The sequence below is a fragment of the Alosa pseudoharengus genome, unplaced genomic scaffold (genome assembly GCF_046254945.1).
Source record: "Alosa pseudoharengus isolate Yale_2024_CS ecotype anadromous, Long Island Sound unplaced genomic scaffold, YU_APseudo_1.1 YU_APseudo_1.1_scf_23, whole genome shotgun sequence".
NCBI lineage: Eukaryota > Metazoa > Chordata > Actinopteri > Clupeiformes > Clupeidae > Alosa > Alosa pseudoharengus.
The window spans coordinates 22,648,079-22,778,351 of NW_027468685.1; the positions used below are offsets into that span (position 1 = coordinate 22,648,079).

At 41.2% G+C, this 130,273-nt stretch overlaps 3 protein-coding genes and 4 long non-coding RNA genes across 7 annotated transcripts; all 7 read left to right on the forward strand.

Moving 5' to 3' along the window:
• Positions 1–6,506: 6,506 nt before the first annotated feature.
• On the forward strand, positions 6,507–11,687 carry LOC143139990 (uncharacterized). Its single transcript, XM_076300838.1, has 6 exons — positions 6,507–6,540; positions 9,875–9,998; positions 10,227–10,263; positions 10,363–10,688; positions 10,867–10,936; positions 11,667–11,687. The coding sequence occupies exons 1-6, from the start codon at positions 6,507–6,509 to the stop codon at positions 11,685–11,687; spliced, it is 612 nt and encodes a 203-aa protein (XP_076156953.1).
• Positions 11,688–25,299: 13,612 nt separating this feature from the next.
• LOC143140288 (uncharacterized) lies at positions 25,300–25,880 on the forward strand. The gene is made up of 3 exons (XR_012990626.1): positions 25,300–25,416; positions 25,645–25,681; positions 25,781–25,880. It is a non-coding gene; the product is annotated as an uncharacterized LOC143140288 (long non-coding RNA).
• A 15,326-nt stretch (positions 25,881–41,206) lies between these two features.
• LOC143140287 (uncharacterized) lies at positions 41,207–41,792 on the forward strand. The gene is made up of 3 exons (XR_012990624.1): positions 41,207–41,328; positions 41,557–41,593; positions 41,693–41,792. It is a non-coding gene; the product is annotated as an uncharacterized LOC143140287 (long non-coding RNA).
• Positions 41,793–45,151: 3,359 nt separating this feature from the next.
• LOC143140917 (uncharacterized) lies at positions 45,152–47,280 on the forward strand. Its single transcript, XR_012990704.1, has 3 exons — positions 45,152–46,280; positions 46,481–46,559; positions 46,671–47,280. It is a non-coding gene; the product is annotated as an uncharacterized LOC143140917 (long non-coding RNA).
• A 3-nt stretch (positions 47,281–47,283) lies between these two features.
• On the forward strand, positions 47,284–57,553 carry LOC143140916 (squalene monooxygenase-like). The gene is made up of 11 exons (XM_076302073.1): positions 47,284–48,174; positions 48,441–48,684; positions 48,840–49,017; positions 49,417–49,513; positions 49,967–50,080; positions 50,458–50,629; positions 50,991–51,086; positions 51,851–51,993; positions 52,134–52,230; positions 52,476–52,563; positions 56,338–57,553. Exons 1-11 carry the CDS (start codon positions 47,893–47,895, stop codon positions 56,528–56,530), a joined length of 1,704 nt encoding a protein of 567 aa, XP_076158188.1. The 5' UTR covers positions 47,284–47,892; the 3' UTR covers positions 56,531–57,553.
• Positions 57,554–59,827: 2,274 nt separating this feature from the next.
• Positions 59,828–114,378, forward strand: crybg2 (crystallin beta-gamma domain containing 2). Its single transcript, XM_076302074.1, has 22 exons — positions 59,828–60,117; positions 63,788–63,884; positions 75,851–79,890; positions 92,992–94,987; positions 101,703–101,750; positions 102,944–103,062; positions 103,765–103,966; positions 104,316–104,455; positions 105,098–105,224; positions 105,447–105,482; positions 105,574–105,713; positions 105,929–106,055; positions 106,412–106,569; positions 106,886–107,012; positions 107,910–107,942; positions 108,054–108,166; positions 108,435–108,564; positions 108,680–108,819; positions 109,018–109,141; positions 109,317–109,475; positions 111,242–111,401; positions 112,259–114,378. Exons 1-22 carry the CDS (start codon positions 59,930–59,932, stop codon positions 112,345–112,347), a joined length of 8,493 nt encoding a protein of 2,830 aa, XP_076158189.1. The 5' UTR covers positions 59,828–59,929; the 3' UTR covers positions 112,348–114,378.
• Positions 64,500–67,870, forward strand: LOC143140919 (uncharacterized). The gene is made up of 4 exons (XR_012990705.1): positions 64,500–64,885; positions 66,482–66,540; positions 66,924–67,013; positions 67,323–67,870. It is a non-coding gene; the product is annotated as an uncharacterized LOC143140919 (long non-coding RNA).
• Positions 114,379–130,273: the final 15,895 nt, after the last annotated feature.

A 130,273-nucleotide genomic window follows, 5' to 3' on the forward strand; every position in this document is an offset into this window, starting at 1 on the left:
ATGGTCGTGCAGACGCCGGTTGGGGTGTTGATGGTCTTGACTGGGGGTTAGCCTGTTCCCATCTAATCCTCTTTATTTCTTTCAAAACCTCCGCGCAGGACCCTTCCAGGGTGATTCCTTTCACCACTAGCGGGGCCTGTACTGCCAGGTGCACTGTTGGGGCCTGTGGTCCATACACTGGTGCTTGCATCGCCAGGGCCCGCGGGTTTCTCTCCTCCAAGCGTCGGAATATCTCCCGCGCGTTATCTTCCTCTCGTGGCACATCCGGGTATAGTTTGTCCTTTTCCCTGTATGGGGGAGGACGTAGCTCCTCCACGGGTGGAGCTCCTGGCTCTGAGGTTTGGATCAGAGTGTCCAGCTCTCTTCTTGCGTGCTGTAATTGGGGGCACTTTTCTGTAATGGGCGTTGTGGGTGGAGTGTCGGGCGGTGTGTCACTCTGGTCGGCCCTCTGCCTTCTCTTCCTCTCAGATATCTTAGCGAAGGCCTCCAGAGTGTTCAATTCCTTCTCTCTTTTTTCCTGCCTCCGTGTGCTTTTGTCATAGCCCTTGTAATTCATGATTTTCTCTCTCATTTGCGCAATTATCGTCGGGTTGAGTGATCCTTCCTTTGGCCATGCTGTGTGGTCTCCTTTGTATCTCAGGAACCATTTGTGGTTGATGCTCTTTACGTCTTTCTCAGCAATGGCATTCTCCTTTACTACTTCCTCCAGGGGTGTCATTACTCTGGTCGCCATTCTTCTTAGAGGTCCAAACCGTAGTCTCTCCTTTCCTGTTCTGCTATGTCCTCCCGGTCCGTGCAGAACAGAAGATGGTCCTTCTTGTACTGTCTTTCCCTTTCTCTCTTACACCTGTTCTGGTCTTTTTCTTCCCAATCCAGCCGTAGGTCGCTCACTAAGTATAGTATAGAATTCCGCACGTCGTCCCACTCCTTGAAGACAGTATTTAGTTTGCCTCTTCTTTCCTCAAATGTCCTTCCTTTATCGTTCACTGCGCTCAGGCTCCACCCGTTACTCCCGTGCTCGGAGATCCTTATCGTCCACTTCTCTTTTATTTTCAGATCACCTGATGTAGCTCCTCCTTCACTTCCTGCTGCGAGGGGCTGTGGTTCCTCCTGCTTCCTCACTGGCAGGCTATTAGGGGTTAATTCCCCCAACAAAGAAAGTGTTGCTTTTAGGTCTATGTCGTCTCGATACTTGCACCTATACGGGAATTTGCACTTAAAGGGGACTTCACCCACGTATCCTACGTATTCTTGGCCTTTTCCGTCTCTGACGCTTATCTCCCAGTCGTATTCGTCGTATTCAACGATATCTATGGCCCAGAGCACGTTCTGCTGTCCCTGTTCCATACACTTCTTAGAATCCTTTCTGTCCTTATCCAAGGAGCTCTTGAGTCTCTGCCAGTCTGATATGTCACTTTCCTTTTAGATGTCAGCGTCTTCGGTAAACTGGTAGGTTCTATTACCCCACATATATCTGAAACAGTTTCCTTCAAATTCCCTCACTTCTTCTTCCCTACTGCTGAACTTGAGGGAGTCCTCTCTGTCTTGCCTCTCTCTCTCCCTCTGGCACCTGTTCTGGTCCTTCTCCTCCCAGTCCAGTCGGAGGTCGCTGACCGTATACAGTATAGTGTCCCTTACTTCTCCCCAATCTTCAAGGACCGTATTTAGTTCAGCTCTTCCTCCCTCGAGTACCTCCCCTCTATTGTTTATGGCGCTCACGCTCCACCCCCTGTTCCCGCTTTCAGCGACCCTTATTGTCCACGTCTCTTTTATTTCCGAGCCGCCAGATGTGGCCCCTTCCTCACTCCCGGCTGCTTGGGGCTGTGCTCCCTCCGGTTCTTCCTGCGGCAGGGTAAAAGGGGTTAGTTCATACACCAGGGGAAGTGCTGCCTTCTCGTCTATTTCGTCCCGATTTCTGCACCTGAAAGGAAATCTGCACCCAAAGGGGAACCGCCCTACGTACCCCACTTGTTCCTGATCCTCTCGGTCTCGGATGCTTATTTTCCAATCGTGTTCGCCGTACTCAGTGATATCTATGGTCCAGATCACGTTTTGTTGTTGATGTTCCATATACTTTCAACGTTTTTCCTGGACCTAGCCAATGAATTTCTGAGTTTTGCTAATCTGATGTATCGCTATCGTCACTCCTTGTGTCCATAGGCGTTCCTAACTCTAATGGGTAAGCTTTCCCTATCAGGTATTCTACTTTCTCTAGTAGCTCTGTGTAACTATGGCACCTATATGCCCCGCTCACTAGGCCCTCTCGGTTTCTTGTAAACACGCACCACTTATTATCTTGCTGTCGAATGAAAGTGATATGCCACTTACTTTCTAAGTTCATTCGCTATTTGTGGGCGTCACTCTGCCTATTCTCTCTAAATTCTTACTTTTATCTATTATTATAACTATCCTTTTTATTTTACCACCGCTATTTCATCAGTGGGGACTTTAAGCCCTTACCTTTTCTTTCAATAATATTTCTTCACTCAAAATTATCCTTTAACCTTTTATTTTATTTTTCACAAAGTACATTTATTGGCTTTATTTCCTTTTTTATTTATTGAAGCAAGTACAAAACTTTTCACTTTAAGCAAAATCAGCAGATTACAAGTTTTTATTAAGCAGCTATTATGGAATTTTATTCAGCTAAGCAGTCATTATAGAGGTCTTGCAGCAGTACCTCCCCCTTCTTACTCTTCCCTAGTTATTTGTCCTTCTCCTTCTTGTAGCTGGAGAATCTCTCTCAAACTTGCGCTTTCTGCCCTCAGGTGGGGCAAAGAGCTGGTCAACCACTGGCCTTGTGTTTACCCCCACAAACTTTCCTACCTGCTCTATCACTGTCTGCAGGGCCAATGGCGCTACGCGGGTGCCTAGCCTGGAGTGGGTTCCTCCGTATTTGTTAAACTGATCAATGTGAACTGAATACTTGTCCCTGTTGTTTCCTTCCTTGTTCCAGAATATTGACACTGACAAAGACCCTCTCATAAAACTGGCCAGCCTACCTCTGTCTCGGCCAACTATCTCCCTCACCTCCCGCTCTATATCCTGCACTGACTGGGGCTCAGCCGGGCCGCGAACCTCTCCCTGCTCTCTCTCTTGCTCTGGCTCCTGCTCAGGCTGAGACACAGTGGGGCTTTGGCTTGGGCTATACTGGGGATTGGTTGGGCTGTAGCTTACAGAGGGTGGTGGGTTATACCGGGGAGTGGCTGGGCTATTGACTATACGGAATGGGCTGTGGATCAACTGGTGGGATACGGTGTTACCTGGATAGGGAGTTGGAGCTCTCACTGGACCCCCCTGATCTGACTCCTGGCGCCCCTCTTCTTCTGACCCTAAGCTGTTATAGCCTGTCTCTGGTGGGGCACTGGCTTCCCCCTGTCCAATGTCTGCCTCTATCTCTCCCACACTACTGTTTGGAGTGAACTCCTCTGAGGAGTCTGTGTCGGGCTCTCCTTCACCTGAATCGTCAGAAACTTCAAGGCGGTAAAGGATTTCTCCTAGGGTCTCTGGCCTATGGTCTCTCACAATCCTAAGCTTGGGCACCGTTGCTCTAGCACGGGGCTCGGGGGGGGCATCTGCAAAAACCTCCAATAGCTGCAACAATCTTCTTATGTTCAGACTATGGTTGTTGTGCAACCTTCTTATGAAAATGCCCGCAGCCGCTTCGATTATGTGAGTCTGACGTCCGTCTGTCAGTGTGACGATCCTCCTTCCCTCGCCGAGCTCCTCTACCTCAAATGTGTATGTGTACTTGTCTTGCATCTATTGTGGGCCCATGCCCAGGCATCAAAACAAAACACAACGGCGCACACTCAGCTTTTACAGAAACAACAACAAATTATGATAAAATATGTTTTGTTCATCACCCTTTTTTGTTCAGGACGGTTTTTTACACATTTTAACTCACAGCTAATATTGCAGTTTTACCTATTAACCCGTTCTTTTCTCTGAGACACACATATATTTTAGGGCAGCCCGTGCTCCCTTTACACAAAATATTATTTTAGTTTTCTCCTTGAAAACTAGATTTCCTCCTTGGAAATTAAAACACTATTTCAGTTTTCTCCTTGAAAACTAGATTTCCTCCTTGGAAATCATTACATGGCCATTTAACTCAGTTTTCTCCTTGAAAACTATTTTTAACCGGTTTTCACAATCACAACACGCTTTTTAAGGTCAACAGTACAACCCAATCTCTGTCTTGTGTCTCCACTATTCTTTTGAGGATTCTGGTAAAACACCCCTTCCCGGCCTACCCACCGACTCCCACAGTACAGCTCTCCTAATAATAAGCAAAACGCTTACCTTGTTTTGGGCCCTGAGAGCTGCACTGGAGAAGTCTGCTTCACCCGGGACGGAACTGTTTCCCCTGTTGAATCCTTTCAAATCTCGGTAGGAACCTCCAGATCTGTCGTGGAAATTATCCACTTCCCGAAACCTCCAATCCAACTAGCACTCTGATGTCAAAGACCCGAAGGAGAACACCAAGACGAGAAATGCTGAAGACTGTTGATCCTTTATTCACCGTATTGCAGTGATGATACAATCCAAACAATGTCAGGACTGAACCGTCAGGCAAGAGAGTGATGAGTTGCAGCTGCTACCCCGATGAGATCTGATCTGAATGTGCCTGAGCTCTCTCTTTTATGCTCTCAGGGGCCTGAGAGGCGTTCCTATCATCAGGAACGTCACCAGGCCCCTTCTAGCCAATCAGAACGTTTTGGGACTTGAGATATTGGTGGAAACTCCTTCTCATACAAACATTAAAAAAATGTGTGTTGCTAGGCAGAATACATGTGATCAAGTTCTATGTGTAATCTGTTGCCAGGCAGGGTATGTTTTGATTTGGTTCTATGTGTCATCCCAACTTTGGTTTCACTTCCCCTCCCTGGAAGGTCCCTGCATCTCCTCTTCTGCTAGCCCCTTCTATTTATGCCCTTCTGGTAAGCACCTTTCTCTCCCAGGCCCTGTTTTTACTTTCACTCTTAGCCTTTGACAGCTCAGTCTCATGACTTCCAGTAAATGTTGCATAACAGTTGCACAAACAACACCTTTATAGTAAATGGAATGTTTTCTAATAAACCAGCACACACACACACACAAGTATTATTATTATGTCTAGATAAAATCACCACAGCACCTAACCCCTCACTGCTCCCCTAGCTCTGCTGTTGTTGCAGGCAGCTCACTGCGCCGGGATTAATGTGTGCTTCACCTCACTGTGTGTTTACTGTGTGCTGAGTGTGTTTCACTAATTCACGGATTGGGATAAATGCAGAGACCAAATTTCCCTCACAGGATCAAAAGAGTATACTTATACATTTTGTTGTCCAGTGTGTGATTGATTAAAGAGTGTTTTTGAATTGGCAACAAGTTGTAGTGTTTGAAGGCAAGATTTGCTTTTGCTGCATGTTTTAACTGTTTTGAGAGAGTAACAGCCTTTTGCAAGCAAAATGTGTCATTTTGTCCAGAGTGCTTTTGTTCAGACACGGGTGTTAACTGTTTTGAGAACGTGATGTCAGAGTTGACACAGGTATCAAAACTGTAACTGTTTTGCAAAAGGGTGTGAGAACTGTGTTCTCTTTATATCTGTTAAAAGACAAATTCAACAATGTATTTACATATTTAAAAACATACTGCTTTACAATCAGATTAAATTATTGCAATTACTTATAGTGATAAAGACATTCATACTACTGTTGTCCTTAAAGCCAGAATTTATTTTCTCAGACTACAGGTACTATGGATCTAGGCCAGACTCTCTGCGAAGTCATCTCCAAAAGTGGCGAGTTGAACTATTGTATATTTCAGGTGTTAAATCAATGTTAAATTCCATCCTTGGGTGAACTAGAGACAGCTTTCCTTTACACACCCTGTTAAATGACATCATGTAACTGCTGTATGCTGCTGATGTCACAAAGCCACAAATGTGACATCATAGGCCTAGTGCCTTATAAGAAGTACATTTCAGTTCAGTTTCAGTTCATTAGGCTACAATTGCAAGCAACCAGCACTGATAAGTCTACAGCCTATCATAAAATGGGATGATATTTCAAACCAAAAGGTATGTGGAACAACTTTCAGCAGCTAGCTTTTTAATTAAATGCAATTAATGTCCTGGGGGCGTATCTACGGGGTGGGAGGCAGTGCCACGGAAAGGTAATCATTTTTATAGTCTGCACACAGCTTTCCACCGTTGCTCGTGGTGAAATATCTCATGAACTCTTCACTCGCATGGTGAATTGCATCCACATACTCTCATACATTATGCACTTTTCCACTAGTCTAAAACCCTGAGAATGAATCCTGATTACTCTCACGTTCACGGACCTCGTGGGGTCACCTGAAATTCAAATGGGATCCGCTGAGTTATTCGGTATCTTACAATTGACCAGTACATTACATAAACATACGTATACATGAAATAAAAAGAATTATAAAAAAAACCCACGATATCCAAGGTAAGTAACTAATCGGATCCTTCATTACAATCTAGCTATGTAAAAATGAACGTAGACATCCCGCATGAGATCATCATGGGTAATAATGCTTGATCAACGTTCCAAACAAAGTAGCAAAAAAACCAGGCGAGTTAGTCAAACAAACAAACAAATTAGTTTACTAGGACATTTGGGCAAAATACCGCTCTCAACTGAATGTTACAGCAAAGAGGAGATGCGCTCTCTCATAAATGAATGAATGATGGGGGTCGCCAATGTTTAAGGTTGGGAACCCCTGCCCTACAATGTAATGACATTAAAGATAAATGTAAGTCAATATGAAAATCATGTAAAATGTAAGTCAAAATAAAAATCAAGAAAATCCCACAAACAAAACAGCCTGGAACGCTATGTAGTTTCTCAGGGAATACTGAAGGGAGGAGTGAGCTACCTCTCTGGTGTGTTTTGTTAGGGACTCACCATTCACAGTGCTCAGACCGAGGGGCGGGATAATTAGTTGTCTTTCAAATTCCCTAGGCCTACGTGACGAATTCCTGCTCAATCACAGACTGCATAGCAGACATAGAATGGAAAACCAATTTTTACCTTGGCTTTGCTGAATAAGGAGAGTTCGATTCATGGCCGTAACTGGAAACACGTCTTCAGACTTTAAAATTAGGCCTACCACCAAAAATTGGTTGAATCTGAACAAAGACAGACTGTAATGCTATAGCATAGCCTATAGATTGACACAAGAGAGAGATCAGGCAGAAGGTAGATGGTTCACAGAGAAATTCTTCTCATAGCCACACTTCCTTCACCTTCAAAGTCATCAAAGTTAAACATTTATTTGTAGGTTTACTTGCCTCTATGTAATGCTTTACCTTAACATACAATGGTCTTGTAGGCTACATAGATTTTCCATGGGTTTTGCTCATGAGTTTCCGTGCTGGCTGGAATTATAGCTTGTTATCCAAACAGTTATCACCCTACGGTGCGACGGGCATAACTTCTAGCTTCCCTACAACCGGACATGTGAAATATTCTTCTTACGGGAACCCAACGTCACGTATGCTTACGAGGTAGGCCTAGTTGAGCCTGTTTTGCCTTATATTGTCTATAATACAAAAGCTACAATGTCGGCACAGGATATAATTATAAGTTATGGGAATTCTAAAAAATCCTACTGCTTCTATGGGGCTAATGGGCTAAATTAAAATGGGCCCTCCAGCCCACAAAAGAAATGGACCAGCAGACTAGACTACTCTGTTGTTTTCAACGGGAGAGCACTGACACAATAGCCTAGAAATCTAGACGCACCCTAGCGGCGGCAAATTAATTTGCTCAGCCTGTACATTGCAATGATATTATGGCCCGCCAGGCTACTGACACAAAGCAATGGTGTTTCAACTTCCCGGAATTCGCCTGCCCCCTTGCACAGAGCAGGAACGACGGCTTGAGAAGTTACGTTTAAAATGAAAAAAAAAATGAATAAGGTTTTATTATGTAGCCTAGCCTAATGTTCTAAATGACATAGCTTATTGTTAAATGATGCCAATTTTTCATTTGAACATGACTGATTGGCTATGCGGAGACTGTTAAAAAAATGATAGGCCTACATGCATTCAGCACCAGAACATTAAAGGCGTTTACAAACGGAAGTTGGTGAGGAGCGTGACAGAATTGACAATGCCTCCTTTATTTCGCAGTACCTGCCGAAGCAGCAGCATCGGCTTAACCTTACTCCTCACGCCTCCAGTCTTCCTTAGTTAGAATAAAAGGTGTGAATGACTATGACTATGATCCAGCATGACTCCCGCCAGCGCAGTTGACTCTTGCATGATCCCACGAAACACTTCAGGACCCTGGTCAGAGACCTCGCCAAACACGCTTTGCTATCGCATGTCTTTATGCAAATTTCGGATCGTGACCTAGTGAATTATTCTAAATGAGGGCAGCAATCATGTCCGAAAGTGGCGAGTTGAACTATTGTAGTCTATATTCCAGGTATTAAATCAATGTTAAATTCCATACATCCATCTAGCAGATTTCCTTTAGGCTACACTTGGCCAAGCCCTAGGGCTAATGACATCATGCACGTAAGCTGTATGGTGATGTCACAAAGCCACAAATATGACATCATACAATGCCTTATAGAAGAAGTCCATTTCAGTTCAGCTTCAGTTCATTAGGCCACAATGCAAGCAACCAGAGCTGATTAGCCTACAGCCTATGATAAAATGGAATGATATTTCAAACGACAAGGTATGTGGAACAACTTACGGCAACTTTTTAATTAAATGCAATTGATACTAGGCTATTTAGTAACCAAACCAAAATCCATATCAGTTCAGTTAATTTAAGCCATATAGCATCTAGCCATGTATTAGACAAAGACCAGACAGTTACCTAACATCAGAGAACAGGTCAAATATTCCAATTGTCCATACTGTCATCTAACTCTGGTGCCAAATTCAATCATTTGTGTAGCCAATTGCTGGTCTATATGTCATATGATCACAACATTCATCCACTCTACTCTTTTCTTACTCAATTACTGTAAAATATTTATAAAAATACATCCCATATAAAACTGACATTCATCTGAAAATGTAATTGTAGTACAAGAGTTTTGGTGTGAAAAACCTACCTTGGAATAGCTTTTGTATTTCTACGTTGTTCCTAAAGTCTGTTGTGGTGGACATAGGGTATACAGCCTTGACAAAGGGCATATTATGCTCTTGAACTTACTATATTAAAATTAATTTTAAGATTATAACACATATCTACTTGCCTTTATAATTCTGGCTTACTGTAGCTTTAAAGGCAGTGCATGTTTAAAATAAGACATATATTGTTTTCTAGAAAAGAATGGATTCTCATGAGGATAGAACTGCACCGGAGGAGAGAAGCATCACAACTGATGGTTAGATTTCCCTTTCCCCATCCATTGGATTAGATTAGATTAGACTCAACTTTATTGTCAAAGACAACAAGACAATAAAATGCAGTTTGCGTCTAATCAGAAGTGCAAAAAAGCAGAAAAGTGCAATGTTGATATACAAAGTATAGACAGGTGGTGTAGACAGGACAGGTTATAGTGCAGTGTAGACAGTAGTATGGTTGGTTTGCAGAAGGTGGTTTACAGTAATATAAATGAAATATAAATATGTGCAGTGTATTAGCAGTATCCTTATAAGAACAGACTATACATATGGCTATGTAGTATGAACAACATGTGCAGTGTAGACAATAAATATGGATATTTAGTATAAACCATATAGACAGATATGTATATACTGTACATCTATGTGCAGTATGGTAACAGTACCATTGTAGTGTAGAAACAGTTCCATCATAACTTAACAATTAAAATGTCTCGATAATAACATTTGTTAATCTTTTGTCATGTTATTCAGCTTCTCCATCTGCAGTTCAGCCAGCCTCCACAGAGCCCATATCAACAGAGGCTCACATGGGCGTCCATCAGCTGTCCACTTCCAGGATCCAGATGGAGATGTTGCCATTGCGTGACTACATTATGGATCTCAGTAAAGAGTAAGTAGCTCTCCTTGGGTCCACAATGAATTTCCCTTTGGCATATACTGTACCATTTTAGATAGCCATGTCAGTAAAGTATCATCATTTAATTTATTTCACAAATGTGCTTTTATCTAAGTGACTCACAGTGTAGTACATATATAGATTTTATATCAGTCCCAGGATCTTGCTCTAACAGGTGCTTTAGTAACTGTTAGTAATCAATTTCAATGTTTTGTTCTGAAGGGAATGGGATTCATTTTCTGATGCTATGACCAACCCTGTAAGTACAATTGGTCTTAATTGCTGAGTGATTTTTTCCTGATCAGAAATGTTGTGTTGCAGTGTTCAAAATCAAATGGTTTCTCCCCATTCAAAACAGGTGACAAAGGCACATTTTCTTGAAGTGTGCTTGATCATAGCTAAACATGTTAGTTTGAGTGCACTTAAAGTCATCATGCCAAGCCTTGCCAGAAGGCTAGGAGAGGACCCAGAGTTTTTGATGGCACCAGATGAGAGCCATGGCTATGTAAACGTCATCGGCACTAGGCCAAAAAACCCATCAATAATCTACATTGAAGATGATCAGGATGTCTTCAAACTTAAAAAGGGGGTCCTTACCAAGGTCATCTCTAAAGCAGGTAGCAGGTCATCTCTAAGATCCTGTGATGAGCCACTCATGAGCTCACGCAGTTCTTCTGGAAAGAGGTATGTTGTGCCAATGCCAATGGCCTGGCAGATTGACAGAGGTGGTGGCTGTAAGTTTGTGAATGTAATGTATGTGCTTGCTTGTGCATCTGGACTGTGTAATGGGATATGTAAATAAAACCTTTGAGCTTGTAGAGAATGTTATGGGCTAACTCCCAACTATTGTGATTTTCTGAAGGTCCAGCACCTCCCTGCAAACTACTTCATTACCCCAGCATGGAATCACAAAGGACCATATCCTGCGCAATGTCCAGATGAGTCTTACTAAATTGAATAAAGCTGGCTTAACTCCAAATTCTGAAGAATGGATTGACGCAATTGTGACAAAAGTCACACAAGCTATAGACTCAACCTTTAATGAGACCAGCCCAGACTTGCAAAGCTCATCAAGATTTGCACTTTCACTTCAAAAGATCAAGAGTATTGAACTAATGAAAAATATTTCTTTGAAGTTGAAAACATATATGGCTCAACAACACAAGCCCAGACTGACTTCTTCTCTTGTGGAAGACATGGAAAACAATTCCATTTTGGTTTCAACTACTGCAGAGGCAATGACTACCATCATACAGGAAATGGAAACATGTTTGGATGGAAATGACAAAACCCATCCTACTAAAAAACTACTTGCAACTATGAAGAGGGCTGTTAAAATGCTGGCTTGCCAAAGTGTTTCTTCTAAGGATATCCTTGCTCTTGGTACTCTTGGTACCGATGACCTTGGTGAGTTCAACGTTTCTGAGAAAGAAAAGCTTGGCCAGAATTCAGGTCAAGGTTCAAGCATTGCATTGGACAGGCTCTCAAGTGACCAATTCCGCACAAAGGCAAAGAAGGCTATCAGTGACGTTCTCACTGAAAAGGTCAAAGTAGTGCATTCCACATCTTCAGCTGGACCTTGTTTTCCATCTGGGTCTGTTCTTAAGAGTAACATCATTATGGAAGACAAGGATCTTTTCTCTAGCTGTTCTCCTCATCTAGTTCACTCTGTTGGTTCTATGATCGTCGATGCATTTGTGGAGGAGATTACATCTATAATAGAATCCACTGAATGTGCAAGAGAATCACTTTCAAATGAGGAAACAGCAAGTGACACCCAATTCAGTGAGCCCTCTGTGGTACCAATTACTTTTAAAAATCAGACTGTTGAAGCGGCCAAAGGGCTTTACAACAAAGTCCAACGAAAGATCGGGGTGTTTTTCAAGAACCCACTGATTCTGTGGCGCAAAAGCATGTCAATCCCTGATATTGAAAAAATAGAGGCCCTGCAGGTGACGGATGCTTTTTCTGCTCAGAACCCTCAGTACTCTGGTGTTCAACCAACCAGTACTTGCAGCGAGCAGCTTCAGCCCCATACCAGGCCATTTCTCAGAAAGACACATAGTGATGGCACACATAGTGTGGCTTTAGGTGAATTTAATTTGACCCAGACTCAGATTGATGAATGCACGAAAGAAGCCTTGAAAGGGATCCTTACCCCCTTCTTGTCTAAGGAGTCAGAGGAACCATCTTTATCCTTAAGCACATCGGCTGAGACGTTTGTGGAAAATGTCATTTTCCAACTGGATGATCTGATCTCTTCAACCTCTTCAATGACCTTAGAGAGCAGCAGTGACCAATCCAACAAGAACTCGTTTGAGAATGTCACAAGGACCTCTGATTCAACATCCAGAAAGTCTTCTTCCCTGGCATGTCTTCAAAAACTGTCTAGTGAAAGGTTTCAAACAAATGCTCTTAGGGCTGTAAGCGAAGCCGTACTTAAAACAGTAAGAAGCCATAATGCTAGTGGCACACTGGATCAACATTATTTGCCAGAAAGGGTTCAAGTGAGCTCCTTCTTTTTCCTTCCGGTGGAAAGAGAGGCTTCTGACACTGAAGCATTTGAGCAAGACAGACCTAATGTAGATGTAGATTCTGCTGCGTCAATAATGGCAGATCAGTTTGTGACTGACCTGCAGAGTTGTGTTGAGTCTTTGCATTCTATGAAGGACAAGCCACATAAGGGGAACTTCTTCTCTACAGCTTCAAAACTCCATCAACATTTGCTGAACAAGATGGAAGAGTTTTTTGGACAAATATCTTTCAAGGGAATCCGCTCATATAAACAACTAGTGAAGGAACCTACAGACGAGCAAAGTTCCATCAGTGAGGTTGAGCATCCCCCTTCGGAGGAGCACAACATCCATCCACTGGTCGATCCCAAGGACACCACCAAAGATATTCTGATCAAGGTTTTCACATTATATAAAGATGAGATGATGGGTGAAAATGCAGAGTGTGATATATCACCTGCTGTCTCAACTGAAGACCAAAGTATAATTCTGCAACTTGAAGCTTATTTTGCTGAGTCACCTGTTCAAAAACTTGGTGATGAGGATTACACTGACAAAACAGTCCCTTCACCTACAAAGCTTAGCCAGAAACTCTCAGAGGATGAGTTTCAAAGTAAAGCTGCAAAGCTTGTGAGTGATGTTTTATTGCTCGCTGTCAGGACTTTAACATACTCTCTAGATTCACAGGCAGACCCACAAATTTCTTCCCTGGAGGCACAGAATGCTGCTTCTGATTTAGTCACACAAGTGACTGATGTGGTGCAGAAAGTTTTGGAAGCCACAGCCTCAGACACTCCAGAAAGCTCATATGATATGAAAGACTGCACCGATATGGATATACAACCTTCACATAGCATCTCTCAAACATCTGAAGATGATATTGAGACAATTTGGTCCAACACTTGCAAAACATTCCAAAGCTTCAAGAGAAAACTGAAAAAAATATTTTCCAAGTACCGCCACACACAACCCAAAGCTGAGGACGAAGACAAAGAAGCTATTAACAAGGCGTTTGGTTTTATTCTGGAGGAACTTGCACGGTCTGTTGATTTGGATGAGGACCACCAAATGATAAGAGGTATAGTCAATGCAATGATAGACAACATTGGAGAGGAGGATGTCCACTTAATGAAAGAACCACAAAGGGCGAATTCCTCCTCATCCACTGCTTCCAAAAGCAAACTATCAAAACTGAGCTCTGAGGTCTTACCCGGTGCAGTCCTCAGCCTTAGTGAGACACCTGCTGAAGCACCTCCAGTGCACCATCTTTATATTGACATGGATGAAAATGAGCCCTCTCCTATGTCTCGTGAATCAATCGTCAACATTGTAAACACCATCTCTGCTGAGCTGGATGTGCAGAATGAGGATTGTTCGCTCTCACTCACTCAGGATCTTACCTCAGTGGGGGAAAGGCTGGAGAGATTGCTGTGTGATGAGAGACTGAGCTCACTCTCGCACAATCTTGCTAACCTGATTCACCATCTTTGCTTTAAGGACCAAAAAGGAATGGCTGCCACAAAGTCTGCTTCTGATTCTCTACTTTTGAGCATGGGACAGAGTGGCAAATCCCCCCCAAAAAATATTGTCAGACAGATTGTGCAGATTTATGCTGAGGAGACAGTAAGGCATTTGTTCCTTCCTTGCTTCAACAATCCATCACCTTGGAATATGGATGTGGAAGGAGTTTTCCAACATGCTTCATCCTCTGTATCTTGCCCCAGTTTCCTACATTCCTTATCTGAAATAGTACCCAAAGGTGCCTCGAGATCTCCTTCGCAAATACTGCAGAGCACATTACAAGTTCTTACCACAGTCATGACGAGGGATGTCATGAACATGCTAGCCCCGACTCTGCAAATAACAGGGGATTTAGAGGGGCAAGCGGACCAGCAGCCGGTACCAGAGCATCTCTTTGGCAGACCTTGCTCAGGTGATCCCACGCAGATTTCAGTGAGCAAGGACATTTTAATAAGTTCCCCTTATCCTTCACTGAACCCAGTGGATTCCACCTCAGATGATTACACCAGCCTGGTCACTGTATTAGTCATTCGACTACTTTCTAAGTTGAATGATCAAGAGTCACTTTCTGATGATATGTTAGATATATGTAGAGTGCTAATTAACAGGGTAATTACAGAAATTGATGCTGCCTTGGGCATAGCAAAAAGTATGGCCTGTCTATATGACGTGAGCATTAAAAAAGTATTCAGAGCCGTTTACAATGATCTCATGCATGAGTTTGGCAGTAAGGACATTCTCCTGAAGGCGATGATGTCAGAGAATCCTTGTTTTGAGAAGTCTCTGGTCACATCCCTAACACGTGAATTCATGCAAACCACTATTACGCCAAATCCAAAGGAAGAGAAGACCAAGAAGCGGACACTTAGTTTCCTACCAAAACTATCAAAAATCAAGGCCTTTTTTCATATCAAGGTAAAATATATTTAATTGATATACTATAATTACGGTTTTGTTCAGATTCAAGTAATATGTTGTACTGTAGGCATACAGTTGCTACACAAAAATGTCAAAAGCTTATGTAGTGCTCCTCTCATAATTCACATTGTAGATGCTTTACAGCTTCTCTAATTAGAATTTACAATTGCCCCTTCTCCATTTTTTAAGCCATTTTATTGCATGCTTATTTATCAGAAATCAAAGTCAGGCAGTAGTAGAAAGGAGCAGTCCATCAACGTGGATCAGAACTCGGATCCGACATCTGCTCATGTTGATCCAGGTAAGACATTGGTCATTGTTGATAGCAACTCTGATTTTGCATGCAAAATTACAAAAACTACAGGATGACTGGGAAAATGTATGAACATAACTTTTGTGTTTTGTAGCTATCCTATGTGCAGACTGCTTACCTTGTGGTGCACCAGTTGACTCGAGTGACAAGACGACTATTGCTTCATCAGAAAAGAAAGCTCACAAGGGCTTTTTCTCCAGAATCATCTCTAATTTATCTAGAAAATCCCCCAAAATATGCCCAGAGGCACTTCATTAATATTCTAATAAACATAGCTGCATTCATTTGGGATTTTTTCTCTTTTAGCATTGAAAGGCCTCACCTCACTATAATCAATGTGTAAAATGTTCATTTTTCAAAGTGATATTGTAGTTTAAGCCGTACAGTGTATAAAAGTCCCTGGTCAATATGGCTAAAATGTTATATATGTATAATAATGGAGCTAATGAATGCTTTTCACTGTGGCTCACTGCATTTTTATTTATATATAAAAATTAGTGCTGTCAAACTATTAAAAAATTTAATCACGATTAACCGCTGAATTTCTATAGTTAATCACGATTAATCACATATTTTATTAGCCTGGCGGCAATCCTATATCATTGAAATGTATAGTCTGGAATCGAACCATTCACCTCGCTTAATCCAAGGGGCGGGCAGAGAATTGTCTTTTAAACTGCCTAGGCATGCAATAGGCCAGCGCTACGACCATATCATATACCAGTCCCTCCAGGAATTTGCGATGTTGCGATCGCAACAATTAACGCAAATTCAGCAAATCCTCGTGAATTCTGGGCGACCTCGCAATTTTGTCCAAACACTGCAACTTTGACCAATCATCATGGTTTCCCCGTAAAATTTCATCCATCACAAGAGCCCCTCGCGCAGAATATTGACTCAGATGCCACACTCACTTCTGCAGAGACTGCCCTATAACTTGTTCACTCCTCTGCAGTTTTGATGACAATAACTAGAAGGCTAACGTTAATGATCTGCTTTACTTGCATCTGTCATCTCAACCTAGTGTTGCTAACCTGCCTAAGCTATGAAAGTAAGTTAATTAAGGCCTACTTGGTTTACTGACATTTGACAAACGTTTACACCTGGAGATGTCCTTTTAGCTCGTGTCATGTTTGCTAGCTTGTGGGCTCAGTTTGTGTAGTGCAGTGCTACTAAAATCATAGAAATGAATAACATTGTAAGACATTTACCTCTTCTATGATCCAAGAATGATTTCATACAAGTTATTTTTTAACATTTATTTTAACTAATGACATAGAAAACATTCCGAATTCTACCCACATATCGTAATGCACTATGCAAAAAGTTATTTCCAGTCATAGCCAAACACAGTGAGATGCAAGCGTTCCAATCCACTTAGATATGTTATTTCGCTACTCTCACGTCCTTAAAGTGGCAGGCAGTCAATTAGACTTACACACCACCAATGTAATAACATTAAAGAAAAGTGTAGTCTAATAGTTTAAAATCAATATGAAATTACTAGATACTTAGTTGGTTATTAGGAATTATGCAAGTCACAGAATATGAATTATTAAAAAGATATGAACTTAATAGGCTATGAATTACAACATATATGAATGTATTGAAACATATGACATTATGCCATCTCTTTAGGGGGCTGTCTTTTTTGGACAGTTCTACGAAAGGTTATACTGCTTTGTGAATTACCCCAGTCAAAGTATTTACACAAATAAAGTAGGCCTACTTTGATTTTCTGTAACCCTTACTATTTACATTTACTTATCCTTTTTAATAAGCATCAAGATGATCCGTGTAATGTTGGTCTTACTAACCTTAATTACCCTCAATTAAAAAATAATTTAAAAAAAAAAATTGCAACTATTTTTGCAATTTTCACTTCATCTCGCAATTTCTTCGCAACAAGCAGCTAAAAACACCACAACTTCCATCGCAATTCCTTCTTCGAAAGGAATGACTTAACTGCATTGTGTTGCTCAACTTTCAAAGAAAAGCACAAGTCCAACTCCTCCAAAGTTGACGCCAACGCCGATTCAAACAACCGCTCTTCGTTCGCCATAGCCACCTTCCTTGTTGTTCACCGTCGCAGGACTGTCGTTGTCGGATGACGTCCACGGCGTCAGCCAATAGAAATCCCTATGGTTTGGTACTAGACGTACAGGCTGAGCAAATTAATTTGCCGCTGCTAGGGTGCGTCTAGATTTCTAGGCTAATATTTTATCGCATGATTAAAATTCTATTATTTTGCATTTCTGAACTTTCCAGGAGTCCATGTTATCAATATAAAGCAATTATTGTGTATCTTGATTAGGATTCAAATGAAAGCAAAGCAAGTTACTTCATTAACTTAACTTTAATCACATATTTTAATCACATATTAAAATATGTGATTAAAATATGTGATCGCTGTGTGGGGCGGAAGCTGCACTGAATACAACAGGAAAGCCCTGCAGCGCATAGTGAACACAGCTGGAAGGATTATTGGTGCTTCACTCCCCTCCCTGAAGGACATTTACACCTCCCACCTCACCCGCAAGGCGACCACAATTGTGAGTGATGCAAGTCACCCCGCTCACAATTTGATTGATCTACTGCCCTCTGGGAAGAGGTACAGAAGCCTGCGCTCCCGCACCACCAGACTCACCAACAGCTTCATACACCAGGCTGTTAGGATGCTGAACTCTCTCCCCCCTCAGCTACATAACATCCTGGACTTTGGACCCACAATGGCTGCCTTGCACTACTCCACTTGTACACTTGTTGTTGTTGTCCTGTTGTCCTGAAAACACTTCTGAACACACTACATAACTTGCACCACTATGCCACTTGCATACTTAGGTCAAACAGAACTACCTCAGCCATTTATTGGCCTGACTTTTGCACTATTATATTGACTGTCTACTGTATGCACAATCTCAACCCAAATTTTTCTGCTCTTATTTCTTCATTGTATGTGCCTTCTTATTTACTTTTTATATTGTTTACTTGAATGTTATGTTTGTCTGTGAACTTAATTGGTAAAATATGTCTTGTCTCCACCGTGGGATAGTGGGAAACGTAATTTCGATCTCTTTGTATGTCTTGACATGTGCAGAAATTGACAATAAAGCAGACTTTGACTTTGAAGACGTAGGTCTATTTGATTATTTCAAATCAAATTTCAAAAGATGTGCAGCAGACCTGAGGCAACACAATATATTCTTCAGAAATATAGCTAATAAAGGGCATAACAAACATAAAATACTATATTCATTATCTTTGAGTTCAGTTGAAAATAAGGAACTTTTCGACATGAGTGCACTGCCATTTTATAGGCCTACAGTCTATTGTAGCCCTCCTTTGCACAAAAGGCTGACAAATAGAGGAAGGGTAAGTCTTATGTAAGGTTAAAGAATAATTATAAATACTCACTGGGACCAGCAGGATCAGAATTTCTAGGAACGCCTACAGAGCCAGGTGTACCAAACAATATTACCAGATAGAACACTCAACACAGTAGTTTATCTTTGGAAGGGCAGTAAACCACTTCCTTTTAATATAAAAGATGTATGTAATTAAACTACGAAAATAAATAATTGAAGCAAAAATAAAAGAAGTATTACCCGGGTAACAAAATAATAAACAAAATGGTAAAAAGATATCTAAATTCCAAATGTACAGATTAAAGAGTAAATCTACAGTTCAAAGTTCAAAGATTTCTTATTCTACAGTTCAAAGTTCAAAGATCTTATTCTACAGTTCAAAGATTTCTTATTCTACAGATCAATGTTCAAAGAGTCTTCTTTCTTCGCATGCAATTCTTCACAGGTTCATGGGAGGCTCGCCACCAAACTCATTCAAATCCATGCAAAAGATTAAAAAAAAACCGGACCAATGCGGGATCAAGCGTCGTATATGGGCGAAGACAGGTCGCCGGGTTGCTCAGACAGAGGTCAAAGTACCAAATAGATGCAAAAAGTTTCTCGTGTTGTTTAGTTATTCTCGTATGTTAAGTTCATAGATGATCCTGGGCTGTTCGCTTCAAAGTTATTCAAAGTTAAATAATGGTGGTCGAGGTAAATGTAGTGGCTTTCACCACCTCGACTGTCTTCTGTATCGTTCAAGGAAGAAGTGGGCTCCGGTTCTAACGTCTCGCATAAGACTATCAGCTCACGCGATAGACTTATTTTCAAAAGAAAATATTAAGAAATACATTTCTAAAAAAAGTTTAAAATATTAAAAGTAATTCTAATATGGACGCTTGTGGTTTATCTAGTTGCAGATACATTTTAGAAGTGTTTTTTGCAGTCCTTCTACCTGCTCTGATGTCATGCCTATTCACTACTTTTTAACAGGCTGACTAACCAGGGTTACACCATGGTGCACTGTCACTTGCCACACGAGCGGCGTCGACCGTGATTTACACGGTGGCAAAGTGCGATGCTGGTGTGCAAAGTTGTATTGAAAAGAATGGAATCTAATGTACAGTAAATGAATGTCGAAAGCAGAGTGCATCACACTCATGTCGGCATCGGTGTCCACAGCAATTTAAAACACCATTCATCTGACCGGGAGTTCGGAACTGCGTTGGTGTTTAAGTTTAAGTTAACAAGTGTGTGCAGCATGCCTTTACGTAGCCTACTAAAGGCGCATCATCATAAAGATAGGCTACATTTCATCTGCATCACGCCCCATTTTAGCGGAAAACAAGTTAACATACATATATCATTCTAATGGGAAAGACAGATAGCCTAATCACACCTTGATGTTACATCTAGTTATTAATTAATTAACAGTTATAAAGAATTATGTGTATGTAACTTACTCATGTCGAAACGATGTAGGCTACATTACAACCCATTCAGCACGTACTAGCTACACTTACCATATCCCATGTAAAACGGTTAGCTTGCTAGCTAGCTAACTGGAACTTCAGTATAACAGGCATAGCCAATTATCTCACCTAGTTGTAGGAAAAAGGCTACGTTCATATTACAAGTGATAGAATGAATGTGTGACTTATGTTTAGTTGATGTTATGACATGTAAAGTTAAGCTTGCCGAACTTATAGTCAGCCACGGGCAGTTTGACTGTGCCTACATACATTCGTGACACTCCTGTTAGTAGGCTAAACTGCAAAGAGCAAAAAATAGGAACATAATGGTCACATTAATCCCATAAACACACAGATAACTCTTACACCAACCTTATTTTGTGCCTTTTATTCACGAGATTTAGTAAGTAGGCCTATAACCCCTTTTCGCTCCCCACTTCTGTGCAGCATAGGTTTCCATTATCCAAACAGCTCCCTTTCCCCTAAAAGGGGCCGTGTACGCAGCACGGTCTAGCTAGATCCAGTGTGGTGTTGTAGTTGTTCTAACGTTACTAGTTGTTGCAACAGCTTGTGAAAAAACAACAAAGTTTGTTACACCAAAAAGAACGTTAATCTAGCGATAAAAAAAATTGACGCCGTTAAAATAGGTTTACGTTAACGCCGTTAATAACACGTTTAACTGACAGCACTAATATAAATGAGTTTGTAGCCTACTCCACAAGACATTTACACTGACATCAGAGAGAGACACAGCCTAAAGACTTGTAAACGGGGTTGCCGGTTCGAACCCCCGACCAGTAGGCACGGCTGAAGTGCCCTTGAGCAAGGCACCTAACCCCTCACTGCTCCCCTAGCTCTGCTGTTGTTGCAGGCAGCTCACTGCGCCGGGATTAATGTGTGCTTCACCTCACTGTGTGTTTACTGTGTGCTGAGTGTGTTTCACTAATTCACGGATTGGGATAAATGCAGAGACCAAATTTCCCTCACAGGATCAAAAGAGTATACTTATACATTTTGTTGTCCAGTGTGTGATTGATTAAAGAGTGTTTTTGAATTGGCAACAAGTTGTAGTGTTTGAAGGCAAGATTTGCTTTTGCTGCATGTTTTAACTGTTTTGAGAGAGTAACAGCCTTTTGCAAGCAAAATGTGTCATTTTGTCCAGAGTGCTTTTGTTCAGACACGGGTGTTAACTGTTTTGAGAACGTGATGTCAGAGTTGACACAGGTATCAAAACTGTAACTGTTTTGCAAAAGGGTGTGAGAACTGTGTTCTCTTTATATCTGTTAAAAGACAAATTCAACAATGTATTTACATATTTAAAAACATACTGCTTTACAATCAGATTAAATTATTGCAATTACTTATAGTGATAAAGACATTCATACTACACTGTAAAAAGTTTAACGTAAAATTTACAGCAACTTGCTGGCAGCAAATAACCAGCAAGTTGCTGTATTTCACTCTACAGTACACCTACTGTATATGAAATCACAGTACCTATGCCTGATACTGTAAATGCAAACTACAGTAGTACTACCAGTGCTGTAATGTATACAGCATTGAATTGTCTACCGTATTTTTAATCACAGTACTTATGGATCATACTGTAACTAAGTACAGTAGTAATACCAGTGCTGTAATGTTATATACAGTAATTTTGGGAAATTCATATCCTGCTTTATCTACAGCCAGGATAAATTTGGCTAGGCCTAGGTATGGTTTAGGCTACACAAACTTGCATAAATAACCATTGACAACTTGTTATCAGTTTGAAAAGTACATTTATTCACTTTTTTCCGTTTAGAAATTATCGTGTGCTGCATCCTAACGTTAGACCAACGGTTGCAGTCAGCCTGATCCACCACCAGTAGCTGCTAGAAGAGTGAAGCAGCACCTAGCAGAAATAGAAGAAAAGATAAACAGTGTTAGATAACAATTTTCAACTGAAACTGAAGGCTACTTACAAGTGAAACTTTAGAATAATCATTTATATATATATACTGTATGTTGTTTGAGTTTACTGTCAAAATGCCAGGCTGAAGATGGTGTTAGCATAACTCAGTTTCGCAAGGTATATTTAACGTTGCTGGGTGAGCTCATTGATGTTTGCTTGCAGCAACAGCCATTCGCGCTGTTCGTCCGAACAACGGTTAATGATAGTCAGATGTGACTTAAAGTTAACTTATATCAATATTGCTAAAGTTCGCCTATTAAACTCACAAAACCGTACATGATTACGAGGAGTTAACGTTACATAAGTCAGCTAAACCTCCACGTTAACGTTAACCAGCAGCACATCATCTTCAGCCTAACGTTGTGACAGTAACATACTAGGCCTAGCACTACTAGTGAATGTTTTATATAAATTATATGAATATAATAAACTGTAACTTACTGAGAACTAAGGTAGGCCTAATATAAATGAGACTGCCATAACATTAACGTAACATAAAACATTAACGTTAATGCCACCGTCACAGCAACAGCAACTATGATAGCTAGCCTAACGTTAGCTGCTACTTACTTAGTTGATCCAACAAGCATGGATGAGTTGTAAGTTAGACAGTACAACGTACATAGACTGTACACATGCCCGAATTTAATGTAGTACAATTTCACAATGAAACATTAACGTTACATAAATAAATGCTTACTTATACCATTAAGGTGGAGCTGCGAACTTGTCAGAGTGCTGAACACCGTTGGTCTGACTCTGACTGAACTGTTGCTCAAAAATGATCTCCCGCCGGGCAGTTCAAACGTCGTCGCGCGGTGCATGTTTCAATCACCACGTCAAAATTTCCCAGTAAACCATAAATCCATGACTTTTCAATATCTTTTCAAAATGATGATTTGGATGGAAAATCAACATAATATCAATGTCACCTTGCTATCTGGGAGCTTAACTTTGTATTTATGTGCAAAAAGAAAACAGAAAACCCCAACTGATTTTCCGCCATGTTTTTTCAAAATTTTCAAAAAGCTGACAAGTGAGGGAGGAGTCAGATTTATTACTGTGTTATGATCATAGACAGTAAAAGAAAGGTTATGATTCGCAGCAAATTTTTATTACTGTAGTTTGACCATTTTTGACCATAATTCATAGCGAAACCACAGCAACATACTGTATTCACAAATACAGTACACATTTTCCCCAAAAACAGCAGTAATGCTGTGAAAATCACAGAATCTTGTTACAGTGTACTGTTGTCCTTAAAGCCAGAATTTATTTTCTCAGACTACAGGTACTATGGATCTAGGCCAGACTCTCTGCGAAGTCATCTCCAAAAGTGGCGAGTTGAACTATTGTATATTTCAGGTGTTAAATCAATGTTAAATTCCATCCTTGGGTGAACTAGAGACAGCTTTCCTTTACACACCCTGTTAAATGACATCATGTAACTGCTGTATGCTGCTGATGTTTACAAACGGAAGTTGGTGAGGAGCGTGACAGAATTGACAATGCCTCCTTTATTTCGCAGTACCTGCCGAAGCAGCAGCATCGGCTTAACCTTACTCCTCACGCCTCCAGTCTTCCTTAGTTAGAATAAAAGGTGTGAATGACTATGACTATGATCCAGCATGACTCCCGCCAGCGCAGTTGACTCTTGCATGATCCCACGAAACACTTCAGGACCCTGGTCAGAGACCTCGCCAAACACGCTTTGCTATCGCATGTCTTTATGCAAATTTCGGATCGTGACCTAGTGAATTATTCTAAATGAGGGCAGCAATCATGTCCGAAAGTGGCGAGTTGAACTATTGTAGTCTATATTCCAGGTATTAAATCAATGTTAAATTCCATACATCCATCTAGCAGATTTCCTTTAGGCTACACTTGGCCAAGCCCTAGGGCTAATGACATCATGCACGTAAGCTGTATGGTGATGTCACAAAGCCACAAATATGACATCATACAATGCCTTATAGAAGAAGTCCATTTCAGTTCAGCTTCAGTTCATTAGGCCACAATGCAAGCAACCAGAGCTGATTAGCCTACAGCCTATGATAAAATGGAATGATATTTCAAACGACAAGGTATGTGGAACAACTTACGGCAACTTTTTAATTAAATGCAATTGATACTAGGCTATTTAGTAACCAAACCAAAATCCATATCAGTTCAGTTAATTTAAGCCATATAGCATCTAGCCATGTATTAGACAAAGACCAGACAGTTACCTAACATCAGAGAACAGGTCAAATATTCCAATTGTCCATACTGTCATCTAACTCTGGTGCCAAATTCAATCATTTGTGTAGCCAATTGCTGGTCTATATGTCATATGATCACAACATTCATCCACTCTACTCTTTTCTTACTCAATTACTGTAAAATATTTATAAAAATACATCCCATATAAAACTGACATTCATCTGAAAATGTAATTGTAGTACAAGAGTTTTGGTGTGAAAAACCTACCTTGGAATAGCTTTTGTATTTCTACGTTGTTCCTAAAGTCTGTTGTGGTGGACATAGGGTATACAGCCTTGACAAAGGGCATATTATGCTCTTGAACTTACTATATTAAAATTAATTTTAAGATTATAACACATATCTACTTGCCTTTATAATTCTGGCTTACTGTAGCTTTAAAGGCAGTGCATGTTTAAAATAAGACATATATTGTTTTCTAGAAAAGAATGGATTCTCATGAGGATAGAACTGCACCGGAGGAGAGAAGCATCACAACTGATGGTTAGATTTCCCTTTCCCCATCCATTGGATTAGATTAGATTAGACTCAACTTTATTGTCAAAGACAACAAGACAATAAAATGCAGTTTGCGTCTAATCAGAAGTGCAAAAAAGCAGAAAAGTGCAATGTTGATATACAAAGTATAGACAGGTGGTGTAGACAGGACAGGTTATAGTGCAGTGTAGACAGTAGTATGGTTGGTTTGCAGAAGGTGGTTTACAGTAATATAAATGAAATATAAATATGTGCAGTGTATTAGCAGTATCCTTATAAGAACAGACTATACATATGGCTATGTAGTATGAACAACATGTGCAGTGTAGACAATAAATATGGATATTTAGTATAAACCATATAGACAGATATGTATATACTGTACATCTATGTGCAGTATGGTAACAGTACCATTGTAGTGTAGAAACAGTTCCATCATAACTTAACAATTAAAATGTCTCGATAATAACATTTGTTAATCTTTTGTCATGTTATTCAGCTTCTCCATCTGCAGTTCAGCCAGCCTCCACAGAGCCCATATCAACAGAGGCTCACATGGGCGTCCATCAGCTGTCCACTTCCAGGATCCAGATGGAGATGTTGCCATTGCGTGACTACATTATGGATCTCAGTAAAGAGTAAGTAGCTCTCCTTGGGTCCACAATGAATTTCCCTTTGGCATATACTGTACCATTTTAGATAGCCATGTCAGTAAAGTATCATCATTTAATTTATTTCACAAATGTGCTTTTATCTAAGTGACTCACAGTGTAGTACATATATAGATTTTATATCAGTCCCAGGATCTTGCTCTAACAGGTGCTTTAGTAACTGTTAGTAATCAATTTCAATGTTTTGTTCTGAAGGGAATGGGATTCATTTTCTGATGCTATGACCAACCCTGTAAGTACAATTGGTCTTAATTGCTGAGTGATTTTTTCCTGATCAGAAATGTTGTGTTGCAGTGTTCAAAATCAAATGGTTTCTCCCCATTCAAAACAGGTGACAAAGGCACATTTTCTTGAAGTGTGCTTGATCCTAGCTAAACATGTTAGTTTGAGTGCACTTAAAGTCATCATGCCAAGCCTTGCCAGAAGGCTAGGAGAGGACCCAGAGTTTTTGATGGCACCAGATGAGAGCCATGGCTATGTAAACGTCATCGTCACTAGGCCAAAAAACCCATCAATAATCTACATTGAAGATGATCAGGATGTCTTCAAACTTAAAAAGGGGGTCCTTACCAAGGTCATCTCTAAAGCAGGTAGCAGGTCATCTCTAAGATCCTGTGATGAGCCACTCATGAGCTCACGCAGTTCTTCTGGAAAGAGGTATGTTGTGCCAATGCCAATGGCCTGGCAGATTGACAGAGGTGGTGGCTGTAAGTTTGTGAATGTAATGTATGTGCTTGCTTGTGCATCTGGACTGTGTAATGGGATATGTAAATAAAACCTTTGAGCTTGTAGAGAATGTTATGGGCTAACTCCCAACTATTGTGATTTTCTGAAGGTCCAGCACCTCCCTGCAAACTACTTCATTACCCCAGCATGGAATCACAAAGGACCATATCCTGCGAAATGTCCAGATGAGTCTTACTAAATTGAATAAAGCTGGCTTAACTCCAAATTCTGAAGAATGGATTGACGCAATTGTGACAAAAGTCACACAAGCTATAGACTCAACCTTTAATGAGACCAGCCCAGACTTGCAAAGCTCATCAAGATTTGCACTTTCACTTCAAAAGATCAAGAGTATTGAACTAATGAAAAATATTTCTTTGAAGTTGAAAACATATATGGCTCAACAACACAAGCCCAGACTGACTTCTTCTCTTGTGGAAGACATGGAAAACAATTCCATTTTGGTTTCAACTACTGCAGAGGCAATGACTACCATCATACAGGAAATGGAAACATGTTTGGATGGAAATGACAAAACCCATCCTACTAAAAAACTACTTGCAACTATGAAGAGGGCTGTTAAAATGCTGGCTTGCCAAAGTGTTTCTTCTAAGGATATCCTTGCTCTTGGTACTCTTGGTACCGATGACCTTGGTGAGTTCAACGTTTCTGAGAAAGAAAAGCTTGGCCAGAATTCAGGTCAAGGTTCAAGCATTGCATTGGACAGGCTCTCAAGTGACCAATTCCGCACAAAGGCAAAGAAGGCTATCAGTGACGTTCTCACTGAAAAGGTCAAAGTAGTGCATTCCACATCTTCAGCTGGACCTTGTTTTCCATCTGGGTCTGTTCTTAAGAGTAACATCATTATGGAAGACAAGGATCTTTTCTCTAGCTGTTCTCCTCATCTAGTTCACTCTGTTGGTTCTATGATCGTCGATGCATTTGTGGAGGAGATTACATCTATAATAGAATCCACTGAATGTGCAGGAGAATCACTTACAAATGAGGAAACAGCAAGTGACACCCAATTCAGTGAGCCCTCTGTGGTACCAATTACTTTTAAAAATCAGACTGTTGAAGCGGCCAAAGGGCTTTACAACAAAGTCCAACGAAAGATCGGGGTGTTTTTCAAGAACCCACTGATTCTGTGGCGCAAAAGCATGTCAATCCCTGATATTGAAAAAATAGAGGCCCTGCAGGTGACGGATGCTTTTTCTGCTCAGAACCCTCAGTACTCTGGTGTTCAACCAACCAGTACTTGCAGCGAGCAGCTTCAGCCCCATACCAGGCCATTTCTCAGAAAGACACATAGTGATGGCACACATAGTGTGGCTTTAGGTGAATTTAATTTGAACCAGACTCAGATTGATGAATGCACGAAAGAAGCCTTGAAAGGGATCCTTACCCCCTTCTTGTCTAAGGAGTCAGAGGAACCATCTTTATCCTTAAGCACATCGGCTGAGACGTTTGTGGAAAATGTCATTTTCCAACTGGATGATCTGATCTCTTCAACCTCTTCAATGACCTTAGAGAGCAGCAGTGACCAATCCAACAAGAACTCGTTTGAGAATGTCACAAGGACCTCTGATTCAACATCCAGAAAGTCTTCTTCCCTGGCATGTCTTCAAAAACTGTCTAGTGAAAGGTTTCAAACAAATGCTCTTAGGGCTGTAAGCGAAGCCGTACTTAAAACAGTAAGAAGCCATAATGCTAGTGGCACACTGGATCAACATTATTTGCCAGAAAGGGTTCAAGTGAGCTCCTTCTTTTTCCTTCCGGTGGAAAGAGAGGCTTCTGACACTGAAGCATTTGAGCAAGACAGACCTAATGTAGATGTAGATTCTGCTGCGTCAATAATGGCAGATCAGTTTGTGACTGACCTGCAGAGTTGTGTTGAGTCTTTGCATTCTATGAAGGACAAGCCACATAAGGGGAACTTCTTCTCTACAGCTTCAAAACTCCATCAACATTTGCTGAACAAGATGGAAGAGTTTTTTGGACAAATATCTTTCAAGGGAATCCGCTCATATAAACAACTAGTGAAGGAACCTACAGACGAGCAAAGTTCCATCAGTGAGGTTGAGCATCCCCCTTCGGAGGAGCACAACATCCATCCACTGGTCGATCCCAAGGACACCACCAAAGATATTCTGATCAAGGTTTTCACATTATATAAAGATGAGATGATGGGTGAAAATGCAGAGTGTGATATATCACCTGCTGTCTCAACTGAAGACCAAAGTATAATTCTGCAACTTGAAGCTTATTTTGCTGAGTCACCTGTTCAAAAACTTGGTGATGAGGATTACACTGACAAAACAGTCCCTTCACCTACAAAGCTTAGCCAGAAACTCTCAGAGGATGAGTTTCAAAGTAAAGCTGCAAAGCTTGTGAGTGATGTTTTATTGCTCGCTGTCAGGACTTTAACATACTCTCTAGATTCACAGGCAGACCCACAAATTTCTTCCCTGGAGGCACAGAATGCTGCTTCTGATTTAGTCACACAAGTGACTGATGTGGTGCAGAAAGTTTTGGAAGCCACAGCCTCAGACACTCCAGAAAGCTCATATGATATGAAAGACTGCACCGATATGGATATACAACCTTCACATAGCATCTCTCAAACATCTGAAGATGATATTGAGACAATTTGGTCCAACACTTGCAAAACATTCCAAAGCTTCAAGAGAAAACTGAAAAAAATATTTTCCAAGTACCGCCACACACAACCCAAAGCTGAGGACGAAGACAAAGAAGCTATTAACAAGGCGTTTGGTTTTATTCTGGAGGAACTTGCACGGTCTGTTGATTTGGATGAGGACCACCAAATGATAAGAGGTATAGTCAATGCAATGATAGACAACATTGGAGAGGAGGATGTCCACTTAATGAAAGAACCACAAAGGGCGAATTCCTCCTCATCCACTGCTTCCAAAAGCAAACTATCAAAACTGAGCTCTGAGGTCTTACCCGGTGCAGTCCTCAGCCTTAGTGAGACACCTGCTGAAGCACCTCCAGTGCACCATCTTTATATTGACATGGATGAAAATGAGCCCTCTCCTATGTCTCGTGAATCAATCGTCAACATTGTAAACACCATCTCTGCTGAGCTGGATGTGCAGAATGAGGATTGTTCGCTCTCACTCACTCAGGATCTTACCTCAGTGGGGGAAAGGCTGGAGAGATTGCTGTGTGATGAGAGACTGAGCTCACTCTCGCACAATCTTGCTAACCTGATTCACCATCTTTGCTTTAAGGACCAAAAAGGAATGGCTGCCACAAAGTCTGCTTCTGATTCTCTACTTTTGAGCATGGGACAGAGTGGCAAATCCCCCCCAAAAAATATTGTCAGACAGATTGTGCAGATTTATGCTGAGGAGACAGTAAGGCATTTGTTCCTTCCTTGCTTCAACAATCCATCACCTTGGAATATGGATGTGGAAGGAGTTTTCCAACATGCTTCATCCTCTGTATCTTGCCCCAGTTTCCTACATTCCTTATCTGAAATAGTACCCAAAGGTGCCTCGAGATCTCCTTCGCAAATACTGCAGAGCACATTACAAGTTCTTACCACAGTCATGACGAGGGATGTCATGAACATGCTAGCCCCGACTCTGCAAATAACAGGGGATTTAGAGGGGCAAGCGGACCAGCAGCCGGTACCAGAGCATCTCTTTGGCAGACCTTGCTCAGGTGATCCCACGCAGATTTCAGTGAGCAAGGACATTTTAATAAGTTCCCCTTATCCTTCACTGAACCCAGTGGATTCCACCTCAGATGATTACACCAGCCTGGTCACTGTATTAGTCATTCGACTACTTTCTAAGTTGAATGATCAAGAGTCACTTTCTGATGATATGTTAGATATATGTAGAGTGCTAATTAACAGGGTAATTACAGAAATTGATGCTGCCTTGGGCATAGCAAAAAGTATGGCCTGTCTATATGACGTGAGCATTAAAAAAGTATTCAGAGCCGTTTACAATGATCTCATGCATGAGTTTGGCAGTAAGGACATTCTCCTGAAGGCGATGATGTCAGAGAATCCTTGTTTTGAGAAGTCTCTGGTCACATCCCTAACACGTGAATTCATGCAAACCACTATTACGCCAAATCCAAAGGAAGAGAAGACCAAGAAGCGGACACTTAGTTTCCTACCAAAACTATCAAAAATCAAGGCCTTTTTTCATATCAAGGTAAAATATCTTTAATTGATATACTATAATTACGGTTTTGTTCAGATTCAAGTAATATGTTGTACTGTAGGCATACAGTTGCTACACAAAAATGTCAAAAGCTTATGTAGTGCTCCTCTCATAATTCACATTGTAGATGCTTTACAGCTTCTCTAATTAGAATTTACAATTGCCCCTTCTCCATTTTTTAAGCCATTTTATTGCATGCTTATTTATCAGAAATCAAAGTCAGGCAGTAGTAGAAAGGAGCAGTCCATCAACGTGGATCAGAACTCGGATCCGACATCTGCTCATGTTGATCCAGGTAAGACATTGGTCATTGTTGATAGCAACTCTGATTTTGCATGCAAAATTACAAAAACTACAGGATGACTGGGAAAATGTATGAACATAACTTTTGTGTTTTGTAGCTATCCTATGTGCAGACTGCTTACCTTGTGGTGCACCAGTTGACTCGAGTGACAAGACGACTATTGCTTCATCAGAAAAGAAAGCTCACAAGGGCTTTTTCTCCAGAATCATCTCTAATTTATCTAGAAAATCCCCCAAAATATGCCCAGAGGCACTTCATTAATATTCTAATAAACATAGCTGCATTCATTTGGGATTTTTTCTCTTTTAGCATTGAAAGGCCTCACCTCACTATAATCAATGTGTAAAATGTTCATTTTTCAAAGTGATATTGTAGTTTAAGCCGTACAGTGTATAAAAGTCCCTGGTCAATATGGCTAAAATGTTATATATGTATAATAATGGAGCTAATGAATGCTTTTCACTGTGGCTCACTGCATTTTTATTTATATATAAAAATTAGTGCTGTCAAACTATTAAAAAATTTAATCACGATTAACCGCTGAATTTCTATAGTTAATCACGATTAATCACATATTTTATTAGCCTGGCGGCAATCCTATATCATTGAAATGTATAGTCTGGAATCGAACCATTCACCTCGCTTAATCCAAGGGGCGGGCAGAGAATTGTCTTTTAAACTGCCTAGGCATGCAATAGGCCAGCGCTACGACCATATCATATACCAGTCCCTCCAGGAATTTGCGATGTTGCGATCGCAACAATTAACGCAAATTCAGCAAATCCTCGTGAATTCTGGGCGACCTCGCAATTTTGTCCAAACACTGCAACTTTGACCAATCATCATGGTTTCCCCGTAAAATTTCATCCATCACAAGAGCCCCTCGCGCAGAATATTGACTCAGATGCCACACTCACTTCTGCAGAGACTGCCCTATAACTTGTTCACTCCTCTGCAGTTTTGATGACAATAACTAGAAGGCTAACGTTAATGATCTGCTTTACTTGCATCTGTCATCTCAACCTAGTGTTGCTAACCTGCCTAAGCTATGAAAGTAAGTTAATTAAGGCCTACTTGGTTTACTGACATTTGACAAACGTTTACACCTGGAGATGTCCTTTTAGCTCGTGTCATGTTTGCTAGCTTGTGGGCTCAGTTTGTGTAGTGCAGTGCTACTAAAATCATAGAAATGAATAACATTGTAAGACATTTACCTCTTCTATGATCCAAGAATGATTTCATACAAGTTATTTTTTAACATTTATTTTAACTAATGACATAGAAAACATTCCGAATTCTACCCACATATCGTAATGCACTATGCAAAAAGTTATTTCCAGTCATAGCCAAACACAGTGAGATGCAAGCGTTCCAATCCACTTAGATATGTTATTTCGCTACTCTCACGTCCTTAAAGTGGCAGGCAGTCAATTAGACTTACACACAACCAATGTAATAACATTAAAGAAAAGTGTAGTCTAATAGTTTAAATCAATATGAAATTACTAGATACTTAGTTGGTTATTAGGAATTATGCAAGTCACAGAATATGAATTATTAAAAAGATATGAACTTAATAGGCTATGAATTACAACATATATGAATGTATTGAAACATATGACATTATGCCATCTCTTTAGGGGGCTGTCTTTTTTGGACAGTTCTACGAAAGGTTATACTGCTTTGTGAATTACCCCAGTCAAAGTATTTACACAAATAAAGTAGGCCTACTTTGATTTTCTGTAACCCTTACTATTTACATTTACTTATACTTTTTAATAAGCATCAAGATGATCCGTGTAATGTTGGTCTTACTAACCTTAATTACCCTCAATTAAAAAATAATTTAAAAAAAAAAATTGCAACTATTTTTGCAATTTTCACTTCATCTCGCAATTTCTTCGCAACAAGCAGCTAAAAACACCACAACTTCCATCGCAATTCCTTCTTCGAAAGGAATGACTTAACTGCATTGTGTTGCTCAACTTTCAAAGAAAAGCACAAGTCCAACTCCTCCAAAGTTGACGCCAACGCCGATTCAAACAACCGCTCTTCGTTCGCCATAGCCACCTTCCTTGTTGTTCACCGTCGCAGGACTGTCGTTGTCGGATGACGTCCACGGCGTCAGCCAATAGAAATCCCTATGGTTTGGTACTAGACGTACAGGCTGAGCAAATTAATTTGCCGCTGCTAGGGTGCGTCTAGATTTCTAGGCTAATATTTTATCGCATGATTAAAATTCTATTATTTTGCATTTCTGAACTTTCCAGGAGTCCATGTTATCAATATAAAGCAATTATTGTGTATCTTGATTAGGATTCAAATGAAAGCAAAGCAAGTTACTTCATTAACTTAACTTTAATCACATATTTTAATCACATATTAAAATATGTGATTAAAATATGTGATCGCTGTGTGGGGCGGAAGCTGCACTGAATACAACAGGAAAGCCCTGCAGCGCATAGTGAACACAGCTGGAAGGATTATTGGTGCTTCACTCCCCTCCCTGAAGGACATTTACACCTCCCACCTCACCCGCAAGGCGACCACAATTGTGAGTGATGCAAGTCACCCCGCTCACAATTTGATTGATCTACTGCCCTCTGGGAAGAGGTACAGAAGCCTGCGCTCCCGCACCACCAGACTCACCAACAGCTTCATACACCAGGCTGTTAGGATGCTGAACTCTCTCCCCCCTCAGCTACATAACATCCTGGACTTTGGACCCACAATGGCTGCCTTGCACTACTCCACTTGTACACTTGTTGTTGTTGTCCTGTTGTCCTGAAAACACTTCTGAACACACTACATAACTTGCACCACTATGCCACTTGCATACTTAGGTCAAACAGAACTACCTCAGCCATTTATTGGCCTGACTTTTGCACTATTATATTGACTGTCTACTGTATGCACAATCTCAACCCAAATTTTGCTGCTCTTATTTCTTCATTGTATGTGCCTTCTTATTTACTTTTTATATTGTTTACTTGAATGTTATGTTTGTCTGTGAACTTAATTGGTAAAATATGTCTTGTCTCCACCGTGGGATAGTGGGAAACGTAATTTCGATCTCTTTGTATGTCTTGACATGTGAAGAAATTGACAATAAAGCAGACTTTGACTTTGAAGACGTAGGTCTATTTGATTATTTCAAATCAAATTTCAAAAGATGTGCAGCAGACCTGAGGCAACACAATATATTCTTCAGAAATATAGCTAATAAAGGGCATAACAAACATAAAATACTATATTCATTATCTTTGAGTTCAGTTGAAAATAAGGAACTTTTCGACATGAGTGCACTGCCATTTTATAGGCCTACAGTCTATTGTAGCCCTCCTTTGCACAAAAGGCTGACAAATAGAGGAAGGGTAAGTCTTATGTAAGGTTAAAGAATAATTATAAATACTCACTGGGACCAGCAGGATCAGAATTTCTAGGAACGCCTACAGAGCCAGGTGTACCAAACAATATTACCAGATAGAACACTCAACACAGTAGTTTATCTTTGGAAGGGCAGTAAACCACTTCCTTTTAATATAAAAGATGTATGTAATTAAACTACGAAAATAAATAATTGAAGCAAAAATAAAAGAAGTATTACCCGGGTAACAAAATAATAAACAAAATGGTAAAAAGATATCTAAATTCCAAATGTACAGATTAAAGAGTAAATCTACAGTTCAAAGTTCAAAGATTTCTTATTCTACAGTTCAAAGTTCAAAGATCTTATTCTACAGTTCAAAGATTTCTTATTCTACAGATCAATGTTCAAAGAGTCTTCTTTCTTCGCATGCAATTCTTCACAGGTTCATGGGAGGCTCGCCATCAAACTCATTCAAATCCATGCAAAAGATTTAAAAAAAAAACCGGACCAATGCGGGATCAAGCGTCGTATATGGGCGAAGACAGGTCGCCGGGTTGCTCAGACAGAGGTCAAAGTACCAAATAGATGCAAAAAGTTTCTCGTGTTGTTTAGTTATTCTCGTAAGATGTTAAGTTCATAGATGATCCTGGGCTGTTCGCTTCAAAGTTATTAAAAGTTAAATAATGGTGGTCGAGGTAAATGTAGTGGCTTTCACCACCTCGACTGTCTTCTGTATCGTTCAAGGAAGAAGTGGGCTCCGGTTCTAACGTCTCGCATAAGACTATCAGCTCACGCGATAGACTTATTTTCAAAAGAAAATATTAAGAAATACATTTCTAAAAAAAGTTTAAAATATTAAAAGTAATTCTAATATGGACGCTTGTGGTTTATCTAGTTGCAGATAAATTTTAGAAGTGTTTTTTGCAGTCCTTCTACCTGCTCTGATGTCATGCCTATTCACTACTGTTTAACAGGCTGACTAACCAGGGTTACACCATGGTGCACTGTCACTTGCCACACGAGTGGCGTCGACCGTGATTTACACGGTGGCAAAGTGCGATGCTGGTGTGCAAAGTTGTATTGAAAAGAATGGAATCTAATGTACAGTAAATGAATGTCGAAAGCAGAGTGCATCACACTCATGTCGGCATCGGTGTCCACAGCAATTTAAAACACCATTCATCTGACCGGGAGTTCGGAACTGCGTTGGTGTTTAAGTTTAAGTTAACAAGTGTGTGCAGCATGCCTTTACGTAGCCTACTAAAGGCGCATCATCATAAAGATAGGCTACATTTCATCTGCATCACGCCCCATTTTAGCGGAAAACAAGTTAACATACATATATCATTCTAATGGGAAAGACAGATAGCCTAATCACACCTTGATGTTACATCTAGTTATTAATTAATTAACAGTTATAAAGAATTATGTGTATGTAACTTACTCATGTCGAAACGATGTAGGCTACATTACAACCCATTCAGCACGTACTAGCTACACTTACCATATCCCATGTAAAACGGTTAGCTTGCTAGCTAGCTAACTGGAACTTCAGTATAACAGGCATAGCCAATTATCTCACCTAGTTGTAGGAAAAAGGCTACGTTCATATTACAAGTGATAGAATGAATGTGTGACTTATGTTTAGTTGATGTTATGACATGTAAAGTTAAGCTTGCCGAACTTATAGTCAGCCACGGGCAGTTTGACTGTGCCTACATACATTCGTGACACTCCTGTTAGTAGGCTAAACTGCAAAGAGCAAAAAATAGGAACATAATGGTCACATTAATCCCATAAACACACAGATAACTCTTACACCAACCTTATTTTGTGCCTTTTATTCACGAGATTTAGTAAGTAGGCCTATAACCCCTTTTCGCTCCCCACTTCTGTGCAGCATAGGTTTCCATTATCCAAACAGCTCCCTTTCCCCTAAAAGGGGCCGTGTACGCAGCACGGTCTAGCTAGATCCAGTGTGGTGTTGTAGTTGTTCTAACGTTACTAGTTGTTGCAACAGCTTGTGAAAAAACAACAAAGTTTGTTACACCAAAAAGAACGTTAATCTAGCGATAAAAAAAATTGACGCCGTTAAAATAGGTTTACGTTAACGCCGTTAATAACACGTTTAACTGACAGCACTAATATAAATGAGTTTGTAGCCTACTCCACAAGACATTTACACTGACATCAGAGAGAGACACAGCCTAAAGACTTGTAAACGGGGTTGCCGGTTCGAACCCCCGACCAGTAGGCACGGCTGAAGTGCCCTTGAGCAAGGCACCTAACCCCTCACTGCTCCCCTAGCTCTGCTGTTGTTGCAGGCAGCTCACTGCGCCGGGATTAATGTGTGCTTCACCTCACTGTGTGTTTACTGTGTGCTGAGTGTGTTTCACTAATTCACGGATTGGGATAAATGCAGAGACCAAATTTCCCTCACAGGATCAAAAGAGTATACTTATACATTTTGTTGTCCAGTGTGTAATGATTGATTAAAGAGTGTTTTTGAATGGGCAACAAGTTGTAGTGTTTGAAGGCAAGATTTGCTTTTGCTGCATGTTTTAAGTGTTTTGAGAGAGTAACAGCCTTTTGCAAGCAAAATGTGTCATTTTGTCCAGAGTGCTTTTGTTCAGACACGGGTGTTAACTGTTTTGAGAACGTGATGTCAGAGTTGACACAGGTATCAAAACTGTAACTGTTTTGCAAAAGGGTGTGAGAACTGTGTTCTCTTTATATCTGTTAAAAGACAAATTCAACAATGTATTTACATATTTAAAAACATACTGCTTTACAATCAGATTAAATTATTGCAATTACTTATAGTGATAAAGACATTCATACTACTGTTGTCCTTAAAGCCAGAATTTATTTTCTCAGACTACAGGTACTATGGATCTAGGCCAGACTCTCTGCGAAGTCATCTCCAAAAGTGGCGAGTTGAACTATTGTATATTTCAGGTGTTAAACACACCCTGTTAAATGACATCATGTAACTGCTGTATGCTGCTGATGTCACAAAGCCACAAATGTGACATCATAGGCCTAGTGCCTTATAAGAAGTACATTTCAGTTCAGTTTCAGTTCATTAGGCTACAATGCAAGCAACCAGCACTGATAAGTCTACAGCCTATTATAAAATGGGATGATATTTCAAACCAAAAGGTATGTGGAACAACTTTCAGCAGCTAGCTTTTTAATTAAATGCAATTAATGTCCTGGGGGCGTATCTACGGGGTGGGAGGCAGTGCCACGGAAAGGTAATCATTTTTATAGTCTGCACACAGCTTTCCACCGTTGCTCGTGGTGAAATATCTCATGAACTCTTCACTCGCATGGTGAATTGCATCCACATACTCTCATACATTATGCACTTTTCCACTAGTCTAAAACCCTGAGAATGAATCCTGATTACTCTCAAGTTCACGGACCTCGTGGGGTCACCTGAAATTCAAATGGGATCCGCTGAGTTATTCGGTATCTTACAATTGACCAGTACATTACATAAACATACGTATACATGAAATAAAAAGAATTATGAAAAAAACCCACGATATCCAAGGTAAGTAACTAATCGGATCCTTCATTACAATCTAGCTATGTAAAAATGAACGTAGACATCCCGCATGAGATCATCATGGGTAATAATGCTTGATCAACGTTCCAAACAAAGTAGCAAAAAAACCAGGCGAGTTAGTCAAACAAACAAACAAATTAGTTTACTAGGACATTTGGGCAAAATACCGCTCTCAACTGAATGTTACAGCAGAGAGGAGATGCGCTCTCTCATAAATGAATGAATGATGGGGGTCGCCAATGTTTAAGGTTGGGAACCCCTGCCCTACAATGTAATGACATTAAAGATAAATGTAAGTCAATATGAAAATCATGTAAAATGTAAGTCAAAATAAAAATCAAGAAAATCCCACAAACAAAACAGCCTGGAACGCTATGTAGTTTCTCAGGGAATACTGAAGGGAGGAGTGAGCTACCTCTCTGGTGTGTTTTGTTAGGGACTCACCATTCGCAGTGCTCAGACCGAGGGGCGGGATAATTAGTTGTCTTTCAAATTCCCTAGGCCTACGTGACGAATTCCTGCTCAATCACAGACTGCATAGCAGACATAGAATGGAAAACCAATTTTTACCTTGGCTTTGCTGAATAAGGAGAGTTCGATTCATGGCCGTAACTGGAAACACGTCTTCAGACTTTAAAATTAGGCCTACCACCAAAAATTGGTTGAATCTGAACAAAGACAGACTGTAATGCTATAGCATAGCCTATAGATTGACACAAGAGAGAGATCAGGCAGAAATTGTGAACGGTTTCTGGCTGCAAGGCAGAGAACAGGGTCAAATACTCCATTCTGTCATCTTTACTCCAGAGCCAAGTTAGCCTACTTCATTTGTTTGTCCATCCATTTCCAGTTTTTCAGTTGGCCGCCCATCGTACTGCGCAAACTCGAACTTAACTTTGTGACGCATCGAATCTTGTAACTCGTCGGATAGATGGCAGAGCCCGTATTCTCTGTAGATGGTTCACAGAGAAATTCTTCTCATAGCCACACTTCCTTCACCTTCAAAGTCATCGAAGTTAAACATTTATTTGTAGGTTTACTTGCCTCTATGTAATGCTTTACCTTAACATACAATGGTCTTGTAGGCTACATAGATTTTCCATGGGTTTTGCTCATGAGTTTCCGTGCTGGCTGGAATTATAGCTTGTTATCCAAACAGTTATCACCCTACGGTGCGACGGGCATAACTTCTAGCTTCCCTACAACCGGACATGTGAAATATTCTTCTTACGGGAACCCAACGTCACGTATGCTTACGAGGTAGGCCTAGTTGAGCCTGTTTTGCCTTATATTGTCTATAATACAAAAGCTACAATGTCGGCACAGGATATAATTATATGAAGTTATGGGAATTCTAAAAAATCCTACTGCTTCTATGGGGCTAAAGGGCTAAATTAAAATGGGCCCTCCAGCCCGCAAAATAAATGGACCAGCAGACTAGACTACTCTGTTGTTTTCAACGGGAGAGCACTGACACAATAGCCTAGAAATCTAGACGCACCCTAGCGGCGGCAAATTAATTTGCTCAGCCTGTACATTGCAATGATATTATGGCCCGCCCCCTTGCACAGAGCAGGAACGACTGCACAGAGCAGGAACGACGGCTTGAGAAGTTACGTTTAAAATGAAAAAAAAATGAATAAGGTTTTATTATGTAGCCTAGCCTAATGTTCTAAATGACATAGCTTATTGTTAAATGATGCCAATTTTTTATTTGAACATGACTGATTGGCTATGCGGAGACTGTTAAAAAAATGATAGGCCTACATGCATTCAGCACCAGAACATTAAAGGCGTTTACAAACGGAAGTTGGTGAGGAGCGTGACAGAATTGACAATGCCTCCTTTATTTCGCAGTACCTGCCGAAGCAGCAGCATCGGCTTAACCCTCACGCCTCCAGTCTTCCTTAGTTAGAATAAAAGGTGTGAATGACTATGACTATGATCCAGCATGACTCCCGCCAGCGCAGTTGACTCTTGCATGATCCCACGAAACACTTCAGGACCCTGGTCAGAGACCTCGCCAAACACGCTTTGCTATCGCATGTCTTTATGCAAATTTCGGATCGTGACCTAGTGAATTATTCAAAATGAGGGCAGCAATCATGTCCGAAAGTGGCGAGTTGAACTATTGTAGTCTATATTCCAGGTATTAAATCAATGTTAAATTCCATACATCCATCTAGCAGATTTCCTTTAGGCTACACTTGGCCAAGCCCTAGGGCTAATGACATCATGCACGTAAGCTGTATGGTGATGTCACAAAGCCACAAATATGACATCATACAATGCCTTATAGAAGAAGTCCATTTCAGTTCAGCTTCAGTTCATTAGGCCACAATGCAAGCAACCAGAGCTGATTAGCCTATAGCCTATGATAAAATGGAATGATATTTCAAACGACAAGGTATGTGGAACAACTTACGGCAACTTTTTAATTAAATGCAATTGATACTAGGCTATTTAGTAACCAAACCAAAATCCATATCAGTTCAGTTAATTTAAGCCATATAGCATCTAGCCATGTATTAGACAAAGACCAGACAGTTACCTAACATCAGAGAACAGGTCAAATATTCCAATTGTCCATACTGTCATCTAACTCTGGTGCCAAATTCAATCATTTGTGTAGCCAATTGCTGGTCTATATGTCATATGATCACAACATTCATCCACTCTACTCTTTTCTTACTCAATTACTGTAAAATATTTATAAAAATACATCCCATATAAAACTGACATTCATCTGAAAATGTAATTGTAGTACAAGAGTTTTGGTGTGAAAAACCTACCTTGGAATAGCTTTTGTATTTCTACGTTGTTCCTAAAGTCTGTTGTGGTGGACATAGGGTATACAGCCTTGACAAAGGGCATATTATGCTCTTGAACTTACTATATTAAAATTAATTTTAAGATTATAACACATATCTACTTGCCTTTATAATTCTGGCTTACTGTAGCTTTAAAGGCAGTGCATGTTTAAAATAAGACATATATTGTTTTCTAGAAAAGAATGGATTCTCATGAGGATAGAACTGCACCGGAGGAGAGAAGCATCACAACTGATGGTTAGATTTCCCTTTCCCCATCCATTGGATTAGATTAGATTAGACTCAACTTTATTGTCAAAGACAACAAGACAATAAAATGCAGTTTGCGTCTAATCAGAAGTGCAAAAAAGCAGAAAAGTGCAATGTTGATATACAAAGTATAGACAGGTGGTGTAGACAGGACAGGTTATAGTGCAGTGTAGACAGTAGTATGGTTGGTTTGCAGAAGGTGGTTTACAGTAATATAAATGAAATATAAATATGTGCAGTGTATTAGCAGTATCCTTATAAGAACAGACTATACATATGGCTATGTAGTATGAACAACATGTGCAGTGTAGACAATAAATATGGATATTTAGTATAAACCATATAGACAGATATGTATATACTGTACATCTATGTGCAGTATGGTAACAGTACCATTGTAGTGTAGAAACAGTTCCATCATAACTTAACAATTAAAATGTCTCGATAATAACATTTGTTAATCTTTTGTCATGTTATTCAGCTTCTCCATCTGCAGTTCAGCCAGCCTCCACAGAGCCCATATCAACAGAGGCTCACATGGGCGTCCATCAGCTGTCCACTTCCAGGATCCAGATGGAGATGTTGCCATTGCGTGACTACATTATGGATCTCAGTAAAGAGTAAGTAGCTCTCCTTGGGTCCACAATGAATTTCCCTTTGGCATATACTGTACCATTTTAGATAGCCATGTCAGTAAAGTATCATCATTTAATTTATTTCACAAATGTGCTTTTATCTAAGTGACTCACAGTGTAGTACATATATAGATTTTATATCAGTCCCAGGATCTTGCTCTAACAGGTGCTTTAGTAACTGTTAGTAATCAATTTCAATGTTTTGTTCTGAAGGGAATGGGATTCATTTTCTGATGCTATGACCAACCCTGTAAGTACAATTGGTCTTAATTGCTGAGTGATTTTTTCCTGATCAGAAATGTTGTGTTGCAGTGTTCAAAATCAAATGGTTTCTCCCCATTCAAAACAGGTGACAAAGGCACATTTTCTTGAAGTGTGCTTGATCATAGCTAAACATGTTAGTTTGAGTGCACTTAAAGTCATCATGCCAAGCCTTGCCAGAAGGCTAGGAGAGGACCCAGAGTTTTTGATGGCACCAGATGAGAGCCATGGCTATGTAAACGTCATCGTCACTAGGCCAAAAAACCCATCAATAATCTACATTGAAGATGATCAGGATGTCTTCAAACTTAAAAAGGGGGTCCTTACCAAGGTCATCTCTAAAGCAGGTAGCAGGTCATCTCTAAGATCCTGTGATGAGCCACTCATGAGCTCACGCAGTTCTTCTGGAAAGAGGTATGTTGTGCCAATGCCAATGGCCTGGCAGATTGACAGAGGTGGTGGCTGTAAGTTTGTGAATGTAATGTATGTGCTTGCTTGTGCATCTGGACTGTGTAATGGGATATGTAAATAAAACCTTTGAGCTTGTAGAGAATGTTATGGGCTAACTCCCAACTATTGTGATTTTCTGAAGGTCCAGCACCTCCCTGCAAACTACTTCATTACCCCAGCATGGAATCACAAAGGACCATATCCTGCGAAATGTCCAGATGAGTCTTACTAAATTGAATAAAGCTGGCTTAACTCCAAATTCTGAAGAATGGATTGACGCAATTGTGACAAAAGTCACACAAGCTATAGACTCAACCTTTAATGAGACCAGCCCAGACTTGCAAAGCTCATCAAGATTTGCACTTTCACTTCAAAAGATCAAGAGTATTGAACTAATGAAAAATATTTCTTTGAAGTTGAAAACATATATGGCTCAACAACACAAGCCCAGACTGACTTCTTCTCTTGTGGAAGACATGGAAAACAATTCCATTTTGGTTTCAACTACTGCAGAGGCAATGACTACCATCATACAGGAAATGGAAACATGTTTGGATGGAAATGACAAAACCCATCCTACTAAAAAACTACTTGCAACTATGAAGAGGGCTGTTAAAATGCTGGCTTGCCAAAGTGTTTCTTCTAAGGATATCCTTGCTCTTGGTACTCTTGGTACCGATGACCTTGGTGAGTTCAACGTTTCTGAGAAAGAAAAGCTTGGCCAGAATTCAGGTCAAGGTTCAAGCATTGCATTGGACAGGCTCTCAAGTGACCAATTCCGCACAAAGGCAAAGAAGGCTATCAGTGACGTTCTCACTGAAAAGGTCAAAGTAGTGCATTCCACATCTTCAGCTGGACCTTGTTTTCCATCTGGGTCTGTTCTTAAGAGTAACATCATTATGGAAGACAAGGATCTTTTCTCTAGCTGTTCTCCTCATCTAGTTCACTCTGTTGGTTCTATGATCGTCGATGCATTTGTGGAGGAGATTACATCTATAATAGAATCCACTGAATGTGCAAGAGAATCACTTTCAAATGAGGAAACAGCAAGTGACACCCAATTCAGTGAGCCCTCTGTGGTACCAATTACTTTTAAAAATCAGACTGTTGAAGCGGCCAAAGGGCTTTACAACAAAGTCCAACGAAAGATCGGGGTGTTTTTCAAGAACCCACTGATTCTGTGGCGCAAAAGCATGTCAATCCCTGATATTGAAAAAATAGAGGCCCTGCAGGTGACGGATGCTTTTTCTGCTCAGAACCCTCAGTACTCTGTTCAACCAACCAGTACTTGCAGCGAGCAGCTTCAGCCCCATACCAGGCCATTTCTCAGAAAGACACATAGTGATGGCACACATAGTGTGGCTTTAGGTGAATTTAATTTGACCCAGACTCAGATTGATGAATGCATGAAAGAAGCCTTGAAAGGGATCCTTACCACCTTCTTGTCTAAGGAGTCAGAGGAACCATCTTTATTCTTAAGCACATCGGCTGACACGTTTGTGGAAAATGTCATTTTCCAACTGGATGATCTGATCTCTTCAACCTCTTCAATGACCTTAGAGAGCAGCAGTGACCAATCCAACAAGAACTCGTTTGAGAATGTCACAAGGACCTCTGATTCAACATCCAGAAAGTCTTCTTCCCTGGCATGTCTTCAAAAACTGTCTAGCGAAAGGTTTCAAACAAATGCTCTTAGGACTGTAAGCGAAGCCGTACTTAAAACAGTAAGAAGCCATAATGCTAGTGGCACACTGGATCAACATTATTTGCCAGAAAGGGTTCAAGTGAGCTCCTTCTTTTTCCTTCCGGTGGAAAGAGAGGCTTCTGACACTGAAGCATTTGAGCAAGACAGACCTAATGTAGATGTAGATTCTGCTGCGTCAATAATGGCAGATCAGTTTGTGACTGACCTGCAGAGTTGTGTTGAGTCTTTGCATTCTATGAAGGACAAGCCACATAAGGGGAACTTCTTCTCTACAGCTTCAAAACTGCATCAACATTTGCTGAACAAGATGGAAGAGTTTTTTGGTCAAATATCTTTCAAGGGAATCCGCTCATATAAACAACTAGTGAAGGAACCTACAGACGAGCAAAGTTCCATCAGTGAGGTTGAGCATCCCCCTTCGGAGGAGCACAACATCCACCCACTGGTCGATCCCAAGGACACCACCAAAGATATTCTGATCAAGGTTTTCACATTATATAAAGATGAGATGATGGGTGAAAATGCAGAGTGTGATATATCACCTGCTGTCTCAACTGAAGACCAAAGTATAATTCTGCAACTTGAAGCTTATTTTGCTGAGTCACCTGTTCAAAAACTTGGTGATGAGGATTACACTGACAAAACAGTCCCTTCACCTACAAAGCTTAGCCAGAAACTCTCAGAGGATGAGTTTCAAAGTAAAGCTGCAAAGCTTGTGAGTGATGTTTTATTGCTCGCTGTCAGGACTTTAACATACTCTCTAGATTCACAGGCAGACCCACAAATTTCTTCCCTGGAGGCACAGAATGCTGCTTCTGATTTAGTCACACAAGTGACTGATGTGGTGCAGAAAGTTTTGGAAGCCACAGCCTCAGACACTCCAGAAAGCTCATATGATATGAAAGACTGCACTGATATGGATATACAACCTTCACATAGCATCTCTCAAACATCTGAAGATGCTATTGAGACAATTTGGTCCAACACTTGCAAAACATTCCAAAGCTTCAAGAGAAAACTGAAAAAAATATTTTCCAAGTACCGCCACACACAACCCAAAGCTGAGGACGAAGACAAAGAAGCTATTAACAAGGCGTTTGGTTTTATTCTGGAGGAACTTGCACAGTCTGTTGATTTGGATGAGGACCACCAAATGATAAGAGGTATAGTCAATGCAATGATAGACAACATTGGAGAGGAGGATGTCCAGTTAATGAAAGAACCACAAAGGGCAAATTCCTCCTCATCCACTGCTTCCAAAAGCAAACTATCAAAACTGAGCTCTGAGGTCTTACCCGGTGCAGTCCTCAGCCTTAGTGAGACACCTGCTGAAGCACCTCCACTGCACCATCTTTATATTGACATGGATGAAAATGAGCCCCCTCCTATGTCTCGTGAATCAATCGTCAACATTGTAAACACCATCTCTGCTGAGCTGGATGTGCAGAATGAGGATTGTTCGCTCTCACTCACTCAGGATCTTACCTCAGTGGGGGAAAGGCTGGAGAGATTGCTGTGTGATGAGAGACTGAGCTCACTCTCGCACAATCTTGCTAACCTGATTCACCATCTTTGCTTTAAGGACCAAAAAGGAATGGCTGCCACAAAGTCTGCTTCTGATTCTCTACTTTTGAGCATGGGACAGAGTGGCAAATCCCCCCCAAAAAATATTGTCAGACAGATTGTGCAGGTTTATGCTGAGGAGACAGTGAAGCATTTGTTCCTTCCTTGCTTCAACATTCCATCACCTTGGAATATGGATGTGGAAGGAGTTTTCCAACATGCTTCATCCTCTGCATCTTGCCCCAGTTTCCTACATTCCTTATCTGAAATAGTACCCCAAGGTGCCTTGAGATCTCCTTCACAAATACTGCAGAGCACATTACAAGTTCTTACCACAGTCATGACGAGGGATGTCATGAACATGCTAGCCCCGACTCTGCAAACAACAGGGGATTTAGAGGGGCAAGCGGACCAGCAGCCGGTACCAGAGCATCTCTTTGGCAGACCTTGCTCAGGTGATTCCATGCAGATTTCAGTAAGCAAGGATATTGTAATGGGTTCCCCTTATCCTTCACTGAACCCAGTGGATTCCACCTCAGATGATTACACCAGCCTGGTTACTGTATTAGTCATTCGACTTCTTTCTAAGTTGAATGATCAAGAGTCACTTTCTGATGATATGTTAGACATATGTAGAGTGCTAATTAACAGGGTAATTACAGAAAATGATGCTGCCTTGGGCATAGCGAAAAGTATGGCCTGTGTATATGATGTGAGCATTAAAAAAGTATTTAGAGCCGTTTACAATGATCTCATGCATGAGTTTGGCAGTAAGGACATTCTCCTGAAGGCGATGATGTCAGAGGATCCTTGTTTTGAGAAGTCTCTGGTCACATCCCTAACACGTGAATTCATTCAAACCACTATTACGCCAAATCCAAAGGAAGAGAAGACCAAGAAGCGGACCCTTAGTTTCCTACCAAAACTATCAAAAATCAAGGCCTTTTTTCATATCAAGGTAAAATATATTTAATTGATACTATAATTACGGTTTTGTTTAGATTTGAGTAATATGTTGTAGAAAAGCATACATTTATGTAGTGCTCCTCTCATAATTCACATTGTAGATGCTTTAAAGCTTCTCCAAACATAATTAGAATTTACAATTGCCCCTTTTCCATTTTTTAAGCCATTTTATTGCATATGCTAATTTATCAGACATCAAAGTCAGGCAGTAGTAGAAAGGAGCAGTCCATCAACGTGGATCAGAATCCGACATCGGCTCATGTTGATCCAGGTAAGACATTGGTCATTGTTGATAGCAACTCTGATTTTGCGTACAAAATTACAAAAACTACAGGATGACTGGGAAAATGTATAAAGTGATCATAACTTTTGTGTTTTGTAGCTGTCCTATGTGCAGAGTGCTTACCTTGTGGTGCACCAGTTTGCTCCAGTGACAAGACTATCACCATCGCTTCATCAGAGAAGAAAGCTCACAAGGGCTTTTTCTCCAAAATCATCTCTAGTTTATCTAGAAAATCCCCAAAGATACACCCAGAGGCACTTCATTAATATTCTAATAAACATATCTGCATTCATTTTGGACCTTTACTCTTTTAGCATTGGAAGGCTTCACTTTACTGTAATCAATGTGTAAAATGTTCATCTTTCATGATATTGTAGATTTAGCCTTACAGTGCACAACAATTGCAACTAGTTTTTTGGTAAATGAGGTGTAGTTTAGGCCTACTCTACAAGACATTGGCACTGACTTCTGAACACAGCGTAATACTACCACCTCGTGGAGACACATTTTTGTGCATTTCACTTATCTAGTCTCTACAAAGCAGGTCACCGTTTTGTCTCTGGATAATTCGTCATCAATTGGTGGTTCAAAGAAAACGGTTATGATTTCGTTCTTCCTGGAATTAAGTTATTAGACTAAGCGTAGGCCACGTATTCGGCATTTGTAGTGTAAGCTGGGACCTACGTTATTTCGAAAGTCCAAAATGGTTCAGACTGTAAAATAATGTAGCCTAGTATTTAGTGTGATAAAATATCTCAAAACTCACTTTTTGAACAAATGTGCAAGACTTGGGCCTAGTTTGCGGGTGTGCTTTTGAAGCCAGACTCTTTCTTTTACTGTCTGGCCTCTGTTCGGGTGATCCAAGTAGCCTACATACGTCACGAAAACTATTGTAAATCATATAAAATGTATATGAAATTATACGACCATACGATTGGGCATCTCTACCAAGTAGGCGGGACAAATTACCAGAGGCCGTAACGAGTGGATGCCTCTAGGTTGATTAACATAATAAATGCTCTCTGCCACTGAAACTAGCACACCGGCTGGCACGCTGTCTGAGCCGGTTTTATAAATAACATCAACCTATTTTTGAGACCGGCGTCTGTCTCCGGCGATTTTGTTGCCTGACAGCGGGGAAAGATGCCTTACCACTAAGGTTTACCTTCATTTTGTTGGTCATTGATAGGAATAGATATAGCTTTGCGTTAGATAGTCCTAAGGTTTATTATGATGGTGAATTAGGCTTAATTTAACTTAGCCTACTTTATGGAGAACCTGCATTAAAAGTAGGCCAGTGTAACTTTTAGCATAAGCAGCTATGTGGGCATTCCTTGGCCTTTTTAGTTTCACTTATGTTTACAAGAAATTTGACGCTATACTATCTTTGACGCACAGAGATATTGTTTTTGGTTTATGTGTTTTCTTTGCGACCGTGCTTGTACTTTTGTTAGTTGCTTACCACTATGGACAAATTCAAAAAATTCCCTCGCTTTTTCGCACGGTGGTGGACATTGTGTCCTCTTTGCCACTTGCTCATATCGTCTTCTCCAAGTCTCCAATTCCAGAAGAATGCTGTCGTGGAGAAGATTCATGTGTTAAGGTAAGCTACATCACCGGCATTTTTACGTGTTTGTATCACTGATCTATAAAGAACACTTCTTATAGATCAGTGGTTTGCATCCTACTGTGATAAAGCTTAACATCTTGTGATATTAATGAAGCATCATATTCTTCATAGTTTCCACTAGTGCTAGATCAAATGCACGTATGTTTACCATTATGTTAAATTAAACGGATGACCGGCAAAAAAACAAATTACAGTGTGGCTTGTAGACGGGTCTGAGTGACACTTTGTGGGTTTGTTAGGTACGCAGCTGTAGAAGCGCAGCGTGTGAGGCGGACAACACTTGTGCAGCGACTGTGCCTCCTCCAGACCCCGATGTCATTATCGTCGGGGCCGGAGTCCTGGGCTCCGCCATGGCAGCGGTTTTAGGTCGTGATGGTCGTCGGGTCACGGTGATTGAACGGGATCTCCGAGAACCTGATAGAATAGTGGGAGAGTTATTGCAACCAGGAGGGTATCGTGCACTGAAAGAGCTTGGCCTAGAAGGTGAGTGCAAGTAGCCTACCCTAGTCTTCATTGGAACTGTTTTAATGTTTCACCTGAAGATCAGTCACACTAAGACATGCTGTTGGTTAATTATTATTTTTTGGTGATGGCCACCACTTACTCCCCTTGTGCGTCCTTTGCGTAATTTCTCCTAGGTTCGGTTGAAGGACTGGATGCTCACATAGTGGATGGCTATGTCCTGCATGACGCAGAGAGTGGGACAGCTATTGTGATCCCATACCCTCAAGAGAGGAGTGAGGTTCAGTGTGGCCGAGCCTTCCATCACGGCCGTTTCATCATGGGCCTTCGTTGTGCAGCACTAGCTGAGCCCAAGTAAGAACACCCTTTTTGGAGTCTACAGTGAAGTCTTGACAGCTAAATTTACTTTAACAACCCAGCCAATGTTCCTAGATTGTCTATATCTCTTTATTAAACACTGTGGATTAATTGACTGTTCTGTTCTAACACTCTTTGTGAAGCAGATCTTACACTTATTTACTTTTTACATTACAACTTTTTGTAGTTAAGGATAATCCTTTTACCATCACTAGTTTCAGTATCAGACTGAGTGCCAGAGAGTGTCTCAGGGCAGGTTTTTTGAAACACACTAGGTCCTTGTCTTACAAAAACCCCACAACAAACCTCTGATGGTGGACAAAGGTTATGTCAGCTGTACCGGCTAACTGTTGCTGTTTTGTGGGAGACTGACAGGCTGTCCTATGGTGTGTTCAGTGTTCATTTCATAGAGGGCACAGTGACTAGCCTGGAGGAGGAAAATGGCCGTGTGACTGGGATCCAGTACAGGGATAAAGAGTCTGGAAACACACAAGTGAGTCAGAGGAGTGTGACACATTACATGGGAAAGCTTTGGAGTGTTGAGCCCAGTGAGACAACTCACTTACGTATTCCGTATTTGTAACAACATAATCTCTATTCGTAACATTGGAATTAACCTGTCTGTTACCCAAACAAGATTTATATCTAGTTGAAAATCACTTGGGTTATATCACTATGCTGTATAAGGAAAGTGCCAAACCTTTTGAATGACCTTATACACTTTAATAACAATTGTACTTAAGAATAATATAAGCAGTCAGAATGCATGAGATAGTGTATCATACAGTATTATTGTAGAATATTCTTTGTTAATTTTATTAATTCATATTGTCCTCATGCATTACAGTACACTGTCAAAAATTGTTATAGATATGTCAATAATTTATTGTTTTGGTTACAGTTGAACATCTTTCTCACTATATCTTCTGTATTTCTTCTTTAACAGGCAGTCTATGCTCCTTTGACTGTGGTGGCTGATGGCTGTTTTTCAAAGTTCAGGAAAGGTCTCGGTTCTGGGAAAGTACATACCTCCTCTCATTTTGTAGGCTGCATCATGAAGGTACAAAGATTTAATATTTTATCATGACTCACTCCTTCCTCACATCTTGTTATTAGTGTTTTATTTAGATTTATTAAATTTAGGCTATACAAATATTTCATCCAAACCAGCTTAAATATAAAAGATAACAAAGTTCTATGTTAACTATATTCTGGATCATTTGTGAACATTGTCTATTTACCATCACATGCTTTCAATCTATTTGATTGAATTGAAGATGTGTTACTGCTTTGTTAGATTAAAGTCTGGTCCTTTTGAATATGCCTGGGTAGGGCTGAAATAATTCATCTTACAAAGGAAACCGCTGAACATTTGTTTTGTAATGGTTACCTTCACTGGACGCAATGCTTCACCAGCTCTATCTGTCTCTTTTGTAGGACTCCCCCCAATTCAGACCCAACCATGCTGAGGTGGTGCTGGCCGACCCCAGCCCTATCCTCATCTACCAGATCTCCTCCACAGAGACCCGCGTGCTGGTGGACATCCGTGGGGACCTGCCCAGGAACCTGAATGGGTACATGACCGACAGGATTTACCCTCAGATGCCAGGTATAGAAAAATGTGATATGAACAAATGCAAAGTTGAAGGCTTGAAGTCACAGCCCACATTAGCATGTTATATTCCAGACGTAAAGACATATACTGTATTTAAATGATTTTGATGGAAGAACAGATCAGCAGTGTTATACGTCACTTTTAATATATGAAATTGTCAGTACTTAACCCTGAGATGTTCTTCCATCAGTAAATAGTTGGATTCTTTGCATTCAGAGATTTGGATCTAACATGCCAAGACTCCAAGAGATTAACTGATAGATTCTTTGACATGCCTAGACTCATTGCTCAGGAACTGATTTGTGGTTGAGATCTGAGATGTAAATCACAGTTATTTGTTCCCCTCCCACTACAGAACACATCAAGGAGTCTTTTTTAGAGGCTGTGCAGAATAACCGCCTGAGATCCATGCCTGCGAATTTCCTCCCTGCCTTTCCAGTGAACAAATGTGGTAAGACTCCTTCGTGCATAGAGTGATCAACGCACCTGTAACAAAACCCTCCCATCGGGAGTCATATTAAACACAGCACTCTTAATCCCATAAGCACCTGCATGTTTAGCATCCTAGGTGAGTCAGAAGTAAGTAGATTCAGATGGTGGAGGAGAGAGAGTGGGGGGTGGGGGTCAAGCCTCTAGTTAAGTGAGCAGTGAGCTGTCACGCCTCTAGATCCGCTTAATCTGACTCACAGGTGGACAGATGGTGGTGCGTAACATTCACGTGCGAACTGATCTCGTCACAGAGTCCCCATTACTGACATCTGCTAGGGAATTTACACATGCACCCAAAATAGTTTTAGGCATTGATGGTGAAAACACAGTTTTGGGCATTGATGATATTTTAGCAAAGGGAACAATATCTATTGTAAAGCATTTATATAACAGTAATTGATTGAAGTTGATTGTGTTTTATTGATTTATTGTGCTCCAGTCTGTTGTTCTGTCTTTCTGTCTATACAGTAGGTTAGTTTGATCATTTGAAGAGACATTTTTTGCTACCTGATTGGGATGCAGACAGATGTATTGTATAACATAGCTATTACTATGCAACTTATGCTCATCTCAGTGTTGAAAAATAGCATTAATGGTACAACCACAGTTGAATTGACATCCAATGTGTTGGTAGACACAAACTTTCATCATGGCGATCAAAATGACCTCAATATTAGTCTGAACTCACTAGCTAATAATTTGCTGTGTTCTTCTTCTGTCACCCAGGGGTGTTAGTGTTGGGCGATGCCTACAACATGAGGCACCCACTGACAGGAAGCGGGATGAGTGTTGCGCTCAATGACCTGAGGATATGGAGAGGCCTCCTCAGAGACATCCCCGACCTGCACGATAATATTGCCTTGATACAGGTCAAATTAACTCTTTCACTATTCATGTTTAGGTCTTTAATGTGTGCTTTGACTGATTTGCACAAAACGACAAGCAGATATTAAGTCTGTCCATCTCTGTATGTCTATTTATCTCCTCCCTGTTTTAACTTTATTTGTAGGCGAAGAAGAAATTCCACTGGGAAAGAAAGGCGTCACACTCATTTGTAGTGAATATTCTTGCCGAGGCACTCTATGAGCTCTTTGCTGCGACTGACAGTAAGTTCAGATTCTTACTCAACAGCTATGGAAACAGAGTTACTGTGTGTCCTGCAATGATGTACTGTATGTTGACTGTGATGCCTCTCTATTCTATTGGTCAGAGTGCTACCTCTGACCAGTAGAAGAAGGTGTTCAACAGATACCCCTGCTGTTCCTACTCCTGTTGTCTGCTCACATACTCACACTCATACTAGATGTTTGTTTTATTTATTTATTTATTTAATAATGTCTCTCTGTCCTAGGCTCATTACATCAACTTAGACAAGCTTGCCTCCATTATTTCCAACTGGGAGGGGAATGCATATCTGGGCCTGTTGGACTGCTGTCGGTGTAAGTCCCCCTGAAAGGACCTTTTGCCCCAAGTTTAAATGGACAGACTAGTACATCTTAATTTTCACTTTCACACAGTAAATTAATTGAAGTTCATTCTCCACATACACCAACACTTCCCACAAACACATCTACCAAAAAAATACACACACACACTCACAAACACACACTCTCTGTTTCTCTTGCTCCCTCTCTCTCTCCCTCTCTCTCCCTCTCTCTCTCACTCCTGAACTCTTTGACAGTCCATTGACATGGTTTGGTTTGGCCTCTTACTCTAAAACCTTTTTTACATGGTCTACCGCTGATCTAAAGAGATCTGTTTGAAATGGATTGGCTTTAAAACTAGCTACATATACAGGAAATCTGGTTTAAAATAGAGATTTTTATTTCTATTTTAATTATGTGTTTCCAGCTGCCAAAGAGCCACTTCAACTCTATTGTAGGGAGCTAGAGTGGTGATATAATGCCCAAGGGTTCCGCCATTCATTTCAATGGTGGCAAAAAGCGACAAAAAACAGGAATAACACATTTTTACAGTTGGTGCCTTGTCGATATCTCAAACGCTCTAGGAGTTGGAGTGGTGCCAAAAAGTGGGGGAGTTTGCATCTCCTAGGAACTGCATCTCTGAGAAACTACAAGAGTGGGCTTGATCAAGTGCAGTTCACCAAAAGAATTCCAACAGTACCTCATTTTTGAAAATCTGGCACAAGGATCAAACATTACCCAACATCAAAAAAGCCAAAACACATGTTTGCTAATAAATGCAGTGCCCCTTAGAGATCACGGGGCACTGCATCTTACAGTATGTGCGGCCGTTCTCACAATGGATCCATGTGTTCACATAACAAGTTTGGTTTGGATACATGAAAGTTTTTCTGAGATATGATCTTACTTCTTGTTTTGCTTTGCATTACATTAATACACAGGATTAGATGTTAAAATCCCTTGTGCCAAAACCCAAGGTAAAAACACATTCAGAAGCCCCTGCTCAAGTTTAACTTTAAAAAGCACACTACCCACAAATCCGCCAACAAATGGTCACAAACACAAGACAAATGGCCCATCCAACAGCAGTATATAGTATGCGGCATGTCATTGAGGTTATCAAGTGGGCACCCTCATTCACTGATGTTTCGTTAAGTTAGGCCCACGACACCTCATGAAGGACACACACATACACACGTTCCAGACCTGCCAACAAGTGTTTACTTGCAAATTTGCATTCCCCCAGCTGCCGTTTTGCGAAACACAATAGTTTGATGGCCTGATAGTTTGAATAGTTGTGTTGGAAAGTTATTACTTGTTCACCAGTTATTTCAGTTAGCATTGTATATTTCCATGTGTCGCTGATGATTAAAGTTTTCATAACTAAAAGGCGCTCAGGGAGCACAGACCTTTCCATGTGCAGCCAATTAACATTGAGTCTGAAAGTGGATCTAGGCAAAATATTTTGAGCTGCTCAGTGATGAGTGTTTTTTCTCGGCTCGAGGGGCTAATCAAAAGATTTCCTCAAGGTTGGCAGGTCTGCACATACATACACTTACATAAACGCACAGTGTTTCCCACAGAATTGGATTCAATTTGTGGTGGTAGCTGACTTGGACAAGGGGGGGGGGGGGGCTTGTAACACAGTTGAAAGGCTGCTGATGTGTGGATGCAATTCATAACGTTTTCTACATAGTTAAAATAAAGGTTCGTACTTCTCCTTGGGACAAGCACTTTTCCATTTACATCGGGATTTTGCAAACATTCAGTGTCAGAGTCAATAAAATGAGCCCTTCAACGAAATTGACAAGCAGCTTAGAAGTAGCTAAGCATACTAAATTCGACATCCAAACAGTATTCTAACTTTAGCTTTGAGATACTGCTTGATTTCATAACTTAACTTAGTTTAGTCTCTTCAATGTAGCCTACTATGCTGTGATAAGACCTTAGCAGAGTTCACTTCAATGCAGCAGTTTTGAACAAATTTGCGCAGCATGGTCACGATGCTAAGTGGATTTAATAGCAATTTAGCCAGACATCTTCTATGCAATGCTTATGTGGCAACAATAATCCTTCAACAATCGTGAATATTTTGTTAAATGCACATGCAGAGGAGTAGGGCAGTGGGCTATGAGAGAAAGCGGGGCGGGGCAAGGAAAGGCTGCGTGCCTAAAAAGAGCAGCTCAATGGCAATGCAAGGATTTGACTTTATATTTAATTTAAATTCAATTCAATTAAACATAGAATATTCATCTGTGACGGCCGATTTTTATTTCTTGGCGCCCCGCCACAGATTAGTCAATGTATGGGAAACACTGAACGCATATCCACACAGACACACAAACACGCACATGCACAAATTTACATGTACATACACACAAACAAACATACTCAAATGTACGTATGCACACACACATACTCAAACACACTAGAGTTCTCGACGGGACCCGCAGGTTCGGGCCGGGTTCGGGTCAAAAATATAAGGAAATGACTCGGGTCGGACCTCGGGCTTAATCTTCTCTGCTGAGTGATCGCTGCTGTTCACCGTAAAGAAAGTCTGGTTGCTGCATGCAACGTGCATCATGGAGAGGGGCAGGGGCAGACCTGACGCCACTGCGTGCACGCCTTTAGCCTGGATAAGAAGATGGAGTTGGTGAAAAGTAAACTTGCCGCAGGTGAATTCACCGTCGCTACTACAGGAGTGGGAAAATCAGAGGTCTGGAAAGTGTTTGGAGTGGTGCTGGAAGGTGCTGATGAAATATGTGACCCTGCAAGGCGAAACCAGTCGCTTTGGTAAAATTTACAAAGTAAGTTATTGTGCTCACATGAACGGCCATAAACTAAGCTTTCCAACGACATGTAGCCTATATCGAGGGTGTTGCAAAAAGCATCGCTAAGATAACCGCATCCAAAGTTGCCATGGTTCTTCCGTCACCATAGCCTACGCCAGAAGATGAGAAAATCACCGTTTTAAGTAAATTGTCACGCTAATGTATTGAATCTTCACCTAAATAAAGTCAGGGTTTAACAGTCAAAACGTATGTTTTCGTTGGGCCGCGGGCCGGGTTCGGGCAGATAATTCATGTTGATGTGTCGGGTTACATGCGTCCGGGGCCGGGTCGGGTCGGGTTGTAATTTTCAGGCCCGTTGAGAACTCTAAAACACACACATGCAATCATACACACACAAACACTTCTGCATACACACTCACAAACACAAACCACATGCACACATTTACATATACATATACACACTCACACACACACACGCACAAAAACCTCAAAAACAAGCACATGCCAAACCGGAATTTCGGGCCAGAATTTTTAGAGTTGGAGCCGTGTTGATGCTCTAGCCAAAGCCACAGCCCGACAGGTGTATACTCTTTGGTTCAAACTTACGCCCACAAGCCATGCGAGTTATTAGTGTATTGCAGTTTGGCTGGCAGTTATGTTGCCTGCATACCGCCTCCCATGGCCGAAACTGGTATTATGACACCTGTCGGGCTGTGGCTAGTAATTTAGCATGCTAATTCTGGTTGATATCTCTGCAGCACTAAACCGTGTCATTTTTTTAATGACATCATCGGCCTTATTTCTTCTCATTCTTTTGATGCGTGTAGCTCATTTTTTGGATATTTTTACCTCAATTTTTACACATGGCACCTTTAAAGGAGATTAAGTCTGAGACCACTTACAACCATGACATTAGCATAAACACACGATAACATGATGACAGTTTTTCTGACTGAACCCAATTTCAGACAGCTTATCAAATCGTGTCTTTCTGCAGGCTAACGCCCCATCCCAGGACCCTGATTGGCCATTTCCTTGGAGTGGCGGTGTATGCTATGTACTTTAGCTTCAAGAGTGAGCCATGGTGGACGAAGCCGCGTGCTCTTCTGAGTAGTGTGGCCATCCTGTACCGTGCCTGTGCCGTCATGGTCCCCCTCATCTTCTCCGAGTTTAAGTACCTTATATATTAAACCAACGCCCTGACTATGTATGTGCTGTCCTCTACAATGACATCATTTCACCCAGCCTAACCCCTCATGAACGGTGCTCAGGAAATGTACACTTTTGTGTTCCGATTTATTAAGGGTATTTGTACATCAAACATCAATTCCGACCTCATAGTTATGGAATACCTGCACTGGAAGAATTCAGGTTCACATAGTTCTTCGTATTTTATTCCATCAGATTGTGTTCTTCTGTGTGATATGTACCCCCAAGGAACTCAGTACATAAATTATCTTCCTGAAAGATGAACCTTTAGAAGGTGTATACTTACTAATTTAGGATTACAGGAATGTATCCATATACCGGTATATCCATATGCACATTCAGGTATAGAGTGGATATGCAGTAGATACAATACAGAAGATGTTTTGTAATAAGAAGTTACTGTTGAAATACTGTTGTGCAAGGCTACCAGTAGTACTACTGTGGTATTGCACTGGGGGTGTAGATGCTCACACTAATAACTGCAGACATACTGTACAGTAGTCATACAGTATGTAGACTAGTATAAGTCAGTGGCATTAGAAATATTTTAATACAGGCAGGTTATTTCTCCCAACTTACCATTTTTATGTATTTATTTGACATTTACAAAACTTAACTTATGTGCGGAATGAAGTATGCCTTTTAAGAGACATTAAAAGGCATGACTGACTGACATTATTATTGCACATACATTCAGGTCAGGCTGTAGAATGGAATCATTCAGATTCAGTGGTAATTCACTTCTCCATTAGTGTTGTTTACTACGTATGGCTGAAATATTTACAGTAGAACCGTCTTTGTGTCCATATCATTTATCCTATAACAGGTTCATGTGGTCATTTACATTACATTCCATTTCCACTGTAAGTTTTGGGTGATTTACATTACATTCCATACTGTATGTTTTGGGAATTTTATTGTAAATATGTCTATTATTTATTTCATCTGTGGTGTCTGTGTCACTATTTAGCCTTTAATTCCAAGAAACACTGATATCAGCTTTAAAAAATGTGCAAGTAAATAAAATAAAATCTTTATATATTACATACTTTTCTTGGTTTTAATATGTGAGTAATCTATGATTGCTATGGAGCTCTCATGTGCGAAATTGATTAATTAATTATTGTAGTGATGGGGTGGATCGTGAGACTTCTTCAACTGCCTGCTTTACAAAGCTAATCCAAGGGAGAGCTGGGCCAATGCCATTAAGCTGTGGTGTTTAATCTTTTATCTTGCCAGGGGTATGATAAAAGAAAATTGACATTTTATTTATTTATTTATTTATTTTTTTTTTAAATAATTTGGGTTGAAAAAATCTAGGTGATTTATTTTTTTTAATTTCTTTTTTGCATTTTAAGCTTACTCATTTGACTATTTGACTTTAAACTCGTTTGACTTCACCCCTTCTGAAAAACTGAAAGTAGCATTATAACTATATTATATATAAGTATATATACTCTTTTGATCCCGTGAGGGAAATTTGGTCTCTGCATTTATCCCAATCCGTGAATTAGTGAAACACACTCAGCACACAGTTAACACACAGTGAGGTGAAGCACACACTAATCCCGACGCAGTGAGCTGCCTGCTACAGCGGCGCTCGGGGAGCAGTGAGGGGTTAGGTGCCTTGCTCAAGGGCACTTCAGCCGTGCCTACTGGTCAGGGTTCGAACCGGCAACCCTCCGGTTACAAAAATCCGAAGCGCTAACCAGTAGGCCACGGCTGCAACTTATTGGGTTGATCTTCCCACTTTGCCAAAAGGGATGCAATCTGTGATTATGCTGCTTGCTTCATAAAAATGAACTAATCATCTTTTGATATCTTTGTAGAAAACATTTGAGAGTTCTTCCCTTATCAGTTATAGTAGTATGCAGTTGCTACTTGTTAGATCTTTTTTAGATTAAGATAATGTTTGTGTCAACATACTTCACAAAATCCTGACTTATTCAAACTCTACAAAATGTTTCCATGAAAGAATCACTGGCATGCATGCTGCTTGAGCCCTGGTGAGTGTGTATAAATGTAACTGTCTGGATCTCTGGGGTGCAGCAACAAGTGTATAGTATGGGTTGGGGGAGGGTGGGAAAAAAGTGATGAGAAAAGCAGGGTTCTCAAGTCTCACGCAATGGGCGTGAGACACACACAATTAAACAAGTTCACACGCTCAGACCTTGCATTTCTCACGCAGAAATATTACTAGGGATGTCAAGGTATCTTCATACTTATTAGAGGATGCGCAGGGATACGAGAGGATATCTCGCAGGGTTCAGAACTAGCGCACCACTCACCAGCATCTGTGCCTGGGGGGCCCATTTCACATCTGATAATCCGCCCATGTGTGCACACCTTTTGCTACATAGTGCGCAAGTTTTACGCACTTATTTTAATAAATGGTGCACTCATCTTAGTAATGGACTTACTTTATTCAATTCTACACACAAGCGAAACATTTTAGTGAGTGAGTGCCCCCCCAATCTCACTCCAAGCTGAGCTCAAAACTTGAGAACAGCCAACTACAATGACAATGCTCAATCTCTGCTCTATGAGCATTTGTTTCTATTGTGGTCGGTTGTGAAAAGTGTCCCAGATGTTCCCCCAAATTCAATAGTTTGGAAAACAGAAACAAAAAAACAATAATTGGGTCTGAGTATGATATCTTGATTAATATCATTGTTGATATGCGTTTGTGTTATGGATTTTTATATAAAAAAATGTCATAAAACAGATTGCGGTCACATGATGCTTGTCATTGTGAACATCCTTCAGTAAACACAGGGCATCTAAAAGCTTGGCTTACAGTCAACACGCCCCCCCCCCCCTTCTTAAGTCATATATTGAAAAATGGAAAAGGGAACTGATGAAAACACATCCCGCCTTTATTTTTAGTAGTGGTTTGTATGATCTGAAATTCTTGTAACAGTAAAGACAGTTAACCACAGTAAAGAATGTCTGCATTTGGTTTTACGCACGGGAAACAATCTGTTCGATTTTCATGTTTAATTGAATGTAAAAAGTTTTTTTTAAGTATGGGTGTCCAAATATTCTATCGCTCTTTCATTTTTCAGAGCAGTCAGTGACATGGCCCACATTTGGAGCCCACATTTGTTATGCGAGATCATGTACTCAGTTCGTCCTTTCCACTATTTCGTGCAGCTCACTTGTGTCACTCCTATTCATTAAGGATGTTTTTGATAGAGGCGGGCTTTTCTTTTCCCCCAGTGTCCTAGAACGTTGCTGTGCAAGGACAGAGATAGCCTACGTGTACTGTATATGCGTTGCTCATTTGACAAGGTAGATTCGCTGCTGTAGGTGTTTTCTTTCCCCAGTTTAGTTTACCACAGAAAGTTGTGCGAAGGGGTCTTGCGCCCTGAGGCACAGAAATGGCGAAGAAAAGCCTCTTCACCAAGAATGGCCTTAAAAGTCTGTTTTCTCAAAGCGAAGCAAATTTAAAGGATCGTATGGAAAAGGATGATCAAGGTGGAAGTGGGAGAACTTTTAAACTTCCCAAATTTAAAAAGAAGAAAAAGACCGATAAAGGAGTAGTACTGGAGGAGACGGATGCTGACAGGTAGGTAGGCTAGGCTGCGGCGACTTACGCTAGAACGACAGTAGTCTGCTTTCTGCTAATACATATCCAACATGTTTTAAATAACACGTATCATACATCTGAGTATGAGGGTCCTGCATACATTTTAATCAATACATATTTTAATCCAATTTCACCTTTTGAACACACCATGTTTTGCACCATTGAATCTGCATTCTTTCCCATTCCGTGGTTGCAGCATGCTTGTGGTTGAGTCTATCATATAATTCCTAAGTTAGCCTATATCTAATGCTGTACACAATATGTTGCTGTGCATTGAGCGAGAAACAACCACTTTCTGAGCTACCGTAGTGTTACCTGCTCTGAGATGTGTGGAATGGTTTCACAGTTCCTCCAAAATCTCAATAGCATTATCCTTGTTAAAAACAATACCAATCAAACCTCAGCTGGGTGAAAAGCTTATGCATTACTTTGAGCAGATGCCATTTAAAGTGAAGTAGCCTGTGGCTTTTAGCTAGCGTCTCTGAGAATGGAACTCAGTATCCCTGAGCAAAATACCATGGAGAGGAAAGGAAGCAATTATTGTTCAGAGCCACTGACCACATGGTTTTGCTTTAGTGTTTCATTATCTCTTGTCTTATTTGTGTCTTACACTTCCCAAATCTGTATGGCAGAAGAATTAAAAGGGAAACATAATCTAACAGGTTCTCAAACAGGTGTTGTAGGAGCTTTCCTAAATGGTCAGCCTCTCTACTTGGTGTTGATAGGTAAGACCAGACCACCAACACCAACAGATAGGTACAGACACCAAACACTGTAAGAGATAAATATATTGCATAGTTCTAAAGCCCTGAATTGGAGATCTGTTGACACAATGACACAATTTGGCATACGTCCATACTTCTTGCGAAAGCAATTTGTCATCTTTGTTTATATTGGATTGGTGCATCCGGATAGTCAAACAGCACAGACTGTGTCCCTTTATGCAGAAACAAGCCAACAGGGTTTGTTTTCACAGAGAGGGCACTCATAGCAAACTCAGAAGTTAAAAAACCTGTTATAAAACAATGTAAAACTCTTCGAACAGGACGTGGTCTGTTAAGGCCTACTGTTGTCGTCAAAACTCCAATCGGGAAGTGAACTAAAATGCAAAGCATGATGATTCACGTGAATCATATGAATGTGTACTGAGGCTTCTGATGATGTTGACACAGGTTGACTGACTAGTGTAATCACAGGTCAAGTCTTTTGGTTGGTTTGCAGGATTGAAGACCAGTTTGCTCTTGGTGACTGAGCTACAGCTTAGAGATGTAGAGTGCCCACTGGCAAAAAGAAAGGGAAAAGAAAAGTTTCTTTACACGCCCAGTTGCTCTGACCACAAGCACTAAAAATACACAAACAGAGTGACACTGCAGTTGGTTTGGGGGAAAGGATAAGGATAGAATCAGTCACACACACAGTACTTGATTTTATAATTGTTGGAAAAAAGAGAATACAGACAATACAGTTATTCTGTTGTTATAAATTGAATTTCCCCTGGGGATCAATAAAGTATCTATCTATCTAAAGCAAGGTGTCAGTTTGCATATGATGACGATAAACTCAGAGGAAAAATGGTGTCATTGAATTATCATATAAATGATTGAATAAATTATTTCCCAAATTATTATTTATTGTTTATTACATGAGAAACATAGACACATTTCACTCCTGTCTTGAGATACATGACATAAATGGAGCGACTGTTCTACCTCAAGGTTTAAAAGAGCGGTCGCAGGCAGCCAGTGTTGATTTGAATGTTCTGTAGCTTTTTTTAGTCATCAGTAGGAATGTTCATCCCTGTGTCAGACATGTGTTAGAGAGGTGTGGTGTTATTGGCACATGCCCTGTGAATCTCTTGGGGCGATGACATGTGCTTATGTGTACATTGTAAACCACCATTTAAGGGGATTATAGCTTTTATCTCATCAGGCGATATTGCAGATTATTTTGAGTTTGACCCTTCATGGTATTGATTCATTGTACTTGTTTTGCTTTGTTTATTTAAATCCAACTCAGACCAACAATATTTTCTATTGGATTAAAGCCAGGAATCCTTACACATCAAAACTTGCTACTAAATGCAAATTGTTTAGAGGATGTTGTGCAATAAGATGCCTTAAGACACCAGCATTACAGTGAGGTATTGGAGGAGGTAGTCTGATAATGGCTAGACTGGTAGATAGATAGATAGATGAAGTTTATTGATCCCAGGTGGGAAATTACTTTGCTGTAAAGGAGACACTATTTACAAAAGACACAACTACAACCCATAAAGATTCAGATAACATTGTGTACAACATGTGATGTGTAAACACTCTGTGGCACCTATGATAGTAAGGACAAGCTACTGAAAGTCAGAGGCTAACATCACAGGTCCAGGAAGTAAAAGTCCTGCCATATATTCTTTGTGAACTTAACACAGGTGCTATCACTAATTATCTGATCTACCTGGCTGCTAATTAGAATGAGCTGGTTTACTAAATGGTTGGATCAAATACTTGGCATGGACTTTTACTTTCTGAACCTGGGATGTCCCCCTCTGCTGATGCCGACAACATTGTTTTCACAACCACCTCATGCTGGAAGTTGCATGTTCACATGTCTTCTTGTATCATCACAGTATACATACTGTATATGCCTATGTATGTGTATATGTATATCTGTATGTATACAGTATATGTGTACATTCTGTTCCTTTCCTTGAAAATGGGTCACACAGTATTTTCCCACTAGTAGCCCAATGGTATACTTTCCAGAAAACAACAGATGAAACACTCACTGTCTTGAAGCACACCCATATCATCTTCTGACCAACAGAGCACCCCATAGGCAGTCGATTTGTCACACTATTGCATGTTAATTAAAGATGAGAGAAACATCCACCCTATGAAGTTACAAATACTTCATATATCACTATACTTAATCATTTGTCATTCATAACACAACTATGATGCTATCATTAGAGCTACATATTTGTAATGTAGCAAAATGTGGACAAAAAGACAGTGAGGGGTGAGATAGAGGATGGGAGGGTGCATCTGTGTATGTGTCTATATCTTTGTCTAAATGTACGCGTGTAGTTGAGTGTGTGTCTTGAAGGATGGAGGTTGCAGAACCAGTTTGATTTCAGGAGTATCACAAGCTACTACAGAATCCTACAGAAAATGGCAAAGAGTAGCAGCTGGTCTGAAATATTCAGCCCTGAAGCTCTATTCTGATTGTCTGGATATGTTGTGAAATGTCACATTCCTCAACTTTCCCCTAAAGCCCACAAAGCTTCGCTGCAAACCAGTTGCCATATTTGAGGGGTCCATATCACCAAAAAGAAATACGCAATGCATAAAGACGAAGAGAAGAGCAGGTGCTTTAATCAGATAAGAATGTGTCTGAGGTATTTTGATACAAAACAAGACAGACAGCAGAAGTTTTGTTGGGTAAAAGTGACCTGGGTGTTAATACTTATATCTATGCAATGCCTACAGGAGATAACTGATCCGAGGCACAGTGTATTTGTATGTATGGAGATAATCATGGTAGAGAGAGACCTGCCCATGTTGTAAGGTCACCCAATCGCTATAAGGACTTTTGAAGCCACAAATGCTTATGCTGAATAGCTTAAACAGAACTGACATGTTACTCTTCTCAACAGAACCAATGTTGCCGGGGAAAGAGGTGAAGAGTTGTGGCTTGATGTCCCTGTGGACCAGACCAGAGTGTCCTTATATGGCACAGCCCCAAGGTCAAAGGTTAGTTGACTGTAGATGAACGCTGCAAATTCAACACACTGCTTCCAAGGTAACACCATAATGCCATGAGCCTTGCACTTCTCCCAAAAGTTATTAGGAGCTACAGCCTTATAATCGTCCCCTGGGGGGGGGGAATCTCACACAAACACACACACTCACACACACACACACGCATGCTCACACACACATTACACACACAGCAACAGACACCAACTTGCATGTGTAGACAAGGGAAATGCTACAGATGAGAAATACTTTTAATTCCACATGGATTCCACAACTTCAGTTTCCCATGAGAGTTTTGACATGTTGTTTATCTGACTGTGTAATTCCCATCTTACCTATGTGTTACCATTACCCTTGCTTGCTGTGTCTTTCACCCCATCACCACCTCACCTCAGTGAAGTCCTTGTCGCTACATCTTGTGTGGACTTGCTCCGCAAGGCCCATGTTTCACACCTACATACTCAGGGAATAACCTTTACTATGACATGCCACAAGATACCCTGCACTGTATTCCCCAACAGTGTTGTTAACTCAATAAAATTGCAAAGCTGTACTCAAAGCTGCCATATTGTTCAGGCACCACAAAAGTTTTAAGTTCACTCAACTAGTTTCCCAGTTATTGATTATTTTGAAAAGATTACCTCTTAGTATATGAGTAGAACTGACCCCCAAACTCATTTATTTCAAGAGTGGATTGAAATTACGTCTGACGTAATAAAGACGTGCAACTTCATTGGTTAGGTTCATATCAACATGGCAAATAACCTAATAACCTACACAAACCAACATAAACCAATAACAAAATCGGAAATCCCAATGAATTGTGAATTAACTAGTCTACGATCGATTGTGGCAGTTAGTAAATTGATACACTTTGACATCGTAGGCCTAAGACTAATTGTTTGCAAGGACTGCTGCGCACCCAGATGTAGGCAGGCAAGCTGCAAGCAATCAGTGAGATGATCCATCTATCATCAGACTGCTACTACACAAAGGTAAGAACGCGCCTTAATGAAGGTGTACTTTGTTTATTTATTTGTGTACCGTCTTCCAGCGGGCAGACCTCAGCTAAAGAGTAGGCTATGTAAGAGAGACCTTTTGCGGGCTAGCTGCATGTTTTATAGCGAGTTAAGTAAAGTGTGTTGTCTGAGCTGTCAGCCAGCCAGCTAGCCAGCCTGTTGTTGCACTACTTTAGTGGAAACTGGACAGACAAACAGTATGGTTTAGCATTACCAAAGATCCTTTATTAACAGTTTCTGGTGTGGCCTACTTTGGCCACGCAGGTAAGACACCAAAGCAACGTTTCATAAGTTGGAAATCAAACACGACACGCACAAACAGGCAGCGCACTTTTAAACATTTTATTAGTAGCCTACCATAAACTGCCATAAGCTATATGGTTCGCATTAGCTGCTAGATGTAATGCAAAGTAACACTGCAGGGTAATTCTTCAACTATGATACTTTTCTTGTCCTTGGAAGAAAACTAAAAAATATTTAGACTACTTTGGTTTTTGGTGGTGGAAATGACATGGTGACGTGGTGGAAATGGCATTGCCCTAAAAACACAGTTTATTTGCTTCATAGTAGGCCTACTAAAGAATCTAGTAGAAAAAAACATCATAATTACATAACGTATGGCAGGGACGCATTTTTTTGTTTTAAATCTTAATGCTTTTAAATCTTAAATTTGTCTATGTATGTCATGTCATCTCCACCACACTTTGTCATTTCCATCACAACACATATTTTAAGTTAAACATGTAAAAATAATACAACATACAACATTTCTGGAAAATGTATATATTTTGGCTGAAATGTGTAATATTTAATAAAATACATTTGGAACAGTAGATGTTATTTTTGCTTGAAAACACACGTTTTGTTGTGTTTTGGAAACATGTGATTGGGCAGTCGTGGCCTACTGGTTAGGGCTTCGGACTTGTAACCGGAGGGTTGCTGGTTCGAACCCCGACCGGTAGGAACGGCTGAAGTGCCCTTGAGCAAGGCACCTAACCCCTCACTGCTCCCCGAGCGTGGCTGTTGCAGGCAGCTCACTGCATTGGGATTAGTGTGTGCTTCACCTCACTGTGTGTTCACTGTGTACTGAGTGTGTTTCACTAATTCACGGATTGGGATAAATGCAGAGACCAAATTTCCCTCACGGGATCACTTATACTGGAAATGACAGTTAGACTTTTGGAATAAAATGTCAAAAATATATATTATTCAAGTGAAATCTTTACAGCCACTATAAGGGGAAGTTTCTAGAAAGAGTAGATAATTAAACCATGCAAAAAGATTTTTACTGAAAGATGTTACATTTTCTGAAAATTACCAGGTCAATGAGAGCCATAGTTGAAGAATGCTACTGCAGCAATAGCATATGTCTTATATTAACGTCAATTCCAGTTTTGTTAACACGGATATAAGCCAAGTTGTAGTTCCGAACTTACTGACAATAGCCTAAGCATGATCAATGGCAACGTCTGACTCTGATAGGCCTGCCTATACAGAGAGATGAAGAGACTGTCTGACTGACTTTTGTTCAAAAAAGTGAAATAATACTGTTCATAATATTTTTCACCTCAGGACCAGATGGCTGTGTGACATGTTTTCAGTTCTGTGCAAGGAACCACCATCACACCATGGTAAGTGATAACTTATTTGTCCTCCATTTACTAGTGTCACAATGTAGCCAACGTGTAGCCTATATTATTATAAGTTATAGGGATATTTTGTAAGCATTTATTTACCAATGAGAATAGCCTAGCCTAATGTTATCCCTTTGCATCTCTCCACAGGGATACAAAGGCTAGGGTTGAGTGATGTTTTTGTATCAAAGAAGGGATGACACCTTAGACTTTTAGGCATTTTCAAAATGTGTTGGCTATGCAGGTCATGTGCATATCAGGAGTGTGAAGGAGTTAATCTTGTATTTACATGTCACCTGTACTATAGTCTTATTTAATATATGCATAGGATTAATATTCTGCTGATTTGTGTCTTCCCCACAATCCCTCTGTCTTTCTAGGAAGACGTCAATGTCAACAGCAGAAGGAAAATTACTCTGCAGGCCCTTCCCATCTTCCTGTGGGAAGATGGATTTTTTAAGACCTGGAATGTAAGTTTTTGATTAAATTGTGTGTCCTCTTTCACTCTTTCTTCTTTTTTACTTTGTCTTCTCTATATATCTCTATTTCTATTCAGCCCTCTTTGATACTACCTTGCAGCCAAAAGACAACAACCACAACCATCTTCCTAGCCACCAGAATAGCAATTAAATAATACTACAGTAATTCACCAAGAATGTCATATTTGGGAATTTTACCTTAACTTTTCATTCACTGGTATTTCATATTATATTAAATACACATGTAGTGTTTTTCATTGACTACTCTACTCATTAACTAATTACTGTCATGTTCTTCAGGCAGAAGAAATTGACCTGCCAGACTTCTCCGATGCAGCTGTAGCTATTCTCACTGTCTCGGGTGATACAGACTCCCTTGTGAAGTTTGGTCCTGCTATCCATTCTATAGTTCTTGACGGATATATTGTTGTGTGTGATATAGCAGAGTTGACAGAGACATAATTTGGCGATTTGCCTTAATTTATGCACTTCATCTCGATTATCCAAAGCAATTGTCCTACACATTTCATTTCATTCAAAAAATGATAATGGGTTTGGAAGACCTGAAGCGGTTACCTCCTAGACTGCTGCTTAGCCTTAAAAATAAATTGCTGATGATGGATGAGTAAGCATTCTGTTTTCCAAATCTCATGGTTGGTACTGCCAGCATGTTAATACTCAAGCAAGCAATGGAGCTTTTTCGCTTTTATTTATGTTGGCCTATTATTTTGTTATTTGAGTATTACCTTTGTTGAAGTGGTAAAAGGTTGTTATTTCTTTGATGTTCTGTATTAACCACATTCCTGGGGATGTTGTTCTGTTAGAATTCTAATGGAATTCTTAAATAAAGGGAATCTGCATTGAAATTGTCTTTTGAGTAGTTTTTTATTTGAATCATACAAATAAAATATTTTTGATTTTGAGGTAAATAGTAAACCCAAACAGTCAAAAAATGTGTTTCAATAGAGTGAAGTCAACTTAAAAATATAAGAGACTGAAGTGACAATGTTTAGGTTTGAGAAACTGAATGAGTCATGGTGATAACATGAATATATTATTAGGAGTGATAACTTAAAAACATAAACTCCATTTCCAGTGTCAATTTTGTTAGTTTTAACAATGGTTTCAAAATGATCAGGTTCATTGAACTTATCAACAATTTAAGTAGCGATTACTTAAAATGTTTGTTTGTCAAATTATTATGTTTCAGTTCATCAACTTCCTAAAAAAATGAGTGTGAATAACTTCTAGTTTAGAGTAGTAATTACTTAAAATATTTGTTTGTTGAAATTATTTGTTTTAATGTTGTTCATTTTCTCAAAGATTTGGAGTCTTAAGAGCTTGTCTGACTAATGTGACAATAACTTAAAATATCTATTTCTCACATTATTCTTTTTAATTTTATCCTTGTCCTTAAAGATTTTGAGCATTAAAAAAAGTCTCATTTTAAGTAGAAATTACTTAAAATATTTTGTAACATAGCTAAATATTTTGAGGTAATCAGTTTCATCAAACATTTTGAGTTCATTGAACCTGTTGGGGTTTACAGTGTGGTTAGATGAGAGAGGCAACCCCCTTCAGTAGTACCTGCCCAGGTTAGCATATGTTGACATTGGATATGAACCCAGTATTAGGCTAAAAATGAAGGGTTAGGGGTGGGATATAATCATGATCCCTGATCCTCTTGTGGACACCTAAAACATGCAGCTAACTCTAAAAAGTGATGTGTTAAAATGACACATTGCTGTGTGTGCTCAGGGACAACACATTTTGTGTCAATTTTGTGCCTTTTTGAGTGAAAGGTTAAAGACAAATTTCAGCTATCTAACAAAAAAAATCCTGTATTTTAAACTGTCTTTCACCCAGTCAGCCACACAATTCAGCTATCTCCACATATTTGCTGTGTTGAAATTGACACAACATGTGTTGTCCTTGAGCACACACAGCAATGTGTCATTTTAACACATCACTTTTTAGGACAGAATCTACTGCCGTTATGGCACTGGACAGTGGTGTCTAGCATCCCAGACCCACACTCCTCCCCATGCCCAATGGGCTAAGAAACGTAAGACCATACAGTATATATATAAAATATATATATTTATAGGTATAAGAAATACATAAGACCATATATATATTTTCAAAGACTGTTTAAGAAATAAATGGTATAGATAGTAAAGCATGAACCTTCAGCCAAGTCAAGCCTCAACAGCCTTTGTCAGCAAGACCAATGTACCTTTTAGGCAGGTGTTATAACGAGTTGTTGCCACATATGAAAACAGGCAAGGAGATATGGAGAGGAGGAAAAGCTGCATATGAGCAACTTGCATATATGCAGAAAAACTATATCATGTACATAGCTGTCATGGCTGAACAATTTGCAAAAGATATCTAATTGCGATTTTTCTGACAGATATTTCAATTTGATTTGCATTTAAGTCGAGATTCAGTTCGAGATTCACTATGTAAAGCATGTGATGAAGCATTACCAATTAAAATAACTATCTAGCCTACTAATTCAAGGATGAAATTTAAATACAAATTACTTCCAAATATAGCTTTAAGATGGGCGACATTTGATTAGTCAGCATTCGGAGCATTTGGTATCTCTGATGAGCATGACTCTAACACTGACATAAATTTGAAAAAAATACATATGACATTATTGACAACTGGGTTAGAATTGCTAGCTGCACAATTACAGTTTTTCTCAGTCGCTTTGGTGCTTTTCTCAGATCAGAATGAAAATTCTCATAACTATTAGTTCAACCTCCACAACATTTAGTCATTTGTGCACATCATAGTAGCAATTTCTCCTTCCTATGAACAAATTGCAAATGCTTTTGTACATGTATCAGTTGCTTTGTCATGTCAGTCAAAATTAACTATACTTATGGATGCTGAATAGTCGTTCCCAATAAAACTAATAGTCTTCATTTCATTGCTTGAGTCATTACATACAAAATTGGTGAACTAGTTATCAAATTCTGTCACAATGCTGTAGAATTGCAAAGAGCATATACAATACAGTTTTTCTCAGTCGCTTTGCTGCTTTTCTCACATCACTATTAACATTTGCACAGCAGTTAGTGCATTTCTCAAAACAATTAGTGCAAACTGCAAAACCTAGTGGATGACCTGCAAAAGCACGTCACTTGCTCAAAATGGATAGTCCATTCCTCAAAAGCAAGTATTTATGTCAATGAAACTGTCAGTGTAATCCATCCACCATCGTTTATGAACAAGATAGTCAAATGGCTTTGTCATGTTTTCATTATGACAGTTCTCTCAGTGTTTTCCAATGCAAAAAAAAGGTCAGAACTCGGTGACACTACCTGAACATGCCCAAGACAGCACTATACAGTAATTGTACAGCCATTTGAAAACTACAGTAAAGTTACACATTAGGGGAGTAAGTGAGTACAAGACACTGAATACGTACATTTTTACAGTATGCTCTTTGCAATTCTACAGCATTGTGACAGAATTTGATAATTAGTTCAACAATTTTGTATGTAATGACTCAAGCAATGAAATGAAGACTATTAGTTTTATTTGGAATGATTATTCAGCATCCATAAGTATAGTTCATTTTGACTGACATGACATAAGCAAATGATAATGTTAAAAAACAGCAGAGAATTGTATGAAAGCAACTGATACATGTCCAAAAGCATTTGCAATTTGTTCAGAGGAAGGAGAAATTGCTAGTATGATGTGCACAAATGACTAAATGTTGTGGAGGTTGAACTAATAGTTATGAGAATTTTCATTCTGATCTGAAAAAAGCACCAAAGCGACTGAGAAAAACTGTAAAAATGTGAAACGTACATATTCAGTGTCTTGTACTCTCCTAACTATACCAATTTCTAACTTTACTGTAGTTTTCTAATGGCTGTAAGTACTGTATAGTGCTGTCTGGAGCATGTTCAGGTAGTGTCACCGAGTTCTGACCTTTTCTTGCATGGGAAAACACTGAGAGAATAAACTGCCATAATGAAAACATGACAAAGACATTTTACTATCTTGTTCATAAACGATGGTGTCAAGACTTCTCATTTTGATGACACTGGCAGTTTCATTGACATAAACACTTGCTTTTGAGGAATGGACTATCCATTTTGAGCAAGTGACGTGCTTTTGCAGGTTATCCACTAGGTTTTGCAGTTTGCACTAATTGTTAAGAGAAATGGACTAACTGCTGTGCAAATGTTAATAGTGATGTGAGAAAAGCACCAAAGCGACTGAGAAAAACTGTAATTGCAGCCTTTGCTAATTGTATTACTTCAAATCATGATGTCGAATCGATATCGGTTCATGTTTCAGTCCTAATAGCTGTGTTTGTTATGCTATTAATGAATCAGGTGTGGGTTTACACCCACAGCGCCATTATGACGACCACACAGCGAAGCAGTGGTCATATAGGTTTATTTTATTGATTTTGTGTGAACGATTAGTTGAAAATGACTAAAGGTTCCATAGTGCAATACTTGACGCACAGTGGCATTGACTGATTCTGATTGTGAGTCAGTCAGTGTATCATCAAAACTAGTTTTAGCAGAGACTTTCTAATAAGGAGACACAGCATTTAAAAATCTTCCATAGAAATGCATGGGGTTAGGTTGTAATGCCAATATGGAAGTTGTTTACACATCACACCCCTTCCGTGGCAAAACGTCAACATGTGAATACATTGAGTGTTGGGAAGACATCGTGTCAATCATGTGTTGTGATCTCACCGCTGTAGCAAGATTGGTGTCGTGAAGCCTTGCGCACATGCATTTCTGCCGATAAGTGCCCAAAAAGCGTTGCAATATGGCCGCCGAGTGGAGGGACTTGCCTAAAAGGACTTTGTTTTTATTTTAAGCTCTAAAAAAACGATAGTGTGTTTCTTGGAAAGAATGGTGTTGTTTTTTAAGTGCTCTTCTCTTTTTCACTGATAGATGGAGCTAGAGGAATGTAAATACAAAGCTCACAGTGAAATCATTCATACATGAAATCAGGACTACAGTAACTGGAGGCAGGATTTTCCTCATAATACTATAAAGCTTTAAGGGCACAAAATGTAAAAACAACAGTGTAAAACAAATTGCACTGTCCAAAATATTACAGTAATGTGTATAATAACATAAGAAAAATATAATGTAACTTATGTAAATTATTTGTTTATCCAATAAAATGTACATTGAGTTAGCCAACAATACATGTACAATATACAATCATGTTATCTTGTTAAATAATAAATACGCTGATTACTATTATTCTAGCATAATACTATGTGAAAAGTTGACATGGTCTCAAAACAGACTATGAATCTGTAGGTGATAATCTGGAAATAATCAGGGCTTTGTCTGACAGCATTTTTAGGGTTTAAATCCATTCAAAGGTTTATGGTCTACTTCCAAAACTGGAAGAGCATCAAACCTGTTTATCTGTACAATTACATGCAGTTTGATGTTCAAGTTTTGTTATGCAAGCTGTCAAGCTGTCTTTTGTTATTTACCCCTCAGGGAATGAAATGCTCACCATTACTAGTCAAGAGGTTTAAAGGATAATTCCGCAAACAATCGGTTCTACCTAGCTTGAGGTTGCTATTGCTACAGAGTGCTACACTCTGGGGGCATGTTCATAAGCCCCCATGTTCATGCCCCCAGAGTGTAGCACTGTAGCTGCCTGGAGCTAGGAAAACAGATTATTTTCGGGGGTTTTATTTTCATACCAACAGTACTTGGAGACCTCGAAAAACAGATCTGAAAAATTGCGGGAATTCTCCTTTAGGTTACTGGCCTTAGTGTGGTCATGAGCTTCTGTATTAAACCAGACAAATGTGATTTTAAAAAATGTGAAATAAAAGCACGCAGGATGTTTTTTTTTTTTTTATTCTGAGAGCATTCTGAGCCTATGTTGCTTTTTTCTGTCTGTCAATTGTGAGCATGTTATTTCAAATATACACAGTAGAGATGCTAAATTCCTAGTGAGGATTTCACACAGCAGCCAATCACCAACCAAGCCTATTTACCATCACAAGCAAAATCACTAATAAAGCAACCTTTGTGAGTAGAAAACATCACCAACAGAATGTCCATGTGACATTTGTGTTTGGATGTGATTTTGTTTTATTGGATTTATTGGGGCAGCCGTGGCCCACTGGTTAGCACTCTGGACTTGTAACCGGAGGGTTGCCGGTTTGAGCCCCGACCAGTGGGCCATGGCTGAAGTGCCCTTGAGCAAGGCACCTAACCCCTCACTGCTCCCCGAGCGCCGCCGTTGAAGCAGGCAGCTCACTGCGCCGGGATTAGTGTGTGCTTCACCTCACTGTGTGTTCACTGTGTGCTGTTTGTGTTTCACTAATTCACCGATTGGGTTAAATGCAGAGACCAAAATTTCCCTCACGGGATCAAAAAAGTATACTTATCTGTGTGTGCTTGTCTATTGACTGGCCAGGATACTTGTGAATACATCTCTCTCTCTCTCTCTCTCTCTCTGTTATCTCTATGTGATATTCCAGTTTTTGGGGATGCCTCTCATTTAGGAATTCTGAAGCACTCCACCCAGATTCTAGCCTTACTGACAGATAGAACACTCCCTTCCCTGGCCTTCTATTCTCTCCTGTTATCAGTGGGTGCATGGCATGCACAGTTGTTCTAAGCAAACTATAGTTGTTGCCTTTCTATCTTTTTATCGGAGAATAATTCCTCCTTGACTCAGACAGGATATACAGTATGAAAACATTGTCAACATGCCCCACCCTACTTGTCTCAAATGATAGAAGTTTATGGGTGCCTGCCTGACTCATGTCCAGGGTGAACTAAGTTTGCCAGATTCTAAGTCAATATGCATTGAGCCCATTGAGAGCAAAGGTGGGGCAATACTAAATGCTTTAAATTATTTGTATGGATGACTTATAGTTTCAATCAGTTTGTTTTCATAAAATATTTCTCTTTCTTTCACTTTGCTTAACTCAATCTCTCCATTAATCATGTTCACACCCTACTGTATGTCAAATCCAACATGACAAATGAATACTGAATAATGAGACAGGTGAGAATTCAGTACCATCTGAGGGCACCAAACCAAACCTGTTTTGTTTGTGATTGTCTAGTGTCTACTCACCGACATATCAAATTCCTAAGTTGTACAGCTAAAGTCTTCAACAATAGTTGTTTTATTTTGAGATGAATACATGAATCCTTAAGACTAGATGTGTGAATATATATATAGGCTATATGTGATGTGAATATATGCTTTGTTCAAGGTTCCCACAGGTCCTTGAAATTCAAGTTTCAAAAACATTGATGTGGGTCAATTTATACATCTTGTTTAGAAAAGAATAATCTGCCTTCATTGTTAGAGCATGATTGAGACGTGTTGTACAAACTCTCAGTGTAATAGTAACTAGATGTACCGCATAGCGGTACGAAATATGACCGCCGCTCAGTCCTGTACATCCATTCCGTGAAAATAAATCATATTAATGAATTTGTCTCCATCTTCTACTCCATCTCCCACTCTTGAAACTTTTGTGTATGCTTGTTTGGAATGTGTGTTTGCACACATTCCGCACACAAAGTAGCCTACTGGCGCTGCAAAGGTGAATAGATTTGTTTCTGGGCCAAAAAATTTGTAGCATTGTTATAAAACCTTTAAAATCTCTAAACAATCACAAGTAGGGCAGTTCATCACAGTCCGTCCATTGCAACTGGACTGATGAAAGGTACACCTGTAGGCTACATTGTATTTGGGAAAAGCAGAAGGTAGCAGCATAATGTATTTATTTATTTATTATTAAACAAAACAATCCCTGTCAGTTCCATGCAGTTTTCAACAGCTATCAAGAAGAGAGGTCATGTCATGGATTTTTGTGAATGTTTCTTGTTCTACATATGCATAAGTTTAGTCATCTAGTTCAAATGATATTCAGCTTTATTGTCAATGCACAAATTAAATACCAGTAGTCTAAAACAAAATGCCGTTTTACCCAGTGGTGCAAATAACTGACATGTCCAAAAGGGCCTTCATGAAATGCGTTGCGAGACTGTTCATACACATTTTAACGGGCAAAGTTGAAGAGCTACTGTCCGTTATTGTTTGTGCAAATAATATGCGGATTCATGTTCCCTTGCATTTTGCAACTATGAGGTCCATGGTTAAGCTCAATCTTTTGACGCAATCTTTTGATTTTCACCCAGCCTAGTCCATGGTAGGCGCCCAATAGAAATGTTGTTTAATTTTGCGATTGAGATATCCACGCACTGGCGCCCCCCCCCCCCCTGCGACGTGTTCGCCCCCCGGTTTTAGAGCTATTCTAAATGCAAAAATGCATAGAGGGAGTTATGACAAAACCGTGACTGTTAACAAACTATAAGCTATATAAGGTAGGCCCTATGCTAGGCCTATTACACAACACAACTTGTCACTAGGCTATGCTGGCGACCCAAATAAAATCTCCTTTGGAACCAATGGCTTACACCTTACAGTATCAAGCTGCCACCTCTTGGCGAAAAGTTAATAGTTTTGCATATCAGTAGTAATACATTTTACGTAGCTGTGTGAATCACGGAAAGGGCGAATGAAGTGGACACTTCTAAATGTAACCCAACCCACTGTACAGTTCAAGGTCTGTGGCTAAAGCAGCCATAATGAAAGCGTTATCATTGTTTGTGCTGTGTGTGTTTCACTAATTCACGGATTGGGATAAATGCAGAGACCAAATTTCCCTCACAGGATCAAAAGAGTATATATGCTTATACTTATACTTATACTTACTTATACTTACTTATCTCTCTGAATCACTCACTGTGACTCTGTTTCTCTCTTTATTTGTTTAGAAAGCACACCATGCCTCAATAAATGACCTCAAGAAACCTAAGAAATTTGGCACGCTTTTGTTCAGCTGGAAGAAAAAGAAGGGCGGTGCTGCAGCAGATCTCCCTCAGCAAACATCGGCGTCAGAGGTCTGCATGGCCAGTGAGGAGCAAGGGGAGGAGGCGCAGGCTAATTTGATGGTATCTGACCCAGGGGAGCCCTCGGGGACAACACAAGTGGGAGCAGAGCCAACCAAACTCACTCAGGGTCGTACTAACCCTCTGTCTACTCACACTTACCAATCCCAAGTCCAGGATTCATTGACCGTCTCCACTCCCAAAGAGAAAACAGTGGAGAGTTTTTCGCTCCAGTTAGAGGAGAGTTTTAGTGACCAAGCTAACATTGCTCCTCCTGCCTGGATGACCGTCAACACTTGGGGAAACATTACAGACAGATCCACTGGTCCTGTTCATGAGGATGACAGGGAGCCTTCTCTCCCCCATACTGGCCCTCTACAGGCTGAGAGCCCTGAATACAAAATGGTCTCCTCTGAGAGTAAACCTGCTGCTCTGCCATGTAAGGCTGTCCTTCCACTGACAAGATGTGAAATAGTAGAGGCCAATAGCACCAACATGGGTGAATGGATGACAGGTGCAACTCTAGCTCAACCAGAGTCCTCTGCTCTCTCATCTAGTGAGTCACTTAGCTCTGCCACTCTAACTGAAACCAGAGCCTGCACTGGTAGTCCCTCTGACCAAATCGGTCACACTGAGTTCGGCGTCGGAATAGTTACTTCCAACAATGGCCAGAGTCTCACAAAACCTGGCACCTCTGCCAAGCTTGTCTCTGATGTTACTGTTCTAAATGCTGACATCAGCATTCCCAAAACAGACATTACTGATGTAGCTGCTAACAGCACTTCTAACTCTGCAGAAGTTCCTACTGACATGATTTTTTCAAATAATGACACCACCATGTTGGAATGTGAAATCATTGAGACCACAGCGGACAACACCGATCCAGATCCTGACATAATCAATAATGCTAATAGCACTGACATCAGCATTCCCGACGCTGACATCACTCTTACTTCTGCTGACATCACTGTTACCACCTCTGACACCACAGAGCTTCTGAGTGCTGATGTCACAGTTCCTAACCCTACCATGTCCTGTCCTAGCACTGAAATCACTCCTGCCACCACTGACATTAATATTCCCAATATTTCCACTGTTGGCCAAAGTCTCATAAAGCCCTGCACCTCTGATGGTGACAAGCTTGTCACTGATGTCACTATTCTAAACACAGACGTTGTCATTCCAAAAGCAGACTGTTATGATGAAATTGCTATCAATAATAGCACTTCTACTGCAGAACTTGCCGCTGACGTGATTTCACCCAGTGCTGACACCTTGATCCCAGAACTTGAAATCACTGAGCCCACTGCTTGCATCACCACTCCCAATCCTGACAAAAATGGTTATGCAATCAGCACTGACATCAGCATTCTTAAGGCAGACATTACTGATACAACTGCAAGCAGCATTTCTTACTCTGCAGAAATTGCTGCTGACATGATTTCTCCAAATAATGACACCACTGCTGACATCACTACTCTTGATGCTGACATAATAAATAATGTTATCAGCACTGATATCAGCATTCCCGACGCTGACATCACTCTTACTTCTGCTGACCTCACTGTTACCACCTCTGACACCATAGAAGAGCTTCTCAGTGCTAATATTACAGTTCCTAACCCTACCACGTACTCCCCTAGCACTGAAATCACTCCTGTCACCACTGACATTAATATTCCTAATATTTCCGTTGTTGAGCCTGTTGTTCCCAATGCTGACTCCACATCCGATGATAATGACAACTCTTCTGTTGCTGCCAACATCACCAGTCCAGAAAGTGAAATTCCAGTTGTCTTGTCAGACATCCCATTTTCCAGTGATACAGATATCTCCAGTACTGATGTCACCTACACTGAAGCTGACACCTCTGATAGTACTGCTGACACTGACCTGACTTCTTCTGTTAACCACAGTGATATCACCCATCCTAATGATGACACCATGCCTCTGCCCGAAGAGCCTTTGAAGCTTAGCTCTGCAAATGTAATTTCTGCCCCTACTTCTTATGTCAGTGGAAATGATTTTGAAACTGAAACATGTCCCAGTAAATTGCCTCAGCATAATCTCTGTGTACTTGACCCTTCAAACCCTGAATGTCCAGGCTCTGAACTTGAACCTGCTGGTTTGACCTGCATCCCCCATGCCAACATGCCCTGCAGGTCCACATTTGCCAATATAAACCCCCTCTTCTCTCATACTGTCGCCTCAGAGTCCCATAGCATCTCTACAGTTGAAGTCCAGGTAGCAATGGTGAAAGAACAAGAGAGCACCATGGGGATTGAAAAGCACATGGATTATGAAGCTGAGGGTGCAGAGACCAGAGCAAGTGCTCCAACAGATCCCAGGAATATGCCAGTGGAAGTGGGCAGAAATGAAGCAAAGGATGGAGAATCAGACGACAAGACCTGCATGACTTCATTGGGTTCATTGGCAACTGAAGAACGTGTGGAAAACAATGAGAGCTCTGACAAGTCAAGTGGAGTTGATGAACACCTTGCAACACCAGCATTGGAAGACGTAACTGGGTTTGTTGGCATAAAGGGCCAACAGAGTACAAAAGCGACATCACATGCCAAAACCTTTTTTCAAGAGAGCATGGAGGCGCCGACTGACATATGCAATGTTGATAAATCACAGGTGGGGATTGAGGATGCTGTCACTGGTCAAAAAACAGTGCTTGTGGATGAAGCCATAGCAGACGCTGCACAACATAGCAAGACAGAATTAGCTTCTCTGACAGATCTGAAAGCTACTGAATGTCATGTGCCTAGTCCTCAGAGGAACAGCTTTGCGGGAGAGAAAATAAGTTATGCTGCAAATCCACTGATGAGTGACAAAGCAGAAGGCGTTGATGGACATCAGGATGTGGTAATCACCAACATTCCTCAGTGTCTAAACATAGAGCTAGACACTGTCTGTTCTGAACATGCAGAAGTTGATGCCCCCAGAGTTGTCCCCCAGAGTTTCGACGAAACGCAAAATAGACAAACAGAAGATGCATTCAGTGGTGTAATGGACAAAAGGATTGAGGTCAGGACAAGGGAAACCACTATGGTCAGCCAGGTGGAGGTGAGTGAATCTATTTTGCCTGTGCAAGTGCATCAGAGAGGTATTGACCCGAAGGAAATCACAGAAGAAATGTGTAACAATAATTGCTCAATGGATGGAGAGAGCCATATACAACAGGAGGTTTTGTTACAAACAATTGGGGAGATGAAACAAGAGGAGGTGGAAGGGGGGAGGCCTGTGCACAGCTCTCTCATTCTTCCATGGGAACCAGCCACACCGGTCGCTCAGGTGTGCGAGGCAATGGAATGTGACCCCACCCCTCCTTCCCAGGAACTCGGAAAGGAGAGGGTGGGGGGAGCGTCACTCAACAGTTGCTGCCTGGCAACGTTCCCTGACTCTGGGACAAAGCCCCTCCCCCAAGCCCGGGGTAAGATAACAGAAAATGAGTGTAGCGTGGCGGGGGCAGAATCCACCAATAACCTGCCCGAGACCCACCCCAGGCCCACACACCTCACCGGCCGCGCAGCAGACGCTGACCAAACGCCCCCCGCAAACACGCGACTCCCTGACACCGAAAAACAAACACACCGACACATGGAGGCAGAAACACACACGCGGCCAGCAGGCACACAAGAAACACCCATCGCCGCTAGTGCAGACACACTCCCTGCCACAGGAGCAGTAGGGCAGGGCAGCCTTGAACAGCCCACACAGTGGCAGGGTGAAGCGCCCAGCACCACACTCAGGCACGCTGCCATCACTACAGAGGCTTCAAGCTTGGCGCTCCTCAGAACTGACCCTGGGACAGAGGCTGCCGTCCCCTGCATGGTTGAGCCTGGAAGCAGTGCATTCTCAGATGGGCTGGCGGGCACAACTCCTCACCTGACAGACACTGGACTCCCAAAGCAGCACAGGTACTGTAAGGCATCAAGTTTGTTAGCTGTCACTTATATGCACTGTCATGGATCAATACACATGAGATGCTGTCACTGGCAGTTAAAACTGAGTTTCAATATTTTAGTATTTGTCAATATTTTAATAGTTTAATTGTTTAATTAAATTCTGTTGCATTTTTCTGTAAATGGTCTGTAAAGGGCTGATTTGCAAGTACTCATGAAATGGGAGTGAGGTGTTTTCCCAGTTTAAGCATGTTTTGTAAAGACCCCTTGATGTTTCATACAGTGCTATGTTCTGTGTGAAATGTGCGTGAGGCACAGGACTCTCACACTACCTTCAAGCAAGTCATCTGATAAACAATGACATTTTATGTGTTTTGGCTGCAAAATTAGCTTACTTTTCACCTTGTTATGAGGGAGCATGTTATTGGAATTCTCGCGCATGTATGTGCATTTTCACTACACTCACATGTCATGAAGTCTATCACCTGTCAGATTGTGTAAATTCAGCAACTATAATCTTCAGCGAGAGTGGCGTATGCATCGGTGTATGCATTCAGGTTTTATGAGCTGGACTTTGGCCTCCTTGGAAGTGGGCAAAGCTAGTTTTATGACCCCACGTTGTATCTCCAAAGTACAGAGAGTGGGTCACAACTGAGGGTAGATATTATATGATAGGCTGGTGAATTAGGTTTGGGCCCAATAAAGAATGCCAAAGGTGCAGCCTCACCCTTTGATGGATGTGCATGCTTGGATGCACCCCGAGGAGCTTGAGGGTTGTCCTTCGAGGGATGGGCCCCGGCACAGTCAGATGATGTGTCATGGCTAAGCAGTTGATGAGTCCAAAGAGTTTTTTTAACTGACGCATGAAGAGAAATATATTCCTTTCATGAAATACCTGATAAAAAGATACAGCTGATAGATATTCTATTCCTATGCAGTGATAAGAATAACCTGGGCTTTGGGTGTGGATACATTATATGGTTTTTTGAGTTGGTTTCAATTTTACTACGGTAGGCTTTTCAAGCCTTTTTTTCAGTTCAAAGCATTAAAGGTACACTATGCAAGATTTTCACCTTTACGTAGCCCATTTGATGGTAAACGAACTTGGCACATTTTTCACTTAGCATGTGTAACTGTAGCGAGTCGCTAACTGAGAAAACCAGCCATGCAACTTCAAGAACAGCAGCCCGACAAATCTTGTGATGCCTGTTGTTAATCTTTCATCTCCACAACAAAAGCATTTCCATTAACAGCAGAGTAAAATATAAATATATCACGACTCTAGAGGGAATACCTAAACCTACATAGTTACATTACATTACATTACATTACATTACATTTGGCTGACGCATTTTTAGCCAAAGCGACTATCAACATAGTAAACAGTTTAAGTTTTAAAGCAATTCTCAACAATTTTAGGACAATTAAAAAAAAAGGTGGAGTACAGTAAGAATAAGTGCATCAGTGAGTGCTGTTTTTAACAGTTACGTGTCAGTTCAAGACGGCTGGTAAGTGCTAGGATCAGCAAGACTTGTTGTAAGTGGTGCTATGAGAGGAGATGTTCTCTAAAGAGCTGGGTCTTCAGGAGTTTTTGGAAAATGTCCCTACCCTTGTAGGAACTGGCAGTGTGTTCCACCAACGAGGAACAACAGATGAGAAAAGTTTGTATTGGCCTGAGCGTACCGGTGGTAGAGCTAGACGTCATTCGTCTGAGGAGTGCAGCGGTCTAGAGGTAGCGTATGTCTGTATGAGGGCATTTAAGTAGGCGGGAGCAGAACCGGAGACTACTTTGTAGGCAAGCGTTAGAGCCTTGAATTTGATGCGGGCCGCCATAGGTAGCCAGTGTAGCTGGATGAGCAGCGGGGTAACATCTGCCCTTTTGGGTTGGTTGTAGACCAGGCGTGCCGCCGCGTTCTGGATCATCTGAAGGGGTATAGTATACCATAGTATACCTTTAATACCAACTATTGAAGTGCCCATATTGGATTTTGATCTCTGCAATATAGGGACCACAGATACGACGTAGAGAAAGTATCTGTTATGATATAGGAGAGGTGGAAATCTGTGGAAATTCTTTTAATGATATCATCAACATTTCACATCCAATCAACATTCATCAACTAAACTCACAATGACAACTCACTGAGATCTCCAGCCATACATCCACCAAGTATGATGTTGATGACAGGAACAGTGGCAGAGATATGTGAAAAGCATGCATGCACAGTCACACACACACACACACACACACACACACACACACACACACACACACACACACAATAGCTGCACCGTTGCATCACTAGTAATGTATTATTCGTAAATCCTTATGTAGTCAGATTGTCTTTATGTAGTCGGATTGTGAAAGTGTCAGTATCAGAAATGTAAAGAATATGGCATGATTTCTTTGATTTACAGTTTTGGAGGACTACTTTCTTAGCGACAGTTAGAGAGATGAGCAAGGGTTTTTTGAAGTGTTGCGTAATGTGGATTTCAGAAATGTCATCACTGTGTTGCGTTTTGTGTCCACTCTGGTGTATACGGGGCTCCCGTAACACAGTAGAGATCGCTACTCCTGTTGGTGTTCGTCTTCGGACTGTGATAATATCACAGGGTAAAAGAGGAAGTATCTTTCAGTGTGGGTGTCTGGTGCGGGGGCCCCTTTTCGACGGGTTTAGGCTGTACAAGAGGATTGACTTGATGGAGAGGCTCTCCCTATCTGAATCAAAATCCCTAATTTGGGGTTTAGGGGCTAAGGAAAATAGACCACTTCAGAGTCTCTCTCTATCTCTTAGTCGCTATTCCCTGTTCCCTTCGACTCGTACTTCAAAATGTGGTGAACTTCACTAAAAAAGGAAGACATTCAGAGCTGTATTTGCCATAGTTGTTTGTCATCAAAATCTGAGAGAGGGTAAAAACTCACTACAAACATTCGTCTGTCTGTCTAGATCGGAGGGAAGATCAACTACCCTATTATTTTGGGAGCTTTGTCAAATTGATATTAAGGCTCTTTTTAAATGACAGTTCTTGTAACATATAAGAACGTCAATTGACCAAAACGGATCTATAACAATTTAGATTCTATCCATAAATACACTTGTATTTATGAGACAGATTTCCGTATCCTCGCTTGGGTGTGTGATGTGCATTTAGACCACAACGGGTCCTAGACTTTAGCTTCACAAACAATTTGACGCGCCAAATAAATTTGCAAAGCCTTTTTGGTTTTTTGTCTGCCCTGGAGCATAGGACTTTCCTTCCCGAATGCCTGGCTGAGTTCACTACTCCTGTGTATGTCAGTGCAGTATGTTTTTTGCCCATATACAGTGTCTTAGAAAGTAGCCCTCAAACGGACGCCTTACTTACCCGGAGCGAAGTCAAATCTTTGGAGCAGAGGCCCTATTGCAAGGCATCCGGGGGTTCTCAGCAACACAGGAGAGGCAGAAAAATTCGAAAAAATTGTACAAATTTTTACAAACTCCTAATCAAAGGTTAGGATTTTGACTTTTATTAAATACAAACAAAAAATACAAGGATACAAGAAGAACAAAGAACCCTGAACAAGGGGCCGCTCTCTTTTTATACCCCTCTCGGTCAGGCAGAACATGTCCAAGTTTGGTATTATGTCTTACCATGAAATATTGGTTCTGCTTTTTTTTTTGTTTAGTTGCCAGTCAGCTTTTTTTTTTGCTGACAAACAGTTTCTTACAGCTGGTACATTATGTTATTAGATTCTGTCTTTACATTTTGTTCAAAGCACATCTCATTTAGCATAACACACTTTTATTCTAACACAATCTTTTTATATCTAAGCAAACACATTTTATGTTTCAAGTAAATATTCCTTAAGTCTGAGCAAAACAGTTTTATAAGTCAAAAAAGTTTTATAAGCAAACTTTCTTTTATGTTTAAGAAAAAAACTCTCTAAATGTAAGCAAAATTATAACAGGTTATTCTAGCAAAAACAATTTATGCTTTTAATTAAGAAAACACACTTCAATTCTAAGCTTCTAAGTTTAAGTCTAACTTGTTTCACACTGGTTGTCTATCATTATCTCGCCGCATTTGCACATTTTTATTTGTTTTAGAGCAAGCTGGATTTAAGCAATAATATGACTAAAAATATTTTAATAGCAAATTATGATTCTCATTATTAATTATTAGCACATCTTCACATTTGTATAGTCACGCTACAACTGGACAAACTTAATCACAGAATATATTACAATAGAAAAACATCATGCACATAGAGAGAAGCAAATGTCAGCCTTTGAAAACACCTGGTCCCCTTTTCTATCATTTTTAAATTCAACAAAACCATAACCCCAAGCCCCCCCCCCCTTCCTTGCCCCCCTCTCTGTCTTTATCTGTTTGTTTGTTTGATTGTTTGATTGTTTGATTAATTCATCAATTGTTTAAAAATTATTTATTTTATTTAACTTTATTTCCTCTTTCCTCCTTTACCCCCTACATTCACCACTCTACACATAGACACACACTAGCAACACCCAAACATAGCATGTTACCAAAGCCCTTTCCCATAACCCGATCATGACCACTCACAGACCTTTCTACTCAATTACAAAGAACTGAGTCCCGTCCTGTCAGTTCTGTCATCGTCCTGTCCCACTGTCTGTCTCCGTGTCTGTCTGTCTGTTTGTCCGTCTATCTGTCTGTCTCTCCGTCCCACTTGTCTATCTGTTACCTTGTTGCGTTTCATGTGTTTGATGTTTCACTTCACATGGTGCTATATGATTCCAGGGTCACATTAATGGTTGAGGTAGGACAAATTGTGTTTGCATTTGAAAAATATATTACTTAATTAAAAATAAAGTTGTCCTCCGAAGAGGGGGGGTGGTGGTGGGCCAAAAAAAAAAAAAAAAAAATGAAATGTAAAGAATTGTTTTCACTATCAAGTATAGTTTGACTAGTATGTTGATGGAGTAATGGGCGGGTCTAATTGTCGATTGACGGCCATGACAAGTCATGGGCCTTATCAGCTGGTACATCTGAACCCACACCTTAGAGAAAGACGTTATCATGTCAGTTTTGTCTGTCAGCTACCTGACCCCCTTAGACTCCCCCACAAAAAAAGAGAAAGAAAAGACAATGAGACAGAGAGGGCTTATGTCTGAATGTCTTCCTAGTTTTAATATCATTTGAAGTTTCAAAGTCATTTTCTCTCCCTCCCTCCCTTAGAATATATTTATATATGATTGTCGTCAATATGTTTATATGCAGAATAACCCTGTGTCCAAGTGCAACTGACTTGATTAATTAAAGGTACAGTCCACAATTCTAATCCCATACAAGTCAAGTTTCTAAAACTCGTGGTCCCCTAGCTGTCCATGCACTGTTTGCACTCAAAAAGACTAATCCAGTGCAGGCTTAAACATAGAAGCCTGGGTCGAGCATTAAACATCTCAGCCAATCAACACAGTGCTTCAGAAGGATAGAAGGGAGATGTAATTTGATTGGCTGTTGAGCTCATATATCAACAACCTTTTGGGAAGCTGAAGCCAAATCTTTAGCCTACCTTTAACCAAATCTTTATCTTTAACTTTCAGCTATGAATGCATAGCATACATTGGACACAACACAGTGAATGGTAGTGATTTTATGAAAGATCCATTCTGTGTGTATAACATATCACTCACAGCAGTGGCATTGTGCCTCTGCGAACTGGTGCTTCAGGTATTGCTCAACTCCTTGCAGTAACAACAGAGACATTGTATTGCTACTGGTGTGCTGGTCTGGTATGGTGTATAAAACCACAACTAATTCAGGTTGCTGGTTGGCGAGACATTGCTGTTAGCCATTTATGCAAAGTCAGCATACTTGAGTTATGAAACGACGTGGGAAAGGCATCTAATTGCTCATCATGCAAATCTCTGGGCTGTGCACCCTCAGGGTTGTGCACCCAAGGCTCGTATTTATAAAGGTGCTCTATGTTTAGCAGACACTTTTGTTCAAAGTGACACAGCAGCGGGTTCAGGAAGTACTCATAATCATACTGCATTTTGTTGGCTTTGTACTTGTACTCTGCACAATGACAATAAAGTTGAATCTAAAATCTGAAAAAAAAAGAATTTTGCTGCAAATTTGTAAATCTGCTTTCACAATTTACATTAAAGGTGCAGTCAGCGATTGTGCAGGAAGTCGTGTTTGTTTATGTTTATATTTAAATGTATTAGCAATTTAAATAAGCAACACACAAAACACCATACATTATATTTTGACCAAAGACTAAAGGAAACATACCAGAGAGTAGCTCTCCCCTCCCTACCTTTAATTTCCCCTTGGGGATCAATAAAGTATCTATCTATCCTCCCTCCCTCCCTATTTCCAGAGAAACTCCACGAATGGTTTTGTTTTTGTTTGTTAGCCTGGGCTGCCTATGGAAACCATTTTTTACTGTGTACAGAATGGGAAGCTTGTGGTCATGAGATTATTGCTGAATGTGACAAAAAAAATTTTATGGGTTTGAAATTGAGTAAAATTACTGACTGTGTCTGTTTCAAAAGTTTTTTTCAATTTTAATTTTTATTATTTATTTTGGACTGGGGGTTAATTCATGCCATAATGACCAAAGTAGAATAACCCAAAGCAGAAACAAAAACATAAAGCAACTGTTTCCATTATGTCCACAAGATGGCATGCAAGGCGTGGTGATGTTAGCATCCCCAGGAAGGCTGCTTTGTTGGTTCATTGGTTGGGCATTCAGACTGCTGGCAGTATATATGCCACTGTGAAGGAGGCATTATGGATCCCTGGTATGTGGCCAGTTTCTGACTGCCAATTGTGCATTGCTGTTGTATCCAGTGTCATGTTATGTAATGTTATATAGGCTTGGTATATATCTACTAACCAGGCAATGTTTCACAACTCTCGCAAGATGTATCCTGGTCAACGAGACCTGAAGTTGCCAGGCTAGTTTTCCGATGCGGGTCGCTAATCAGATATGCTCTATGGCTAAGTTAGGTGAATGACTCCAATATTACAATTTTGTTTACCATCAAATTCGCTTTGAAGCTGTTATGTTAAAGTAAAACACTTGCATAGTGCTGCTTCAAGTTTTGTATTAATCTTTTATGCCAGCAATAGCAGGTGCTATTTTTTATACATTATGTGATAGTGTTTCAACTCATAGTTACAGTTTTTCTCAGTCACTTTGGTGAATTTCTCAAATCATCATTTCATTTTTTCCACAACAGTTGTTTCTCAAAACAGCAAGAGACTGGATATGTGTACGTTTTTACCATACTGTTTTACTGTACTGTTTGTACTGAAATTTAAATTTAAATTTAAAACATAGAAAACACCTTATGACAACTAGTTCTACACTTTTGTATTTAATGACTCAAGAGATGCAGGCCTATTTGTTTTATAGGACTATTCGCCTTATTCACCTAGCAGCCAGAACGAGTCTACAGGGTACACTTGCCATTACACCTCAGTGCAGCAGATGGTGGTAATGCACTCCGTTTGCAAACTGCAAAATGCACATCCCCTCACGGAGGTTAAAGAGAAATTATAATGTTAGTGTGAAGGGGAAAAAAGCGTAGCCACTGTGCTTTAACAAATGTCAGATATAAAGTCACACAGGAAAGGCCTTAAAGGCAGTTAGGACAAAAACCGCGCGTGTGAGAGAGAGCGACATTTTTGTGAGATGAAATACAACAAAAATTTGAATAACTACAGATCCACACATGCACAAACACACATACATATTCATATACTGTACAACCTCAAGCTTACAAAAAACACAGACACAGACACACACACACACACACACACACACACACACACACACACACACACACACACAGATCATTCCTCACCCAGCTAACACTTTTGTGAGCACTACTGAGGGGGACCTTTTGTGTCCAAATCCTCTTAGCGCCAATGGATTGCCCAGAATGCGGATGGATGATCCTGTGTTGACAGTGAGACAATGATTAAGGCCTTCTTTTCTGACCTTCTGAGGACAACACTGTTGACTCTGGCTGCATTTACCACCAGTGACACACTGTCACAAACACACACACACACACACATACAGAAAGATTGTTTTAAAACTGTCTCTGTTAGGTGGACAGATCGGCAGTCTTCATTCACACATAGTATACGGCTGGAATGAGAGGAATACATTGGAACACAAGTTTCAGTATACAAACAGCGTTTGAGAATGTCAACAGCTCACATTATCCCCGCCTGAAAAACAGCACCTGTTTGTCGGCACCTGTGTCGTGCGAGATCTGCGCCTCTGATCCGTGCCTCAGCAGAGTTGCTGGCAGATATCTGATGCTGTGTTGCTCAGCGATGCCCTGTGGAACTCAGGACGGGAACACAGGACTGTGTTCTCTCTCCGTTATGATTGCAGGATTAGAAGTGTTTACAAAGCATTCTAGAGTTTTACAGTTATTCTGCCATGCGAGATGGAAAAGTACTAGATAGGAAACGGTAGACGTGAGAGTGTGTGAGAGTAAGAGACGGAGACAGAGAAAGACAAGTAGGAGGAGAGAGAAAGTGACAGAAAAAAAGGTTCCCGTCAAAGAAATATTAGAGTAATTTGCCATATGAGTCATCTGGTGTCCTTTAATCTCCCTTACGGTAGATCACACCTTTGGATGGCTAAACTGGGATGGGCAGGTGTGGGATGGAATAGTAGGCTATCTCAAATACGTGGGAGGGAAGATACTCAGTAGCAGCGCCAAGTGCCAGTCAACTGGCACACCAAAAGACATCACATGCAACTGTTATCAGAGTCATGCTTGAGTCAAGTAAATTACCACAATACAGAAAGAGCAGAGCACACTGCATGATACGAATGTCCTCAGATGAAATGTCATCAGGTCATATGTCATGACATATAAGTTGTGTGAGTAAGAGGAAGTGTTTTACCTCTATTGACACCAGGATGAGAGATGACTGGCTAGAAGGGTCAGTTCATTGGCTGATTTGTGAGAACGTTCAGTGTTAACCATCTTTGCTCTGAGCATGAAAGCAAGATGTAGGTTATAACAAAATTCCAAAATGTCACTCCATTTTGTGTGAGTGCTCCCAGTTCACTGGACACTACCCATTATCTTGGGCAGCCCTGGTATGCAATACATTCGTCTTTCTGCTGGTCCTGCGGTCCTCAAAACCTGACGGCAAATGCCAAGGGCAAATTTCAACCACCTGTATTCTAGTGTTTTCTTTCTGGTGGTAATTGTTTTGTGGTAGTTGATGGTGATTGTTTCTGGTAGGCTATATTATTATGACAAACAATAGAGCGGATTGATGAGAATGTGTTACAGTACTTTCCTGTGTATTAGCTGCATCACGTAAACCTCAGGACAGTGTTTTATGGAAATTTTAAAAACGTATTAACCGGTGCCTATTAGCCCAATTAATCAGAATCAGATCATGCTTTGATCACAAACAAGAATGAAAAAAGAAATGCATTCCCATGTATAGGCCACCTCCGCATAATAACCTCATAGCTGGAAGAAATTTTGCAAAATCAATGTATAAACCTCGGTTAATAGTCATGAAATTATGGTATCCAGCTAACTTTGAACATAGAACATACTAGTAAAACTTCTTTATTTCATCTCTCCTCATGAAAATGTTTTTTTTTTTTAACTCCCTCATTCTTATTTCCATTTTTGAATGTCTCCTGAAATCTAAGTTAGTGAGTTATGGGGTGGTAGGAAGAGCATGGTAGAGAGTTGTGGCCATGATTGCATGCTCAGGCACAGTGTTTAATATGCCTGTAGAAAGTTGACCTTTAATTTGGCATGTTCTCACAGATTCATGTGGAATGTGGGCTAATCCATCTAGGCCTTGAGGCTAGCAGGAGTGGCTGCTGAGGCAGGTGAGCAGACTAGGCTGTAGGATGGTGTGACCTTTTGGGGCACTACATGATCTATTCTGTAAAGAACAGAGAGTACAAAGCATTCTCATTTGACAAAATTGCCTTTATATCACTGAGCCCAATATCACTTCCAATTTGTTTGCAAAGATGTCATCATCGTCGTCGTCGTCGTCGTCGTCGTCATCGTCATCGTCATCGTCATCGTCAACATCATCGTCATCGTCATCATCAGTTTAAGTTTCTATTAAAAAGTAGATAGAAGTCATCTTTCCTAGTCAATTTAATTATTTTAAGATGTGTTCAGTGTCTGAAGTAAGTAAGTAAAGTGAAGTAACACTCCATAGCCCAAATCTCATATGCTCATCCTGTAGCTTCCTAAACTGTCAGCTGATGTTGCAGATTTGAATTTGTTTGAAAATTTCTCCCGAGCTACAAACCATGTTAAATGTATCAGGGTCGTTGAACCAGTTTTATGTCAATCCTTCCATAAAACACAAAGTGTTATGCTTAAATGCCCAAGAGGAGCATGAACGATACAATATGATATGATACTTTATTTGTCAGTTTGTGCTGAAATTCTTTTTGCATCTGTGGGCAGCTCATTTAAGGATAGGAGGACAGAAACAATACATACATGTAAGACATTTAGTAGCATCAATAGACAGGCATGTACTGTAGACATACATGTAGGACATAAAGCATCAACAGACAAACATGAAACTTAGCCACACATGACAGTATCAACAGACAAACATGAGACATAGCCACAAATGACAGTATCAAGCATGACAGAAGACAAAGCATACAAATATTACAAAGAGCAAACAAGCATTGTTTGAATCAACCAGTCAGTTTACAGTACACTTTCACTTATCAACTATAAAAACATAGGATCAACTCTATTGAACTCTCTCAGGATTATGTTTACAGTGAACATGTAAGTTGTTGGTAGGAATTTATGGCACATTTGAAAGACTGTTGATGAAGTCGCTCTTGCTAAATTTTAGTATTGTCTCAGTGTGGGCAGTTCTAGCCAGTGTTGCACCACAAACCACTAATTACTGAAAATCATTTTATGGCCCAGCAAGTTGGGACACATACAAGAGCTATCTAAAAGTAAAATATGCATAGTGTATATGGTCTCTGTTCTCTTAGTTGTACTTCAGTAAAACTACATAAAATGGAATATAAAACATAAAACAGTTTGCAAGGAGTACAGGGAGGGTACAAAACAGGGTGTCCCTAAACATAAAATCCTTAGCATGCATTACTTCTAAAATCTTTGTCTAACTAATTGTCTGGACTACCAGACAACTTTGTTACTCATGTGGAATTGCTCTCTTTTGTGTCTTTCCGTGCATTCATTAAGAACAAGACCGCCTTAATCCGTGTTGCTTTACAGCACACACGGTTTGGCAGTTTTTCTTTTGTTGTTGTTGTTAAAAAAGGAATTTGGTACAGTGACTACACTGTAATCATTCTTTCGTAATGCTCACATTTTGGCAGACACTGCACGATATGTTGCATTAAAGGTTATGTGAGTAGTGTGTGTGGAAAATGTGCAAGCAGTTGACCTTCAAAGAATGCAGCACTCCTATTAAAGCCTTAGCGTGATAGGTTTCATTCTACTGAACAGGTTTTGTTTTTGTGGAATTATTGTCTGATCTAACGTTTGTGAGTCATTTCTTACTTACTGGCCTTTCTCCCGCAAGGGGAGAAAGGCCAGGTTCACGCCCCACTCTCTCTCCTCAGAAAGTCTGCAACTCTTTGACTTTGACACAAGCCCTAGTCCGGGAAACCCAAGCATCCTGACGTATTGTAGGCTACCGTGTATTGAGAGTTGAATGAACTGGGTTGGGTAATGAGATGGGCTGGTGTCCATAATTAGAAGTTTTGGGGACGTGTTTGTCTAGGTGTGTGCATGTGTACGGGAAGTTAGACTTAGGAAATATGCTTAGATGTCATATGACAACTTTGATGATGTGACGTGCCATAGACTAGCCCATGTGTATGTGAAAGTTTGGTGTGTTAACTATTGCAGTGATTGCTTTTGCTGTTTGTCACTGTATGGACTGTAGCTCTCAAATCACTTTGAAGTAGCTTACAATTAAATATGTAACATTTGCTATTGTGCACAATGTATGATATGAGGAACAGGGTTTGAACAGAGACTTTCTAATGAGGAGACACAGCTCTCAAAGAATCTCCCATAGAAATGTATGGGGTTAGTTTGTAACGCAAACATGGCAGTCATCTGCACATATTCTGCCCCTTCCGCTGCCAAAAGTTGACATGGGAATACATTGTGCCAATGATGTGATCTCGCAGCTGGAGCGAGGTTGGTGTGTCGTGATTCGTGAAGCATTGCACACGCGCAGTTCTATCCGAAATAGATGCCCGATAAGTTCCCAAAAAGCATTGCAATATGGCCGCCGAGTGGAGGGACTTGCCTAAAAGGACTTTGTTTTGAAGACAAATTTGGTCTTCAAATGGGAGTATCAGACTATTGATGTGAGGACAGGAGGAGGAAAAAATTGACATCAGGTCCCATCATTCCTACAATAGAATGCAGTTTTATTCAACACAAATTAGGACATGTCATCTATTCTGATTGGATCATGTAAGACATAGGCCTGCTGTACATTCTTATTACATAAGACAAGTGTGTGTTATGTCTTATTGAACTAATCAGCAGGGCCTAAATGGAGAGGAGAGAAGATTATTTCCATCCATAGTCGTTTTGGACGGATTTCCAAAAAGTGAAGCATTGCTACTATCATCTCCAGAGACAGATAGAGAGACTGAAAAGATTCCATAAACGTGTCATAATAATTGTATTCACAGCAAAGCGGGTACAACCTAAGGGTAGACAGGAGAGATTGCATAACCATAACCTTGGCTCAGAAAACTGCCAAAACCTGATAGACAAAGAGATTAGCACTTTCTGTAAGTGCTTTAAATGTAATTACTGTTATTGATTGATTGATTGATTGTTGACCTTTCAGTTCATGCTGTTGTTCTTTTTCTCAGCTTTTTCTACTGCTTCTCTTTTTCTCTTATTATTTCCACTATTTTTCCATCTTCTGCACTCTTCTCTTCCACTCCACTGTTGCTCTATTTCTGACTATCATCTTTTCTTTCTCTCTCCCTGTCTCTCTCTCTCTCTCTCTCCATCTGCCTATATATTTACCTATCTACCTACTCGTCTGTCTAACTCTCTATTTGTTGATCGATTTTTGTCTTTCTCTCTGCAGGCCTATAATAATAGTCCATGGTGCAGCAGGTCCAACTGAATACCAGACATCTGCAGACACAACACACTCCTCCACCATGGAAGTGTCCAAAGCCACATTCTCCTTCAGCTCCTTCTCTACCCCCGAAACCAAAGACTTGTCCACATCGCAAGTCCCCAACACATACACCTTCAGCTCCTCATCTATACCCGAAAACAGAGATGGAAAACAGTGCTACAAAGTCTCCATCGCTGGCATTCCGGAGGCCCCAGAGCACACCGTACGCTACTTTGAACCAAGCTCCCCGACTGTGTCAAACAACGAGGCCTCGGACCGCTGGAAGACGCGCTACAGTTACCAGTACCGTCCGAACACAGGAACCGGAGCATTACCTCTCACCGAGACCCTAGACTACCATCAACAAGGAGTCTCTTCCCCCTCCTTCTCCTTCTACTCCCCCTCCACAGTCACCGATGCTCTCCCCCTGGAGCTGGCCCGTTACACCCCGCACCGGTTCACCTCCGAGGGAAGGGAGCAACCTGAGATGCAGCCAACCTCCCCTGCACTGCCAAGTTCCCCCGGCAACCAGAGGAGCTGGCTGAGCGACAGGGCTGAAGTCCAGCCCAGCGAGCCAGGTGGGAGGAGCTGGGCGGGGCCTGCGCTGACACCTGCAGGGGAGAGCGGCGCAGAGGGAGGGAGAGAGTCGGAGAGTGTGCTGGAGCGCGGAGGAGACAGAGCGTTATATTCAGGCTCCGACGTGCCTCTGTTCACTGATCGCAGCAGCAGCGGTGTTGGTCCTACCTCTCCGACCGTGCAGCCGGACGACTACAGCGGCGTGTTCAAGGCCACACTCGTGGAGATCACACCCTCCTCCTCCCCCACCTCCTCCTTCTCCTCCTCCTTCTCCTCCTCTTCCTTTTCCGCCGGCAGTGCCTCCTCCACTGCCATCAGCACAAGCCCTGTCAGTCCTCAGGAGCCAGTCTCCCCACACCTGGAGACTCTGATGGACACTCTGAAGACCATGGAGAAGACGTCCAGGGTGAGGAGCTCCCGCCTCAGCGGGGCGCCCTCGCTTCCCCCCATCAAGGAGGACATCCCGGACAGCCCCGCCAAGGAGCCGTCCACCGCCTCGAGCGTCCCCGCCAGCAGAACCTCCGACAGCAGCATGCTCTTCTCTTCCAATCTGAACGGCAACGTCCCGGTCAGCCTGCCGGCCAACCTGGGCCTGAACTGGAACACGACCAAGGACATGCGCTCGCCGCTGACCCTCATGAAGCTCCAGCAGCAGCAGATCGGCCACAACATGCCGCTCAGGGCCTCCACGGCGTCCAGCATCGTCATGCGCAGTTCCTCCTTCGGCGAGGAGGACGCCTCTCAGCTCCACCAGCTCAACCAGCTGAACGGCAACGGCGGGACGATGAGCCCCTCCAGGCTGGACAATAGCCTCATCTTCAGCTCCGGCTACCAGCCGCAGCAACATGCCTTCCAGTCCCAGCAGCAGGCCTTCCAGTCCATGGAGAACGGCCTGCACGCCCAGCGGTCACTCTTCCGCACGGGCTCACTCCCCGAGTCGGGCACCATGGGGGGCCACGAGCGCATTAGCTCGGCGCCGCTCGGCCTGGGGGCCATGCAGAGCGGCGGGCACCTGCAGGCCAACCACAACCTCAACACGTCACGCATCGAGCGCCTGTCCTTCCTCGCCTCGCCCGCCGGCTCCACCACCCTGGACGGGTACACTGACCGCATGAGCATGCCGCCGCAGCAGCTCAACACGCTGGCCGACATGCACATCGGCCTGGGCCAGGCCAGTCAGCAGGTGAACCCCCTGGACAGCAGGCATCACCTCAGCCTCCAGCGCAGCTACAGTACTGACAGCCCGCTGGGCTCCACTGTAGGATCGTCCTTCTTTAACGACGTCAACAACGGCCGTGGTCAGCAGGCTCACCAGCAGGTTCAGCCGGAGCCCGAGCCACCCAAGCAACCACCCCCCAAATACAGAGCCTTCCCTGATGCCTATGTAAGTCCAGTTCAAAACACAGTGTGTGTGTGTGTGTGTGTGTGTGTGTGTGTGTGTGTGTGTGTGTGTGTGTGTGTGTGTTTTGTCAGTGGGTATTTTGTTTGGTAGAAGTTGGACTTTTCAAGAACACAAGTGTGGGTTGTAAAAGTATGCAGGGAGAACCTTGACTGAGTGGCTCACTGAAAAGGAATGCAAAAGTTTCGGAGGAGGTGTCGTAGACCAATTATCAAATCCCTACTATGCTGGTCCCTGTCAACCAGGAAGTCATTGTGCAAATGTGTGTGTGTTTTTTTTCCGTCCATCTGTTGTCTGTTGCGATTTACATGAGTGAATGAGAGAAACAAAGTGAGAAGAGTGAAAATAGAAACAGAGAGAGAGAGAGAGAGAGAGAGAGAGAGAGAGAGAGAGAGAGAGAGAGAGAGAGAGAGAGAGAGAGAGAGAGAGAGAGAGCGTAGAAGCTCTTTGGTGTTTTAACTTTCCAGACGTTCTGCCCCTCCACCAGCTAACTCAGTCTCTGCTCTCCGACACTCGACACCTCTGTAAGGGCCGAACAGGCTTTCTGGTAACACTTCGGCTTGGCCACGTCACAATGAAGCCTGAGGGGCCGGGGTAGCATTACTGCCTCCCTCATGCAACATTCATGGCCCTCACACCCCCTGTGGGGATAGCAGTCCCAGCATGGCATTCCAGTTCTGGATGCATTCTAAATTCTGATTCTTTGGCTCTGTCCCCCATCCCTTTGCAAATGCCACCAAGCTTTTGCAAGTCAAATTTGAGATATTTACAGTGGCTATGTAGACAGTGAGGTTGGTCAACTGTAAAGGTTTGGTTAAGTAGGCAAAGTAAATGTTTTTTTTAGGGTGGATCAGTCATGAAGTTCCCATCATAACTACAAGCACATGGTAAATCACTCAGTTTATGACAGCATACACTTTAAATGAAGTATTTTGCTACTGGAGGCCCTAGTTCTTATTTAATGGTTTCCGTGGTGTAAAGGTAAGGATGTGTAATTTATGAGGCTTGCTGTCATTTCAAACAGCAATAGTAGTCTCCAACTGTTTATGTTCCAAAAGTGATTACAGTTGTCAGTTTTGTTTGATGTTCTACAGGCTATTAGAACAAAGCACATACTTGTACAGACACATTAAAGCTGGGATTTTTGGAACCACAATATATTTATCAGAGCCCTCTGGAATGTGATATCTTTGAGAACTGCAAGGTTGCCACGTGAATAATGATTATACAGGTGCACTGATATCATGCACTTGATGATTTCCCTTCCCTTGATACACACTGTATATTAATCCAATTGGTCATTGTCATTTATGTGTTAGTGAGGGGAATATGGGTGTGTATGCATACAGTATTTCTCTCTCTCTCTCTCTCTCTCTCTCTCTCTCTCTCTTTCTCTCTCTCTCTCTCTCTCTCTCTGTGTGTGTGCGTGTCTGTACTCAGGTGTGTTTGTGTGCATGTTTGTGTGACTTACTCAGTAGATCAGGTTTCTGTTTGTCTTTGATACCAGGTCAATGGTCACATCAGTCTGAGTTTGAGTATGCAGTCACTCGGACATTACAATAAAAAGTTCACCTGAGCAGAAAGGTAGCAAGGGATGGTGTGTGTGAGTGTGTGTGTGTGTGTGTGTATGTGTGTGTGTGTGTGTGTGTGTGTGTGTGTGTGTGTGTGTGTGTGTGTGTGTGTGAAAGAGAGGGGGGGGATGACAAATAATTATAGTTAGAAAGTGTTAGAGGCACAGAGAACTTACTGTGATTTTGTGAGAAAGATTGACAAAGTAAAAGAGAAAAAGTAAGAGAGAGAGAGTGATAGAGTAAATATTTTGTCCTCTAGGCCTTTTACAGCCATATCCGGCTCCCTGCCCCCTACTCTGCAGCTTGTCCGCGCCCTCAGAGTAAGATTACCATGTTCAAACAAAATTCTGGAGAACTACTGTAGAGCCCAGTGATTACCATTACAGCATAATACAGCCCACGTACAACAACATACAACACTGCTTCATCCATAGAGAACTAAAAGATATAGGGATACGAGGTATGGTGTCCCAGAAGGCCAATCTAAACGTGTCAAGTTGGCCTTTTCCAGGATCATGACGCAAGAGGACTTGGCATTTAATGGATTGTGATGGTTGGCAGACTCTGTGTGTGTTTTGAGTTCTTGAAAAAATTTTTCAAATCTGTCTTTCCCTATTTATCTGTCGAGTCCTGCTTTACCACACCCTTTCTTTTGTGTTTGTTCTCTCCTCTCATTATTTGGGAATGCGTGCCTAGCTGTGTGTGTGTGTGTGTGCGTGTGCGTGTGCGTGTGCGCATGATAGACAGATACATGTATGTGTCAAACGTGCGTTTCAGCATGCATATGTGACTATATGCGCATTCAAGTGCTGTGACTGGAACGTACTAAGCCCTAGGGGAGAGAGAGAGTACATTAGTGAGGATAAAACGATTATGGCATCTTTCCTCATGTGCCTTGCCCGCATGTTTGTTCAGTTTTCCCCATCATTTGACACATCTAGAGCACACCCATGCCCATAGGCACAACTGAGTACATAAGATGTCATGAAGCTGCTTCAAAAGGAAATGGGAGATGTACTTTATTCATGATTATAACTAAACATCTGAATACAATGAACTGATAAAAGTTGTTGGAGTAGTTGGTTGGAACATTTCTGGAGGTTATTTCATTATCACTGCATACGAATCTTTTGAGCTTGGCAGAAATGTTTAGACGCACTAGAAACCAGTTTTCTTGCTGTGAGAATGCCTTTAAGTAAAACTCGTCAGCAACATGTTAGCAAGCCTGTGGCCCTTGATGAACACAGGATAACAAGAAAACAAACTTAATTTTGCATAGCCAGACATCTGGGCTTTTTCATCTAGGAAAAAATATTAAAGGCCAGAAGAAACCAGTTTACCTAACAAAGAAAGGACACTAGGTAAAACCTAAGGGCGAGGAGAATTCATTTTTCTCTCTGTGATGAGAGCTGACCAGCTTTAGAGTACATCATTCCACATACCTTCAGAGATTACAGAACATGTTGCTGTAGTGGTATCTGACATCAACAGGTGCTCTGAGAGCGCTGCAAATGGCAGTAAAAGCTACTTAGAACTGCTCCTGGATTCTGTAGTCAAGGTGACATTTTTAAAGAGTCAGTCTACAAGTAGAAGTATAAACCACAAGTGGCATCTCACCTGACTGGCTGTGTGGCTCTTGCCACTGTCAACAACTCTCTGTCAGACTTGCTTTGAAGCTCTTGTCAGGAAACCAATGTGGACTGACTTGAGTTCCCAACATGTGTTTGGGAAATTTGCTCAAATGTTTCGGATTGAAAGACTTCATGACCCTCCCAAACAGAGGATTTTCGGATGACCTCCCAGTGAAACACCAGAGAAGAGTTTATGTCCTTGGCTAAATTGTGGATAATCTGTAGTGTTGCTTTTGTTCCAGAGCAGTGTTTAGGACTAACATAGCAATGACTAACATGGCACAGTTACAGTTTTATTACTGAAGATGCCATAGTTAGACTTTCTGATTATGTAGTTGAGCTCAAGGATAGGCAAAACCATGTGTTGCAATCAGGGCTTACGACTTAGGATAATTGTTGTGTCTTGTTGTGTCATATTCTCATCAGGTTCTTTGACATGTTATGTAATTTGTTCCCATCAAGCTATCTAATGAGTACATCAGCAAATTAGGAAATAGGCTAAGCTTAAAGGGCCTGTAGCCTCCATGAAAGCATGATAACAAGAAACTATAATTAATACTGAATTTCCAGACATTCAGGGCTGCCAAGCTTGAAAACCGAACTGTCTCATGCTGTCATAATACCTGCCATTATCCTTTCCATTCTCCATGATAATTTCTCAACATGTCTGGGAAAGTGTCATGGTGCAGACCTTGAAAGGTACCATTAGCAATTCTAAGTGATTTCTAACCTTAACACTTTTTGCCACATTCAGTGAATACAATCCGCTAGCTCTCCATTCCATGAGTACACTGTAAAAAAAGACTGGTTTGGTATTGGATTCCACTCATAAACTAGCTGATGTTGTCATAGATGTGCATACTATTAGTGGGAGTCACTAATATATTCTCACTAAATATTCATCACCACAGCCATATTTTACTTTCACTCGAGCTGTTAGCTCTAGCTTGTTGCTGACACTCCATCTGTTACTTCAATGGAGGAATCTGACATGACCAGCCAAGCTATTTAAAAATGGCCTAATCTTGCCTACAAATCTGTTCATATTGCATAGAAGACAGTGAAGAATAAAAAATAGTCTTTTGATTTCTGTTAGAGTAAGGGTATTGGTTAGGGATAGTCTACAGAACAAGAGTTGAGCTTTATTGCAGATGAGAGCTATGTTTGGGCTTGTGGGTTAGTGAGAAAGTAGTTGAGAGTGAGGGACAGCTGACATGTATTTTTGCCACAGAAACCACTTTGACTTGTAGATGCTGAGATCACTGCTTAACATAAGGGAGCTCCGCAGAGGCCAACCAAGACAAAAGAGTGCCATTGCTGGAGTAGACTATGGCGGAATTGACTCTGTTTACTACTGGTAACAAGATACTGTAAGATAAGTAGCCTGACCACAGGAGACAATCAGAGCAGAGAGAGATACTGTAGCCAGATAGACACAGAGAAAAAGAGATACAGATAAAGTTGACTTCAGAACACATCTATTGATTTAATGATGTGTCAACTTACTTAGCGCCAAAGTGCTCAATGAAAACACATTCACATAAGCACTTACTGTATACAACATGTACACATATGTACAAAATAGTGCCTCGAAAGAAATGCATATATTTATGGGTGTTTGCTGAGGTGTGTAAAAGTGTGTTTTGCCTCATTGCTAGTTTGCCCAGGTGTAGAGACAGGATACGTACATGGGTGCTGTGGTATTTCTCTTGTCGTTTTGCTTCAACTGATGCAGAGGTAAAGGTCAGATATTTAGCAGACACACTTACGTCCAGAACGACTTACAAAAGGCATTCTGTAGTGGCCAGGAGACAAAACCTGTGGTGAGCTGCTTGGAAGACGGGATACTAACCGCTGTACTGGCAACAATACTGAGCAATTGATGCTTTGCACATTAAGGGCTGCCCACTGCTCTGGGTGTGTATGTGTGCTCCTAGAGTGTGTGTGTGTGTGCTCCTGGTGAGCTCACTGCTCTTAGTGTGTGTGTGTGTGTGTGTCTGTGTATGTGTGTACCCCCGGATAGATTAAACATAGAGGAGTTATGCAAGAATGAATTTCGCACCTTTTAGATTGGGTATAATCCTAGTAGTGGTGTGTACTCAGCTTATTTTGGTATTTTTTAGCCACTTTGAGTTCGAGCTTCATTGTTGGTTTCATTAAATGTAGAGGACAAATTTCTTTCAGGTCAAATAAAGTACCTTAACTTAACACATGGACCAATGTCAGATGCCAATGTCAATTAACGCCTCAGGACACACCAGACACACACAGACTCAAAGAGTATCTCATAGGTCAGCCTTGTGTTTATTTTGTCTGGTACTGTATGTCTGGTTTTATTACCTGAAAGGACCTTGTGTGCTACAGTTTTTCTCAGTAATTTTGGTTCATTTGTCAAGTCTGATCTGCAGCCTCGTGCATTTTCATCAGAAAATGTTTCCGGAGTCCGGAGTGAACTGTTATATTTTGCGAGGCTTTCTGACTATATTGTTCATAACAGTGACACAGGAATTTTCAGTTTGATGGCACTGACATGTTGACTGACATACATATTTGCTTTTAAGACATTAATTCAGCAACGTATGTGCTTTAGCAAGGAACCCACTGTGTGGTGCCGTTTCCACAAATTGTTTTGAGAAAATCATTTGCTGTTCCTAATTCAAGTTTGGTAAATTGCCTAACAAAACAATGTCCTATTTCATTAGGCAAGATGTTGTGACTGCAAACCTGTCCTCAACAGGTTTTTGAGCGGGTTTCAAATTGTGTGTAGCTTATTGTGTGTAGAATACTGGCATTATTAGGTGTAGCATAGTTCAGTAAATAGCACAACAGTGTATGTGCTTCTTCAGTTATAAAGTCAATATATGCTGTGCCAGTGTGGCTGCACAAACACTTCAGCATGCTATTCATGCTACCAAAGTCAACCAATTGTCTGCCGAAGCTTTCATGCAAAATGGATCATAAATGATATGAGATAATGTCACACTATCAGGGTTTGGCTTCTTAGAAAATAAAACAGTTTGAATCGTAGAACAGCTGAACAATGGAGTCATTCAAAACGAAGTGGTGAGACTGAGTTTAAACACCTGTCAGGACTCTATGTGTGTGAAAGCTCAAGGGCTCCTGCTGCTGTGTTTCCACATAATTACTCCTCTCTACATGCAGTAATCCATTCCCCAGACAGTATGTTCTCTCCCCCCCCCCCCACCCATAGGTACCTGTTCTATCTTACACCAGAACGGTACATTCTCTTTCATCAGTATGCAGTGCAAATTGTGATGCAGGTACAGTAGGTAGGTAGGTAGGTGTAAAGTGGGTTAATGACACTCCCATAATTAGTGATCCTCACGTCTAGCACTGTTCTGTTTTATTCAAATGATCTTTGTTTTGTTTAAATAAACAAAGCTCTTATGCAAGAGGATTAGGCCCTATATTTAATAGGGACTTAAATCAGTATGTTTTCTTGCTAACTGAAGCATTTCTCTCTTATTCTGTCCATAGCTCACCAAGGAGAAGGAACATGGCAAGCTCAACCCAAGGCCTGGGAAGGTGAGTGTCCTCTCGATTGGCCCCTTTATCAACAGAAAGATAGGGTCACTTTTTTCAGCTTTTCAAAGGATCTGTGGATCTGTGTAAATGTCTGTGAACTCAAGTGAATTAAAAGACGCAGTGCTGTCTTGCCTTGAGTTTGTGGCTTTTCACTGAAACTTTCCCAGAAGTGCCTGCAGGTAATCAGGTGTGTGTGTGCGTGCGCACGCGTGTGTGTGTATGTGTGTGTGTGTGTGAGAAAAAGAGAGATAAAAAGAGAGAGAGAAGGAGGGTGTGTTTGGAGCATGCAAGGGCAGAATGAACTGGTAAGAGAAATAATCCTGCACCATTCTTTCAAATGCAATCAACCAAATTAGCCAAACAAGCAGACCTACCTGTTCAGGGACTTCATGTTATACAAGTTGTCCATATGATAGCAGGTGTTACACATCACCATTGCTCTTTCGTTAAAGTCACGACACTCTCCACCTTACAAAATCTGGACTAACGAACAAAGCCATAACATTCCAGTGAATATCAGTGGGAAAGAATAACATAATCATCGCACAACGAAATGTCAAGCCTGCTATGGCATGTCAGTGGTAGGCCTCTGTACTTAGGGCCTGACATTTACTCTCCCAGCTCTCATCCCACTGGGTATAAGATTGCAGCCCGTAGGTCCTGTGAGAACAATGCTTCTGGAAGTTTCTCCGTTTTCACTTGGCCTCGGAAGGCACAAAGAAGCCCTTCTCTCAATGTCTACCCGTTTCTCTTTCTCTCTCTCTCTTTTTTGACTCTCTGACTCCCTTTCTTCTCCTCTCCACCCCTTCTTCCTTTGTCTTGATCCCTCACTCTCTCCCACTGTCATTGAGTAATGTTGTTCTCTTGTTCAGATAGCCCTTGTAGTAGTTATTATGATACAATAGGCCTACTTTATTAAGGACTAATCATAAAAAGAAACAGAGAAGTGTCTTTAAAAAAGGGAGGCATACTACTCTTACACACACACACACACACACACACACATACACACACACATACACACACACTCACACACACACACACACACACACACACACACACTCACATGCACATACCCACACACATACCCACACACATACACACACACACACACACACACATGCACACACACACACACACATGCACATACCCACTCACATCACACATTCTCCTGTTTTTTCTCTTCCTCACAGATGATCATATTTGACCAACCAGGCATGAGGGGTCAAAGGATTGAGGTGCGTGGGGATGTTGTGGATGCCACGGAATGGGAGTTCCCAGAGAGCATTTCCCTAAGAATAATCAGAGGAGGGTATGTACACACACACACACACACACACACACACACACACACACACACACACACACACACCACACATACTTCTGCAAAATTCCATCACTTTCCAAAGCGCCATCCGTCTGTCTCTGCTTGCCCATCATTAAAGCCTTCCTGCCATCATCACACCGTCAGTCAGCTCAAGGCAAAGTGTGCCTGGCATCACATAGAATGCTGGGCATCCTCCTTTAGGCCTCCACCCTCCTTAAGCACGACACAAATATTGGCAGGCGTTTCGGCACCCTTGGTGAAATCTGTTCTGCCAATGCAGAGAGGTGCACGGCTGCCCGCCTCAACGTGTTTCAGCTGGCTGAGTTACCGGGCGCTGTGCCAAATCTTTCCCCACGGTGCTTCAGAATCTAATATATAATATCATTACACCTGACACTCACACAGCAGCTTATCCTGGGTTATGTAACATGAAAACTCTACCAGTGTCAGATGCCAAGCAAAATAAGCATTTAGGCAAGAACTTTATTAGGTGACATATTTTCCATTACAAACGCTCACAATTCTGAAAAGGTGTACAACATGAAAACTAAAAGACTTCTTGTGTCTAGCAAACTTACAGTCTTGAAAGAATTTAGAATCTTTTAACATGCTCCAGTCTGCACAGAACCTTAGCAGGCTTTCTCTCTCTTCACTACTTCTGTCTCTATTTGATGTTCTCTCACTCAGATGGGTTTTATATGAGAAGCCCAGCTTTAAGGGGGAGAAGATCGCCCTTGATGAAGGGGACATCGAGACTCTGACAAACCCCTTCGACACACCAGACGAGGCCCACAAACAGAATGGACAGACACAAATAGAGAATGAGGAGACCAACGAAAAGCCCGAGGTCAAGAAGTTTGTTATTGGATCCATACGCAGAGCAGTCAGGGTAAGAGCATCAGTACTAACATACTTAATCACCAGTTGTCTTGAGCTAGATTGTTTTTACACATTTTAATTTCAACAGAGTTCATATCGAATTTAGTTTAGCTGACTGCACTGTCACAAGAGCACTAGTAATACAGCAGGTGAAACGTAAGATAGCTATAGAGCTCCCCCTAGTGGAACTATTTGGAAACACAGAATAGCCCTTCTGCAAGCGCAAAGCACTTCTAATTAGAGAAAAAGAGTCAGTGAAGTGATTTTTTTAGATCCTTACAACAAAAGCAGTAATGTTTGTGTGACTAACATTTTGATTTTATGGTCTAATGACAAAAGTGATGTGTACTACTTGACAGGACTACAGCGTCCCAGAGATCAGTCTGTTCCCAGAGGAGAATGCCGAAGGGAAAAAGGTGGTTTTCCGAGACACGTCGGAGGACGCCCGCATCTTTGGCTTCCCTATCAAAGCTAACTCAATCATCATCAATGCTGGCCTGTGAGTTTCTGCACTTGGCACAGGGGTGGTGGTAGCTTGGGGTTAAGGAGCTTGGCTAGCATGCAGTAGTCAGGAAAGTTGTGGATTCTAGTCCCGGCTTCCACCGTTGTGCCTTAAGTTGCTCTGAGGACAATTGCCCTTGTAATATAATACATATGGAAGTCGCTTTGGATAAAAGAGTTTGCTAATTGAATAAGTGTAAATGGGACAGACAGACCAACCATTAATGCTAACGGCCCATACATAACCAAATGCCATGATGTGATGGATTACGTGATGGATTACATGTAGCAGACTTGTGCAAAATTCCAGAATTGAATTGAAACTGGCTCTTAAATTCCAATTCAATTCTTGAATTTCACTTGCATTTCAATTGAGGTAGTAAACAGGAAGCAGAATTGCAATTCGAATTGTGCACAACCCTGACATGTAGATACCGGTACTGTGGTACAGGGGTGCCTTAATGACACGAGACATATCTATCAACCCTTATCTGAAATCTAGCTTTAGCATTTCATTTAGGCTCTTATAAATACATTTAGGAAGTGATGAGTGTTTTCCGCAGTCAAGAGTTGATTTTCCATGTGTGTGAATGTGTCTGTAAATACAGTCTGGTGAACCTTTTCCCTCTGTGTCCCACAGCTGGCTGGTCTATGCTGAGCCTTTCTTCCAGGGGATCCCCAGAGTCCTGGAGGTGGGGGGCTTCACGAACCCAGCCGCCTGGGGTGTCACACAGCCCTACGTGGGCTCCCTGCACCCCCTCAAAATTGTGAGTTCACACATTTCTGGTCTTGTACAGAGAACAAAACTATGTAGCATATAACATCCAATGTATTTGTTTCTTAAGATGAAATGTGACATAATCCACGGCTAACTGCTGCTATTCTTAAACAGCAACTCAGTGCCATTAATATGGATAAGAAAGTTGATGTGGTGCATTGGTGTAAAGTGTGTTTGAGCATTTCTGTTTTTTGTTTTGTTTTTTTATCAGGGAGAGCCAAGAGTGGAGAAACCAAATGAACCAAAGGTGAGAGCTCAAATATACCAGAACATCAAACAGAATAAATCAAGCCATTTCCCTCTTCCTTATCCAAAGCCTTCTCTGTGTGTGTCTGCAGCTGGTGCTCTATGATAAGGCCTACTTCACTGGGAGGTCTCGCGAGCTCTGCTCCTCAATGAGAGACTTCATGACGCGAGTGGACCGGCAGCAGACTGCCTTCATGTACAACGCTGGCTCCATCAAAGTAATTGGTGGCTGGTAAGTCTGTGTGTGTGCGTGTGCGTGTGTGTGTGTGTGTGTGTGTGTGTGTGTGTGTGTGTGTGTGTGTGTGTATGTGTATGTGTCTAACAATGGTAATAAAATAATATGGTTTGTGTTTGTATTTTATGTTGTATGCTAAATGTTCTCTCTCTCTCTCTCTGTCTCTCTCTGCCTGTCTCTCTCTCTCTGTCTGTCTGTCTGTCTCTCGTCAGCTGGGTGGGTTATGAGAAGGAAGGTTTTCGTGGGAAGCAGTACCTGCTGGAGGAGGGCGAGTACCAGGACTGGCGCGTGTGGGGAGGATGTGACGCCGAGCTACGCTCTGTTAGAATCATTCGAGCGGTAAGTTTCAACTAATACACACACACACACACACACACACACACACACACACACACACACACACACACACACACACACACATACACATACACACAAATACTATGTTACAGTTCCTCATATGTTTTTAATTAACTGAAATCAGTGTGAGCTGGTCATTAAATGTAGTTGTTTTATGCTAAAGCTAAGTAATTGCAAATTTCGAATGTTGTCATGCAGAACTTTTTTTTGATTGTATAAATGCTGAAAGAAGGTACAACTGCACAATGAAGAAATAACACAGTGTGTGATATTCTCTCTCTCTCTCTGTCTCTCTCTCTGTCTCTCTCTCTCTCCCCTCATGGTTGTACTCTCCGCAGGACCTGACTGACCCAGCTCTGGTGATGTATGAGTTACCAGACGAGCAGCTGGAGGAGCCGCAGGAGGAGCGCACCTTCGAGGTGACAGAGGCCATCCCAGATGTGGAGCTGTTTGGCTTCCGCATCACCACCCGCTCCATCCAAGTCCTCAGTGGAGCGTAAGTTGATGTGGATATATCATTAGCATTAACTAGAGCTGAAAACTAGCATACAGTATAAATCAGTAGATCTAACTAGAGCTGAAAACCACTGAAAACTAGCTACAAGAAGCTCTATGTAAGCTCTTTGGAGTTCAAGTGTATGTCTGTGTGTTTTTGATGTTGAAACATGAGGAGGCAGACCTTATTATCCTACAGTTAATTCAGCTTTATTGGTACGCTTCAGAAATCTAATATGTATTTTATCGTAAAACACATACGGGGGAAAAAATCCATAACTCTCAGGTACTTATATTCATACCTTGAATGTCTTCAGGTGGGTAGCCTACTCCCATGTGGACTTCTCAGGGAACCAGTATGTCCTGGAGAAGGGCTTCTACAACAACTGCGCTGACTGGGGAGCAGGTGATAACCGCATCTGCTCCCTCCAGCCCATTCTCATGGTGAGTGATGACAGATTCACAGAGAAAAAGCGTCAGACCCTATATAGAATGATGTCAATTCTGAAATCCATTGAGGCATATCTACTCTCTAAAGTATTGTGAACATCCAAACTAATATATAACACTACATGCACAATACCAGTGTGATAGACTGACAGCAGTGTCTGTATATTTCATTAGACTTGTATACCGGTACATAAAAGTGTAAGTAAGTAAGTAAGAGTTTATTTGTATAGTATATAGTGTTTTTTTGATGCACAGAGTGCAACAAAGGTGAAATGTAGTATATATCTGTAATTTTTAGGTTAACCTTAGAATGATTAAGTGGACAGTGTTTGAGAGCAACAGCTCTCGAGACATTCACAAGACACGCCATAAATCTGCAAACAGTCAACAGCTTAACTATGCAGACCTGCCTGTTACATTTTCAAAGCCTAAATACTGTATCAGATATGTACTCAAAAAGTCACAACTGAACTTGTCAAGTGGTACAAACTAACCATTGAACCTATTGAGAGCCACAAAATGTGAGCTTAAAGCAACCCAGTGCTATTGCCTTAAAATAACTCATGGTACACTGAATACAGAGAATGAAGTCTCTGACATTGTCAATGCATGCCCAGAATATATGATTGATATTTGATATTTGAAGTTCTGAAGAAAAATAAGTCATCACATCACCATCAACATATTGGTTTTACCAAAGACAATTTTGCAGCATTTTTAAACAACAAAAATACACACATATTAAAGTATTTTGATACAAAATACACAGCCATTTTTTTCAACCCAATAAAAGTACATTTGACAAAATACTACTTGAAATACGTATTTTAAATACATGCATCATAAATACATACAGCTTCCCTGCTTATGACAACTATGTGTTTTTTCTAGGCTCCATCGGACGGGCCAGGATACAGAAACGAGGTGAGTATCTAGTTCTTCGTTTGTTTATTTGTTTGTTTGTTTGTTTATTTCAGTTTACTATCCAACTATCAGACTTAGAAATAGATTGATTGTGTGCTCTTTTCATCTCAGGTTATGCTGTACTCAGACACGGACTTCCAAGGCAACTGTAAGCTGTGCAGTAAGAATGAAGAGACTCTGCCCGACAGCTTCATTGCCAAGTCCTGCAGAGTTGTGGGCAGCAGGTACAATAATGAACTCTAGCTCACTTAAAAACTGCCTTTCTTACAGAGAGGAACACATTTTATATTGACTTTTCACGAAAGCCATAGCAGTTTTATATGTAGCTTTGACTCTCCTGTGTTATACCAAAGTAACTGCAACTGATTTTGTATGATATTCTAAGCTAAGATCAACTATTCAGATATTATTTGATACCATGTTTTGCATTAGTTTCCATCACATTGTTACTGATTGGAATGGTATAAGTTGAGTGAAATGTTTTTATTTCAGTTGGGTCTTGTATGAAGGGCGTAGCCACAGTGGAAACCTCTACACAGTGTCTGAGGGAGATTACCCCAACTTAAACAGCATGGGATGCCCCCCACACTGCATCATACGCTCCATTAAGGCTGTGCCGGTGGTAAGTGTAAACACCTAGGCCTGTTTCTTAGCTTTGTGTGTGTGTGTGTGTGTGTGTTTGTGTGTGTGTGTGTGTGTGTGTGTGTGTGTGTAACTCTATTCTGTGATTCTTTCAGATGTTCGCGGTTCCTTCTATCTCTCTCTTTGGTCTTGAGTGCTTTGAAGGCCGGGAGATAACAGTAGATACGGAGGTGCTTAACCTGCTGGAGGAAGGTTTCAACAACCATGTGTTGTCAGTCAAGGTCAACAATGGATGGTGAGTGTGTGTTTTTGTATGTGTATGTGTGTGTGTGTGTGTGTGTGTGTGTGTGTGTGTGTGTGTGTGTGTTTCTCCATTTATTGTATTGTGAGAGTTCCTATGTCCTTGCAAGTGCGTGAGTTCTGGTTTTGTTGAATTGTACAGTTCACTTATCCTGACTTATATGATCTGACTGTACCATTCTGTCTGCTACAGCTGGGTGGTGTGTGAGCACAGTAACTATAGGGGGCGCCAGTTCCTCCTGGAACCCATTGAAGTCACCAGCTGGCAAAAATTCAGCGAACTCACCAGCGTTGGCTCCATGTACCCCATCCGTGAGGTAAAAATGTGTAGTAATGTGTAGTAATTAATGTGTGTGTGTGTGTGTGTGTGTGTGTATGTGTGTGTGTCTGTGTGTGTGTGTTTGAAGACACACCCTCTTTTTTCAGACCATTCTTGGCTGATGATTACGTGATTGTTTTTGAGCATGTCTTCCTTGTTTTCGTGTCCGATAGAAGCGGAGGTTCTTCCGGGTGAAGAACAAGGAGCGTGGCCATTATCTCTCCATCCAGGGTGGAGGGGAGGACATGAAGTCTGGCCGGGTGGTGGTGATGGAGGAGGTGGAGGGCATGAGTGACGTCTGGTACTACCACAATGGTCTCATTAAGAATAAGGTAGATGACTGTGATTGCAGAGGGAAGTTATTGGAGGATGTTAAAGACAGTGACCACTCAGAAATAGCTGTGATTTGTGGTCTGAAGTTTCAAACTCGTATATATGTAGAAGCTTTTTTTCAATGGTTAAAATGGTTAAGGCTAGCTAATTGGGAATATAAAGTAACTACTATGTAAGCAGAGTAGACTTCAGCTGTAACAGTTGTAAAAGTGTAAAAGCTTGAAGGATTTTAAACATCTCAGAGATAACTGTGATCTGCTCATCAGGAGACACAAGTGCTCAATCTGTATCTGTGTCACTAAAATGCAAAATATGTGCAAACTCCACCAATATGGCATCAGGGTTGGGTAGTAACGGTTTACATGTAATCTGGATTATGTAATCAGATTACAAAAATCAAGTAACTATAATCAGCCCAGATTACAATAAAAAAATGGTGTAATCAGATTACAGTTACATTGTTGGGGATTACCTGATTACATTTTATCATGCAAATAATGAAACTTTTTTATGATAGCCTAGCTATCTTTTAATTTGACAAGCTTCGGGCTTGCCGGTTCGATCCCCGACCAGTAGAAAAAATGTGGGCTCTCCCATGCCCACATCCACGGCTGAAGTGCTCTTGAGTAAGGCACCTAACCCCTCACTGATCCCCAAGCGCCGCTGTAGCAGACAGCTCACTGCTCCGGGTTGGTGTGTGCTTCACTTCACTGTGTACTGTGTGCTCTGTGTGCTTCCTAATTCACGGATTGGGATACCAAATTTCCCTCACGGGATCAAAAGAGTATCTATACTTACTCACTAACTTATTTACTATTGGGGCAGGTCTCTCGGCACACTGCCTGATCTTTTAATCTTAATGTAGCCTCTTGTTTTAGTGTTACCGTTTACTTTGTCACCAGGTCCCCCTGGTTGAAAAACATTCCAAAGGAATAATTTTCTCACCCCTACAATTGAAATGGACATGGTGTCATTCAATCTCAGGCCATGTCCCTGGGTCAGAAAAATCCAGCGAAAGCTAAATTAATTGTCCAGGTGTGCCCTTATAAATGTTAAGCTGAGTTGTGCATGTTTGGAGAATAGTGATCCATGATCACATCCATGATGACTAAGTGATCAATTTTGGGATGGGGTGAAAATTTCAACCACCAAAACACCCCCCCCAAAGTGGAGAATAGCTATAGAAATTAGTTTTGGGTGTTTTTCAGACAATGGGACCTGGTGACCTTAAAGTAAATGGTAACACTAAAACAAGGGGCTACATTAAGATTTTTGGAGGAAAAGATCAGTTAATTCACACAGGAATGCTTTACTCAGAGCAAAGAGATTTCTTAGATGTAATGAAATAATAAAGAGAAAAATAGAAGGAGAATTATTTCATCGATTCTGTGGTGGTGTCTTACTTAAGGGACACATTTATTTAAATAATCTAAAAGTAATCCTAAAGTAATCAGATTACGTTACATGTTTTTGGTAATCCAACTGATTACGTTACTGATTACAAAAATTGCCATGTAATTTGTAGTCAGTAATGGATTACATTTCAAAGTAATCTGACCCAACCCTGTATGGCATGAGCTGTAAGATGTGCTCTGATCCTAATTTTCCTGTTTCCCTCACTCTTTCTCTCTGCCTCTCTTTATCTATCTTTTGTCCCACCATCTCTTTCTTTCTCTGCGTGCCCTCCTTTCTCTCCCTCCTTCCCTCGCTCTCTCTGTCCCCCCCTCTACCCAACCCTCGCCTTCTGTCGCTCTCCTCTCCCCAGATGTCCTCCACCACGAGCCTGCAGGTGATGGGAACAGTGGAGCCAGGAGCGAAGGTGGTCCTGTGGAACGAGACCCGCACACCGGTCCAGATCTGGTCGATCAGCCTCAACGGAACCATCGTCAGCACCACCTTCCCTGGCATGGTGCTGGATATTAAAGGTGAGTACAACACCCAGCATACTGGCCTACATGAGTATCCTCTCAAATATAAAGCTTATATTTAGGGTAATAACAAGCAAGGTTATTGCACTGTTCAATCCCTGTACTATTTACGTTTGCACTACTACTATTGCACACACTCTACCATAGCACCTTATCATGGTCAATGCATCACATGGTCAGTTCATACCAGCAGGGCCGTCGCAAGGAGGGGAGTGGGGGGGGGGGGAGTGGAGGCGTCGCCTAGGTCCTAGGGTCTCGTCTGATAGGCTATGTGGGCTTGCCCTTCTATGAATTGAAAAAGACGTTACCTGCAAGCTGGCCTATAATTTCATTGCTGAGTTTGCGGCAATAAGCAAGAAAAGGTTTTTTTCTGAGTCAGGATATGTAATTTATTTGTCCAATGTTACAGACCAGTTTCCAGTGCACATCTTATCAACAGTTTGAAAGTCGTGTGTGTTTCTGCTCATTGACAAATAGCGTTCAGCACAATGACTCATGCCCAATTAATTTCCTGTTAAAGTGTTCGCCTTTCTTACACTAGTTTGGTTTCCGTTTGTACGAGATTTTGTGATGTAGCCTATTATAAACGGCCAGCATACCAGACCTTAGTCATACCAGACCTTTGTCTGATGTGAAGATCACTTCACATACCGGTACTCTTAAATCAGCATGATTCAGTGAATCTATTGTTTGCACTCTAGCCATTTATTAAATGACCTGTTAAATTATACCAAGGAAAAGGTTAACTTTTGTTAAATATTGTCCAATCATATCAGATGTTGTGCCAGTATCTTTCTGTGAGGATATGCTGTGTAATGCTAAGACACTCTTTTCTTTGTGTTTCTCTTCCCTAGGTGGCAAAGCGTATGACCGGGACCATGTGGTGATCAGGGAAGAGAGTGATGAACGGCTATGCCAACCCTGGGAGCTGGAGCTGTTGTGATGATGCCCCCCCCCCCTCGCCTCTTCCCCCCACACCCACACCTCTTTATAATGCCCCCTCCACCCTCACCACCACCACCCTACCCCCTCATTCTGCCCCGCTGAGCCAGCCTCCCTGCCAGTCCACTGCTCTCTATACTGCCCTGATGCTGATCAGTCCAGGCTCACGTCTCTTCCTGCATCTACCGTAACACTGTGAGTCAAGGACTTGTTGGCATCATGGGACTTCCTTTGCCAGAGTTAACCATGGAGTTTACTTTGTACTGTGTGACCCCCCCTCCTCCTCAGCCAGCTCTCAGGCTTGTGCTTTTCCACTCGGTTTCTTTATCTGAGTGAAGCATTCGGACAGAGACAGATATGGACTGGCAATCACCAAGAGTATAGCACTTATGGCAGTGGTGCTTTCAGAATTATTAACTGCATTACAAGACAAGACACAAACAGATACACAAACCAACATGCAAACACACACACACACACACACACACACACACACACACACACGCACACACACACACACACACACACACACACACACAAACACAAACAAACACACACACACACATACACACATACACACACACACACACACACACACACACACACACACAAGTAGCTCTCTATGCTCTGCCTCTTATGTGCAATGAGGAGAAGAGAGAGAAAGAAGGGATGACTCAGTATGTCTACAGTCTGTTGTTGCTGATTGCTTAGTGATTCCCTCTTCGGGGGATTTAATGACACTGACATTGCTGAGTGCACTGAGCAAGGAGATTGCCCTTCAACGGTCAAAAAGCGGTCTCTCATCTGTCTACTGCAGAGCCACCTTCCTAAGCCAGTGTCACTCTGAGATGCTTGGCTTGAAGGAGTTCTTTTTTTCTTCTTGGAGATTTATATTTATATGAAGCTTATATTTTTGTGGGGGTTTCCTTCCTCAGTATACAGTTACACAGAAATGAGTTAAAAACCTATTTTTCTGTCTTGTGTTGTTGAGGGGTTTGTGATGTTTTTTTATATATTGGTGTAGATTGTATGATGTTGATCTGTATGCTTTTTGTGGCGTTTCATTCGTTTTTTTCCCTCTACACAAAGTGACCTTATTCCTTTTGAGTTGCCTGACTGCTGCACTGCTTTTCTGTAACTTCTGGTCGTGTCTTTATTACGACACACTGTTAGGGCTAATCAGTTGTTCCTACCTAAGATACACATAAGAAATATACTAGTCCTGCAGTGCCCGACAGTTATCACCATATACGTCTGGAAACAACCGTGTTGGAATTTAGCATAAAAAGATGGAGAAACCAGATGACCTACCGAGTCTGAAATGCTGTATGTACTTTCCTAAGTCTTAAGATGGTGTACGTACCGCAACACTATGCAAGAATCTGCCACTTTTTGAGGGATGGTTTAATCAGGCCACTAGTTTAGGTATTATCTTCAAATTATTCATATTAGCCTACTGACTATCACCAAAATACACCAGTTAACATGTTAGCTTCTAGAAGTGCAAACAAGGCTCTGAGTGGTGTTTGCAAGGTTTTACATGCCTTTTATAGTCAGCATGCTAGTGAATTGTTGCATAGTGTTGCTTTAAAACAGGGGCACTGATTAAAACAAGCTCCATTTACGCTGTGCGCTTGCTCCTTCATGTCTCTCTTGGCCCCTGCACGGAGCTAGCCTTGTCAGCTATGGATTTCATGGTCTGGTCTTCTCTATATGTGTGATTTTGTGACAGGCTAATATAGCCTGGCCAATGTAAATCATAACATGCAAACAGACGTTACACCGAATTTACTTAATGGTGTAGTTATTGTGTAAATAAGATGGATATTAAGGACAACTGAGGTTAAGTGGGACCAAAGGTATTTTATTCTGCATATACTAAATGCCAAAAGTTTATATAAGTATTATTAGGGTCCTTGTCTTGGGAATGCAGAAAAGATTATATTCCAGTTTGATTATTACATTGTACATTCTACGTTGGAGTTGGGATGGCATTCCATATTTGAATAAAGACTAACACATTTTCACAGAATGTTTTTGTTTTGTTCAGTGTGATAGTACAGTGTAAGTTAATTGTGATCATTGTTACTGTAAATGTAACCACAATTTCTCACATCTCATCTAAATGGAACAAATATCAAAAAGTCAAACTCTCTGACATTCTAGCAGATAATTACTAAAGTGTTCTCTTGAACTGAATGATATTTAAGTGTGAATAGGGTAAAACAGACATATCATTCACAGGCCTAAAGAGACACATTTTGTTTGTGACACAACTTGTATTATTTGTACTGCATAGAGTCAAGAAAAGTTGAGTTATTCTATAACTAGCAAGTGAGACACAGCTACAGTTACTTTAAAGGCCTGTGTTTGTAAATATGTTCAGTCTTCTCTTCAAAGGCAATTCCAAAGACGTATTTTTAAATGTGCATTGTTCTTTTTCCCTCTGTTCCCTCATGGTGGTATGAGCAACAAGAGATTATCTGGTATGCGAGTACTCAGGTATCTGTGTCTATATGGGAAGTCTAAAATGCTGCTGTGGAGTGCTGACCAGTAGTTAAAGCTTTTTGAGGAGGATTTTTGCTTGATGAACAGAAGTCTGGCTTGTTCAAAGCTTGTTCAGAAAGAGAATAGAGAAATAGAGAGTGTTTGAATGGTTGTAAAGCCCCATGTCTGCTGGTGTGTACTGAGATGTACTTACCAACCAGGGTAGTATACTGCTTTGTTGCATCGCTGTATCTGGGAATTTATACCACCAGCAAGATGTACTGTAGTGAGTGAGTGAGTGAAACATGGCTTACTGTAATTCACTGGACAATAGAAAAATGCTTCAAAACTGGTTCAGGTGTAAATTAGCCTTAAAGGAGAATTCCAGCAATTTTTCACATAGATCTGTTTCTCGAGTACCGAGTCACCAAGCACTGTCAGTACGGAAAAAATGTACAGTACTCTGTGACCTCAAGAAAAAGATCTATATAAAAAAATGCTGGATTTCTCCTTTAATACAACAGCTTATTGGGGCTCCTCCCTGTTGAAGAAGTGAATCCTGAAATTAGGAATTTACATGAGAATGTAAATCATGATATCTTTTTGCTGAGCTACTTCACTCCCCCTGTCCCCCTGTGTCTTGTTCTGACTGGCTTGTGGCAGTTTGGTACAGCTTAACTAGTTGATGGATTTATTCACCATGTAAGTTTGATTGCCATGTTTTTGTTTACAGTAGTTGAGAAATAATCATTTTTGCATAGACAAACACTCTGACAAGACAGTAATGCTATAGTCATTTACCTCACAACAAAGCAGGAAGATAGCCTACCTCAACCTTGCAATATCGATCTGTTTTTTTATTATGGAAAAAATATGAGACAGGAACGTCAAACTATATATTACCACAACAGTTTAATTTTAACAATCTGCTCAACAGTAGAAACACAATATAACAAAAAATGCATCAAACATGTTTCAATGTTTAAAAAATATCTGATAAAATTGTAACCACATAAAAAGGTTAGTAGTGGTTTTACTTTAACTGATTTGTGCTAAAGCAAATATGTCGCCACATGTTTGAGCAGCAAAAAAAACCTCAAAGAGATTTTCAGAAAACTTGGATGGATATGCCTTTCAATACCATTTAGGTACTTTCTTATTCATTCCTTATAAACATGCATTTCCCATGATGAAGAAGAATAAATAATGTTTGTGTAGATTAATAGAAATAAAGGAGATAGATATGTACAAAAAGGAAAATGTGTGTGTCTAGTGATGTGCAAAGCTGGAATCATTGTGTGAATGCTGAAGATTTGCATTAAATTATGTGTTGCGTTTCATATTGTACGTGAATGCTTTTTCTTTTCTTCTTTTATCCATAAATGCGTCAAAGAAACTAAAAGGTCTCCAATGCCAGTTCACAGCCAGCTCACAGCCAGTCTCACAGAGTCACTTTCAAACATTATGATGAGCCACTGTCTTTAACACCAAAAGAAACCATGTTAAAGAATGAATGACAATGACAATGACATTCATTACGATGGACAGCTTTTTGCTTTAGTTGACATACATTAAATTAAGTGTAAATAACATTGGTGGATTCATGTTATTAATGACTGACACCTTTCTTTTTTTGGTTGATATGCAAGTTCATGTTTAGTCACAGGATGTTCAATTATCAGGCCACAAGGTGGCACTCAACAGAAGCAGCATGGGCAGCAAACAGCTCAACAGGGTGGCACTGATTCCTGAAGTGCCAGATGGTGTTGAAATTGTGGTTATTGTAGTGATGGAAATAGTCGGGGCTGTTGGTGTGGTAGTCTCTTCTGCAGTGCTTGCTTTGGTTGTTGCTTCTGTAAGTGCACCTGTGGTGGTTGCATTGGTTGTTGTTGGTTCGACTGTGGTGGTTACGGTGGTTTTTGTAGCTGCAGTGGTTGTTGTTGTAGAGGTTGTAGGTGCAGTTGTTGTAGCTTCGGTGGTTGTAGCTGCAGTGGTTGTTGTTGTAGAGGTTGTAGGTGCAGTTGTTGTAGCTTCGGTGGTTGTAGGTGCAGGTGTAATAGGTGCAGGTGTTGTAGGTGCAGGTGTTGTAGGTGCAGGTGTTGTAGGTGCAATTGTTGTAGGTGCAGGTGTTGTAGGTGCAGGTGTTGTAGGTGCAATTGTTGTAGGTGCAGGTGTTGTAGGTGCAGGTGTTGTAGCTGCGGTGGTTGAAGGTGCACCTGTAGTGGTCACTTTGGGTGTTGTTTTTGTTGTGGGTTCAACTGCAGTGGTAGTTGTAGTTGTAGTTGGTGGTATTATTGTTGGAGTTGTTTCTGAGGTCATTGTCGTAAGAACATCCATAGTGGTCTCCATTACTGTTGAAGCTGGCATTGTTGTTATATCTGCAGCTGTGACATCCTGATAACATAGAGCAGTGAAACAGTATAACAAGAGGTAACAAGCCCTTAACAGGACAGGACAACGTTAAAGACCAGACAAAGCCAAAATCTGAGTTAATAAATAGAGTAAATCAACAAAAAGTATGATATAATAATTTAATATACTATGTCCCTGTGGGTAAAATGAGCAAAAAGAGAAACAACACAAATGTTTCACCAGCAATTCCTTTCCATCCATTAACTGCAGTTTCTCAATAAAATGTATTTCTTACACTATCAAATATTAAAGAATGCATCTAATATTAATCTCTGACATATCAAAAAAATGTGTGAAACTTCAAGTGTGAAAACTTCAAAGTGGACTTCAAAGGAATGATAATCCTAAAATCAAACAGACACGCATGAAGAAACTAGGTAAGCACTTCTAGTATTTCTTTCATATAAACCAATGCCTCCTAATAAAGGCCATCCCTGTTGTCTGAATCCTGTCACATACAAGTAAAATATCCCTGTGAATGAGTATCACAAAAACAGACATAGTGTGCAGTACCTCAGCCAGCGAAGGTGACCAGAGAGTCACACAGCACATGAGCAGTTGCAGAAGCTTCATGCTGAAGATGGAGATGGAGGTTGGAACTGATGGTACAGTGGGCACTCAGATAGTCCTCACACCGCGATAGTGTCCTGGGTGAGAGAGTGGAAGGTGGTCAGGGTCCAGATAGTTGTGATGTCCCTCTTTTGCAGCGGGATGTGATACTGTTGTGAGTCTGAAGCGGCTGAGAAACGTGACAGCCTTTATATACTCCACTGGCCTTGACTTGCGACCCCAGGTATGTGAGTGAGAACATGCAGTTTTCTTCCCTGTGCTTCCTGTTCAGATTATTGTGAAAACCCTGTAGATGTGCTATGTATATCTGAGATAAGAAAGTTTTCATTTGAAGACAAAGGTCTCACTGATTCCATTAATGTAGGCCTGATCGCATCCATGATGAATTGGGTTGATTTAGATGTCTAACAAATCATTCATAAAATGACTAATGGCTAAATTTGCTGTAAAAAATGCTGTAAAAAGTAATTACAAATAATTGGACCTAAGCTGTTTTATGGCTTCACCATTAACAGCTGATTTGATACGTACAAAAGCTTTTTCTGTATGCAGGTTGCAAAAGTAATTGTCATTAATTGCCACTGTACCTGGTAGCCATTGCTTGAAATAAGCTTGCAGGTCACATTGTCAGTTCACAATTTTAATTATATGTGTAAAGTTGTAAATTCAGCAATCCAAAGTTCAGGCTCAAAACAGAGAACGTGGGTAAATAAATAGCCTGTACATCAGATTTTTCAGAGTAAAATGCACCTGTATCACGTGGGCAAAAAACATGTCTTTTTTATCTCATTACGCTTATCTTTTTAAGAAAATATTGCTTTGTTTTTTATCTACACATGCACCGAATGACTACACTCATGTTGGCCACAAACTGACCTCTATGTTACATTTGTCTTACTTACATTGATGCCTTAATTCATAAAACCTGCAAAAAATCAGAGGGAGACTGAAACCTAGTCTTATCTAAGCAAAAGGGGATAATAACCTACATTTATATTTGCTTTAAACTAATACCATATCCATTTCACTATGCATAAATGCAATGATGGATGGATTACTTTTTCGTGAACATGACCTAAATAGCATCTGTTCTCGTGTATGGAAAAAAATCTCCCTGCATCCTCAGCTCAAATCTTCAGATCCCTGGCCATAACAGAAGAGGAATTATGGGTAGCATGAAACGTAGCAAGGTGGCACTGGTCCCCAAGGCGCCAGCTGAAGTGGTTGCAGTTGTGATTGTTGTTGGTGCACTTGTGATGGTTTCCTTGGTTGTTGTTTTAGTTGTTGTAGAAGCTTTTGTTGTAGGTTCAAGCACAGTGGTGGTGGGTTTGGTTGTCATGTGTGCACCTGTTGGTCTGTTGGCCTGTTGGTTGGTGGGTTCAACTTTAGTGCTTGTTTTGATGGATGCAGTGTTTTTCATGGTTGTTGACGTATGATTAGGTGTGGCTGTTGGCATGGTTGTTCTTGTTAATGTTGGTGCACTAATGGTGGACGGCATGATTGTTACTGAAGGTTCAATCGTAGTGCTTGTAGTGGTTTTGATTGTTGTAGGTTCACCTGAGATGGTTCCTCTAGTTGTTGTTTCTGTGGGTTCAACAGTGGAAGTTGTGATGGTTCTTGCAGTTTCCCCAGTTGTAGTACTTGCCATGGTTGTTGCTGTAGCTGCACTTGTGGTAGTTACCTTGCCTGTTGTGGTTCTGGATTCAACTGTACTGGCTGCTGTGGTTCTTGTTGACACAGGTGTGGTTTTAACCATGGTGGTTGCTGACATTGGGTTGGCTGTGGTGACTGGCATGTTTGTCGTTGTTGTTGTTGTTGTTGGAGATGCAACTACAGTGGTCACAGTATTGTTTGTTGCTGTAGGTTCACCTGTAGTGGTTACGTTGGCTGTTATTACCGTGGGTTCAACAGTGGTGGTTGTTAGGGCTGTTCTAGGTTTAACATATGTGGTTGTGACAGGCATGGTGTTTGCCATTGTTGTTCCTGTGGTTTCCAAGGTGACTGTGGTGTTTTTTTTTAATTCCGTAGATGCACTTGTACTGGTTTCCATGGTTGTTGTTTTAGTTGTTGTAGAAGCTTTTGTGTTTGCCAAGGTTGTTGATGCAGATTTTTTTGTGTTGGTTGCCATTGCTGTTGTTGTAGGTTCATACACAGGGGTTGGTGTGGGTTTAGTTGTCATATGTGCACCTGTTGTCGTTACCATGGCTATTGTTGTGGGTTCAACTTTAGTGCTTGTTGTGATGGATGCAGTGTTTTCCATAGTTGTTGACGTATGATTAGGTGTGGTTGTTGGCATGGTTATTGTTGTTGATGTAAATGCACTAATGGTGGACGGCATGGTGGTTTCTGAAGATTCAATAGTAGTGCTTGTGGTGGTTTTGATTGTTGTAGGTTCACCTGAGATGGTTCCTCTAGTTATTGTTTCTGTGGGTTCAACAGTGGAAGTTGTGATGGTTCTTGCAGTTTCCCCAGTTGTAGTACTTGCCATGGTTGTTGCTGTAGCTGCACTTGTGGTAGTTACCTTGCCTGTTGTGGTTCTGGATTCAACTGTACTGGCTGCTGTGGTTGTTGTTGACACAGGTGTGGTTTTAACCATGGTGGTTGCTGACATTGGGTTGGCTGTGGTGACTGGCATGTTTGTCGTTGTTGTTGTTGTTGTTGGAGATGCAACTACAGTGGTCACAGTATTGTTTGTTGCTGTAGGTTCACCTGTAGTGGTTACCTTGGCTGTTATTACTGTGGGTTCAACTGTGGTGGTTGTTATGGCTGTTCTAGGTTCAACCACAGTGGTTGTGAGAGACGTGGTGTTTGTCATTGTTGTTCCTGTGGTTTCCAAGGTGACTGTGGTGTCTTTTGTTTCCGTAGATGCACTTGTGCTGGTTTCCATGGTTGTTGATCTAGTTGTTGTAGAAGCTTTTGTGTTTGCCAAGGTTGTTGATGCAGATTGTGTTGTGTTGGTTGCCATTGCTGTTGTCTTAGGTTCATACACAGGGGTTGGTGTGGGTTTAGTTGTCATATGTGCACCTGTTGTCGTTACCATGGCTATTGTTGTGGGTTCAACTTTAGTATTTGTTGTGATGGATGCAGTGTTTGCCATGGATGTTGATGTAGGATTAAGTGTGGTTGTTGGCATGCTTGTTGTTGTAGGTGCACTTATGGTGAACGGCATGGTGGTTTCTGAAGATTCAATAGTTGTGCTTGTGGTGGTATTGATTGTTGTAGGTTCATCTGAGATGGTTCCTCTAGTTATTGTTTCTGTGGGTTCAACAGTGGAAGTTGTGATGGTTCTTGCAGTTTCCCCAGTTGTAGTACTTGCCATGGTTGTTGCTGTAGCTGCACTTGTGGTAGTTACCTTGGCTGCTGTGGTTCTTGTTGACACAGGTGTGGTTTTAACCATGGTGGTTGCTGACATTGGGTTGGCTGTGGTGACTGGCATGTTTGTCGTTGTTGTTGTTGTTGTTGGAGATGCAACTACAGTGGTCACAGTATTCTTTGTTGCTGTAGGTTCACCTGTAGTGGTTACCTTGGCTGTTATTACTGTGGGTTCAACTGTGGTGGTTGTTATGGCTGTCCTAGGTTTAACCACAGTGGTTGTGAGAGACGTGGTGTTTGTCATTGTTGTTCCTGTGGTTTCCAAGGTGACTGTGGTGTCTTTTGTTTCGGTAGATGCACTTGTGCTGGTTTCCATGGTTGTTGTTCTAGTTGTTGTAGAAGCTTTTGTGTTTGCCAAGGTTGTTGATGCAGATTGTGTTGTGTTGGTTGCCATTGCTGTTGTCGTAGGTTCATACACAGGGGTTGGTGTGGGTTTAGTTGTCATATGTGCACCTGTTGTCGTTACCATGGCTATTGTTGTGGGTTCAACTTTAGTACTTGTTGTGATGGATGCAGTGTTTGCCATGGATGTTGATGTAGGATTAAGTGTGGTTGTTGGCATGCTTGTTGTTGTAGGTGCACTTATGGTGAACGGCATGGTGGTTTCTGAAGATTCAATAGTAGTGCCTGTGGTGGTATTGATTGTTGTAGGTTCACCTGAGATGGTTCCTCTAGTTATTGTTTCTGTGGGTTCAACAGTGGAAGTTGTGATGGTTCTTGCAGTTTCCCCAGTTGTAGTACTTGCCATGGTTGTTGCTGTAGCTGCACTTGTGGTAGTTACCTGGGCTGCTGTGGTTCTTGTTGACACAGGTGTGGTTTTAACCATGGTGGTTGCTGACATTGGGTTGGCTGTGGTGACTGGCATGTTTGTCGTTGTTGTTGTTGTTGTTGGAGATGCAACTACAGTGGTCACAGTATTGTTTGTTGCTGTAGGTTGACCTGTAGTGGTTACCTTGGCTGTTATTACTGTGGGTTCAACTGTGGTGGTTGTTATGGCTGTTCTAGGTTCAACCACAGTGGTTGTGAGAGACGTGGTGTTTGTCATTGTTGTTCCTGTGGTTTCCAAGGTGACTGTGGTGTCTTTTGTTTCCGTAGATGCACTTGTGCTGGTTTCCATGGTTGTTGTTCTAGTTGTTGTAGAAGCTTTTGTGTTTGCCAAGGTTGTTGATGCAGATTGTGTTGTGTTGGTTGCCATTGCTGTTGTCGTAGGTTCATACACAGGGGTTGGTGTGGGTTTAGTTGTCATATGTGCACCTGTTGTCGTTACCATGGCTATTGTTGTGGGTTCAACTTTAGTACTTGTTGTGATGGATGCAGTGTTTGCCATGGATGTTGATGTAGGATTAAGTGTGGTTGTTGGCATGCTTGTTGTTGTAGGTGCACTTATGGTGAACGGCATGGTGGTTTCTGAAGATTCAATAGTTGTGCTTGTGGTGGTATTGATTGTTGTAGGTTCACCTGAGATGGTTCCTCTAGTTATTGTTTCTATGGGTTCAACAGTGGAAGTTGTGATGGTTCTTGCAGTTTCCCCAGTTGTAGTACTTGCCATGGTTGTTGCTGTAGCTGCACTTGTGGTAGTTACCTTGCCTGTTGTGGTTCTGGATTCAACTGTACTGGCTGCTGTGGTTCTTGTTGACACAGGTGTGGTTTTAACCATGACGGTTACTGACATTGGGTTGGCTGTGGTGACTGGCATGTTTGTTGTTGTTGTTGTTGGATATGCAACTACAGTGGTCACAGTATTGTTTGTTGCTGTAGGTTCACCTGTAGTGGTTACGTTGGCTGTTATTACCGTGGGTTCAACTGTGGTGGTTGTTAGGGCTTTTCTAGGTTTAACATCTGTGGTTGTGACAGGCATGGTGTTTGCCATTGTTGTTCCTGTGGTTTCCAAGGTGACTGTGGTGTCCTTTGTTTCCGTAGATGCACTTGTGCTGGTTTCCATTGTTGTTGTTTTAGTTGTTGTAGAATCTTTCGTGTTTGCCAAGGTTGTTGATGCAGATTGTGTTGTGTTGGTTGCCATTGCTGTTGTCGTAGGTTCATACACAGGGGTTGGTGTGGGTTTAGTTGTCATATGTGCACCTGTTGTTGTTACCATGGCTATTGTTGTGGGTTCAACTTTAGTACTTGTTGTGATTGATGCAGTGTTTGCCATGGATGTTGATGTAGGATTAAGTGTGGTTGTTGGCATGCTTGTTGTTGTTGATGTAGGTGCACTTATGGTGGACGGCATGGTTGTTTTTGAAGGTTCAATCATATTGCTTGTGGTGATTTTGATTGTTGTAGGTTCACCTGAGATGGTTCCTCTAGTTGTTGTTTCTGTGGGTTCAACAGTGGAAGTTGTGATGGTTCTTGCTGTTTCCCCAGTTGTAGCACTTGCCATGGTTGTTGCTGTAGCTGCACTTGTGGTAATTACCTTGCCTGTTGTGGTTCTGGATTCAACTGTACTGGCTGCTGTGGTTCTTGTTGACACAAGTGTGGTGTTGACCATGGCGGTTGCTGACATTGGGTTGGCTGTGGTGACTGGCATGTTTGTTGTTGTTGTTGTTGGAGATGCAACTACAGTGGTCACAGTATTGTTTGTTTCTGTAGGTTCACCTGTAGTGGTTACATTGGCTGTTATTACTGTGGGTTCAACTCTGGCGGTTGTTATGGCTGTTCTAGATTCAGCCACTGTGGTTGTGACAGGCATGGTGTTTGCCATTGTTGTTCCTGTGGTTTCCAAGGTGACTGTGGTGTTTTTTGTTTCCGTAGATGCACTTGTGATGGTTTCCATGGTTGTTGTTTTAGTTGTTGTAGAAGCTTTTGTGTTTGCCAAGGTTGTTGTTGATGCAGATTTTTTTGTGTCAGTAGCCATTGGTTCACCTGGGATGGTTTCTCTAGTTGTTGTTTCTCTGGGTTCAACAGTCGAAGTTGTTGTGGTGCATGGAATGTTTTTCATGGTTGTTGATGGAATATTAGGTGTGGTTGTTGGCATGGTTGCGGCAGTTTGAGATGCAGCAGGGGTCGGGTTGAGTGTTATTGATGCTGTTGTACTTGGGATGGTTACCTTGGTTGTACTTACTGGCGGTTCAATTGTGGTAGATTCTGTGACTCTTGTTGTGGTAGGCTTGGTATTTGCGATGGTTGTTGTTGTAGACATAGGTGTAAGTGTGGTCATTGACATGGTAGTTGGAGAGGTTTTTGTTGTTATATCTGCATCTGTTACAATGATTGTTATTTGTGTGCATAAACATTTCGTAATTGCTACTTTTGTTGTTGTCACAGGCGGTGTGTTTGCCATGCTTGTCCTTGTAGCTTCAGCCATAGAGGTTAACATGGTATGTATTGTCGTAGGTGCACCTACATTGATTGTTGATGTTATGGGCTCAACATGTGGGGCTGTTGTGGTTCTTACTGTTGTTACAGGTGTAGTATTTGCCATGGTTGTTGTTGATATAGGTGTGGTGGTTGGCATGACTGTTGTTGTTTGAGATGCAGCTTCAGTAGTTGGGTTGATTTCAGTTGTGATAGGTACACCTGTAGTGGCTACCTTCGGTGTTGCTGTTGTGGGTTCAACTGTAGTGAGTGTTGTTCTTGTTGGTGTTTCCGTGGTGGTTGTCACAGGGACATTCATAGTGATCTCCATGGCAGCTGTTATGGGTAGAATTGTTGCTGTAGGTGTGGCTGTTTTTGGCACCATGGTGGTCATCTAATAACAGAAAAATAATGGCTATATATATTTATACAGTATGGTATGGGATCATCTGCCCAATAAAAATGGGCTTATTGTCTGATTTACAGGAATAGTTATTCTATTGCTCTAGATATTGTACCATATTATGCCAAATTATGCATTATCATTGTTGGTTTGAAGGCAACAACTTCAAACCTCTCATGGTAATTAAAACAATGTGAGAAACAAGAGATTAAGAAGTACAAATTAAAACAGAGGCAACAGGACCAGTCAAACAAAGGTAAATGATAAACCAAAATCTAATGAGATGAAAGGCATGAATGTAAAACAAATAATGAAAAAAACAAATGATAACAGGTTAACTATACACAAGTGTAACAAGGGATAACACATGATGACAGTCTACATAAAAACAGTCTATCCTTAAAAAACATCTTGCAACATAACCTGTTCATTGGTTTCACATGTTTTTATACACTTTTTCATTTTAATTTCCCTGGCTACATGGCTCTCATTGAAGGGCTCCAAACTCTATTGGATTACATGTAATTGTGTAGAACAAATGGAAAACATCTACCGGTTTTCACAGCTAATAGATATTGCTTGAAAAATTCTGAACTTGTAATGCCACTGCGGGAAACTCCTTTGCTCAATTATTCAATCAGCAATCATTCATTATCCATAAGGGATACCTTGGTACTATGTTGCTATTTTTGCTATTTTCTGTCATGCTTTTGTACATGTTTTAAATATTTTGTCACTGTTAGAGACTTTTGCAAGCAATTGAGACAAGTGTAAAATTGCAATTTTACACTCATGGATAAGTCTTGAGTGGAGAAACAACATGAGAAACATACAAAATTACAAATCTTTCCTTCCATCAAAATACCTTTCTTCTTTTCTCACTGTCATGCCCTACATTGAAGTATCAAGTCATGAACTCATGAAATCTCAAAAATCTCACTGTGTTAATGTCTCCAATCATCATCACACTTTGTGTTTGCTGATTTTTGTGACATACAGTATAAGTCGAGTAAATAGAGAAGTTCTGTCTGATGCCACAGTGGATAAACACCATGACAAAAGCGTAGCAGCGCATTGAATACAATGTCGAAGGTGAAGTAATATAAAGTACCTGAGCCAGCGAGAAAACCACATAGCACACAAGCAGAAGGTTCATGATGAAGGTGGAGATGGATGTTGAGGCTAACAACTGTAGAGACGCAAATATTCCTTAAATCCTAAGTCCTGTAAGCCCTGCTGACCCCCTTTTACAGTGTGTGATGTGATACTGAGATGTGAGAAAGCTGTGAAATGTATTTGCCTTTATACACAACCCTGACTTTGCCTTAGGTATGTGATTACCGCAAGTATGATTTTCTCCCAAGACTTCCTGATGAATTAAATATTAGCCTCCAGATAGTCTACATATTAGCCAACGATTGTAAATATGTTTGTGAAACATGGGAGGCCAAACTGACCTCCACTCAAAAAGGCGTTCCTTAAGGATGTTTAAGAGAGGTTGGGCTGGGGGAATGTCTTTCTGACTCATTATCACTCTTCCTGGTTGCCATTACCTGTGGCAGGCTTCCAGGCTGCATTTTAGACATCACCCTTTTAGAAAATGGCAGCACATCACACGGCCTAGTACCTCTTGTTGTTTAAACTTCCTTCCCAAAATATGGTGCTTGAGTAAACAAACCGCTTTTACGTCAGTTGACTGCAAATAAAAATGCATGAACAGTCAAGGTCAGAGATCAAGTCTTTCAATTAAATTTCCAAAAGTACTTCCTTTATAAAAGTTAGACCACATGTTTGGCAGAAAAAGAAACCATCATGACCATGCTTTAAAAAACTCACAATTCACAATGATGTATCCACCATACATAATAATGTACATGTAAATTAATTTATTAAGGTATGAAGTAATGCATAAATCATAAATTAACTTACCATAAAGTGTTACCTAAAGTTATACTGTGTGTAGCATCCAAAGCATGACTCCCCAAAGAGGGTCATCCCTATGTTCCCCGCTCGGGGTTAGGGTCAGGGTCCTATGTTCCCCGGTCCCATACAAAGCGGGGAACATAGGACCCGGGGAACATAGGTACGCTCATAGATATTAGAAAGGTAGATACCGCATTGTCCGTGGAGTTCCATTAGGTAGCATCGTAAACGCAGCCGCCATATTGCTGGGGGCAAGACCTTTAATGTCTATGGGAAACATTTGCTGGCAATCAGAGACACCTGTCTGTTTCCAGTCAGAGTCACATGTTCCTCCATTGGCCTCCAGTGATTGTTGCCCCCACCAAGATGGCGTCGCTATTTACGCTTACGTTCTGGATCCCAATGCGGTATCTAGCTTTCTAATATCTGGGTACGCTCCGTGACAATTTTAATCAGAATCAGGAGCAGGTTCATTACCAAGTATGTTTGGTTTCAAGGTGCATGACATAGCAGCAAGTAGCCTTGGCTACAATTTCTGTAGTTGCTGCGTCTGTGCGTTGTTATTCTCTCTCCTGTTCAAACTGTCATGCAGTTAATGGGATACTGTGCAGAGTTGGAAAGTTATGGTATAGGTCAACTTGGTGTGAATACACACACAGAGGAAATTGTTTCTTGTTGTTGAGTTGCCTGATGGTAAGGTACGGCTATACACCTGCAGGGCAGGCGCATCTGGTTGGCCATAATGTAGCATGTGCTGCACAACCTTGGCTCCTCTCATATACACGGACGCAGTAGTTCCCATTTCTGCAAACCATACATAATTACAATGAAAAATATTACCACATGAGGGAAATCATTGTGGTGTCCATGAAGATGTGAAAAAATAGGCATAAATCTTGCATACACATTTCCATGAATCATGGATGTGTTGATGACATAAATTAGGAAATATTAGATGACTTAAGGAGACGTAATGTTGAATTGCATATGCCAATGTCATTTAACCCAAATGCCTCAGCAGCAGCACAGGAGAGGAGAGCTTATATCTGACAGAAGAGCTGCATCGTCTATAGTGAGGTAAGCAAAGTAATCTCGGTCTAATGTTAGATTACATTGCAAAAATATTACCATGCATTCATAACCTCGTGATTCAGTGAGAGTGATCCCAAAACATCAGAAAGTATTTCTGTGACATTTCTGTACTACATTTTGTCAATAGCAAACTGTTCCCAACTGAACAGTCCATATACTGTATATGCTCCTGGCTGCGCCTGGTAAATCCGCCATCATAATAGCAATCCGCCATGGATCAAACCGCCTGTTGTTAAAGGCAGAGACTTTCTAATGAGGAGACACAGCACTCAAAAAATTCTTCATAGAAATGCATAGGGTTAGTTTGTAACGCCAATATGGCAGTTGTCTACACATATCCCACCCCTTCCGCGGCAAAATGTCGACATGTGAATACATTGAACCAATCATGTGTTGTGTTGTGAATACACTCAGCCAATCATGTGGTGTGTTGTGAAGACATTGTGCCAATCATGTGTTGTGATCTCGCCGCTGGAGCAAGGTTGGTGTCGTGAAGCCGAAATAGATGCCCGATAAGTGCCCAAAAAGCGTTGCAATATGGCCGCAGAGTGGAGGGACTTGCCTAAAAGGACTTTGTTAAAGGGAAAGTGAGATGACGCTCTGGTTGGTTTATTGAATGTTACACCCAAACCACATCCATGAGTAATGTAGCTACTTCAGACCACCCCATTTTAGATTTGCGTGGGGCGCAACAGTAATTTATCCCGCCAGTAAAATAGCAACAGCACCCAAGATCCGCCCACAAAGCTACTAGCATTTTGCATTTGATACTTGCGTTTTACATTACATTACATTACATTACATTACATTACATTACATTTGGCTGACGCATTTTTAGCCAAAACGACTAACAACATGGTAAACAGTTTAAGTTTTAGAGCAATTCTCAACAATATTAGGACAATTTAAAAAACATTAGAGTACAGTAAGAATAAGTGCATCAGTGAGTGCTGTTTTTAACAGTTACGTGTCAGTTTAAGACGGCTGGTGAGTGCTAGGATCAGCAAGACTTGTTGTAAGTGTTGCTATGAGAGGAGATGTTCTCTAAAGAGCTGGGTCTTCAGGAGTTTTTTGAAAATGGAGAGGGATGTCCCTGCCCTTGTAGGAACTGGCAGTGTGTTCCACCAGCGAGGAACAACAGATGAGAAAAGTTTGGATTGGCCTGAGCGTACCGGAGGTAGAGCTAGACGTCGTTCGTCTGAGGAGCGCAGCGGTCTGGAGGTAGCGTATGTCTGTATGAAGGCATTCAAGTAGGTGGGAGCAGAACCGGAGACTACTTTGTAGGCAAGCGTTAGAGCCTTGAATTTGATGCGGGCCGCCATAGGTAGCCAATGTAGCTGGATGAGTAGCGGGGTAACATGTGCCCTCTTGGGTTGGTTGTAGACCAGGCGCGCCGCCGCGTTCTGGATCATCTGAAGTGGTTTCACTGCGCAGGCTGGGAGACCTGTCAGGAGGGCGTTGCAGTAGTCGAGTCTTGAGATGACTATTGCCTGAACCAGAAGTTGGGTGGCATCTTGATTTAAGTAAGTCCTGATTTTCCGTATATTGTAGAGTGCGAAACGGCATGACCGGGCGACTGAGGCAACATGATCTGAGAAGTTTAGTTGGTTGTCGAGAACAACTCCTAGATTTCTTGCAGTCCTGGTAGGTGAAACAGACAGAGAGTCAAATTTGATGTTGATGTCGTGGTGTATGGTAGGTTTAGCTGGGAGGACCAGCAGTTCAGTCTTTGAGAGGTTCAGCTGGAGGTGGTGTGCCTTCATCCATGTAGCTATGTCTGAGAGGCAATCCGAGATCCGTGCTGAAACCAAGGGGTCATCAGGTGGAAAGGACAGATAGAGCTGTGTGTCGTCTGCATAGCAGTGGTATGAGAAGCCATGCGAACGGATAATCTGTCCCAAGGAGGTGGTGTAGATAGCAAAGAGAAGGGGGCCCAGTACTGAGCCCTGGGGGACCCCTGTGGTGAGATGGTGAGGTGCAGATAGCTGACCAAGCCATGATACGTTAAACGAGCGTCCTGTGAGGTAGGATTCAAACCAGGAGAGAGCAGAACCGGAGATTCCCATGTTAGCGAGTATAGAGAGAAGGATGCGGTGATTAACCGTGTCAAAGGCAGCCGATAAGTCAAGCAGAATGAGTACTGATGACCGAGCGGTCGCCCTGGCTTCTTTTAAGGCTTCTGTTACAGACAGCAGAGCCGTTTCGGTAGAGTGGCCGCTTTTGAACCCAGACTGATTTGGATCCAGAAGGTTGTTCTGTGAAAGGAAGTCAGAGACCTGTTTGGAGACTGCTCGTTCAATGCCTTTGGATAAGAAAGGCAGGAGTGAGACAGGGCGGTAGTTCTCGACTTGAGCAGGGTTGAGAGAAGCTTTCT

Excerpts from the sequence above, each read along its gene's own strand:
- LOC143140916 (XM_076302073.1), top strand. The coding sequence starts at position 47,893 with ATGTGGGCATTCCTTGGCCTTTTTAGTTTCACTTATGTTTACAAGAAA. Across the intron at positions 49,018-49,416 it reads GCAGCACTAGCTGAGCCCAA|TGTTCATTTCATAGAGGGCA; the intron begins GTAAGAACACCC and ends TGGTGTGTTCAG. Across the intron at positions 52,564-56,337 it reads CCTGTTGGACTGCTGTCGGT|GCTAACGCCCCATCCCAGGA; the intron begins GTAAGTCCCCCT and ends GTCTTTCTGCAG.
- crybg2 (XM_076302074.1), top strand. The coding sequence starts at position 59,930 with ATGGCGAAGAAAAGCCTCTTCACCAAGAATGGCCTTAAAAGTCTGTTT. Across the intron at positions 79,891-92,991 it reads GGACTCCCAAAGCAGCACAG|GCCTATAATAATAGTCCATG; the intron begins GTACTGTAAGGC and ends TTCTCTCTGCAG. Across the intron at positions 108,565-108,679 it reads CCATTAAGGCTGTGCCGGTG|ATGTTCGCGGTTCCTTCTAT; the intron begins GTAAGTGTAAAC and ends TGATTCTTTCAG.
- LOC143139990 (XM_076300838.1), top strand. The coding sequence starts at position 6,507 with ATGAACGTAGACATCCCGCATGAGATCATCATGG. Across the intron at positions 10,264-10,362 it reads CTGATGCTATGACCAACCCT|GTGACAAAGGCACATTTTCT; the intron begins GTAAGTACAATT and ends CATTCAAAACAG. Across the intron at positions 10,937-11,666 it reads AGGACCATATCCTGCGCAAT|TTCACTCTGTTGGTTCTATG; the intron begins GTCCAGATGAGT and ends CTCCTCATCTAG.